General features: G+C 40.5%; 2 protein-coding genes and 1 long non-coding RNA gene across 4 annotated transcripts; 2 read left to right on the forward strand and 1 right to left on the reverse strand.

The window, feature by feature from the left end:
• Nucleotides 1-494: 494 nt before the first annotated feature.
• SMAD4 (SMAD family member 4) lies at nt 495-48552 on the forward strand. Of its 2 annotated transcripts, XR_004133397.2 has the most exons (13): nt 722-877; nt 14820-15198; nt 16071-16245; nt 16681-16710; nt 21080-21292; nt 24285-24404; nt 24499-24615; nt 26107-26157; nt 30284-30467; nt 31659-31827; nt 40440-40578; nt 41086-41198; nt 42045-42183. XR_004133397.2 is itself a non-coding variant. In XM_031441887.2 (12 exons), the coding sequence occupies exons 2-12, from the start codon at nt 14950-14952 to the stop codon at nt 42254-42256; spliced, it is 1659 nt and encodes a 552-aa protein (XP_031297747.1). In that variant the 5' UTR covers nt 495-877; nt 14820-14949; the 3' UTR covers nt 42257-48552. The 2 variants fall into 2 exon arrangements, 1 of the variants encoding a protein (XP_031297747.1); XM_031441887.2 differs by lacking the exon at nt 41086-41198 and having other exon boundaries at nt 495-877; nt 42045-48552.
• Nucleotides 48553-54551: 5999 nt separating this feature from the next.
• On the forward strand, nt 54552-76896 carry LOC116149786 (uncharacterized). The gene is made up of 3 exons (XR_004133396.2): nt 54552-54711; nt 54814-54896; nt 76464-76896. It is a non-coding gene; the product is annotated as an uncharacterized LOC116149786 (long non-coding RNA).
• A 9042-nt stretch (nt 76897-85938) lies between these two features.
• Nucleotides 85939-106492, reverse strand: MEX3C (mex-3 RNA binding family member C). The gene is made up of 2 exons (XM_010996995.3): nt 105754-106492; nt 85939-88979 (listed from the first exon to the last, which is right to left on the reverse strand). Exons 1-2 carry the CDS (start codon nt 106490-106492, stop codon nt 87754-87756), a joined length of 1965 nt encoding a protein of 654 aa, XP_010995297.3. The 3' UTR covers nt 85939-87753.
• Between the last annotated feature and the right edge of the window lie 37687 nt (nt 106493-144179).

Raw genomic sequence — 144179 nt, forward strand, 5'->3', positions numbered from 1 at the left:
AAAGGGACGGAAGGTGCGGTCATCCCAGTTTCTTTCCCAAAAGAAATCGCTACAACTACCTTCTCGCCAGAGCAAGCTGTTAATATTAAATCTAATATTTGTGCCCACGCAGGCCCTCAAAAACGAGGCCCTATTGATCGCTATTTATAAACACTTACTGGACACCCACCACACGCCGAGCTCTCTCGCGCTGCCTGGGTACTTTTTGGCAAAGGGATGCCCATTTGTCTGATGACCACTCCCTCTAAACAGCCTTTTCCCCACCCTTGTGGGCAGCGTCCTCCGCCAGAGCCCGGGACCAGGCCGGGACGCCCGACTCCCCGCCGACTGTACTGCCCCGCGGGCGCCTGCGCAGAGCGACCCTCCCATCGCTCGGGCGGGAGGCGGGGGCAGCCGAGAGAAAGGAAAGCTGCGGGCGAAAAAGGGCCAAACCCTGAAATTACCCGGATGTGGTCTCCGCGCGCGCATGCTCAGTGTCCTTTCGACAAGTTGGCAGCAACAACACGGCCCTGGTCGTCGTCGCCGCTGCGGTAACGGAGCGGCTTGGGTGGCGGAACCCGCGTTCGCGCCTGCCCGCTCTCCTTGGGAGGCCCTGCCCGCCCTCCCCTCGGCTCCGCGGCCGCCAAGGGGGCGGGAGCCGGCGAGGAGAGCCGGGCGCCCCGCGAGAGAGGCCCCCTACCGCGGGGCGGCCCGGGAGCGCGAGGCGGCCCGGCCCGCACGGGCAGCGGCTCGGCCCCGAGGAGGGGCGGCCTGGCCCGGACGCCTCGGGGCGGGGGCCGAGGAACGCTCCGGGCCGCCGGGGGAGTGACGGGCCCGGCGCCCCCGCGGACGAGCCGCGGCGGGAGAGCGGACGCCCCTCGCCGTCGCCCGAGCCCAGGTAACGCGCCATGTCCCCTCCCCTTCACCCGGCCGGGCCCGCGCACCCCGCCCGCAGCTTCCCCGCCCCGGGGCGGGCTCCCGGCGGCGGCGGCGGCGGCGGCGGCGGCGGGGAGCGCGCGGGAGCCCGGCGGCGCGGCCCATAGAGTGAGCGCGGCCGTCTGCGGGGCCCGGCCGGGCCGGCTGCTTCGGCGCGGGTCAGACCGAGCCGCGGTGCCCCGCGTCCCTCGGGCTCCGGGTGGGTCCTCCGGCCTAGAACTCCCCTCGTAGTTTGTTGCAAAATCAAGTTAAACTCGGACAGGGACTTCTGCCGCGGCCGCCGCTCCTCTTTGTTGTTCTTTGAGTAGTTTCACTGTCCCTCCCAGCTGAGCGTGTCGGGTCTGCTGGAGCGTATTGCCTTAGGTCTAAATGAAAGTTGTAAATGGTTTGTCTTAATTCCTTGTTTCAAGCAAGTTTTTGTTTTTCTTTGTCTCTTATTTTCTCTTCCTAGTTGTGTCATTACAGTTTGTTTACTTACTTTTTGAGTATTGTGGGTGATGGCGGTATGCAGGAAACATTCTTAGCACCTAATTGACACCCGTCCCCCGCGCTCCTAATAAAAAATAAAATGCAGTTTATCTTATTGCTAGGACTACAAGTACTGAGCGTGAAATTGGTGTAGGGCGGTGGCTCCATCACATGCCCCAAACTGCTGTTATAATTTCTTAGGCCAAATTTTAAAAGATTTTCAAAGAAATGGGTGTGTTTAGTTAATATGAAAGGCTTGTTTTTTTTTTTTTTTTTTTGAGGAGGACGGTATAGAGATGTTTAAAAAACCCTGTTGAAAATTGATAGTTATTTTCCCCCTGAAAACCTCAGTAAAATAAAAATATGTGTTTACTTATTTCTAAATAGTTTATTTTGAATTTAGTTTCTTAATGCCTTTAGTTTTTGTACCATCTTTTAAGATGAAACTGCCTGTTATTTAGGGATAATAAATATAAGATAATGGGGAATCATTTTAATTAGTCTGACTTAACTTTCTAAAAGCATGTCGTCTTGGCTAATTTTTAACTTTTGCAGGAATTAACATCCTTTTAGTCTCAGCAGCAGTTTGATTATTCCGATATGTAAAAAATAGGCGCAGTACTTTTTTCTGGAAGAAACTGCCCTAATAGAAAGTACAGAAACTCGTACTTTTACGAAGTAATTAGATTTAGAACATTGCATTTGAATGATTTTTATTGCAGTTTTCATAAATAGTCTTTGCCATGTTGTACTTAGACGAAATTTATTTCAGCTGAAATATAGCATGGGACGTTCTATAATGTGTAACTTTTCTTTTTCTGCTGAGGATTTATTTTCTCTTTTGGAAAGTTCTGATATTTTAGGACATGACATTTCAAATGTAAATGATTGATGTAATAAACATGTTAAAAATGACTTTTTTATTAATGTTTCTTCCATAATGTCATGATTTTGTTTTCTAAAATGGATTTGTTACAGAACAAATGTAATACAGGTAGGCCAAGTATTTAAAATTTGGAGTATCTTTAGGTCTAAGGGTGATGATGATTTATGTAGGTTTAAGTTGTTGGAATTAAAACTAAGAGTCTTTCTAGAGAAAATTGATACAACATTTTTGTGAGTCAATTAATAGAAGTGGCTTTTTCTTTGCTTTCCAGGTTTTTGGGTGAGGTTGCTTTAAAGAGGTATTGCATCTAAATTTTTTTTTTTTTTTTGAAGTGGGAGTACCAAAGTAGAAACTTCTGTGCTTAGCTAAATTCCCTGTTGTACATCTTGAGCTTAGAAAAACTGCAAATCGGTTTCAGATTTAATGAAAACTTGTGCTGAGAAAGTTATTGAAATTTTTAGGAGTAAGTATGGATCTTTGACCTTTTCTGTTGGCTTTGCTGTTAGAAGCAATTCTGCTTATATTAGGAAGCAGCAAATCTTATTTCTAAAAACCTATGTTTTACTTTCTTAAGCTACATTTCACCATTTGTGTGTGAATTCATTTTTCTACATTCCTCTTCAGACCCCCCCCCCCCCCCCCAATTAAAGAGCAAGTGTTAAACTAATTTATGCTGCCGGTCACACTCCAACTCTCTGGCTTGGAAGCTGTTTTTTCTGATTGAGCCGGTGTTAAAGTAACATCATTAGACACTGTTCTAATTGAGCTGTGAATTGCTGAGGCCTCTGCTAGGGGCAGTTAACCCTATAGGATCTGCCTCATTACATTTAAAATGCATATTTAGTCTTGCCTAAAATTTTGTCTATTTTGGTGACAACATACATTATTTTTTTTCTGTTTAAACTTCACTTATTTCAGTCCTGTGTTGTCCCCCTCTAGCTTGTACCTTTTTTTTTTTCATATTTTATTCAGTCATTTTAGAGTGAATGGTTCTTTAAACATCTTGCTAGCCATTTTATTGCTCATTGTACATATTTGGATTTCCTTTTTTTTTTTTTCCTAGAAGGTTGTGTAGTTAGGCAGAAATTTTTGTTTTGCTTAAATGGTGATTAAAGGTGATTTTGAGGTGACAATCGCATATAAAACTGACTAAAATGGTTTCATTGATTTCATTATTTTCTACACTAAAATTAAAGGAGTTAGTTAGATCAGCATAACCATTTCATCAAATTATCAAATTTTGGGATTTTTGCTCCACAGTTGATAAAGATTTGGTTGTTTTAAAAAGAGAAATTCAAACAGTTGACAAGTATGTCTAGATAGTATTCATTTGAGCGACTTTTAGTATGCTACTCTTTGTATCATAATATGCCAAAATATATGCTTAATAGTGAGTCAGATTTAGAATTTTTGGATTTTTTTTCTTCTCCTAAAGTGTGTAATTTTGGTGATAGGAAATGTGGCTAAATTTCAGTTTCTCAGGAACAAGATATTTTAGGTTATGTCACCTTGACACTATCACGTGGTGTAATTGGCATCCAGGAAAATCTCTTTTAACCATGAGAGTAGATTAAAAACTAGGGTAGTGCTTACCTATATAAACTAAGATGATAGGTGGTCAGAATCTTATAATTTAAGTCTTGGTTATTTACTATTGCAAATTATGTCATAGATCAGATAGATAGCTACTAGAGACTGATTGTAAAGAGTGTCTGTTTTTACATCTTAATTTAAAGTTTTGATAATTATAAATACCTTTAAACTTAAGGATTATACTTTATTATTTTCATTTTAAATGAGAATTGTTTGCAGTTTGGAAAACTTATGACTGTTTGGGGTTCATCTTTTTATTGCTTTTTTTACTCCCAAGGTTGAGGGCAGTGGTTCTCAACCTTGGCCGCGCTTTGAAAGCTCCTGAGGAGCTTTACAAAATACTGATGGCTGGATCCCACCTGCAGAAATTGTGACTCAGTTGGCCTGGGATGCAGCCAGATCAGAGTCAGGTTGAGCTATTGACGTCCTCTAACTTTTTTTTTTAAGCTGTTTCACTTGTGTCAGCTTTACATTCTGTGGTATACACATGCACAGTGTAATTATCTCACATCTGACTTAATGGGTTCATTGAAGGTATTGCCACATTTGTTTTGCTTCCAAGTCTGTCCCCCCACGTGTTTCTCTCTTACGCTCCCTTATTTGAACCTCTTCTTCACTTTTCAATTCATTTGAGCTGTCTGGTAACCAGTTTTAAGAAACTATATTCTCCCATGAGAAGTTAGTATGTGAATTGCCATCCTAAATAGGAAGTTGATATTTTAATGTATTCTAAAACGCTTACTTGGGCTTCTTTTAAAGACTAATGACTTGGTTTAGGTGCTGAAATTTGCATCGAAACTCCCAGTGGGAATTTGGTCTTTGTAGAGGGGTTCAATCTGCTTGGAAACCATAACATTTTCCAGGCACCAGTTAACTGGTCACTTCACCGGTTCCTAAGATGGGAGCTGCATTGATTTAGCTTTTACTGTCAGAGGTTAACTTATACACTGTGAGACCAACTAATTAGCAGTTCTTTAGAGATTATCCAGTGGGGCATGTTCAGTCTCCATTTATATTAACTGAAGTAGTTCACAAGTCCTAGTCTAAGAGTAGTTGCATCTCCATCTCTGGAAGAGCTATTTAAAAAAAAAACAAAACACAAAAACAAAGTCCTTTTCCAAAACACAGATTGAGGATAAGAATGGAGGGGAGGAGTCGTGGGATTCTGTATCATTTAAAAAAAAAAAAAAAGGCTTTGAATATTTTAGTATGCTTATCCATAGTGCTTCATTTGTTTTGATATAGTACAAGCTTTATTTTGCAATCATTGGTTCACTGGAATAATTTACTTAAAATTCATCAACCCCCAATCTGCATGTTTAGAATGCAAATCTTATTTATGGTTTAAAAAAAAGACTTCTACTGAATATTTGGTATGTAGAGAGATATGATTTCTGTATCTTAATGTAGATGAATGTATGTAGTTTAAGTCTTTTTTTAAGTCAAAGTGTATTTCTAAATGTAGGACTGAATTAAGATTATTTATCAGTGATATTTACTAGTGAATTCTGGAGCATTTGATATCAGTAGATGGCCAGTCATTGTAATAATTGAATCATCTGGTGAACGGATGACTGGAAGTAGTGCTTAATGGGATGAAATAAACCAGGAATTACTGTACATAAACACGTTAGGTGCATTTATGTCGTAAATATCTCCTACCAAAACTAGTTGAAGGAAAAATTTTAAATGTGTTTTATGTATATAGATGTTGAAATTAAGCAGCTGGCTAATAGTAAGAAAAATGACATAACTTCCATGTAATTAGTCTTTTTAATTAGTTTTGTATATTTGTGACACTGCAGTTTGTTTTACTATCTTTCCGGTAATTTGTAAGGTGAAATGTGTAGACTAGCATAGACTATCAGTGCTTTGTAAAGCTGACAGCCCCTCAGACCCCTAGAGTGCTTTTTAAAGGTAGGGCCCCACTCAAAATATATTTAGTAGGGCTGGGCTAACCTGCAGGGGGAATTCTGATACAGCCCCTTTTGAAAGAGTAAGGTAGATGATGTGATAGTCTCCTTCATTTAGAAGGTTTCATGAAATGCATTTTTTAGTTATCAGTTATTAAAATTCTCCCCTCTTTACATTGTTTTAAAACAGTGTTTTCCAAAGTGTGGTCCACAGACTCCTGGAGGTCCCCACAACCTTTATCATCTAGGGGTTCACAAAATCAAAATTATTCTCATAATAAAACTGAGCCATGTGCCCTTTTACTGTGTTGACGTTTGCACTAACGGTGAGAAAACAGGTGGGTAAACCGCTGGCACCTTAGCATGTATCAGGGCAGTGGCACTAAACTGTATTAATCTTTATAGCCAAACACACATTAAGCATTTGAAAAAAATGCCAGTTTCACTTAAGAATATCCTTGGTGAAGCAGTAAAAAGGTTTTTTTTCCTGTTCGTTTTGTTTTTCATTGAAGTATAGTTGATTTACAATGTTGTGTTAGTTTGTGGTGTACAACGTAGTGATTCAGTACATTTTTTTATATATATATTCTTTCTCATTATAGGTGATTATAGGATATTGAATATAGTTCCCTGTGCTATACAGTAGGTCCTTATTGTTTATCTTTTTTATATATAGCAATGTGTATATGTTAATCCTGAACTTCTAATTTATCACTTCCCATCTTTCCCCTTTGGTAACCATAGGTTTGTTTTCTACGTCTGGTAGCAGTAAAAAGTTTTAATTTTAATTTTTACCCTCTACTGCATGTCTTCTTAATATTCAGTGTGATAACTATTTGCTGCCAATGATAAAATCTGATCTTTCAAGTGAAAATTAGATTTTTGGAAAACTTGTATCTGCCACCAAGGGCTTGCCAGCTTCCTAATACTTAAAAGATTTTTCTGATGAGATTGGTGATGATATTTTGGAATGTGATTTTTATATATATATGTATGTATGTATATACATGTATATACATATATATATTCAAGAAATGTGTCAACATTTGGAAGATCTGTATAACTCAGTGAGCCAATCGTGCATGTGTAGGAGATTCATTCAAAGTACAATATGGACCAATGGATTTTAATATAGAGCCAAGAAGTTCATTGATATGGTTTCAGATTGCACATTGAAACTAATCTTTAAGAATTGCCATTTGTTGCATTTTGGTGTTGAATAAAAGGTAACTATCCATCATTATTTTAAAAGATCATTAAAATATTCCTCTCTTTTCCAATTACTTACCTTCATGAAGCATATTTTCTTCATATACTTTAACCGAAACAACATATCACAACAGACTGAATGCAGAAGCTAACATGAGAATCTAACTATCTTCTCGTAAGCTGGACATTAAAGAAATTTGCAAAAATGGAAAACTGTTGCTCTGAATACTGACTTTTTGTTTTAGAAAATAAGTTATTTTTCATAAAACACATTAATATGTAATGGGTTTATTATTAAATTAATTTAATAGAATAAGCATTTGTTTATTTTAGTTTGTAATATGATAAAATGTTAATAGATGTCACTCACGTAAACGAAGGCTATTTGGAATTCTCAGTAATTAAGAATGTATATAAGTGAATGAGAGACCAGAGAGTTTGACAACTGCTATTTTAAAGTAACTCATTATCTTTATTATTGACAAGATTACTGATTGGTTCTGTTGTTTGTGTGGTTTGTATTATATTGCTGCTATTTTTGAGAATGTTATTAACTCAGTTTTTGTTCAGTTATTTTATACTGGGAAACATGTAGCAGTCAAGTACAAAGGGAATTCATTGGCTGGGTTTGGAATCAAGAGCTGGCCTCAGAGTGCTGGATCCAGGGTCACAAGCAGCCAGTATCATGGGATTCTCTCTTGGGTTTGCTTTCCTTTATGTTAGTTTAATTCTCAGGTAAGCTCCAGACTAACTACTCCTAGCTTCAAATCCACTTTTTTTTTTTTCCCTCTGTAGTTCCAACAGAAGTCCTGGTGCTTTGTTACTAGCCTTACTTGAGTCCTCTCCCATCTTTGAAACAGCCAGTGTAGCTAGGAGGTGGCTCTGGTTAGTCAGGAATGGGATTGTCCCACCTCCCCGGATGAGGAGAGTCTCCTTGGAAAATCAGCGTACTGTTATAGAAGGGAAGATACATGCTGGCAGACAAAAAAAAAAAAACATGTCAGCTAGAGAACTTTGTTGATTCTTCTTTTAACAACCTTTAATTTATTAATTCAGAGAAATGTTAATTTTTAAATAAGATTATGTAGGGTGAAACTAGTGAACCAATATGACATTTAAATCTAAGCCCTATGGGTAAACAGGAAGCATATCTTCAGATTTGTTCCTTGTAGTTCATTTTAAAAGTTATCACAAGAACGTTCTTTTTGTTGCTTTGTATTATTTCCATTTCAGATCTTTATAATCATTAATACCTGTGCATATAATCCTATGTGCGCATGAAGGTTCTACTCCAGCTGCCCTCAGTCTGACAAACCTCAGCTCTCACATGTTCCTCTGTTTAGAATCTAGGCTGTAACATGTGCTACAGTCAGTTGAGCTAAACCTGCACCCCCCCAACCCCCCGCTTGTAAGCCTATGCTTCGAATTGCTTCCTAGTGATACTTCACCAGTCCAGGCTTTTTTTTTTTTTCATCTTGTTAAACTTCAGCACTTTCTCAAATAGTCCCATATATCTATAACTTCTAGAAAATACACTTCTGTTTGTTTCACATACATAACATAGTCAGTAATCCAAAAGTAAACAGACATCTGAGAAATTAAAAAAAGTCAACATTAATTAACTAAATTTATGAATTTTCATGACAGCCTCTCAGGCCAACACTCAGCCTTTTTAATTTTAGAGAGTGCTTTAATTATCTTGGTTATCTGGCTTTGTAGTCCATGGTGTTGCTTTTAAACCTATGGTCAACATCAGGTGACAGCTTATGTTTAATAGCAGGGCTAGAGACAAACCATAAAATAGGTAGATACAAGAACGAATGTCTGTCCCTTTTTGGTTTTTTTGGGGGAGGGCATTAGATTTGCTTGTTTGTTCTTTAATGGCAGTACTGGGGATTGAACCAAGGACGTTGTGCATGCTAAGCATGCACTTTACCACTGAGCTGTACCCTCCCCGTCTAACCTCTGTCCCTTTTCCTGACTTCCTGCCTCCCATTACCTTGTCAGTGTGGGATGGTTCTATTATAATGACTTTATCTAATACCAGTATGTTAGAGACTTTTCAGGTAGGCTTAACTTCTCCAGTGAGCTCTTCAAAGTCAGAATATTTAAAGCTGAATTTGTTACTTGACTAACTCTTTTAAATCTTTTATTCTTTCTTCATCATTCATTTAACCTATCTAGGAAATGGATCACCTTTTGACTAGCTCTCTTTTTTTTTTTAACTATAATTAGTTGAGTGAAAAATCTAGTCTGTTCTACCTAGAAGTATCTCATTGGTTCCCCTTTTGTTTCCATTACCCATGCCCCTAATCTAGGCCCTACCACTCTTCTGAGAACTGTCTCCTAACTAGTTTTCTGTTCCCCTTTGCAAAGCTATTCTACATGCTCTCACTGTAGGTTTTTTTCCTAATGAAAATCTAATACTGTTATTCTTCCCCCTCTTTCCTACCACAAATCTGCTCTAGACAAAACATCTGCACTTTTATCCCTCTGCTTTTTCCTATGATTTTCCTTCAGCCTGGCAAATTCTTATTCACATGTGGTAGTTATTAGTACTGTTCCACCAGTATTCTGAGGGCTCTCTTCTGGCGCATGGTAATATTGTACTTCTCTGTCTCCCTCCCCCACCATGACATTAGACATGGTCCTGGGTTTCTCAGCTTCCTCACTGTTGACATTTTGGGCTGGATACATTTTTGTTGTGGAGGGCTGTCCTGTGCATGGCAGGGCGTTTAGTAGCAGCCCTGGCCTTTACTCACTGGATGCCCAGTAGTTCTTTGCCTTCTGCCTCCCCATTCCATTTGTGGCAATCAGAAATGTCTCTAGATATTGCCCAGTGTCCTGGAGGGACAATGTTGCCTTGGTTGAGAACTACTGGCATGACCATGTGACTTGACTGGTCCAGTATGAGCAGGAGAGTTAGTCAGCCTTTAGGAGACAGTGCACAAGTTGTCCTATTTCCCCTAGCCCCCCATTTAAGGACATATATAGAGATGGATCCTTTATTAACCTAATCCCTGAGAGGACAGAGAGCAGTGATGGACCTTGCTGTTACGGGCATACATCTGTCGTTCACATATAGTTTATACAGAAAACAAGCCTTTGTTTTAAGCTGCTGATGTTTTGGGGTTTGGTTGTCACTGTGACATCGGCTAGGCTAGCCTGACTGAGATACACCGTGCTGAGACTTAGTTTACCTGTTGACTTTCCGCGCTTTCTTATTTCCAAATCGCTTTAATACGTACCTCTTTTAGGCATCTGTTACTTAGTATAATCATGTTTGGATCTTCTAGATCAGTGGTTCTCAATGGAGTGAGTACTGCTTTTTAAGAGATGTGGAAGTTAGTGGGAGGAGCTTTGGTGGATGGGGGCCAGGGGTGCCATCCTGCAGAGTGAGAGACTGTGAAGAATTTTTTGCCTCCTACAACACTTTGAAATGCCCCAGAATTTCATGTAGGAGGAAAACAGTTAGCCTAGACCCTAACTCCACCTTAATATGTACTCAATTTGTGGGAGTTAAGTTTCTCTTCAGTTTCTTAATTGAAGTTGTTTTGTTTGGTACTTTATCAAGAGTTAACTGTTTTGAAAAATCATGTCACCAACTGCAGTGCCATTGTACCAAAACAGCACACCTGTCTGGAAAGGTCTGAATTTGTAGCTGTCATATTTATAGTGATTTTACATATAAGTGGTAGCATCTGTCCTCTTTAGTCTACTTCATAATTTTGTTGCCTGAGCATTTTTATTGAAATACACACTTCATTATATACTAATATGTTTCTCCCTTATAATTAGGGCATTGTTAAATTTTAAAAATATTATGTAAGTAAGTTAGAACTTTGTTTCAGGATAGCTGCTGGGGTGATATAAACTGTTATAAAAATTGGATGTTCTCAGTAGAGTTGAGACCCACTTTCTGATTATGTGCTCCTTGGTTTTGTATCTGTAGTGCTTTGCTCATAGCAGACACAGTGTTTGTTGAGTTGGCCAGTTTATGGTTCCCGGATTGCTTTTATGTACACTGTTGCATTTGATTACCATAGCCCGTCTATAAACTTGGCAAAGCAGATAGTTTTTCCATCTTATAGAATAGAGAATTGAAAGAGATGTTAACTTGCCCAGTCATGCTAATAGAGCTTTGATTAGAATATATAATTTTATTTATACCATTCCAGTGCCCCTGTCTACTGTCATTCCATACCACTCTTTAAAAAAATATAATCCAGAGCTATTTAATGTAGAAAAACATCTATATACCCTTGCTGGTATTATTTTTTATACAAGGAACTTCTCAATTATGTTTCAGGCCCTTGTGGTCTTAGGAATACAACAAAGACAAAAACACGAGAAAGCTGTTTGAGAAAGCAAGGACATTTTTGCTAGTTTTCAAAGAAATGTGCAATTAAAACAGTTTCTGAGATACCATGAAGGCCAAAAATAGCCTAAATTTTAGAGATGGTAACATCTGACAGTGAGATTGTGATGAAATAGTTACACTCAAACACTTTAATTACATTATAAATTGGTAATCTTTTGGAATGTAATACTGGAAAATGAGTACAACAGCATAACTATTTGCATTCTTCAAAATTTGTTGCAGGGAAATGACACAATAAAAAATCTTTAGTTCACCCACAGACATTTGCCTGATGTGTTAGGAACTGTGCATGGTACTGGGAATTTCTAAGATGAAAAAGTATTGCTATTTTCTGGAATTTCTAACTTTGTGACAACAGGGTGTGAAACAAATGCATAATTAAATAACTATAATATAATGAGTTGGGTCGTAGTTGGGGTGTGTTTTTAATTTGAGGGAGGGGTCAAGTAACACACAGTAAAGACACCAGGGAAGTAATTCTTCAGGATTGTGGGGAGAGAAGACAGTGTATTAGGGGAAACTCTTGGAGAAATTGAGACGTTTAAGCTGTGCTTTGAAGGATGGCTATGACTTTATCAAGTGGATAAAATGGGACTGGGTATTTTAGGCAGAATAAGTAGCCTGAGCATGAATCTGAGAGACATGGAGAAGTGTATTCATTCGACAGTAAGAAGCACCTATGTGTCCTAGGAATTGGGCATATAATGATGAATAGGACAAGTTCAGTTCCTATCCCTGAAAGTTTTCAAAGTCTAGAAATGAGAATTAATGTGAGGTTGGCATTCTGAGATTTCAGACTAGAGATTTTCTTGGGCCAGATTTGAGTTGAAGATGTGTTTGGTTTGGCATACACAGTGTTTTCTTTCTCCTTCCTCCTTCCTCCCCTTTCCCCACAAATAAGTTGCCAGTACTTATTTTTAACATACAAGTCAAGTGAGCATTGAAGGTGTGGCAGCTCAGATGCCACTTTTGCTGGAAGTGTGTAGCAGCTGTTCACTTTAGATGGACATGCACGTGTACTGCTCAGTTCTTTTCTTTACATCTGGCACATTTTATTCATTTATGTAATTTGCCTAGCTCCTGTATGCCTTTGTGTTGTGAGTCCTGGGTGAGTGATTTACTTCTGTTCCTGACCTATTAAGTTTTCTTTGACAAATTTTAATAGGAGAAAATGCAGAAAAGTGCGTAGTATGTTTTAGGAAAATCTCCTTTTAGAACAATTAAAATAAACATTTTAGCTTTCAGACAGTAGCTGCTTTCACTAAACATGTGCTAGGCATTTTATATAGATTTTCAACTTTGAGATCTATATACTGTCCTTTTAATTCAGGCTCAAAGAGATTTTAACTAACTTAATTTGTCCAATTACTTAGTATGAGAATTGGGACTCTAATTAATACCTAACTCTAAAACCTACCAGGCAGATAATCTTCTGGAACTGTACCTTTAGCATGTATTTATTGACTGTGAGTAAGTGGCTAAGAATTCAACTGTGTAAGAAAAACTGCCTTTTCCTCTGCCTGGGGCTTATAATTGGTTGAGGAGACAGGCATTTATATAAAACAGATAACAATAGAGGGGGGCACGTATTAAATACCAAGTGATGTAAATTCAGGGGAGGCCCAAAACTACCACAGTGTCAGGTGGGATAGAAACTGGCAGAAATGACTAAAGTGAAGAATCATGTAACTTTGTGAGAGGATGTAGGGGTAGTCAGTGAGGGAGGCAGGTCTGGGATGCTTTACCAAAGTTTCCAGCGCTTGGTAATCGAGTGGCGTTAAAGCTGTACAAGTAAAGGTCATCAGAAGAGGAACAGGTTTTGGAAGAGATTGATGAGTTAGTTTTATCTATTCGGTGGTAGGGGATAGATTTTTAAAGATTCAAGTAAATAGAAAAAATAAAAGCAAAATAAGCGTGGAATGCAATGTCAGCAAATGAAAAACAACCCAGCATAAGAAGTACAGCCTCAGCTCCCACTGTATCTCATTTATACTTAGGCTCATGGCCTTTTCTTATTCAATGTGGGATCCTGAGGTTAGGTAAGTTAGTATGTGTTATAAATATTTAATGGATTTTTAGTTAATACTCATTTTCTGTGTTTTACTTTCTTTTGAAAATAACTTGCCCTTTTGCTTTTATGGGTAAAATCTTTTGAGGAATTCAGTGGTCTATTTTTTTTAAATAACTTTATATATATATATATAATTCACATACTATAAGATTCATCCTTTTAAAATGTATGATTCGATGGTTTTCACTATAGTGAAAAAGTTGTGCAACCATCACTGATACCAATTTTAGAACATTTTCATTATCCCCCAGAGAAACTCCATACCCATTAGCAGTCATCCTTCATCCCCTGAACCCCAACTGCCAGCCTCTGGCAACCGCTAATCTACTTTTTGTTTTGTTTTGGTGATTTGCCTGTTCTGGATATTTCATATAAATGGGATTATACAACATGTGGCCTTCTGTGACTGACTTCTTTCACTTACTATGTTACATGTATCAGCACTTCATTCCTTTTTATGACTGAATAATATTACATTGTTCTCGTACTCATTTATGCATTCATCAGTTGATGGGCATTTGGATTGTATTTACTTTTTAGCTATTATGAATGATACTGCTATGAACATTTATGTACATGTTTTTGTGTGGACATAGGTTTTTGGTAATCTTGGATGGAATTGCTAAAAGTGAAATTGCTGGGTTATGTGGGAATTCTGTTTAACATTTTTAGGAACTGTCAGACTACTTTCCAGAGTGACTGTACCGTTTTGCAGTCCTACCAGCAGTGTTTGAGGGTTCCATTTTCTCCACTTTCTCGCCAGTACTTATCATCTATCCTTTTAATTTATCCAGCCTAGTGAGTGTGAAGTGGTATCTTCTTATAGTTTTGATTTGCAGTTCAGTAATGACTGATACATTGAGCATCTTTCATATGCTTATTGGCCATTCATCAGAGAAAGGAGTATTAGAATCATTTGCCCATTTAAAGATTATTTTCAGTGACAATCATTGTCAGTGGTCTCTTTTAACAAAGTTGGATGTTAACTGATAAACAGCATTTGGCACCAGTTAATGGTGAATTTTTCATGTGTAATAGTGATAGACTTTTACATTTAACTAGTTGTTAATCAAGAGTATTGTAAGGTGCTGGTCTTTATAAGAAATCCTTTTGGAACGTCCTGTTAAGATTTTACTTTAGGTTGACTAGTACAGCCAATAAGACTTGATTGAACATGTCCTATAAAAATCAGAAAGCCTAACGTTAATATTTTTGCAATGTCAAAAACAGCAACATTTTAATCAAGTCATTTAAAATCCTAAGCACCACATTTTAATTATGTGCATTGAGTCTATGACTTAACTGGAGCAATTCTGTCTTTTCCCAAGTAATTGAATCTACTTTGTGAAATGTGTTCTAATATCTGTGTCTCATTTCTTTTAGGTTATCCTGAATACCACATGTCTAACAATTTTCCTTGCAACGTTAGCTGTTGTTTTTCACTGCGTCCAAAGGATCAAAATTGCTCTGGAAATTGGAGACATATTTGATTTAAAAGAAATTACTTTAACAAATGGACAATATGTCTATTACGAACACACCAACAAGTAATGATGCCTGTCTGAGCATTGTACATAGTTTGATGTGCCATAGACAAGGTGGAGAGAGTGAAACATTTGCAAAAAGAGCAATTGAAAGTTTGGTAAAGAAGCTGAAGGAGAAAAAAGATGAATTGGATTCTTTAATAACAGCTATAACTACAAATGGAGCTCACCCTAGCAAATGTGTTACCATACAGAGAACATTGGATGGAAGGCTTCAGGTTAGTCTTATACTAGAGTTTTTTCTGTATCTTCTGTTGTGGCTGATTTTTTAAAGTTTTTGTTTGCTCTTAAGTTACTATTGGAAATTGAATGCTTGCTCCATTGCTTTAGATACTGTAGTACATCCTTTGCCAGTACACATATGGCAATATATTGAAGAATAGATCTACATAATAGAGATATGTCTTAAAAATTTTTAAATGTTTCGACTAAGAAAAAAGTTCAGTGTAGAAAAACTGGAAAATAAGAATTAAAAAAAAAGCAGAAGAAAACCCACATCTTTAGCACTTTAGTTTTCATCCCTGTAGCCTTTTTTTTTTTTTTTTTTGGTGTTATATGCACATTTTAAAAACTGAATTATACTTGGTCCTTTTATAACTTAGAAATCTGATATTGTATGTTTGGTCCTTTTATATGAAAAACTGTAGAAGCATTCAAGCATATTTTTAAAACTTAAGGAATTAAAAGCTTATATTTACAAATTTTCTTTACCTTTCATTTTCACTGATGAGATTTTTCATATAGAACTATGCAGTACCTCTCCTGTGTTTAATGTATGTAAAGAAACATAAAGAAAGCTTATGTTAGATTGAAAATTTTTTTGTTTAGAGTTTAGTCATGGTTTCCACATCATATTCATACTTTTTTTGCATTTTTAAAATCTTAGCATAAGCCTTGAAATCATACCTAAGTTCACTGCTATGTGACTATGATCAAATGTTATTTTGAGCTTTAGTTTTCTTGTTTATGAAATGGGAATTATAACATTGACTTTGTAGGATTATAAAGAGTAAATGAGAACATATGAAGTGCCTTGTATAGCATGTGGTGCATAACTGATGCTCAGTAAATGGTCATTTATTTTTCCTAGGTGGCTGGTCGGAAAGGATTTCCCCATGTGATCTATGCCCGTCTTTGGAGGTGGCCTGATCTTCACAAAAACGAATTAAAACATGTTAAATATTGTCAGTATGCATTTGACTTAAAATGTGATAGTGTCTGTGTGAATCCGTATCACTATGAACGAGTTGTGTCACCTGGAATTGGTAAGTAGACTTTGCTTTTATGCTTAGAACAAAGGGAAAAGATCTCAACAGTGTTTTAATTTTTCTAAGTTAGTAATTTGGAGTTAGTCCAGGATTTCAACTAAGGTTAAAGATTCAAGACATTTTTAATGAAATATAAATATTTAAATTTGAATTCAGAACAAACTTGTATTTTGACTGCTAAAACTAAGTATTCATAGTTGGTATTTTGCCCATTTAGAACATTTTGAAAAATAAGATGGAAAGCATTACAAAATTGAATACTTAGTTTATGTATTGTCAGCTAGCATTTATATTACTATTCTTGAATTGAAATGGTTCATGAAGTTTTGAATCTGTGGTTTAAATTTACATTCTGTAATTTTAAATGTAATGGAAATTATTTTCACATTAATGATTAATGTTTCATTTTCTTTTCCCCTTTAAAAATTTAAGATCTCTCAGGATTAACACTGCAGAGTAATGGTAGGTAATCTGTTTCTTGTAATCTTCTCTCTCCTTATATCCTGTATTTTTTTTATTGACCTAGAACTAGTTTGTGTGGGTGCTGGTAACATTTACAAGAAAAGAACTTACTGCTTTGGAAATGTAGATTTTTTTTTTTTTTTTTGGCATGTAGATTTGAGACTGGATTTAAATAGGCTGTTGGCTCTTTGGATTCGAACTGTTATTTATAGCTGAAAGTAGTCTAAAAAATATGATAGGGGAATATAAAACATACAAAGGAAGAAGAATTTTTGAATTGGTAAAAACTGGCTATTTTGGAAGAAAATCTCAGAGAGCCAATTTAAATGAGTATAAATAACCTATAATATTTGATATTTTAGAATCAGGTGTAACAATGTTTAAAAACACCAATATTCTAATATTTTCATTTCAGCCTAATTTATTTTAATGAATGATGATTTTATTAGTGACTTAAAACTGCACACTGTATTAATTTTTTCAGTCTTAATACATTTTGAATAAATAAAACACGCTACTTTAAAGTTTACGCCTTTCACAGATGTTTTAATCCAAAAGGAGAAGGTATTTTGAGGTGGGGAAATTAAACAACTGGTGGGGTGTTTTATGTTTTGTTTTTCTGTGTGATATTTGAGAACAAAGATCTGTTAAAACTTGAACTCTGTTTCTTAGAACGTGTTAATGAACTAAAATTTCTGTAAGAACTAATTAGTCAGTATCATCTTAGAAAGGTGTGCCTTTGTTCTGGAAGGAAATCAGTGGCTTAGCACCTCTTCTGTGGCAGAATCTTAGACGGGTTAGAGATATCATCTGACCTTAAAATTTAGGAAAAGCATGAAAGTCTACTTGCTTTTATTCTCCACTTCTCCTCCATGTCAGTGATAATAGAGGAAGATTAGTGCCTTTTGGAACTTGTTAAGGGTTAGTAGGTTTCTGAGAACAATGGGTTGGAAGCCGTTGTGGTGGTCTAGGAAGGGGATCGTTGATTGATTGGGTAAAAGCCCAGTCTCTTCACCACACGCACATTGATATCATGTCACCTCTTTTCTCTGAAAGTGAACACCCTTCAGATCTTCACCATTCTCCAGCTATGTTTTTGGAGAATGAAAGCATTTAGCTCCGTTAATGTTAGGGATTGAGAGACTGTAGCGATAACTATATCAGAATCTCCCTGGGCGGGGGTGGTTGTAAGGGGATCCAATTCTGAAGACTCTTTACACTGCTCATCCTAAAATACTGCTGTTTTGAGTACCTGCTAGGATGGGCGTGTGTGAATCCATAGCCTCTTTTTCAACTGCTCTAGGGCTGTGTTCAGCCTTATGGAGCCCCCTAGTGGTGCTTATGTAAAGGCTGGCTTCAGTGGCTTCTTTCCTCAGAAAACAACAGGTGTTTCTCACAGATCTTTCTAGATTTGGACAAAGAAATAATATAAGGCCAAGCAGCTAAAAGTTAAGAAAATGGGATAATTCCTTCACTTTTGAGTTGGGTTCTTGGTGATAATCATTTCCAGCCTGTCTCATCTCTTTTATGAAACTTTTCGTGGCCACATTGGCTTGAGTGTTCATTTAAACAAATATTTAATGAGCATGTATTGCCTGGTACTGTGTTGGGTTCCAGGGATGATAGGTTAAATAAGGTGTGTTTTTTCTACTCTAGGGAGCTCACAGTCTAGTGGAGGAAAGAAAAGGTAAATAAGACAGTGACAGTACCATCAGACAAACTGTGACCTGCTAACTGGTGGTGATAAACAGCAGAGACCTAGGATGAGCTCAGTGTCTTCAGCTTTTCTGTCCCCTGTGCGTTCTTTACTTCTCATAGAACATTTTACAGTCACTGTATACATATATGACCACTCTAAAAATGTGGTTAAACCATAATAGCTAACACATTCTAAGTACTCATTTTTTGTCAGGTACTGAGCTAAATGATTTACAGATATTGTGTCATCATTCTCATCATACTCTTACTTGGTAGGTGGCATTGTCCACATTTTATCAGATGTAGAGACTGGTGCCTGGAGAGGTCAAGGAACTTGCCCAAGAAGAGACAGTTAAGAGGAGCTGGATGAACATGTGCTCACTATTTGATATTTAAACAATAGAAAAATATCATCAAAGACTGTAAGCTCCATGAGGGCAGTGATCTTTTGTTTGCTGATGTATCCCAAGTGCTAGAACAGTACCTGGAACATAGGTGCTCAATAAATATGTTTTCAGTTAATTAATTTGTTGAATGCTAGTCCATAAAGAGAAATACATAATAATTTGGTGTCTGTTTTCTGGACTTTAAAAATATATACTATATGTTTCTTTTTAATTTTATTTTTTTGAATAGGCAAAACATGGTCCATAAATCAAAATACTATAAAAAGGTATACAGTGAAAAGAAGTTCTCCCACCCCTGCCCCCATTCCCCCCTACTTCAGGTAATCACTTTTATTAGTTTCTGGTGTTTCCTTCCAGGGTCTTTATGCAAAAATACATGTATTATTTCCCTCCTTTCTTACACAAAAAGCATACTGTGCACTATTCTGGACCTTTTTTATCTACAGTATGTAATTTTTTAAACATGCATATGATCATAGCATACAATAGTGTTTTGTAACCTACTTTTTTCCTCTTGGCAAAAATGTATTGCAGACATCTGTCCTTGTTGATACTCAGTTTTATTTAAGAAACATATGTTTTAAGTTATTTGATTAAAGAAACCTGTAGACTGGTAGAATCCCAAACTTACATTTGGGAAGGTTTAGCCAACATATTAGGCAAGAAGAAGTCATGAGGTATAACTCTTTAAAAGCAGAATTCAGTTGTGATTGCGCATTAAACCAAAAGTTCAGCTGAAAAGCAGAAACAGTGAGTGTCAGGTTGACCAGCTATATCCTCAAATCAGTAACTTTCTCCTTATGTATTAGCAATACAATATCTTGGTGAAAAGATCCCAGTCACTATAAACAACAAAAAACCCTAAAATTTCCAGGAGTTAAATAGAGATGTCAGAATCTGTATGCAGAAAATCACAGAACTTTGTTGAAGAGTATAACTTTTACATATAAAAGTTGAATAAATACAGTCATACCACTTATATCCCAAATGATTGTTTTCTTTGTATTTTTATAATTTTGCCAGCATTAGTGATGAGTGGTTAGATCCAGTTTTTTAACTAATACATAATGATATGTTAAGCTCCTTTTGGTTATTTTTTGTTTCCATAGATTTTTCTAGAGGGAAACTCTTTAGAGTGGACTTTATGGGTCTTAAGAATATCAGTGTCTTAATTAGTTTCTGTGCTTGGAAAGCCCTTTAAGAGATTGTACATAGAAATCTGAGCAATAGATTATTTTTACCTCTTTGAAATATTCTCAGTTTAATTTAAAAAAAATGTAGCTAATTGGTAATTATGTGTATTAGATTTTTTTCAAAGATTGACATAGGGAAATATAAGGAGCATTGTATGCTCCTTCTTAGTGGAAAAGAGAATATGCTTTTATGGGCTATTAATTATGGGTTGTTTGCTAAAGATAAAAAACAAACCCCAAAACTGTAGCCTAAGAAGAAATGGGGAGGTTCTGGGTAGAGAACCATTGATATTATAAATGCAGTTTCAGTTTTCTTTTTTTCCTCACAACAAAGCTAACTATTCCTTAGTTTGTTCAAGGAAAGGTGTAATGTTATATCAGCTAGAGATTGTCTTTGCTTATTAAAGTGTAACCACATAGGTGCAAGATGATATTGAGTTTTTTCACACTACATGTTTATCAAACATCATTATTTGGCTTGGGTTTCTAGAAGAAAATTTCAGTTTGATTTACCATTTAGGATTTTTCTGTCTCATTCTGATCCTTTAGGGGACAGTCAGTATATTTCACTTTCAAAGAATATGTTACTTAACAGTAATTCTAGATCCTGGAATTAGAAAGCTGTCAGATCCCACTCATTTCTACACTGTGAGAGTAGCAGAAAGAAAAACTAACTACTCAGTCTCAGTTTGGGCTTCTTAGCTGGATAAATATTTTCCCCAGCCATTTGATTTTTGTTTACTTCATGTTATGTATTTGAGGTAATAATTACTTTTTAGGTTAATCAAGAAACTAAGGAATACCTCTTCAGGACCATTGCTGTAAGTTGTTGGAATATAGTTTACCTTCAGATTTCAAGGAGTCAATCAGATTTATCTGATGCCACTACCTCTGAATAAATAGCTTTTGTTGATAAAGTAGTATACTTTTAAAACAGTATGAGAAAATTCTGAGTTAGGGTTATTTACACTACAGTTGATTTTAGGTGTTGTTACGTTACTTACAAGGTTTTTTTTCCCCTGGGAATAGAAGCTTAATAAGATTTTAAAATATGTTTACTTTTCTGTATAGCTCCACCAAGTATGTTGGTGAAGGATGAATATGTTCATGACTTTGAGGGACAGCCATCATTATCCACTGAAGGGCATTCAATTCAAACCATCCAGCATCCACCAAGTAATCGTGCATCGACGGAGACATACAGCACCCCAGCTTTGTTAGCTCCATCGGAGTCTAATGCTACCAGCACCACCAACTTTCCCAACATTCCTGTGGCTTCCACAAGTGAGTTTTAGAGTCAGATGTAGCCAGCAAAGTGAATTTTCCTAACTATTGAATATTTTGTAAGTGGTCATTTGGAGGAAACCTCCAAGTAAGTGAAAATTAAAAGTACTATGGTATCTTTATAGGTAAACAAGTATTAGATGGATTTTTGGGTTGTCCTGGAAAAAAACGATGATTGTAATTTATTTAAATGTCCTTATGTTGATGTATAGTAAGTTGGAATTTAAGTAATGATTTAAATTAATGGTCTAGTTTGTACTTTATTATATGCAGAAGTAAGAAGCCTCTTGAGCTTTCTAGATACATTTAGGGAAATATTTAAGTAGCCAACAAGTAGCTTTGAACCAAGATGTTTATAAAAATCTATGCTAATGGAATTGCAAGCTTTCTTTCAATCAGCGTTTTTCTTTTGCTTTATCTGGCGGAATATCACTTTACATCTCAGTCTTCCATTGTGCAAACTTAGAGAAAGGGTTCTTGACAAACGTGTTTATAACATGTAACCCTCAAGATTGATATTAAGTATTTTGGTCAGTTTTGAAATAAAGCTGCATTCTACATATCTAACTTTTTTCCCCCCTAACAAGAAGTCTATTTTCAAAAGACTCCTCCCATTATAGAGGTACCCACCTTCTCTGTTATGTCATGGAGGCAGAGGGCTAGTAGGCTCAGCTTTTCTTGGCCTGATCAAGACAGTAATGACCTGGTTTTATTAATACTGCCATTTATTTTCAGTCACCAAAGGTTAGACAGTTTGCAGCTACTCAAGTGGAGTAGCTTTTTTTTTTTTTTTAAGTCACAGAGCAGGGTCTTGTATGTGTGGTGTTATTTGCATCTATTTGCTAAGAAGATTGTATATCTAACCCCACATCAGCAGTAGATTGTTGATAGATCTGGACTGATACTTTGTTAGCTGATACCAAAGGAAACATTATTTTATTTACTTTAATATCAGGTGAGATTCAACATAGAAATTTGATCTTTGGAATAAATGGAAGACTGATTTCTATAATTGAGTTTTCAAATAAAGTATATCAGATGTCCCCCCTTTGATTCATTTTACTTCTTCAAACAGTATCTTTTGGATTTGCTACATGAAATGATAGTCTCACCATAGACAGCATGTTCTAAGTGGGTCATGTAGGTTAAACACATACTTTAGAACCTGGACCCCTGACCACTTAGTACATCTATTATCTGTCCGCTCTTTGTTTACCAGTTTGGATATAGGTGTCAAACAGTAGGTAGGGGGGGAGAAAGGGTACTTTACAGCCACTCGAGCATGGGTTAGCTGTGCTTACCTCCGTTGATACTATCTGGAGATTGAATTTGAATGCCTTTGTTGATGCTTGCTAAAGTGACTTCATGTTAACTGTTCTGTTCCCTGAGGCCAAATCCTGTTGGACACCAGAAAAAGTGATATAAATGAAATGAAGATAATTTTGTCTTGATGTTTTTTGGATATATTTTCACAATAAGTAGTGATTACTGCAGGTTTTAGAATTTGTTGCAGACTATTGTCTTAGATCTCAAAAAACACATTGATAAAATTAGAAGAAAGAAAAGAAATTGGATGAAAATAGGGGGATTGGAAGACTATTTTACATAAGCTGATTTAGTTGTGTTGTTTAATTCCATTTTATGTACTTGGAATTATGTAATGGAACTATTCAGTACAGATAGCTGCAGTGGGTTTTATGTTCATTTGGTACCTGAATATCTTTAGGATTTCTTTCTAAATATCTGTAGTAAGTTTAGATCATTTAATTTTTCCCGTATAGTGATAATTTTTGTAAGATAGCTGAGAGCATTTAGATGTACAGTTAAAAGCAAGAGTGAAAATGTATTAACCTTTATAAAGATAACCTGGAAAAATTTGGTGAGGGGAAGATGAGTAGAAAGGGAGGTTGCTGAAAACATCATCTTTAAATAATTTGAGGAGTATTGAAATAGTTTCTTTAGCTTTTAATTTTATAATCTTAGCCTTAAGGAAATGTAATTTGCAAAGAGGAGGAAAATGTTCCTTTTCCTTGATACTTTGAGCTGTTCATTGCATATCTGAGCAATGGTGTCATTTATTCTCTTCTGATTATACTCTCACTCAGATAAGAAAAGATTGAGGTGATGCCAGTGACAAATAACAATTATGAAATTTCAGTGCTTTCCAAATGAGATAAGCAATTGACTTAATTAATACTTGCGTGTTAAGATTTTAAGTTAAGCTTTTTTCACACACACAAAAGCCTTAAACAATGGTTTTGAATAGAATAATTCTCCTAGTGTGTTACATACAGAGAGGGCAACTGATTTCCTGTAAATCCAGGAGTATGGTAGTGTTCTTAGAGGCAATTCTTGATTTTTAAAAGTACGTGAAAAAATTTCAAAGTTGACTGTTAGTTTTTTTGTTTTTGTTTTTGTTTTAACTAGTAGATGCTGTGTTGATTGGACAGTAGGGCTTACCTTTTTTTTTTAACTTTCTCATCTGACTCATCACATTCCATTTAAAATATTTGCCGGCTCTGCTTTTCTTTTATCGAACCTTAGCATTTTTCCATTGCCAGTACCAGTGCTGATAATAATGAACTTTCCAGTTTTCAACATTTTCTTGAGCCTGGACTTCGAAGTCCTAGTCAGAAGGTAGATAGAGCTGGATAGACTGGCCAGGGGTGAATGTGCTTCTGAAGAAGTTATTATGATAGGCTAGACATATAGTGGGGTTTTGCTGGCATTTGAAGAATATTTGTGAAGAAATGGGCCACTAAATTTATCTTGATATTACTGAAAGATAGAATAATTTTGAACTTCTTTAAGTTAAGGCTTGCCTTTATAGATGACTTTAGGGTTTTTAAATTTGATAGGCCATGGGTGAATTGCATTTTTTGCCCATCTTTATAACTGTGACTATCAGATATAGTTGATCCTTCATTTACTGTATAAAACCATAGGATTGCATCTGTAAATGTACCATATTAATGTCTTCTTGTTCCTCTAGGTCAGCCTGCCAGTATACTGGCAGGCAGCCATAGTGAAGGATTGTTGCAGATAGCTTCAGGGCCTCAGCCAGGACAGCAGCAGAATGGATTTACTGGTCAGCCAGCTACTTACCATCATAGTATGTACATGCTTTTTAAAATCTTTTATGTAGTTGAGAAAAAATAGGCAGACTTTATAAAAGCAAATTAATCCATGTGGGCCTTAATTTTTAGACAGCACTACCACCTGGACTGGAAGTAGGACTGCACCATACACACCTAATTTGCCTCACCACCAAAACGGCCATCTTCAGCACCACCCGCCTATGCCGCCCCATCCCGGACATTACTGTAAGCTCTTGTTTTTGTTGTAAGGGCCTTTTCTTTTTGAGAACTTTGTTTTCTTTCTGTTTTTTAGAAAATGGTTTTACATCTTTTATTCATCTTGCTGTTTAGTTTCATTAAATGATTAGTATTTTTCAGTATTTTTTATAAGCGGTATTTATTTTTCATAGTTACGTTGTCATACCTTTGTTTTAGAGGATTGGTATTTATGAAATACTTTTATTTCTTCGTTTGCTGATGTTGCATTAACATCACATTGATTGCCATTCATTTGTTTGTTTGCTTTGTATATGTTCTTAGATTTCATCTGTATCTGTATATCCATCGTAAGTGGATTGAAGCTCCTTGAGTGTCAGGATTTGAGGGTTTCCCTCACCATGGTATTCAGCATATCATAGACACTCAGATGTTGAACCTGTCTTTACTCTACCCTGTGACTGGGAGGGATGCCTTACTGACAACCATAGCTTGTAGTTTTAGGCAGAATAGCAGCATTGTTCATTTGGCTTAGTAAAATCCAGGGTAAAAATCTTTTGTGTGTATTAAATCTCTTTCCCTCCTAATTATAAGATTAATAGTACCAAAGAAAATATGGAAAATACAGAAAAGAGTAAATAGGAAAACAAAAATTACCCAGAATCCTACTACCCAGAGATATCCACTTGTAATACTTTGTCACATTTTTCCTTTCAGTCATATTAAGGGGTGTGTGTATGTATATATATATATATATATATATATATATATATATATATATATATATAAAAATTTAGGGGAGGAGGAGATCATATTGTATATATGTTGTTGTATCCTACTTTTTTACAGTTGTGTTACTATTTTCCATGCCTTCAGAGAATACCATTTTTAATGGCCACCTCGGCTAGCATAGTGGTTAAGGGTGCTAAGTCTGGACCCTTAACTAGCTGTGTGACCATTGGCAAGTTATTTAACCTCCCTGAGCATTAAGGGTAATACTAGTAGTGTCTGTCTCAAGAGGTGTTGTAAGAAGTAAATGTAATAATTCATGTGAGATGTTTAGCATAATGTCTTAATACATGGTAATCTCTCAATTAATTGTTAGCTACTGTTCTATTATGTAATGTATGTAAATATTCTTAATTTAATAAACCATAAACACTTGTTTTGGGAATGGATCTAACAATTTGAATTATTATATATTACGTTATAAGTTATTACATGTTACATGAATAATTCATTTATAATTTACATTCAATTTTGCATGTATAACCATTGTTAATTGTTTAACTTGGAATATAGCACTGAAATATTCTGTTAAATATCCACAAAAGTAATTTGAGTCATTTGCCTATTAAAATCATAAAGGAAACTAAGCTTTTAAATTTTTAGACATTGCATACGTTTGATCTAAACAATACCTAAGGTATGATGGTTATATTTAAGTAAGTCTTATTAAAAGTTTTTCAGTGCTAAAACTTTTAATAAATAAAAATGGGATTTTTATTGTCTTTTCTTTAGGGCCAGTTCACAATGAGCTTGCATTCCAGCCTCCCATTTCTAATCATCCTGGTAAGTGTATTTCAAAATTGATTCCCTGTATTTAGCTTTTCTTTATGGTAATTGAAACATGTATACACACAGAGGTTTTAATATAATTGCGGAGTAACTTCTCAGATAAGAACAATAATCATTATGGCATTAGTTAAAAGTACCAAAATGCCAGTTTTAAAATGCATTTAATACCTAAATATGCTGTAGAAGAAAACTAGGTTTCTAAGTAGAACAGCTATAATACCGTAGCTTAAAAAGCCAGGGAAGAATCTTAAGCAGATGCTGAACAGAAAAATAATTCACTGTATCTGTCTTAGAAGATAGATCCAGGACTCTCTGGTTAACTGGAGTTTAGAAACTATTTGCATTAAATTATGTTCAAAAGAGTAAATTAAATAGCTAAGTAGATTTAAACTATGGAAATGATAAAACAGAGAAAATTGGCAAGTAAAAGAAGATACTGAAGTCCCCTAACATAGGATTTTGATTTAGTTTTCTTCCCTTCATCTTATATCTGTTTTTCTTAGCTTTAAAAAAGATGCAAATATATAGTTTCAACTCATAACCTTAATTTTTTCCCCTAATTAAAAAGAACTTGTTGTATTATGAAGAATTTTGACATATACCAAATACTGTAGATCTCCCTCATTATACTCATTCGTCAGTTTTAACTGTTATCGGCTAATGGTCAGTCTTATTTCATTCATACCCTCACCTACTTTTTATACCCTCACCTATTATTTTGATGGAAATCATATATAGTCATTTTATATGTAAATATTTTGGTGTATATTTCCAATAAAGATTTTAAAAAATGTAACTACAGTAACCATAATAATCAATTTAAAGATGACTTATAGTTCATCAAAAAGATCTACATAATTTTAACAGTGTTCTGTTATTTACTATTTATATTGGTTCCAGCTTTTCTTCTAGCTGTTTAAAAAAAAACATATGGAGGATAAGATCTTTATGCTTATAACTCTTCTCATATTTTAATTTAGGAGATTTAAATAATTTCTGAATCAAAGGGCCAAACTGCTTTAGTGATCATATCAGAATGTGAGAACCAGTTTTACCATGCTCACCAGTAGTAGATGTGATACTTTAACTTTTGTTCATTTAGGAGGCAAATACATGTTTTGATAAGGAGAAATAATGCTGTTGATGGGACAGAAACATTTTTTAACCATACATTTTTTTTTAATTAAATTATTCTCTTCAGTGGATTTTCTATATGTTATTTGTGTAATTTTGTGGTTTTAAACTTTTTTTGTGGGTCAAGAGGTCTTGCTTTTATATAAACATTTTTACTGAGAAATGTAATAAACAGAAAAGTATATAAAACAAGTATACATACAGTTTTATGAATAACATTAAAGCCAACACCTGTGTAACTACCACCTAGACTGAGAATTAAAACATTTCAGCACCCCGAAACTCTCCTACCCCATGCTTTCTGTCTGAGTCAGAAACTTCTTTTCCTCCCCCAGAGTTAACTGCTCTCCTGCTTTTTATGGATTTTAATTTTTGCTCTTTGAAAGCAATAAATGCATCCCTAAACAGTCAAGTTTAGTAGTTTGATTTTACTAGTTTTTGAAATCATATATGCGAAATCACTGTATTAGAACCTCAATTTGTGTTAATATATTGTGATAAGAGGGAAAAATCTAGAGTCTTAAGAATGAGAATTTTGCTGGCTTCAACCCATCTTTGACAGTCAGTAGTGGCTCCTGGCATCTTGGGAGGGGTCTCAGTGTTCATATGGCTTAGTGGAAGGTGTTCTGCAGGAGTGAGGGTAATCAGGATTGATTGGGGGAGTGGGGTTGAGAGTGGTGACATTTAGCTAATTATTTGGACTCAATTTTGGATTCAGCGATTCATCTGAAAGAGAGTGGGACTGTTGGGTGCTTGCTGACGTTGCTGTTTTTAGTTTCTTGTTCCTAAAATGATGAGTTGGAGCATTAAGAAAGCTCTCTTGAAACTGAGTAATTCTGTCCTGCTGTTGATGCTGGTTTTGAGAAGCTGTAGAGTTCTTCATTGTAAACTAGGAAACACATGTCTTTGGATCTCATTTTTTTTTTTAATTGTATTTATTTATTGGTGTGTTGGGGGAGGTATTTAGGTTTATTTATTTATTTTTAGAGGAGGTGCTGGGGATTGAACCCAGGACCTCATGCATGAGAACCATGCGCTCTACCACTTGAGCTATACCTTCCCTCTTGGATCTCATTTTTTTAACCAGCGTTGAAAACATTAATGACTTCAGCATATTATTTGTAACAAAATTTACTGTTTGGACTGATTGCTTAAAGACCTTTTAAAAGTGCTATTTCTGTTCTTTGCCTCCAAAACATTAGGTAATTGTTACCTTGTCTTAGACAACCTCTTCAGTTTTAGCTTTAACCAGTGTAATACCTGCCTGTTAACGCTTGGTGAAACTTCTTGTCCATAGCATAATGTGATGTCTTTAATAAAGAATTTTACTATAGGGAAAACTTTGTAAGTATTTCAAAACTGTTTAAGAAGGCACTTCAGTATATCACTAGTTTTCATGTTCTAATAAAAAAAAAAATTTAAAGAAGTGTATGTGATTAGTTGATTCTTCTGTGTGGCAAAACATTTGAATTATTAAGTTTTTGCATCACAGTCTTTCTGTGGCCCATTTTATTACTTCATTGGAAAGTACTTTCTTCCTTGACAGCATTTTGAGAAGTAGATACTTAGACTTTACAAATTTTTGTTTTTAGTATATTTTGAGCATTAATCATACTTCATTTTAAGATCTCTTGGGAGGTTTGGAAAACTTTTTTTTTTTTGGTCGTTCTAAATATCTTTTCATATTATTGAAGATTTTATTGCTTCAAATTTGAGTTCAGTCAAAATTCATAAATAGCACAGTAAAATGCAGATGCATAATGATTTATCAGCAGAAAACTTGCATTTTCTAATAAATGGCACTTGCCCTTTTCCCCCCTTAATGTCAAACCCATTTCCACTCTAGGGCTTTTCCTTTTACATTCCTCTAGAAATGTTCTGTTCACAAGTCTCCACATAGATGCATGGTCTTTCAGGTCTCACTTTTTAAGATAAGGTCTCACTTTTTACCCCTTCCATCTAGTTTGAAGTATTGTTTCCACTCATCTTCTGTCCCATACCCTGTTTTATTTTCTTTGCAGTATTTATTAGCACATGAGTTACCTTGTCATTTGTTTGCTCATTTGTCTGTCTGTATCTCCATGAGAGTAGGGACAATAGCTGCCTTGTTTACTGCTGTGTATGTAGTGTCTACAGCGATGCCTAGATGACTCCATGAATACCTGTTAAAAAAGGAAAATCACGTAATTTCCATGTGTGTGGGCTCTATGTAATAACTGCTGTATTCAAACAAAAATTAGAAATACTTGATTAACTATGTTTGCAAACCAAACCAAATAGTGGCTCTTTTTCCCCCATCATTTAAAATTATTTAAAAGCACTTATTGTTGTTCAAATGAATACACTAAACACTTTTCAAAGTTAAAATTGTAGTAGTTGACATAAATTAACTTCACTAAAACTACAGATGGGACAAATGACTTTTCATCCAAGAGACAATTGAAAATTCCTTCTCACAGTAACTGTAGTTGGGGTGTAATTAACCTTGACTCTCTGGCCTGGGATGTCTGACTTGGTTATGCCCTTTCTCTCAGTTAGGGATCTATGAAAATAAGCCATGGATTGATGTTATTCAAGAACACTTCGCTGGAATATGTATTAGAATCAGTGTGTTCCAAAAAATTAAAAAGTTCAAATTGAAAAACTGCATAGATAATATTATGTGCAGACAGATGAAACATCATGGTTAAATAATTTATGATTCTAATTACTTCCATTCTTTAAATTCTCTGTTGATTGGCTACTTTAAGGTAAGAACTGAATTCCACATTTTAAAAATGACCAGAGTTTCAGGAATGCTAGGTACTTAAGCTGAAAAACAGAAGACATAGAAATGCCTGCTTTATAATGCATTGTCATTTTAATCAAATTCTTTTAGGTGCTCTCCCCTTCCTTTACCCTTAAAAGCTTTGTTGTGTGGAGTGAAAGTAAAAGCCTTTTACCTTTCTCACTTGAGTGGCTGTTCTCTCCCATTTATCTCCTTTAGCTCCTGAGTATTGGTGTTCCATTGCTTACTTTGAAATGGATGTTCAAGTAGGAGAGACATTTAAGGTTCCTTCAAGCTGTCCTATTGTTACTGTTGATGGATATGTGGACCCTTCTGGAGGAGATCGCTTTTGCTTGGGTCAACTCTCCAATGTCCACAGGACAGAAGCCATTGAGAGAGCCAGGTATTAATTGTATAGTTATTTTAAACATTGAGTATAGTATGTTGTCTTTTATTTGAAGTTATATTTTTCAATATGAATTGTTTTTGAATATAGATAAAAGAATAAAGATTGTCTTGGGAATTCAGAATTAAAAAAAATATTTACTAAGCAATTTGATTTTGGGGGTAGAGGGAAATAATTAGATTTACTTATTTATTTATTTTTTAAATGGAGGTACTAGAGATTAAACCCAGGACCTCGTGCATGCTAAGCATGTGCTCTACCATTGAGCTATACCGTACTGCCATGAAAATTCAGAACTTAGAAGCATTTCACTTTAATTGTGGATGTTTGTTATTTAAAATATGATAAAACACAGTCTTTTTTTAAGTTAAAGGGGTTTCTGTGTTTTGAATAGTAATTAGACCTTTTGGGACCCAATTTGAAAACTAATTTATATTTCCTCTGATTGTATAGTATTTCTAAAAATTTATTGAAAGAAAATAGTATAAAATGAAGACATGTTTCCACAAGTGTTGCTTATAGTGGAAGACTGATAATAAAAGGGAAATGGTTCAATAAATTTTAATAAAATTTCATTTTATGCATTCATTAAAATATTAATAAAAAGTTGATAGGATCAAAGGTAAATACTTAAGATGAAATATTATAGGAAAACATACACAATTTTAGGTATTGTATGATCTTAACGCTTTAAGGAAATGTGTGTATGCATGAGTACATAATCTTGGCTCTATCACTGTGTGACTTTGTGAAAATGTCTATTTGCTAAGCCAGCACTAATAGAATTTTCTGTGATGAATGAAATGGTTTATATCTGTGCTGTCTAGTATAGTAACTACTAGCCACACGGAGCTTTTGAGCACTTAAAATGTGGCTCATATGATTAGCTACATTTTTAAATTGATCTTAATTGAATTGTGAGGGTTAAGTGAAAATTTATGTTAAATGGTCCAGTCACATAATAAGCATTATATGAATGCTCATCATTATTATATATGAATAAGATAGTAAAAAAAAAAGAGAGAAACATATAGAAATGTTGACAGTGGCTATCTTTTGATTATGGTGTTATGTAATGTCCTTTATTCTTTAAACTTTTTTTAATATTAGGTATGTTACTTAATCTGAGCTGAAATTTATTTTTAAATACTTACCAAAATGAAATGTAATTCCCTTTTTCTTCCTAAGGTTGCACATAGGCAAAGGTGTGCAGTTGGAATGTAAAGGTGAAGGTGATGTTTGGGTCAGGTGCCTTAGCGATCACGCAGTCTTTGTACAGAGCTACTACTTAGACAGAGAAGCTGGGCGTGCACCTGGAGATGCTGTTCATAAGATCTACCCAAGCGCATATATAAAGGTTAGTTGCAATTTTATTCACATATTTTAGACTTGGAAAGTTCTGTTGTTTAAAGAATTGAGATGGAGATGGGAGCAGTGTAAAAATGTCTTTTTATTTATTAAATTATCAGAAATTAACACATTTCCTGGGTACTTTTATTGACCCGATTGATTATCTAGTTTTGTGGTTGAGTTCATTCCCTACTGTTTTATTATCAAATTTGTTAAATGTTTTAGAGGAATACACAGGCTCTTGAAAATACTGAGTGAAACCTCCAAATTTATATTCTTTTTATATAAAATATGTAAAAATTACACTCTGGAATTTTATCTTAGCCAGTCTTCAGGATTTTATGGAATGGAATTCTAAAAGTAATAGTTTTTCAAATTAAAATAGAGAAATGAAAAATTCTTCAATCCCACATTTTTTAAGGTTAGTTATTTTGTGCATTAAATGAGTTTTATTTACTATATATCTTTTTGCAAATTAAGCCTGACGTGTTTTTCATTAATTATTAGGTATTTAACTGATCTCAATTTTAGTTTATAACATACACCATTTTGAAAGGGAAGGATAGTTATAATTAGATAGCCTAAATATATTTCTAGTTTCAGATTTTTCATAGTCATCCTAAACATCTTCCTTGTTAGCTATTGCAAGTTAGTGGAATTAACTGTACCTCATCACTTACTCCCAGGAAATTGTTTACCATACAAACAGAATTGTCTTTATTTGTGTTTTCTAGTTTTTCCACAAGGAGTTTTAGTTCTTTGTGCTTTGTTATTATTTTTAAATGGTGCTGGATTTCCTTATGTGCTTTGTAATGTATATATGTTTGTTGCCAAGTTTGTCTCAAGAGAATTCGTTTTATTTTTTCCTCCCTGTTATTGCTTCCCCCTGTAGGACAATTTTGCCTTAGTCTGGCACCCTGGGACCCACATCTCAGAAGCATTTCTTATATTTAGGAGGTAGAGGAATTTTATCCCTTGAGGAAATTGAGTTCTAATCCCCGGATATGCTTAGAATCTAATTCCTGTTGCATAGGTTTCTCTGATGCTTACCTCTGCCATGGATAAGAATTTATTCAGATGCATTTCTATTTACCAGCACTTGATTCATGGGCAGGAGCCCAGTTGTAGCCCTTGGAGAGCCCATCTATTGTCTCTTTTCATATTACCCTAAGAAGTCAAATTATCATCCTACACCTCATGTTTGGAACCCCAAGTACCTTCTGTTTTCAGTCCCTGCTTTCCACGATGGATTTTGTTTATCCATCATTAGTTGGTGGACATATGGATTGTTTCTGCTTTTTAGCTATTATGAATAATGCTGCTGTTAACATTCATGTACAAGTTTTCAGGTAGATGTACTTTTTAATTTTCTTGGATATATACCTGCAAGTGGAATTGATGGATCATAAGGTAACTCTATGTCTAACTTTTTGAAGGACTGCCAGATTGTTTTCCAGAATGGCAGTGTCATTTTACATTTCCACCAGCAGTGTATATAGAGGGCTTCAATTTCTCTGTATCCTTGTCAATACTTGTTTTTATCTGTCTTTTTAATTTTAGCCATCCTAGTGGATGTGAAGTGGTATCTGTCTCATTGTGGTTTTGATTTGCAAATTTCCTTAATGGCTAATAATGTTGAACTTTTCATGTGCTTATTGGCCATTTGTATGTCTTTGGAGAAATGTCTATTCAAATCTTGCCATTTTTAATTTTTTTTTTTGTCTTTTTATTATTGTTGTAAGAGTTCTTTATATGTTCTGGGTATCTTTTCTTTATCAGATACATGATGTGTAAATATTTTCTTCAATTCTTTGACTTGTCTTTCAGTTCTTTAATGATAATGAATTGCAGCACCAAAGTTTTAAATTTTGATGTAGTCTATCTATTCTTTGGTTGCTTGTACTTTTTTAGTGTCATATCTAAGAAACTATTGCCTAATCCAAGGTCATAAAGAGTTACTCCTATGTTTTCTTCTAAGGGTTTTATGATTTTAGCTCTTACATTTAGGTCTGATCCATTTTGGGTTAATTTTTGTGTATCCAGATTTGTTCTTTTGGATGAGAATATTCAGTTGTTCCAGCAGCCATTTGTTCAAAAGACTATTTTCCCTTAATAAATTATCTTGACACCCTTGTTGAAATTCAGTTAAATCTAAATGGTTGAGGTTTATTTCTGAACCATCAGTTCTGCTTCATTGCTCTGTGTTATCTGTCCTTGTGACAGTTCTGCTCTGTCTTGGTTACAATAGCTTTGTAGGAAGTTTTGAAATTGAGCTCTCCAACTTCATTACTTTTCAGGGTTATATTGGCTGTTGCCAGGTGCTTGGATTTCCATATGAATTTTGTGATTGGCCTGGAAGATACCTACTTTTAATAGTTTTTCTAGCCTTTGTGTTTGGAGCAGAGAGAGAAGGTGATTATGCAAACTTCCGCATCCATATTGATTGGAAGTCTATGTATTACTTGTGCAATTTGAAGTGAATGGACAGAGGACTACAGTGTTGAATATATACTTTGTATCCAATAGTAGTTACCAACTTACCAGAAATGGGGTAGTATTTAAAATATTAAGCTTAGAAAATGTGGAGTCTTGTATAGTTAATTTCTAGGATTGTTAAATAATGTAATATCTCTGTTTTAGTACAAATGGTCCTTGAAAAGCCTCCAAGATATGTGGCATGTCATCACTTGATAAACCACTATCATGGATAGGTTTTATAGTAATCTCAGTCTTCTGCCATGAACAGTAAATAACTTATCTTGTGGGACATTTTAGTGGACTGAAAAACATCGCATTTTTGTTGTATTAACTAAGAATTAAAAATAATTATTTCTCTTAACCAAGTATAGTATTCTGCAGAAGAGTTGTCTTATTAGTCAGAAAGAGATGTGAGTATATCCTAAATATAACCATTTTCTTCATTTACTAGTATTTTGGGCAGCAGTTACTAAAGGATCTGTGTATTACTGTTTAGGTTGTCAGATAGATTCTCACCAGAGATGACGTTGCTGGGGTGGATTGTGTGCAAGATAACACGAGCCCCTGGGAGGAGTGCCCGTGCACTAGGGAATCCACGTGGGGGCCCCTCCTGCCCAACACATGTATATACACGCAAACACATTTTTTCCTTCTTTATTTAAAATAAGGAAAACAGGTTTGGAGAGACATTCTTTCATTTTTATAAACCAAGAAGCTGGGAGTAAATTTTTTTTCCTTCTAAGATGTTGATTTTTTTTTTCCTGCTTCTCATGACCTAGCAGTCATCTTACACTTACGAAAGTCTGATGCAATGAAATGGCAGTTTTAAATGGAGCAAACTTTGGAATTCTCTCTAACTGGCACCGTTCTTTGCTTTCAGAAGTGAGGCCTGCTCCATTTGTGTTGCTTAAGCACCAGGCACTCAGGGTTTAACAGCTTTATGGAGACGGTGAGACACAAGTCACATGCCACGTGATTTGCTCATTAAAAGTGTGCAGTTCAGTGGCTTTTAGTATATTCACAGAGCTGTGCAGCCATCACCACAGTCAAGTTTAGAACATTTTCATCACCCCAGAAAGAAGCCTTGTACCCTTTAGCTGTTACCTCCTAACCCCCATACCCATCAGCCCTAGACAGCCACTCTTCTTTTTCTCTCTGTGGATTTGCCACCTAGAACAATTTGTATAAATGGAATCACATGATGTGGGCTTTCCTGACTTCTTTCACCAAGCATGTTTTCAAGCTTCATCCATGTGGCGTATATCTGTACTCCATTCCTTTCAGGGCTGAATAATATTCCACATACCACGTTTTGTTTGTCCGTTCATCAGTTGATGAACATATGAGTTTCCATTTTTTGGCTGTATTATGAATAATACTGCTATGAATATTCATGTACAAGTTTTTATTTGAATGTGTGTCTTCATTTCTCTTGGGTATACACCTAGGAGTAGAATTGCTTGATCATAAAGTAATTCTCTGTAACTTTTTAGAAACTGCCAACTTTTCCACAGTGGCTGTACATTTTGCATTTCCATCAACAGTGTATGAAGGTTCTAATCTCTCTACAGTCTGTGAATACTTGTTATTATCTTCTTGATTTTAGCCATCCTAGTGAGTGTGAGGATGTCTTGTTTTGGTGGTTTTTCGTTTGCATTTCTCTGGTGATGCTGAGTCAGGTTTGTTTTTGAACACATAATATGCTAGGGGTAGGGGGCAGTCACTGCTTCTAAACCACAGGTGGGCTAAGCTGAAGGTTATGATCTCCACTTTAATTTATTCCCAGTTACTTACTATGTATCATGATTCTTACCTCCAGGTCAGATAACCTAGCAAGTCCTTAATGAAGTCTTATGTTCAGATGTTCAATATACCAATTCAATCATCTGTTTCTCTTTTCTGAATTACTGTTTCTTGGTATTGATTCAAACAGAGTGTTGTAATTAAGCCTTACAAAAGAAAAATGCCAAAATTTGACTCCTGGTTGAAAGAGAATGTACTAAAGATGTTGCCAGTGAAGCTTATAACACACTTACCTTTGTTAAATCATAAACTGATATGTTTAAATAAATGAAATAAATAGGAAACATGTTTAAATACATGAAAGCAGAGGTAAGTTGTTGATAAACTCAGGGATAGTGATCAGAAATAGCTTTTGAATCTGAGCCAAAGAAAATACTTAAAACCTTTGGTTACTTTGAATTGTCCTTATTAACAACTCAGTCAGATGGTGAAAGGAGGATGGTTGCATTTCAATGAAAGCTTTAATCTTACCGTCCAGTATAACGATGAAGTCTATTTTAGGGTCGACAGAGTGTACAGTGAGGAGGCAGCCCAGGTTTCAGTTAGCAGTATAGCCAATGAGTGTGTCTTCTGCTGTGAGCACTGTAATTACATAAATAACTCATGTGGAAAGAAGACTTGCTGAGGTGCTTAATGAGTCATTTTTACTTCATCTGCAGATAAGTCATAATGTTTTAAAATTTCATCTTTGTGGTTACTGACAATATGTGCTGCCAGTGTTAGCATGGATTTAGGTTAAGACAATCATAATTGTGGTTGTTTATAACATGTCGTAAATAACCTATGTTTGGAGATCTGTTGGTTATTTTTAATGATTCATGATGGGGTCAGGGGTACCCTGGGAATTTATAAGTGAATTTTATTCACTTCTCCAAGATAGTAAGATTATATATGGGCCATACAAGTTAACGATGATTAAAAAAATTTTAAGTGGTTGTAAAGACCTAAATGTAAAACATGAAACTCCTGGAAGATAACATGTGAGAGAAGCCTAGGTGATCTTGGGTATGGCAGTGACTTTTTAGATTCAACATCAAAGGCATGATCCATGAAAGAAACAGTTGATAGGCTGGACTTCATTAAAATTAAAAGTGTCTGCTCTACAAAAGGCAGTGTCAAGAGAATGAAAAGATTAGCCACAGACTGGGAGAATATGTTTGCAAAAAATACATCTGATAAAGGATTAATATTGAAAATACAGAAAACAGTTAAAACTCAACAATAAGAAAACGAACAACCTGATTGAAAAATGGGCGAAAGACCTGAATAGATGCTTCACTGAATAGGATGTGTAGATAGCAAGTAAACATGAATAGATGTTCAACATCATAGGTCATTAGAGATTGCATATTAAAACAACAGTGAGATACCACTTCGTACCAGTGGAATGGCCAAAATCCAAAACACTGACACCACCACATGCTGGCCAGGATGTGGAGCAGCAGGAACTCTCATTAATTCCTGGTGAGATTGCAAAATGGTACAGCCACTTTGGAAGATGGTTTGGTAGTTTCTCACATAGCTGAACATGTTCTAACCATATGCTCCATCAGTCACACTTCTTGATATTTACCCAAATGAATTGAAAACTTATGTCCACAGAAAAACCTGCACACAGTTGTTTATAGCAGCTTTACTCACAACTTGGAAGCAATCGAGATGTCCCTCAGTACGTGAATGGATGAATGAACTGTGGTACATCCACACAATGGAGTATTATTCAGCACTAAAAAGAAATGAGCTATTAAATCAGGAAAAGACGTAGAGTAACCTTAAATGAATATTACTAAGTGAAAGAAGCCAATCTGAAAAGGCTGCATACTGTATGATTCTAACAATGACTTTCTGGAAAAGGCAAAACTATGGAGACAGTAAGAAGATCAGTGGTTTGTCAATGGATTTGAACAAACATCTAACTCCTAAAGAAGCCCCAAAACTTGTCATATCAAGTGTGAGATAATAGAAGCATATATTTGATCTTCATCCCCATTTCTGGCTCAGAGTCCTAAAATTCTTGGAATTTCCTAAATAATGAGAGTGATAAATGTGTCTTTTGTTATGTTAATGAGGTTACCTTGGAGATAGTGCTCTTGTGTTCCAGACCACCAGAACATGGCAACAAAGTGAATATCTTAAAAAAAGGCAGTCACACATACAAAAAAAAGAAGATCAGTGGTTTTCAGGGTTAAGGGAGGAGGAGAGAATGCACAGGCAGAGCACAGAGGACTTTTAGAGCATTGAAAATGTTCTGAATGGTACTGCAGTGTTGGATACGTGTCATTATACATTTGTGTAAACCTGTATAATTTATAAAACCAAGAGTGAAACTTAATGTAAACGATGACTTCTGGTGATACTGATGTGTCAGTGTAGGTTCCTCAGTCGTAACAGATTGTAACACTGGTGCAGGATGTTGATAGTGGGGGAAGTTGTACTTGAGTGGGGATAGAGAACTCTCTTTACTTTTTTGCTCAATTTTATCCTGAACCTAAAACTGCTCTAAAAAAAGTTTATTAATTTCCTTAAAAAAAAAAGTGGTTGTACAGCTGTTTGGCTTTTCCATATTTGAGTCCCTGCTTTGTACTGTGCTTGTGATGCCTTCCGAGAGGTCAGAGCCCAGTGGGAAAGTTCAGAAGCAAGTGGATTCGTGGGAAATCTTGAAAAAATGATGGTTTTTGTTCTGGGCATTGTGAGATTTCTGATTTCCAGACCTTACTTTGTCATGCTTTCTCTCCTGAAGCCTTTTAGGACTGGTGGTTTGGCCAGTTAATACCTACACGATTTGACAAATCCTGTCTCTTCAGAGAACGGGATAGTATAAGTTTTGCCTTCATTGATGCCAGAAGACAGGCATGGAGTAGAAAAATAAGTAAATAGCCTTGTGATTTGCTGTTTGGAGAGGGTTTTGTTTATTGTTGTTGTCTGCTCACATGGTTCATGTGAATACCGTGGCTAAGGTTTACAGTTTTTTCAGGCATCTGAAAACTAATGGTTTGGGCTTCAGACCTGTTTGTTTATCTGATAAACTACTATGTTATGCATTCTTTGATTTTTTTTTATTGTCAAGGATAATTATGCTTGCTCATATTTGGATTCTGTGCATACTTGGAGGATTTTTTAAAAATTTTAATTTACACTTTGAAGAAGGAATATAGTCACATGGTTCAGATAGTCATATAATATTAAAAATGTGCATTGAATCGCCTTGCTTCTATTCTGTGCTTGTCTTCCTTTCCTACAACTTCTCATGACGACCATTCTGCTTCTGTAACCTTCCAGGGCTTTTTAAAATGCAAATATAAGCAAATACATTATTTTAGGAAGTTGTTTTTTTCCTGGAAAAAAGGTGATTTACCATCCATGATTTCTTGCTTATTGAAAGAACATTTTGGTACTTTCATGAGGATAAGGATAAAAGTGACAACCCGTTCCTTACTATGCCAGCCCTTGGCACAGCTGATAAAGAATACTGAAACTGCTTATGAACTCCTTAACCCCTCCTGAAAGGTAAATGGCTACATGGGAGGCCAAAAACAAAATAATAAGTAACATTTATTGACCGCTTACTGTATAACATGCCAAGTTTACAACAACCCTATGTATACTTAGTATTCTCATTTTATAGGTAAGAAAATTGAGGCTCCAGAGAGGTTAAGAAATTTAACCCATATAAGTAGCAGATATCAGTGATCAAAGGATCAAAGCTAAGCTTTTTTTTTTTAATCATGAGTTTAGAGAAAAGTACAAACTAGTTAATGAATCCCATATATCCATTACTGAGATTCAGTAGTTAAAGATTTGGACTGTTTTCTTCCTTTGTTTCTTAAGTATTTTAAAATGAGTCCTAAATATCATGGTATTTTGCTTCGATGGACTAAACTGTGCGTCTCTGAGAAATGTTGTTTTCTAATATGGCGACAATGCCTTTTATTCACTCTTCCAAATGGCTAGAATAATAAAGAAAAGATGTTGGCCACGTGACCGAGGCAATCAATTCAGCCTAAAGAAAACTCTCGGGAATTTGGTTATGAAAGGGTGGGGTGTTTTCTTAACTGTTCATTTCACACAGATGTGTGCTTTTTCACAAGGACAGTGATGGCTGACCCGCACTGAACTCTAGATAAAGGACACAGAGACCTGTGGCAGCCAGACTGCCCTGATAGTGAAATGTGAACTAGCAGTTACAGTCCACATAAACAATTTTAATTGTGAAGTAATTTTCTTCTGAGAGCTGAATCAAGCTATGCATTTTGAGTAAATTGTGCATTGGTTTTTGATGTATGGAATATTTTCTGATGGGCTCATAGTGTGAGACTTCTCCTTTTTTTTTTTCTAAAGGTCTTTGATTTGCGCCAGTGTCATCGTCAGATGCAGCAGCAGGCGGCCACAGCGCAGGCTGCAGCGGCTGCCCAGGCAGCAGCCGTGGCGGGAAACATCCCCGGCCCAGGATCAGTAGGTGGAATAGCCCCAGCTATCAGTAAGTATGCTTTTGATATCTTTTTTTTTTAAGTGCAATAGTTGGCATTTTATCTTAATTGACTTGGTTGATTAGTTACTTTAAGCAATAATAGAAGTTAAAGTTTGTTTTTTTACTGGGATGATAACATTTTTGAATTTGTAAAAAAACATTCTTTTGTAATAGTTGCCCTTTGTCTAGGACCCTGTGTTCATTCTTTTTGTATCAAAAAGGGAGTATGGGATAAAGGAGAAAAGGGGGGTTGTTATTATATTGATCAATCTCCCCTTTTTGTGTTGGTCCTTTTAATTTTGTAATCACTGACATGCTTTGCTTTATTCTAGAAGGAAAGCATATTTCAATTTCAGAATTAGGCACCTCTCCAGTTTTTTTTTTTTAAGTGTGCTAAGCATGGAGAGAAAACTAAGTGAGGGTGGTATTTTGATAACTTGTAGACTTTTTTTTAATTTTAGGGTAAAATTGAACTGTGTGCCAGGTTTCACACTGATGGGGAATTTTTTACTGCAGAGTTAAACTCCTGACTATAGACTTTTATGATGGAAACACGTGGCACCCATCTTCCACGTCTGAAGGCATAACTAGTGATTCATTCAACCCCTGTTCTTAACCTCTTCAGTGTGGTAAGCAAATCACACTGGCTAAGAAAACTGCAGTGGCCCTGCAGGTTTCTCTACAGTACATGCAAATTCCTCCCATTAGTTTCATTGTAATATTGATGAATGCAGATTGACTTATATGACTGTATGTTCTGACTGGAAAATTAGATGCAGAGTCTCCATTGTGACTTATGTTCAGGAGTTTACAATTTAGAGGTAGATAAGGCATACTCATTTAGAGAATTTGATTTTTTAAAAAAATTTTGGTATCTAAACCATTAATTTTCTAGTTTTGATGTTATAAATATGCTTTTACTCCTAGTATGCACAAAGTTTTAGTAACATTTCTCATTCTCATCTACTGCCCCCTGTTGAGTAATTGCATATTATCCCTGTTACATTGTGAAGTTGAGAGACATCATCTGGGTCATCCAAGAAGTCTTAGTGAAACCAGAATTATTAACTGTCTCATTATTAGTCATGTCTTACCCTGAACTAGACTGTTTGACAGACAATAAGGTTCTTAGAACCAACCTGTAGACGTGCACTACCTCTTAAAAACAAGTCGTTTCTTATCCCTTCACCCCCACTTCTAAAGAGAAAAGTGGGTGTGGTGTTGGTGGATTGTGGTGATTTATGACTGGTGGTAGCTAGAAGGCCCATGTGGAATGTGAATTGTCTTAACCAACAGCTTTCAGCCCCTGTTGATAAAGTGTAGAGCTACACTTACTTCTTGGCACTTTGACAGAGAAGTTATATGCTGGGGAGAAAGATCTAAAGAAAGCTGGTCACCTTATTAATGTAAGATTTAGGGAGGATGGGAGGAGGTCAGCCTGACCCTCTGACGTCTTCCAAATCTTTTCCGTGAAGGTTTGTCAGCCGCTGCTGGGATCGGTGTCGATGACCTCCGTCGCTTATGCATACTCAGGATGAGCTTTGTGAAAGGCTGGGGACCTGATTACCCGAGACAGAGCATCAAGGAAACACCTTGCTGGATTGAGATTCACTTACACCGGGCCCTCCAGCTCCTAGATGAAGTGCTTCACACCATGCCTATTGCTGACCCACAGCCTTTAGACTGAGGTCTTTTAACTGTTTTGGGGCCCTTAACATTATCAGGATGGTGGACTATAAAATACAATCCTGTTTATAATCTGAAGATATATTTCACTTTTGTTCTGCTTTATCTTTTCATAAAGGGTTGAAAATGTGTTTGCTGCCTTGCTCCTAGCAGACAGAAACTGGATTAAAACAATTTATTTTTTTTTCCTATTTAGAACTTTTCAGGCATGGCTCAGCTTGAAGATCAGGAAAAACACATTCTTATTAAATCTTCATCAGTTACGTATGAAGGAGTCATTCCACTGCTGGAAAATTTAGCCCTTTTAAATGTCTTAGAGCCTTTTATAAAAATGCAGAACATTGATGTGTGTGTTATTCTACAGAGTAAATTCAGTACTGCTGATTTTAAAGGCAGAGAAGTTCTCACAGTTAATTCACCTCTGTTATCTTGTGTGTGAGCTGTTAGTATTGAACATACTTTACTCCAAAATAGTGTGCCATGTGGGTGAGTTAATTTTACCAAGAGCAACTTCACTCTGTTTAAAAAATAATATAATAATGTATTATAACCTTCCATCCAAAATATTTTTTTGCAAGTTAAACTAGTGAAAATGATTTCAATTCAGATTGTCTTGCAACTTCAATTTTATTTTTGCCAAGGCAAAACACTAATCTGTGTATATTGAGAATTCCTTAAAATTACCAGACAGAGGAATATCATTTAAAATTACATTTGTTATCTTTGTTGGATAACTATCAATAAATATACTTTTGCCCTGTTAAGCAGTAGGTGTATTCTATATTTCTAGGCATAAGTTTGGTTACAAAGAAGCCTAGAAGAGGAATTTATTTTCTTCATTAACATAGAGAAAGGTTTTGTATTTTTAAAAACACTAAAAGCAGTGTCACTCCACCTAATATCTCACTGTTCTGCAAAGGTGGCAATGCTTAAACTAAATAATGAGTTTTTTGGAAACTGCTAAATTCTATGTTAAATACTGTGCAGAATAATGGAAACATTACCGTTCATAATAGGTAGTTTGGATATTTTTGTACTTGATTTGATGTGTGACTTTTTTTTTCGTATACTGTTTAAATCATGTATGTTATGACATTGTTTAAAATTCAGTTTTTGTATCTTGGGGCAAGACTGCAAACTTTTTTATACCTTTTGGTTATTCTAAGCCCTTTGCCATCAATGGTCATATCAAATGGCAGTGACTTTGTATAGAGAATTTAAGTAGAAAAGTTGCAAATGTATTGACTGTACCACAGACACAATATGTATGCTTTTTACTTAGCTAGTAGCATAAATAAAACTGAGTCTCAACATGCAAAGTTGAATTCTAGGTTTGATTTTTAAGTTTTTTCTTTTGCACTTTTGAGTCCAACCTCAGTGGCGAGACACCTTCTACTAAATGACAGGCAACAGCCAGTACTATTGGGCAGCTTTGGTTTTTCTCTCCCACTCTACCAGGACTTACTTCCCTATAGACATTGTGTATCAAGTGTAGAGTTGGTTATTTTTTAAACTTTTATTTTACTGTAGCAAAACTAGGCCTGATTGTCTATAAGATAAATAGGTTGTCTACAGGATAAAATAGTGTGAAATAAATCAAGGGTTATCTTTAAGATGTTTTTACTTTTTACTTAGAGGGCCTTTCTAAGCATAATAAGATTATTGCAGGTGTGTTACAAGTTTGAGACATGAAAAACTCTTATGCATGATAGTCATCCTTATATTGACTTAAGTGAACAGATCTACTTCCTTGCTTAGGTCTTATTAATAAGACCATCCTAGAAACCACAGAGTTTGCTTACTGCTGTGATTTAAACAGATCTTGATCTAAGCTACATGTCTTTCTGTTTTTTAAAATCACTTCTCTCCCAGCTTATTTATACTCTTGAGTACTTACAGATACTTCTATTGAAGACCTAATTTTAATCTGTAAAAGTTTGGTGATTTTCAGTTTTATTGGCAGATTATTTTAAAGGTATCTTCATTCTCTAGAAATTTTTGACTTTAGGTCCATTTTACTATGAATGAAGAATAACAGAGGAGAGAGTTTTAGAGTATAAGATTTTAAAAATCCAAGTTATTTGGCTAGAACCATAAGCATGCTATGATATAATCCATTGCCTCCTTCCTTTAAGGAAGGTTTACGTGTTTAGTCATCTGGGGAAAGTATTGTGGAAAATATTTGTTAAGAAGTCTGTCCTTGAGGCCAAGCCACCCGCCTTGGTTTTCCTTCTGCAAAGAGCCATAAAAATACTACAAGTACGAAGAAGTACTTCTAGTTAATTGATTGCTTTCTGTTTGTGCCTGGGTTCAGTCTCATGTTTTTGAGAAAACATCTAGTATATTATAATCAGTTATTCCTGAAGACTTAGTTGTTAAACAGTAGTTCCATTTCTTAGAGGTAGTCATCTTTGACGAGTAAGACTAAAAGAATCACTAGGTTTAAGAGTTTTACGGCTATTTTAAGGGTAGAGTAGTTTCCACAATTCTTGGAATCTGATTGTTACGAGGATGTGGTTCTGGGTGGGTTTTCTCTAGCTAGTTCATATCTCAGAGACTCTCAACATGTTGAACTTCAGTGAAAGCAGAGTGAGAAGTGAACCAAGCACGCACCGTGGTAATCCAGCAGGGGGCCCATCCCACTTCTGTCTAGTGCCTTCCGTGTGTCATCAAAAGGAAATCCTTACATTCAGAATGGTGTTGCCTTTATTTTCCAGGGAGTAGATTATTTGTGGGATATAGTCTATCTCATTTTTTTATAGTGTACTACCCCTGGTGTACAAAGATAATAATAATAAATCACTGCCATATTCCCTTGTTTTTCCAGAAGCGTGGCTCATTTATACTGACCTAAGCATTAATTAAGTATGTCGCCTGTGCCGTTCCTCCTGTAAACATAGTAAGTTTACAGGTTGGGTGGCCTGGCTTACGGATAACCATACTCAAAATATCCAAGTAAACTGAACACGTATTAGCTGTGTTGTATTTCAAAGCTAAACATCCACTTTTGTGAGGAAGGGTGTATTTGTAATGGAACATCTGAAGGCGAAATACAATGTCCTGTCTTCCAGGTGATAAATATCTTATTTTAAAAGTTTACTGCAGTTGTCTTTTTGACCGTGCGCATCTGGAGAAGGGAAATTTTACACTTTCCCGTGGTGCTTCTATGGAGGTTAAAGAATATATGGTGCAATGTTTCTATTCCTGGTTTGGTGGTAACTAGTTAGCAGTTACTCACTAGCTATTATGCAAAATCAGATTAGTTCAGAACCTTTCTGAGAGCCTTTTGGAAGAAGTGGCTTTATTCTGAGTAAGGCAGGCTTGTTTTTGTTGATAGTTTCAATAGTCTGCTCTCTCCATCACTGAGTCATTTTACTGGCATTTTATTTAATGAGAGCAGGTTGGGAAAATGGTGAATTTTAGGTCACTGGGGTAAATGAGTATATGAAAGCAGTTACTTGTAAAGTCAGTTATCAACTTTTTCGTAGATAGAGCGTTTTGGCTAGGACTAGCAGATAATAGCATGAAGAAATGCTTTTTTCCCCCCTTCCTAAAGGCAGAACCCATCTTGTTGCAGATAGCTATCTGTAAATAATTGCCTAAACCCTCCTTTGCAAGACTATAGAAAATAGGATTTGAGAATCTTTTGTGCAAGCGTCTTGTTTTTTTCCTAATAACTAGATAATTTCTTTTCTCCTAAGATATATCAGGAAGGATGTAAACAAATTAGTGGCCTTACTGGTAGCATCTTCAGGCCCAGCCTTGTCCCTAGCGCTTGGCCCCCGTGTTGCTAGGTCGTTTATCTTATCTGGTCTCACTGTGGAATGGAATTTTCTGCATAATCCAAACTTGCCTTATTTAAGCAGTAAAACTTTCTTCACTTGGGCCATTTTTTGGATGGAGTTATTTAATATGTGTATTAGAGAACATACTGAATACAGTGTTTTCATGTGTATGTCTCTGTCTTGTAGACTTCAGGGGCTGCGAAGACAGGCGGGACTGTTTTCCCTTCACTAAATGGTCACAGACTGCTGTGGTTTGGAATGTTTAGTTTTTTTGTACACACACACCCTTACTAACAGCAACTACTTCCTGTGTGCTGTTAGTGTACCTCCCTGTAGTTTCTTCTTTCCTTTCTGATTCATTTTCCCAGCTGCTTGGGCAAGGAAACCAGATAACTGTGCTTATTAGAACTTTCTTTAAAACACAAGGGCAAACTAGGTTGGGACCCAAGAAATTTTCCTGTGAAGTATTGAAAAGGACTTCAGTGCTTCGGCATTTGTTACCGATTTGACTGTTTAGTGTGCTTCCTGATTCTTGCTGAGTTTCAGGTAGTTGAAGTAGAGAGAAGTGAGTCATATTCATGTTTTCCCCCTTTGAAAAGGTTTTGTTTCTTCCACTTGAATGCTGCTCAGATGAAAACTGGGGTTACAAGGGTTGGTTACTAAATTAGCATCAATAGCCAGAGCCAGTAGCCTAGAGGGCACCAGCCAAAAAAATTAAAAAGAACGAGAGCAAAAAACAAAAACCATGGAAAATGAGAGGGTCATGTTTGTTTAGTTTTGGTGTCCCCTTTTGGAGTCCTGTCTTCTGGCCTTCCTCCTCTACAGTTATTCTTGACCTATAGGTGCCTTTATGAGAATCGAGGGTCTGATGTCCTGCCCCAAGGAGTACCTAAAGTAATTGCTGACGTTTTCAGGGATTTTAACATCAGACTTGAATGAGTGAATCTTCTTTCTTTCCATCATCATCATCATCTTTTTTTTTTTTTTTTAATATAGGAAGAACTAAGGAAAAAACTCTGGTGAAGACAATCATCTCTCTCTATTGACGTGGATAGTTTTCACAGTTTATTTCAGATGTTTTCTCGGTAGATCTCAGAACCAGTGTTCCTGTTCAGTCTGAACAAGTGGCTCTGGGCTGGGGCCAGACAGTTGCACTCTCTAGTTTGCGCTCTGCCACTAATTTGATGTATGACCTTGGGCAAGTCATTTACCTTTTTTGGGCCTCAGTTGCCTCATCTGTAAAATGAGGGAGTTGGACTGGATGAGTTCTTCCAGCTCTGAAGTTTAAGTGACCTTGCCTGCCTTGCAGCAGTTTTTGATTTCTTCCTTACCTTTGGTCTGCTGTTTGAGGGGGCTTTTTACTTATTTCCACATTATTCAAATAAGACTAGGCTTAATATTTTATTACTGTTCTATGGACAAGAAGTTACATAATATGTCCTTAAGACTTAAATTCAACCAAAGGCCTAGCACCACCTTGGGGGCTGCAATAAATACTTAAAAAAAAAAAAAAAGATGGAGAAAAGCCTTCATTTTATTTTTCCCATCATCTCTGTTCAAGGTGTATTAAGGCTTTTTTTGAGTCATGATATTCTGCCTTTTGGGTTGGTATGTGTGTGACACCATTCTCTTAAGTGCTGTGTGCTGGTAATTTTTTTTTCTTTTTTAAACTAAAATGGATTGAAAATTTGTTGTAAATGCCTAATGATATTAGAGGTCATTGCTTTGAGTCTTTGGTTTCTTAGCTCTTTCTATGCTCAAAACAGGGAAATTCCCTGAAACTGAATCAATTTAAGTGGTTTATATGACTCAAGAAAACAGTACCAGTGGATGATTATTTACTTTATTTTTGGCTCTTTTTAGGTCCATTTTGATTAGAAGACTTTTGGCTGGAGCATTCCTTTCAGAGTTCTCTTCCAGCCTAACCTTGGATGAGTGTAATTAATGGACTTGGCTTTTTCAAGGACCTTGAGAGCCTTCCTTGGGGGTGGGGAGTCCTGGTAGAGGCCAGCTCTGTGGTAGCTGGAGAGAAAGGGATGAAACCAGCTGCTGTTGCTATGGCTGCTTGTCATTGATAGAAGGACTCATGGGCTTGGGTTGGGTAAAAGGCTAAACATGGAGTCGGCAGGCTTCTTCCATGTATTGGGTTCTGGCCAGTGCCATGGACATGTGATTTAAGGGAAAAGCGTGAATGCTTGTAGGTGATGAAAACCTGGTGGGCTGCAGAACCACTCGGAGGAGGTGACTAGGGGTTGGGGACAGATTTGGTGGTAGTCTTTCCCCACTCTGTCTCCTCCCCTGAAGTCAGAGGAATGCAGCTATGCCAGAACTCAGAGAAGAGCCACACTTAGCTTCTGCTTTTGGGGAAACTGGTCAGCTAAAGCTCCAGTAGTTCTTTTGTGGCTTTCTGTACACTTTGCCTGGTTGAAGTCTGTGGCTGAAAAATAGTTGAACCTTTCCTGAGAACTCTGTAACAAAGTATGTTTTTGATTAAAAGAGAAAGCCAATCAAATCATTATGTGCTCATTCTTTTTCTTAAGGTTGTGGATGTTTCAGATTTGGAAAGAGCTCCTAATCACATAGAATTCTCAGACATGAGGACAACATTTTCCTTCATTGCTTTGTAACCATTAAAGTGGGAAATACAGCATTTGTTATGGCCATGGGAGAACAGTCCCCATTCTTTCTCATTTCTAAGAGGAGAGAGTGGAATGATGGTGGTTGGAGAAGAGATGGGGTGCTGGGAATTATGAGAACCAAGATGCTTAAAGGAGAGACAGAAATTGGAAATTGGAGACCCAATCATTGCCCATCTAAGGATTTAAGGAAAACTATTTCTCTCCTTAGCTGCCTCCTCTATGAAATGGGGGTCATTATGGAGCAGAGGGGTGGTCAGGTAAGTGATTCTTTGGCTTGTAAAAAAACATGACCAAACCAGTACTTTCTGATCTTGCTGATGTGAGTCCCAGAGACACTTGTCAGGCTGAGGGACTTGTTCTCGCCTGAACTAAAGTTCACAGTACTTTACACTAGAACTTGAAGAGGGTTGTCAACTGGCATTCTGTTGAAGGCAAAAAACCATACCTTGGTGAAGCACTTCAGGAGAAAGCTGCCACTTCAAACACCTAGAAAAACCCAAAGCAAGAAGAAGGAACGAAAGTTGGAGCAGAAATCAATAAAATTGAGACAAAACCAGTAGAGAAAATTAATGAAACAAAGGACTGGTTCTGTGGAAAGATGAGTAAAATCAACAAACCTCTAGCCAGACTGACAAAAAAAAGACAAGACGCAAATGACCAATATGGGGAATAAACTGGGATATCGCTGTGGCCACTACAGACATCAAAAAGATAGTAAGGGAGCACTACAAACAATTTTATACACAAATTTGACAACTTAGATGAAACTGACCAATTTCTTGAAAAACACAAATTACTAGAACTCACCCAAAATGAAATACATTATTTGAATAGGCCTACAGCTATTCAGGAAATTGAATTAATTTTTAAGTCCTTCAAAAGAAATCTCTAGTTTCCAGTTGGTTTCACTGGAAGTTCTACCAAAGAAAAATTAATACCGATTATACAATCTTATCCAGAAAATAGAAAAGAACACTTACTATTTTGTGAAGTTAGTATTACCCTGATAAAAACCAAAGACAATCCAAAAACAAAGAAAAAAACTACAGGCCAATACCCCTCATGAATATATATACAAAAATCCTTAACAAAATGTTAGCAAATAGAATCTAGCAACATAAAAAATTATACACCATGACCAAGTGAGGTTTATTCTAGGAATGCCAGGCTGGTTCAATATTTGAAAAACAGTCTAACTGCCACATTATCAGACTAAAGAAAAAAAATCCTAGCACTTGATGCAGACAAAGCATGTGAAAAATCCAACACTCATTCATGATAAAGACTCAGAAAATAGGAATAGAAGACAAGTTCCTCAACTTAATAAAGCACATCTACAAAAAACCTACTTAATGGTGAAAAACTGAATGCTTTCCACTTAAGATCAGGAAGAAGGCAAGGATGTTTGCTCTCACTATTCTTACAGTGCTGAAAGTTTTAACCAGTGTAATAAAGCAAGAAAAGGAAATAAAAGGCATACAGATTGGGAAAGAAGAAATAAAACATTCCCTATGTGTGGATGACCTGATTGTCTATGTAAAAAATCCTAAGTAATGTATTAAAAAAAAAAAACCTCCTAAGAACTAATAAGTGAGTCCAGTGAGGTCACTGAATACAAGATTTACAGGGGAGGAAGAGAGTGGGAAGGGTTAAATTGGGAGTTCGAGATTTGCAGATACTAATATATATAAAATAGATAAACAACAAATTTATATTGTATAGCACAGGAAACTATATTCAATATCTTGTAGTAACTTATGGTTAAAAAGCATATGAAAATGAATATATAAATGTGCCTATATGACTGAAGTATTGTGCTGTACACCAGAAATTGACACAACATTGTAAACTGACTATAATTCAATAAAAATATATATAAATTAAAAACAAAAAACAGAACAATAAACTGCTTAACTCACACACACACACACAAAATGCATATGAAGACCATCCTCTTGGACTCTTGGACTTCATTCTGTGACCAGCTGAAGGGAACTCTGCTTTTCAAGGACTCATGTAATCAGTATTGGCCCACTCAGATAATTTCCTTATTTTAAGGTCAACTGTGCCATGTAACATAGCTTAATCCCAGAAGTGAAACCATCATCTTCACAGTCCTGGGGATTCCTCAGGGTAGGAATTTCCTGGGGTGCAAGAAATCTTGAGGGTTATCTTTAGACTTCTGCCTACCCCACCACCTGAAAGGGGTACAAGAGAGACATTAATATGGGACGGGAGGTTACATTTGAGCACTGCTCTGTGCTAGGAAGAGGGTGTGTGTGTGTGTGTGTTTGTGTGTGTGTAACGGACCTCTAAAGAAGCCCAGGTATAGTTTCTACAAGGAGCTCATAGTCTGATAGAATCTTGGCAGTTGAAGGGCTTGGGGCACATGCCTCACGTAAGTCTTCTCTTTTCCAAGTAAACATCCCCCCACAACCTCAGCTATTCCTTGTAAGAAATGGGCCTCTTCCAGACTTCATTACTGCTTACTAGGAATAGGGCGAGTGAAGGAAAGACATAAATTTGCTTCAGACCAAAACAGCTTGTGGTCAGTGCCTTAATGTGAGGTGGGAAGCCCCATGAAAAAGATGGCAGGGCCCCCAGGCAGGGCCACTACTCTCCTGCCAGCACCATTTTGTTCCCTGGCCCAGCAGCATTATCTCACTTTTTAACTCTTAAACGGCTTACTTCTAGGAAAGCAGAACTTATCCCTGAGATTCTGTTGGTTCCCTCAGCTAACTCCTGATTGGTCCATTTGTAGTGCCTCATTTGCATGGAGCTCACTCCTGATTGGTCCATTTCTACAAAGCTCATTCCTAGTCAGTCACTTTTGTTACACCTTATTTGCATATGATATTGCGAAGTATAGGCTGGCAGCCTATAAATGCCTGTGTAAACCTATAGACGGGGTCCAGAGCTTGGAGTATTAATTCCTCTGGGCCCACTGGCGTAATAAATCTGAGTTCATCAACCCTCCGAGTGCTGCTTGGTCTCTCGCCCAGATCCAGGTTGCTGTCACAACTGAGCTGTAACACTGAGCTGTAACACACTTTGCTGCAACGAACAGAAGGCCAACCTGGGCCTCCAGCCTTCTCAGGAGGAAGCTGTAGGGTGAAGAAAACTTCCTGGCGGTGGTAGCCTTTGAACTTGGCCTTGAAGATTGGGGAACATGTCAACAGAAGAGCTGGCTTTGGGAAAGGGATTCCAGGAATGACACAGCAAAGGCATGGATGTGGAAACCCGGGGGGCATTCCTGGGCAGGGCAAACAGCCATGGGCAGGGAGGCCCATGCATATATGAATGGACGGGCAGCGGCAGGAAAGGAGAGCTGGGGCTGGACTGTGATGAGGCCTAAGGCCCAGGCAGAGGAGATCAGACCTCAGTGAGCACGCGAGGTCAGCGTGACCTACTCTGACATTAGCATGCTTCGTGCCACTGCCTGGGAGGGAGAGGCTATATCCCAAGTTAATATTCCATTTTAACACCAAACACGGAAGAGAAACAGAAGCACTTAAGCCTGGAGTAAACAGTCATACCGTGACCACAAAGGCATCACTGATGGACTAATAAAAAGGGAAAGGAATCAGGAGTGAAATACGTACATCTTCACAGTGTGTAAGGCAGCACCATCTCATAAACGCTGTCCACGTTTTTCTTGCTGTGACAAACCAAGACCCGAGAGCTCCAGTTTTAATGGAAAATCAGACCACAAGCTCAGTGCCCTGAACAGTTGTCATGGGTTGAACTGTGTCCTTCAAAAATGCTTAAGTCCTAACCCCAGGTACCTGTGAATGTGACCTTATTTGGAAATAGGGTCTCTGCAGATGTCTTCCGTGAGGTCATGTTGGGTCAGGGAGGGCCCTGTGAAGGCGGGGGCAGAGACTGGGGTGATGCACTTAACCAGCCAAGGAGCTCCGAGCTTGCTGGCCACTATCAGAAGCTGCAGGAGGCAGGGAGGGTCCTCTTCTACAGGTTTCAGAAGGGGCACGGCTGTGCCCACACCTTGCTTTTGGACTTCCACTCTCCAGAACTGTGAGTGAATAAAAGTCAGCAGACTGCTTTAAGCCACCTGGTTTGTGGCACTTCCTTACAGCAGCTCTGGGAAATTAACACAACGTATATTCCTTGATTCTTCAAACAGGTGACCAGTGCCTACTGAAATGGGCTGTTTTGAGGGCCTCAGGCGGCTCTGCTCTGGGCAGGGTGAGATGCTGGCAGCAGGTGACTAGTGGAAGGTGGGGCCTTCCTGCTCTGGCAGGCTGGACTCTCTCAGGAGAAGTTAAGTTTGCAGCCAGCCCAGGCCATGTCTCAGTGTCCCTTAAAGAAACCCTCTGAGAAGCGGAGCCTCAGTCTGGAAGGACAAAGGCTGAGGGGCAAATGGCGCGGGATGAGAGCATGTCCCCGAATCTCCCAGGACTCACAGATCACCGTCTGGGGTCCTGGAGGCACCTTTCCCTGGTACACTGAGGACTGGCAGATAGGACGGAGAGGGGGGTGGGGAGGAGGGTGATGACTTGCAAAATCTCCCACCGAGGGTGAAACGCTGCTGCCTGTAACCCCTGCTCCGGGGACTGGCAGACACCTGGAGGCCTGTAGGTCGTGGTTCTGGGGTCTTGGCATCGTCAGACCCGTGGTCACTCCTTGTTGCACCTTCAGCAACTTCTATAACTTCTTTACGCTTCGGTCTCTTTATCTGTAAAATATTGACAGGCATACTTAACGTTTTAGGTTTGCTGTGAGGATAAATTGAGAAAAATAGATGTGAAGTACTTAACAACGTGCCCACTACTTCATCACCACAGCCAGGACATCATCAGAGCCTTAAAGGAAAGCCAGTGTGTTTGGGGGATACTCGTGACCTTGGAAATGCAGGGGCCTATCACTGTGCCGGCCGGAGGGGGTTGTCGAGGGTCCTCATTTGGCCCTAGAAACTCCCGCCCTCCTCCACGCACAACTCCGCCACCCCCGGAGTGTCCCGGGAGCCCCTGATCCGGCATCAGCGGGGCTCACAGTCCGAGCTCTGGACGCCGGCGGCCGGATTTCAGGTCCGGGGAAGCCCTCGGCCAGGTGACGGCCTGAAGCCGAGGACACCTCGTTCCCCGGGGGAGGCTCTCCTTCAGCACGGCTCTGCGTTCCCTCAGAACTGCCACCATGAGCCGCGTGCACCGGGAAGCCAACAGGTAGCCGGGGACAGGCATCCTGGGGCGAGACAAGAATCAGGGGTGCGGCGAGTCGGGGCCTGCGGGTGGCTGGGACCCGGGGCGGGAGGCGCGGAGGGGCGGGGAAGGCGGGGCCGAGGAGGAGAGAAGACGCGAGGGGACGCGGGGGACCCGGCCCAGCGGGCAGGAGGCGCGCTCAGGCTCTACGCTTCCCGCCACGACCGCCAGGGGTCGCCATCGCCCCGCGCAGCGCGGTCCTCGGAGGCTCCCTTCCCTCCGGCCTACTCCTCCCGGCTCCTCCCGGGTGAGGAGGGCGCGCCCGGTCCCAGCCCAGAGCCTCTCGCCTGGTACCCGAACCCGACGGCGGCGGAGGCTGGCGCGGGGTGTGCCCGGCCGCCGCCCCGGGAGCCGGGAATCGGGCGAAGCCGGTGCTTCTGCCCCCTAGATGGCGGCTGTCTGGGATCTTTAATCCGGATATCGCAAGGACTCCGGGAGACAGCCTAGGACGGCTGTCGTTTTCGTCCACAGGAGCCTTGGTCTGCAGAGGAACTTAGCCAGGCCCTCGTTTGCCCGGAGTCTGGAGTCTGAGCCGGCTGCACTGGCCACCTTGGAGGCCGGCGTCCCCGGGCCCCTTCTCTTCCCGGGCTCCTTCCTTTCCTGGGCTCCGGAGGGGTCAGAGCCTCCCCCGATGCTAATGGCTTGGCTGTCAGAGCGTCGGAAGGACAGCTGGTACTCATGAGCTCTCCAGAGAGCCCCCGTCACTAAAGGCTGAGGGAGAACCCTGAGCCCGGGGACCTCCAGGCCAAAGAGGGAATTCTAGGGCCGGGCCCAGGAGGCTGAAAATAAGGACAACAAAGTAACAGCTAACATTGGGTGAGCACTTTCTGTGTGCCAGGCGCTGCTTTGAGCTCATTACCTGTAGTTGCTCACTTAATTCTCGCAGACATTTAATGAGGGAATATTACTGTTTTACAGATGAGGAAAAGTGAAGCACAGGGGTCTTAAATCTCTCTGGGTCTCAGTTTCCTGAAAATCCAACACTTCTGAAGGAATACCAGGTTAGTCATAAATTATTTTACTGAAGTAACATCTAAATCGTGGTGAGTAAGTGGCAAAGTGTAGGAGTGAGACCAGGAAAATGTGTTTTCCGGATGCGCTGCAGTGGGACAATTGCATTAGAAAAATTGCTGAAGAATCCGGAGGGAAAATGGCTTCTGAATCGGCTGCCCACGAATTTTCCCCTTAAAGCGCCCCCTGGTGGGAAGGGTGGGCAAGACCTCCGTCTTGGCCAACTTTGGTGGTCAGCCCTGGAAAGGATGCCTTCCCAGCCGGCAGGTGGAAATACCAGGTTTGCCCTCAGCGTGAGAGAGCCGGTCCGTGCGGGCAAGGGCAGCTTGGCCCCTAGACATGCAGCTGGAGGGGTCAGTCACTGAGCCGCCGTCCTGACTGTTGGCCCATTGAGAGGCCACTAAACAGAGGACTGTGCAGGCATTTGTGGCGTGTGAACCACGTGGCAGAGGCGATGTTGGGCAGAGGTGGAACTGGAGGGGGCTGGTGAGCAGTGGCTTGAAACTCCACAGCAGTTCCAGAACTGCTAACAACGTTAGAAACTCCAGCGTCAGAGAGAAGACGACATAGCACAAAGCTGGGTCCCAATTTTGCCCCCACTTTGAATTTGGGAAGTTCTTCCTGGTGCTGAGACAAAGCCTGCCTCCCAAGAACCTCCTTCCTGGCTGACAGCCCTGTTTCCAGGGGAGAGGGCCTCTGATGCCCCAGGATGGATGAGCTCATCAGATACTGTACTGTGCGTGTGCGGGGGCGGGGGCGGGGGATCCCTGGGGCAGCCGGAGGTGGGTGTTGGCTCTGTTTCAGAGCTGCCTCTGCAGCTGGAGTTCAAACCGCCACCAGCTACCGCCTTGGGCGTGGCCATGGCTGTGGGAGCATTTTTGCAAGAGTCCTCACACCACCTTTTCAAGTCAGCAAATAGCTTTGAGGCAATTTGTCCTTGAGAATGGTGTACCCCCCTAGTAGGATGCAGGGACATTCAAGGCTATTGTTCCAGAAGAGCCCCTTCCCCACCAGTTCAGTGTCCAGCTCCAAGGCCCAGGTCTCCTGTGGTATCCTCTGCTCCGGTGGTTGGAGTCTCTACTCATACCACGTGCGATGGCTCTCACCACCACGTATTGACTTCAGCTTTCTCCCAAAGAAGCTGCCCTTGTTTGGGGCCAGCCGCACCCTCCATGCTAGCCATCAACAATGTGATGTTAAGCCCTGGGGGGTGTTTTAAAGCTTGTATTTAATGATGTTGTAGAAGGAACATGAGCTTTGAAGTCAGGCCTGATTGTAAATCTCAGTAATACCATTTACCAGCTAAAGTGTCAGGGCAATTTCCTCCTCTAGAAGCAGCGGTGGTGGCAATGGTGGGGAATATGGGGGACCGTGGAGAAGATGACAAGGACACCCATCATGGGACTTTTCACAAACAGGAGGCATGGGCCACCCAGACACCCGATTCTTCAGTGATGGTGGCCTCAGCAGGATCTCAGAATCTGCCCCCTAAACCTCCCTCCCCCCAGCACCGTCCAGTCCCCAGGGCCTTGCTTTGGCCTCAGGGACACTCTCTGTGATGTGCCACTCCCTCCACTGCTGCAGGCCTTTCTCTGAGTTGGTCCCAGAGTGACAGTCCCCCCACTGTTGGGGATTACATGACGGGAATCGCGGGGGACAACTTAGTGAGCAAAGAAAACGTTTAAAGGAACAACAGCTAATACGTTTGAGAGACGTCTAAAGAGTCAAATGATTAAGTCTGGGAAGGAAAAGACTGTAGAAGGAACTGATGAAAGACAGATTGAGAACTCAGTTCAGCCATGGGAGAATTTCCTGTGGATGGAAGTGTCAGAGAGGGAGGTTGAGGGGCTCAGGGGTCGCCATCAGTAAGAACCCTGAAGCCAGACTGCTCGGGGGCTCATCCCAGCTCTTCCACTTGTGAGCCTGGCCTTGGTCCTGCCGTGCCTCAGTTTCCTCGTCTGTAGAATGGACATAGTCGTACCCCCTTGGAGGGCTGTTATAAGGATTAGGTGAATTACTGACCTGTGGTGAGTGCTCTGAAAGACTCACTAGCATTATTTTTCCTTTGAAATGAAAACTTAGAGAATTGAGGAGCATGAGCAGGGGGACCATAGGGACCATTTCTTTTACAGGTGAGGAATCCGAGCCCAGAGAGCTGTTCTCCCGATCGCCCCTGGACAGATGCTCTGGCCTCTTGCCCACCACCAGCTCCTCTCTTTTCAAGTTGTCAGGACAGCTTCCACTGCGCTCCTGGGAGTCTGGGTCTTGTCATGGCACCTGGGCAGGGTCACCTGGCTTGTCCGTGCATCAGTCAGGGTGCTTGGGGTGGACAATCCAACTCAAAATAGTTTAAGGGGGAAAAAAAGGTCACTGCTCATGTAACAGGAAGTCTGGGGGGCTTTCAGGCACGGGTGGATCCAGGGCCTGACCCGACTCCATCAGGACACTGTCTCTCCTGTGTGTTCCTGTAGGTGGACTTCATTCTCACTCAGGCAGGCTCTCCTCGTGGGGGGCAAGGGTGACCACCTGCAACTAGGAGCTTACACTGTAAAGAACTTGCCTTTCTCCATGTCACCTGCTGACATCTGGGAGTGGCTCTGATTGGCCCACTTGTGTGATATGCTCAAACTGCAAAGCTGGAAAGAATGTGGAGAAATTGGATCTCTCATCCTTTGTTGATAGGAACAGTCTGAACACGGTCTGGCGGTTTCTTTAAAAACTCAGTACTTAGCATATGACCCAGCAGTGGCACCTTTATCCCAGAGAAGTGAAAGCTTATGTCCGCACAGAAACCTGTACACAAATGTTCGTAACAGTCTATTTGGAATAGTCCCCTCAAAGTCAACCTCAAAATGTCACACAGTGTCTGATTCTATTTATACCACCTTCTTGAACGACAAAACTAGGGAGATGGAGAAGAGATTCCTGGTTGCCAGGGGTTAGGGGCGAGGGTGGGTGGGTGGGAGGGTAGCCTGAGGGAAAGCTTTGTGTGCTGGGATGGTTATGTTGAATGGGGTGGTGTTTGCAGGGACCTGTACGTGTGATAAATGGCATAGCACTACCCACACATTGTAGCAATGTCAAATCCTGGCTTTGATGTATTTGATATGCTAGAGTTATGTAAGATGTCATCATTGTGGGGAACTGGGTGAAAGATACATAGGATCTCTCTGTCCTATTTTTGCAACTTCCTGTGAGTCTATAATTTAAAAATGAAAAGTAAAGAGATCTTAAAGAACTCAGCTCTGAGGGGAAATAAAAACCTTCTGGGGGCTCCACTGTGTTAGGTCAATGAACAGTCACAGTTGCCTGGAGGGGGATGTATGTGGATCCTGACTCTGTTTTCCTGCCTGTGTCCTGGGAGAATAAAGTCTCTGTTTTGCTCTCCCATCGACCCCAGTTGCAGCCATGATTGTGCTGAGTGATGTGCTTTAGAGATAATGAACTTGGTGAGCTTTAGAAATAAAGACCATGGGTCTATAGGAGCAAAATTGGTGATGGAATTTTCTGTATCCACCCCAAATGAATCCTACCTGACAGACTGGAAAACATTGATAATGTTCAGTAAAACAGTTAGGAGACAAGCTTAAGTGCCCTGTAATATTGTAACCATACACAAATTGCCTGGGAATCAAAGCAAGAAGAGAAGAGGCACAACTGAATGTATCTGTGCTTTGACAGCAGTAGAATTAAGGGTACCTGTCCCTCATCTGCTTTTTAAACTGTTTATGAAGTTGTTTGTGGTATTCTTCTTTATTTTAAATTTCACTTTATTATTTAAATGGATGCCTTGAGATACACTCTTTCTCCCTTGTCCCCCGGCAACCACTTTTGGTTAGCTTCTTGTGTGCACTTCTGTATTTTCTTGAAGTAAATCCAAGCAAGCCTGAATCATATTCTTATTTTTCCTCATTCTCCTGGAAAAGTAGAGGACTAAACGCACCGTCTCTGCTCCTTTTCTCACTGAGGGATTTTTTTCGAATCCCTGTGTGACACTTTTTTTCTAAACAAAGAAAACCAGACAAGCAAATAGAAGCATAAATGCTGTGACTGCGAACAGAGCAAGTGAGCTCAGTCCTACCCTTAGAGGCTCCCTGGCTGGGCAGAGAGCAGGCCACCTCCCCCTGCTTCCCATCTTTCTCCATCTTGTTTCCGAGTGAAATGAAGGACTCTCATCCTTTGCCACTTACCTGGCAGGCATTGCTCCCCCACCCCGGCAGCTGGGCAAGTATGTTTCCGTGTTAGTTCATCAGGTTTGGGGACAGACGCGAATGGGCATCTGCTAGCTGTGCCCTTGCCATTTACTGTCCTCCCCCACCCCTCCAAAGTGAGTAATTTTGAACCATGCAAGCAACCCTGGTTATAGCTGAAACCCACTTCCCTCCCCTTTCCTCCCCTACCAAGGCAGCCTGCCCTCTTCTGCCTGTTCTTTTGGCTGCAAGAAACAATCCCAATCCGTAGGTCTCCTGGGATCAGAAAGAGCTTCCCAGCTGAGAGGTCCATCGGGCTGCCCCGTTCCCGTCCCAGGGCTGACCCCGCAAGGCAAGTCTTGTCTGGGGCTAGGTTCTGAAAGCTGAGGGTGTCTGGGTGTGGCTGGCCATACACCCTGGGAGACAGGACTGGGCTCCAGGACCCTGAGAGTAGGATGCTGTCGGGAACAGAGGATGTCCTGATATCAGGAAAAGCAGCAGAAATGCCAGCGGCTTCCCACCGTGTCTTCTCTTTCCCGCACCTGGATATGGCTCTTGGGACAAGCCCTGGGGAGGTGAACTGCATGGAATTTTGCCCCCCAGAGGGACCTTATCTGTCCTTAGGACAAAAACACCTGAAGCCCTGGCTGACAAATCCTGGTGATTTGGCTCTGGAATGCTGGAATGCTGGAAGGGAGCCCCAGCCCGCAGGGCACCCTGGATGTTGGGGTCCAGGCTCCAGAGCCAGCTGCCTGTAGTCAGCGGATGGCGGCCTCTGGGTACCTCTGTTTTCTGGTGGAAAATGGATAAAACAGCCATCTTTTCTTTTGTCATGAGCTGCGGCAGAAACAAATTCGATCAGATGGCAAACTCGGGTGTCCCTGCTGAGGAGGGGGTTGATGCACAGGGCTGGAGTAGCCAGTAAAAAAGATTTTTTGCCCCTGAATCTTGAAGCCCTCTTGGCCTAGCTTTTATTTCTTCATCTTTTGTTAGTGACAGAGATATGCAAACGACTTCCCTGGCCTCTCACATCTGCCCTGAGGAAACCTAGAGCTCAAGCTGATTGCAGCTGTGGAGACAGCCCCTGGGCCTTGCAGGGGGTGCGGCGGAGAAGGTGAGGGCCGTGGGGACCCGCGCGAGAGGCGCCACCTCTAAAGGGGCACCAGCTGAGGGCGCAGCAGGGACAACAAGCCTCCTGTTGCCAGGTCTAATTTTTTAGGAGAAGTTGGAACCCGTATTTCTATTGACGTTTCCTAAAGTTGCAACGTTGGCAAATGATTAAAAAATCTGTCAAACATCGCAAGCCAACCAAAACAGGTCGGAGGGCCAGATTTAGGCCTCAGGCTGCCAGTTGGTTGACCTCAGACCCAGACCTCTTCAGGCCCCGTGCTGTCTGCTGGCAGCCACCCAGCTGTCTCTGCCGGTGGCGGGAAAAGGCCCCTGGACTTGCCCTCCCCACTCTGAGCTGTCACTCAGCTATAAGACACTGAAATACTGCATCATTATTATTATTATTATTATTTTACTGTATGGCACAGGGAACTATATTCAATATCTTGTAATAACTGATAACAAAAAAGAACTTGTAAAAGAATGTATGTGTGTAACTGAATCACTTTGCTGTACACTAGAAACTAACACAACATTGTAAATCAACTATACTTAAAAAAAAAAAAAAGATCCGGGAAAGGGCAAGTCCAAGCAGAAGGAACTGTAAGTGCAAAGGCCCTGAGGAGGAGAAGGCGTGGCGATGCCACACCTAAGAGGTGGTGCTGCTGGGGAGTCAGCGGCCGGGGGTGTGCAGGTCACAGAGATGCTCACCGGCTTGGCAGAGCACGTTCTAGTTCCACGGGAAACGCAGTTGAGAAGCCACGCAGGACTGGAAGATGCTCACCTTGGTCGTGAGATGCGCTCTGCATCGCCAGCAGGTAGAACACGAGCTCCTTGGGTCCACACAGGCGGGCGGAGTACCACGTGGTGCAGTCCCGCTTGTCTGCACGTTCACCTCCATGTCTCGCTGCTCCAGCGGGTGCTGCACTTGGCCCCTGTCCCCTTCCAGCACCTGGAGAACAGGTCTCAGGTGTCCGTGGTGCGATGGCTCGGACCCCCGGCCGAGCGATCTCGGGCGGCGGTGGTGGCGGTGGTGGTGGTGGCAGAGCCCCTGCCCTAAAAAATACTCTTTGAGGCCTTCATGTTTGAAGGATTTTTGGAAGTCTGGCACCCGTCTTTCCCACGGTTTCGTGAGCCAGCTTGAAATGGCCTGTGTGCTTTGTAGTGACACTTGGTGACCTCCAGCCAGGCCTGTCACTTCCCCGTAGCCCTCAGTTTCATCTTCTGTAAAATGAAGGAGTCCAGCTAGACCCTTATCCAGATCAAACCTTTGTTGGTTTTAGGACCAATTTTTTTTTTTTTTGGAGAGGGGAGGAGTTTTCATACCATGCAATTAAAATGCAACCATTTCACCCATGGTTTTAACTGAGTCTTTAAGGCCGCACTGTCCAACAGAAAAAGGATGTGAACCTTGGATATAATTTAAAATTTTCTAGTAGCCACCTGAAAAAAATCAAAAAGAAGGTGAAAGTAATTTTACTAATACCTTTTATTTGATGTAGTACGTAAAAATGTTATCAGTTCAACATGGTATCAATATAGAAAAATAGTGATGAGGTGTTTTACGCCGTGTTTCACACCAAGTCGTGGAGAGCCGGTGTTTATTTCACACTCACAGCACATCTCATGTGCTCAGTAGCCCCACTGGCCTGTGGCTGTCACGTTGGACAGCATGGCTCCAAGGCAAGAAGTGCTAACTATTCCAGCATTCCCAAGTAAGATGCCAGGTCACCTAAGGTATTGGGTGAGACAGTGCTTATCCTCTCTTCCTCCCACCAGATTTTTCTTTCCAGTGAAGAAACATCTTCACAGACAGACCAACGACACTACCTTTGGTAACCCAGCATGCACTGCTCTCTGACGCAGGTGGTCGGCCAGGTGTATGTTTCCACCATCTGTCCATCAGCTCTGGGGCCAGTTCCGAGTAGGCAAGCCCTGCAGGGGAGAGATGTTTAGCTGATGTTTAGAGGCCCGTCACCTCCAACCTTGAGAGCCAATGGGGACATCTCTTATGGTCCTTACCCCACCACTGCCCACCCTGAAGGACCCAGAAGCAGCTGTGAGTGGCAGGAGAAGAAACTGGAGGTGGGGAACAGAGAAGACCCCCACCACGACCCCTTTCCAAAAGCTGGCTCCTGGCCTGCAGCAGCCCTGAGTGTGAGAGTGAGCTTTAACTTGAAATGAAGTTTGGCAGTTTGGCCGAGGTTGTTCCACTGGGCTGGGTAGTCATTCCTGAACTATTTTGGTTTCTGAAAGCAGTCAGAGGGTTTACTTTATTCCAGCAAAGACACATTGTGTGTGTTGGTGGGTGGGAAATGGAAACTGGTAAGACAAATGGGACCGTTAATAATTGTTGAAGCTGGGTGTTTGTGTGTGTGTGTGGGGGGGTGGGGTTCATTACACCATTTTCTTGATTTTTAGTGGTGTGTGAACATTTCCATGATACAAAATTTTAAACAATGACCAGAGGACTTTTTGAAATTGAGAGTGAACAGAACAGGCACAGAACCTGCTGGAGAGTCTGGACAGGATGCGAGCAATGAGTAAAAATTATGGGCAAAAATTGCAAAAAAATAAAATTGTTTTCTGGGCACATCACATGAGCCCCACGTGTCCAATGCACTGGTTATTTTTTCTGGTGGTTGAGTTTATAGGGTCTTATCCTCCAGTCTTCACCTTCCCCATTCCCCAGTCTTCTGGCTGAGACTCCCAGCAGGGCCTGGGCTCTCCAACTTTTTTGAGGGGTTTGGTCACACAGTAGCTCCTTGGGAGAGACAGCCAGACGGATGTTCCTGAAGTGCAGAGGCCCTTGGCACAACGTCTGTGAAGATATTGAGCAGAGCAGTGACCGTTAGTCACTAAGGAGCATTTGACATTTTGAAATGAACTCACGGTTTCTCATAAATACGCTCAAACACTGAATCACGCCTGGGGCAGGGTGGCCGAGGCTGGGGGTTGGCAGAGGTGCTGTGAGACACTTGGTAAAGTGTCTGGACGTGCGCACATGTCTAAACGTGTATTAGGTGAGCAGCGCGGGCCCTGAATGTGCCTGTTTGGCACGTCTGTCCCTGAGACCCACAGCTGGGGCCTCCGTGGGCCTTTTCACCTCTCCGAGAAACAAGCCTTTCACTTAGAGATTGACTCTTTTCCCTGAGTGTAATAACATACTTTTTGAAGACTTCCCAAGTGTTAGACATTGTTCAATGCTTTGTGTGAATTATTTAATCGTCACAGCAATGCTGTGAGGAGAGGATTATCATTGCCCTGCTGGGTGGATAAGAAACAGGCACTCCCCGAGGTTGCGGCTAAGTGACTTGCCCAGAGACACACAGACCGACCAGACTCAGCCCAGCCACCACCGTGGGATCCCGCCTCCCAGTGAGCATCAGGACACCAGGCTCATGAAACAGACAAGTCCAGAAATGCCAGCTATCTGGGGAGGCTCTAGGTGGGTGGGGCTCCCAGCTGAGGTCCTGGAAGAGTCCAGCATTGCATATCTTATGGGACATTCCACTGCTTGCATGGTGACCTGTGTCCCCTGCCACAAGGGGGTTTGGAGGTGACCTGGGAGAAGAATTGATTAAGAATACTTTGTGATGAGGGCAAATGTTTCTTTCAAAGTACAAGAGAACAGTTTGCTGGGCTAACCTTTCCCTCTGCCCAGGTGGCTGCCTTTGTTCCTTCCTTCAGTGGCCCTGCACAGGCCCTCTGAGATGTGAGCTAAGAATGTCGAATGCTTTTGAGGTGACAAAGTGCTTTCCTGACACCATCCTTCTTCTCTCTCCATGATATAGCAGCGGGCATTTCAAGACCTGCTATAGAGATTAGGAAGCAGAAGCCTATGGTGGCCAGGTCTGCTGCTGGGCAGCTCAGCCAGGACCTAGAACACAAATGCGAAATCAGATTTTCCAATTAAAAAAAAAAAAAAAGGAAAGGGAAAAGAAACATGAAACTGATGAGCTTTTGTACAACCACCCTGTGTTTTAAGGATTTCTTTCAAGCCTAGTTCCTCTGCGCTTTCCTTTTATTCCCCTCTTTTTTAAGGTTTTCATTTATTTTTATTGAAGTATAGTTGATTTACAATGTTGTGTTAGTTTCAGGTGTACAGCAGAGTGATTCAATTATACATGTATGTGTATATATGTATATTCCTTTTCAGATTCTTTTCCATTATAGGTTTTTTAAAATAGCATTATTATTCTTTTTATTGTGCATTATGGTTTGTTACAAGATAGCAAATATAGTTCCCTGTGCTATACAGTACGTCCTTCTTCTTTATCTGTTTTATATATAATAGTGTGTATATGTTAATCCCAAACTTCTAATTTATTTCACCCTCTACTCCTTTCCCTTTTGGTAACCATAGTTTGTTTTCTATGTCTGTGAGTCTATTTCTGGTTTGTAAATAAGTTCATTTGTATCATTTTTAAAAAGATTCCACATGTAAGTTATATCAAATGATAATTGGTCTTTCTCTGTCTGACTTACTTCACTTCATGATAATCTCTAGGTCCATCCATGTTGCTGGAAATGGTGTTATTTCAGTCCTTTCTATGACTGAGTAGTATTCCATTGTGTATATACATCACATCATCTTTATCCATTCATCTGTCGATGGACAATTAGGTTGCTTTCATGTCCTTTGTGCTTTCTTGTTAGGCACGCATCCCTTTCCTCCCTCCTCCCAGACCTTCTTGCTGATGAGTAAGCAAAACCCTTTATTGTCAGTCGCCTTGGAAAATGAGGGCAGCGTTATAGCTGGACTCATCAGACTGTGCGAGCACAAGTCTGGATGAGCAGGCTTCTGGGTCCAGATTTTGATAAATGCAGACAGTGCCAAGCTGGTTGATAATTTAAGACTCAGTAAACTTGAATTTTCTTGGCATACTTAGACTCTTCACAGGGACAAAGAGTTCATTTCAGCCTCCTTCCTTAATGGTCTGAGTTGGGAGGCAGATGGGGCGGAGAGGGGGTGTGGCTTTCCAGCCACAGGGTCATCTTGGCCCCACACGCCCAACAGGAGCCCTGGGCAATAAGGAGCCCCCTGCTGAGAGGGGGAAGCCCTCCTGCTCCTGTCTGGTTTCTCCGAGCTCTCTTGTGGGTGCTTTCGCCTTTTTTCTCCTCCTTTGCTGTGTCTCCATGGCCCCTGCCCCCTCCCCTGCCCCCCACCAGACTTGGGAAACTTGGCCGTCCCAACCCTGGGGGCCTATAAGGATTTCCTGTTAGCCAAGAGCTTCAGCCTCCAAGGCTTCCTTTGCTAACTTGCTAACAAGGATGCAGAAAGGTGCAACGGACTTCTCCAAGGTCACACAGGGCTGAGATGTAAACCCACATTTTCTGTGATGAGTCCAAAGTCCTTCCACTCCAGCGCTGAGAAACAGCAACCCTCCCTCCTTAATTCTACTGCCAGTGATATCTTTACGATTCATCTATCAGTGAAGAATTCTTAGATTTTTGTTCACAAATACGTATCTCCCCAACTAGACTCTAAGCCCTTTGAATCAACTTGATATGTTATCAAACAAACAAAACATGGCAAGCTGTCAAAAAACCGAAAACCAGGAAGTGTGCCTTGTCCCTGGGTAGGATCTTATCTTAAATCTCCTGATCCATCCTACTGCCCCCGTACCAATCCCCCCACCCCAACAGCTAGTGTGGGGTCTGGGGTAGGGTTTCTGTTTCCCACATTCTTTCTCACAGGTGCCTCATATAGACTTTGCTCATTGAGAGCTCCCCAGATCTGAGGATTGCTCATTTGTGTGTCTGTGTGTCTGTGTTAGTCCTACACAAAGAACAAAATCCGGTTGCTGTGTTTCATATACTAATTATCCTTGATACTCTCCTTGTCCCATGTTTGGCCAGTTGGAGTTCTACCTGGCTCCTGTGACTTTGACAGCTTCCTTTCCATCCCAGGTGACAAGATACTCCAGGCTCATCGAGCACAATTCTCATCCCAGGCATTTCCCCCTGAAGCTCTGGTTTCTCTCAGTGGGAAATGGAACGTTATGGTCAAAGTCTGGTTACTGAAAACAGTTAAAAAGATTCCTTTGTGTGTGTGTTCTCACCCCAGTCAACTTCCTCCCCCTGTTCTTGTTTATACTTAATACATACTATGCTCCTCCTTTTTTTTCTTTTCTTTTTTTATATTTTTTTAAAATTTATTTTATTTAAAAAATTTTTTTAATTTTTAATTTTTTTTTGGCAGGGAGGTAATTAGGTTTGCTTATTTATTTATTTTTGGAGGGGGTTCTGGGGATTGAACTCAGGACCTTTTGTGTGCTAAGCATGTGCTCTACCCCTTGAGCTATACCCTCCCCTCTCCTTTTTATTTTATTTTATTTTATTTTATTTTATTTTATTTTATTTTGGGGAAGGAGGGGGGAGGTCATTAGGTCTATTTATTTTATTTATTATTAGTTTAGTTTTAGTTTTGTTTTTTCTTTAATGGAAGTACTGGGAATTGAAACCAGGACATCGTGTATACTGAGCATGTGCTCTACCATTTGAGCTATACCCTCCCCCATCTTCTTTTTATTTTGAAGTCCAATATTTCACAATTCTATGTCTTGGTGTTGGTTATTTGGGGTCAATTAAGTGGCACGTCCTTTCAATTCCTTTTAGACGTTTTGTTTGTTTTCTCCAAAGTTTCTGGAAGAAAAGTGCTCCTATCTCCTAAAATAGTTATAGTTTTGAATTTGCCTGTTTTTTCTTTTACATGTCAACATTTTGCTTTCTACATTTAGAGGCTGTTTTGATCATGCACACACAAATTTAGATTTGCTAGAACGTTCTGGTGAATCAACCTTATTATCATTATGAAATTCCTCTTCACTTTCAGTAATGCTTCTTGATTTTAAATCTGGTTTTTCTGATATTAATATGGCTACTCTTTCTTTAGGTTTTTGATTGGTATGTCTTTTTCAGTGTTTTAACTTTTAACCTTTCTGTGTCTTTTTGTTGTAAATGTGCTTCCTGTAAGCATCTGATAGCTGAGTTTTGTTTTTATCAAGTCAGACTGTCTTTTAATTGGAGCGTTTAGTCTGTTTACATTTAATATAATTACTGATTCCTTTGGGCTTAAGTATTATTTGCTCTCTCTTTGCCCCAGTTAATCTGTATTTCCTTTTTCTTTCTTGTCTTCTTTAGTTCTTTTAAAATTATTTCATCTTTTCTTTTCTTAGTTTGGTAGTTAAACTTTTTAAAACAATATATGATTTCTAGTGGTCAAACTTGGAGATTACAATACTTTTTTTGAGTTATCAAATTCTAAAAGAAATGATAACTTTTACCTTTTCTCAGGCAATATGAGAACCTTCGAACCTTAATTCCATTTACTCCACTTCTGATAGATATGCTATTGTTATGAACCCCTGCCCAGCAGCCTAGGAAGCCTTGAAAAGCAATGCTCAGGCTCTCCTCTGCTCTCTGTGAATTAGCACACGCACCCAGGCTCTGGACCCCTACCTTACCTACCTGAGTTTCTGCTCTCCATGAGATCTTGGCCCAGTAATTTTCACTCTCATGTTAGCTCTCTAATGCCTCCAGTGATTTTTATATTTAGACCAGCTTTTCTGGTTGTCTTTGGTGAAACACATGGTCTGATTCACCTACTCTGTCGTTAATGGCAGTGGAAATCTGGTGCTGCTAACTTGATGAAGAGCCGCTGAGCAGGCATGGGGCAGGTGCTGCTGCTCACAGAGCAGCCTGGATCCCCATGGTGTCTGGGAAGAGTGACCCACAGACCCATGGTGGTGCTGCTCTGGGGGCAGGTGTGTGCGTCTGCTAGCCCTGGAGCTGTACGTATTGCTTATCTGCCTGAATAAACACAATCCAAAAGGGCACCCAAGGTGGCCTGTGCTGCCTGGAGCAGCTTCTGGATCAGTGAGCAGGGCCCAGTGCCATGAGGGCCTCCCCAACCTCGACAGGTCAATACGAAAATAGACTCTTTGTCCACCTTCACAATGAGGGACACAACAAATGCTCAGTGCAGCTTCAAAGACCTGGGCCAAGGGTCCGAGTCAGCCTGTCCTTGCTGGCAGGGGCGGAGGAGAGGTGAGGGACAGGCCATTCCTGGAGCTTCTGGGTCGTCTCCTGTGACTACGAATGAAACTGCTGTTGCAGGTGGGGGCTCTGTGTGACCCTCACTGGCCAGGGCACAGCTCGGGTCTGACTCCACACCTCACACAATGCCATTTTCCTGGTGTTATGAACTGAATTGTGTCCCCCAGCAAAATCCACCCGTTGAAGTCCTAACCCCTGATACTGCAGAATGTGACTGTATTTGGAGGTGGAGCCCTTAAAGGAGTAATTAAGTAAATAGGGTCATATAGGTGTCCCTAATCCAATAGGACTGGTGTCCTTGTGAGAAGAGGGGGAGACACCAGAGGAAAGGCCGTGCAAGGACACTGGAAGCAGGTGGCCACCTGCAAGCCAAGGGGAGCGGCCTCAGGAGAACCATCCGTGCCGACACCTTGACCTTGGACTTCTAGCCTCCAGGACTGTGAGAAAATGAATTCTCGTAGTTTAAGCCCCCAGTCTGTGGTACTTTGATAAGGCAGCCTCTACCAGACGAATACGCTGGGGGTCAAACCCTCTCACCTCCTTGAAGGGAAGGTGGTGGTGACAGCTTCTGTCCTCCCGGGAAACACCGTCCACCCCACCTGGCCCTGAGTATCGGCCTTTGTTCCCTCTGTTTGGTCTGGGTCTGCTTGCCGGGCCTATTCCATCCTCTCTCCCAACCACCCCCTTCACAGTGAGAAGGTTCTAGCAGGTTTCTGTTTCAGAGGCCAAGGGCCCAGATCGATGGGGTTTCTGTCCTCAGGAGACCTGGCACCTCAGTTCCCGACTGTGCTGGAAGCACCAGCAGGACCCTTGGTTGGACTTGCTCCTGGGGTCCCCACACTTACAGTGACAGCGACACTTAGCTGCAATATGGGCTCGTTCACAAATTCTACACCCCTCACGCTGCTGCGTTTCTTGTCTGCTCCTGTGGACACTGGGGCTCTTGGGAAGTGTGAGTGACCCAAACCAAGCTGTGGCCCTTGCCCTCCCAGCTGTGACAACCTGGTGACCCTCAACCCAGTGGCGGGGGAGGATGGTGAGCCCCTGAAGCCTCAGTCCCCCAGGGAGGAGGTGGGGAGCAGGCGAGGCGCCGGCTGCACACCCCTGGGCGGTGACCTCACCTGCTTGCAGCCGCTCCCGGGAGACTGCGGGTGTTCAAGTTGCATCTTGTGTGCTTCATTAGGCAACAGCACATACATGAAATTCTCTTTTTTACTCATTGACCCCAAAGCACTAGAAACAGATTTCAGACCTGAATAATGATGCTGGTAATAAACAGCCCCAGCTTAAACTCAGCTGCTGGTAAACATACAAGTGATAACACAGCTCCCACAGGCGCCCTCTCTTTGCTGGTCCTAAGCCCTAAAAGACTGTTCTGTAATTCTCCCAGCATCAACCCTCATCCTAGATTATTCTGGATATATGATTCAAACTCCAAAGTGGTGATTTTTAAATCTGAGTCAGGTACAAACCTTTTTTAAACAAAGGAAACCCAAAGTCTAATTTCCCCCAGGGCTAATTTAAATCCTTTTGCTTATAATATTGCTTAAATAAGTCTGGACATAAAATTATTTAAACTCCTTATCCTTAATAGCTCTTACATAACGCCAAACCCCAACCCGTGTACAAATGAGATACAGATAGACCCTGCGACGCTGCTGAAACTCCACTTAGCACGCTTACTTTAACGTGACCTCGGGGTAATTTTCTGAACCCAAACACTGAACAGGACGCACAGTGACACCACCCGGGTGGTGCGATGACAAGGTTCTTGCCTGTCTTCCGTCGACTGCAGAAACTGCAAACTTCTCCCTTGTATTCCTAGGATACCATGTTCTTGAATGAAAGCCTCTCCTCCATTCTTTTTTTTCTTATCCCATTGTAATTTTTATTTATTTATTTAGAACATTTTTAGTGGAGTTGATATAGTTGTATTAGTTTCAGGTGTACAGCAAAGTGATTCAGTTATACATACATATGTATATATACATATATATACATTCTTTTTCAGATTCTTTTCCATTATAGGTTATTACTCCATTCTTTCTGAAAATACTATTTGGCCCTGAAAGCTTCGGAAGCAGTTATGAGATGATCTTTTATCATATGATATGGAACATGTTTACATTCATTTTTAAGATTTTCATCCAAAAGTAGGTTAAAATTCTCACAGTGGGGGTTACAGACCTCCTGAATAAGGCAGATGCTTCTCAGGGTGTTTGGAGACCCCAGTGTTAAAATTCCTGGCTTTGAGGTCCTGGCTGTCATGTGAGCTCTCTTACTATTGTTTCCAAGGACTCTCGTGCCCTGTGGGGCCGAGGATCCCCCTAAGGTGCCCGGGCCTGGCTTGTTTTTGTTTTACCTTCTGTGGGTGGAGCCGGGTGCCTTGTACGTCTGCAGTTCAACCAAAACACAGAGGGCTCTTTGCCCCAGGGATCGTTCCCTGGGCCCCCTGGGCCCCCAGCTGTCCCTGGAGTGTCCCCAGGTCTCTGGGAAGGGCCTCCGCCACACAGCTGACCCAGTGGGAGTCCCGGCTGCTGACTGGGCCTCCCCCCAGAACAAAAAATAGCACTTCAGTCCTTGGGAAAAAACCAGCGACTCACACGACCGGAATAGCAACTGGGGACAGATTTAAAAACAGAAACACCTGCCTCTGAATTGTGACAGGAAATGAGATTTCAGAAATGCCACAGTGAGGGTGGGGGAGGCAGCTGCCCCTCCCTCGTATTTCCCCTGCTTTTGGCCGCCAGCTGGGCCGGTCCCCAGGGAAGGCGGTGGCCGCCCCGGGCTGGCGCTGTCCAGCAGCGGGTCCTGCCCGCCTGGCCCCAGGGAGACTACTGACTCCAGGGTATGGACGTCTAGGGCGGTAACTGGGAGCTGGTCCCGGAGGGCAGGGGGCGTGTGGCCCTGAGACCACCGGGACTGGCCTTCCCTCGGCAGCTCCTGGCAGGCCCTCTTGGCAGATGACATCTCTTTAGGCGCCTCCATGGGGCTTTTAGGGAATGTGGAGGGGTGCTGCGTTTAGTCTGGGGGTCTCCAAAGTGGAGTACTGCATACCAGAGGGCGTGGAAGGTGATCTGTGAGGTCGAGAAAGGAAATAACAGTTCATCTGTTTAGGTTAACGGTTTACTTCCAAAATGAAAGAGAAAGCCATGCAGCGTTATTAATGCTGAGTGCCCACGGACTCTGGCCCCCTGGACTGGCCCGTGTGTGTTGGGGGGTGGGAGGGGGGCCTTGGGGGACAGCGGAGGGTTGTGGCAGGGAGGGGTATCTTAGCACACTGCAACTTAGATGTGCCCACTGAGGGGAACTGAGAGATTCTGTTACCACTTTTGAAGTAAATTAACTCTCACGAAAAGGACAAGTGGCTTTACAACATTGTGGAAAGGAACTTTGGACTGAAGAGAACACTGACATGGAAACCACGGGGAGCAGCCCCACGTGGCAGAGCTGACCCCTCCTCGAGCCCTGGTGCGAGCTCACTGTCAGCCCCGCGCTTTCAGCAGATCTGACAAAGGGCTGGACCAAACTGAAATCATCTGGAAGACGAACCGACTTTATATCCATAAGCATGCACGCTGATGTTGCTGGAAGTGTGCGTTGAACGACGAGAGAAAGACAAGACATTACAATATGTTGTTAACTTCATCTTTTGCTCAGCCGTCAAAGTCTTCTTTGTTGGAAGATTTCTTTTTTGATTTTATAATATAATAATGGTATCTAGATACGCTTATAAAATAAGATAATCAGAATTTGTGTGGATGCCTGAACAGCTTTCCGGCCCCCGCAGGAAAAGAGGACACAGAAGCTTGAGGACAGCTGATATCAAATTTCAGAAGCCTCAGAATCACCTAGAGGCTTGTAGAGACACCAGGTGCCGGCTCCACCCTGGAGTGTCTGGTTCAGGAGGTCTGGGATGGGATGTGAGAATTTGCAGGTTCCCAGGTGATGCTGTTGGTCTAGGGCCCTCTGGTCAGTAGAAATGACCACAGCCTGAGGGGACACACTCTGAAGGTGAGTGAGGCCCACCTCTGCCTTGTCACCTTCCTCTCAGTGAAGGCAAGTGTGTCCCTGAAGAGCAGGGACACCCCTAGCCTGCCAGGCTGCCTGCACATTGTCCTTAGAGCTGGATTTCTTCACCTGAGTCTTGGCAATCACCTCTAGAAAGAGCATCAGGACTGCCTGGCTGCCTGGGGCAGGGAGGGGAGGAGCAGGGGCTTGCAGCTCATCTCCTGGCCTCACCCGGAGGACATGGGGCTGGGAACATGCAGGCTCTGATGGCAGGGAGGTCTGATGGGGTCCCTGTGTGGCCACACACTAGCTTTTGACCTCAAATCGTCAATAAGATAACCTGTGTGCAACAGGACAAAAATATCTTGGTCTTCTTCTCTTCTGCCTACTAAGAAAGGTGGATCTTGTTGGCTGAAGGCTCTAGTCACCGGGTCAGCCGCGTGGTGGGTCTGTGAGGCTGGAGGGGCTGACCTGCCCTAAGAGGGAGGTTGGGGAGGGGGCTGGAGCCAAGCAGGTCAGAGGCTGCTGGGAGAGAGGAGGAGGATGATACCTTGGCCAGCACAGGGGAGACCCAGAAGGGAGCTGTGAGCCCTGGGGGCACACCCCATGTCTACCACGCGGCACATCAAAGCCTCAGCCTACAGCAGCAATCTCCTCCTCCGTTGGGCTTTAATGTTTTAAAAACAACAAAGCAATAACAAAAGCCCTCAAACGTAACTGCAATGTGGAACAATCTGACCTTTCAGCCTCCTTATGGTGGGCACAGAGCCTCACAGGTAGACGTGGGGGAAAAAGCTGAATATTAGTGAAGCTAATATTGGGGTGCCTCACCAGCTCACCCTCAGCTGGCCAGCGTTAAAGCCACAGCTCTTGTGAGGTCCAAACGGCTGCAGTGGGTGCTCCCGATGCAGGAGCTGCAGACAGCCCAGTGGGGAGCTGCCCCCTTCTACACGGGCCCAGGGGACTGCAAGGGACAGACTGCAGGCAGCAGTGACCTGTCTGTATTCCCCACTTTCCTGCCTGGGACAGTCACTGTTGCCCCACACAGTCCTTTTAGCAGAACCTTTACCCACAAGGCACAGCCACTGACCTGGGACACCTTTGAGCAAAGGTCTGGTTCTATTTTTGTATGCTTATGAGCTAAGAATGGTTTTCACACTTTCAAATGGTGTGCTATTCTTCTCAAAAGAAGAATAATATTCTGTGACATGTGATAATCATATTGAAATTTAAAAGTCGATGTCCACGAATAGTAATTTGTTCATTTGTTATGGGGTGTATGGCTACTTCCCATGCTACAAAGGCAGAGTTGACTAGTTGTGACTGAGTCTGTTTGGCCTGCAAAAGCTGAAATATTTATTATCTGGACCCTTTGCAGAAAGAGTTTGCTGATCCCTAACTTAGAGAAACCTTCCTTCCAGGAGCATTTGCACTTGAATTCACAATCATGTCTTCAGCAAAAGAGATGAAACTCTAATTTAGGCATCTGTCTATGACAGGTGGCTTCTTCTGGCCCAACTATCCAGGGGAGGGTGTGGGGAAAGTGAGAGCCAGGTAACAAAGAGGCAGAGGCAGCAGGATGTCAAATAGAAGACTGGGGTTTCACATTCCAGCTTCAACTAATAATTATGTGATTTTGAGCAAAAAGGCTTTTCATGTCCTGGTGCTTTTCTTATCCATCCAAGATCTGTCCCCTTGACCTCAAACAGGAAGGTAATAATAGCTGTGAACTGTTTTGAGACCTAAAGCATCATTCAACTACAAAGATCAGCCAGTCCTGACAAGGAACATCTCTTCCTTCCAAGCAAGGGAAATGGTGGTGTTGGAAGTGTAGGCATCCTGTTCTCATCCCACATGGAGACCCTTGGTTTGACAACAAGACTATTTTAGACCCTTGGCATTTGTACAATCGGCATTTTAGCCATTCCCAGAAGGTCCCTGAATGGTGTATTTGCCATTTGCTGAGGCACAGATCTGAGTTTCTCACTTTCTACTTAGTGAATCTAGTGGACGGTCCAGGACAGCTCACTGTTCTCTTGTTATGACAGATACAGTAACTCATAAAGTGATTAAAAATGTTCTTTATAAATAAATGCTCTGTATTCATGATGTTGGCCACCTCAAAAGTCTCAGGAGAGCCTGTTCATGAAGGATGTGGGTCTCCAGTAAAGTGTTCATATGCATTCGGGAGACTGGCCTGTGACAGACGTTTCTAGAAGCTATCCAACATGCCTTTAAGAACAACTTCAGGAAGTGACTTCCTTTTATGGCAGTCTTAGTTTCCGGCTCCTAGAAATAGCGATTCCAACAGCCTTTGATGACAAGTCACTTGAGAGAGCTTGAGGCCAGCAATGGATGACAACCATATTTGACTTGGATCACCAAAGTGTGATGCAGTCTGAAATGCAACCACACCCTGCAATGGTCCCAGAGCTTGCAGCAGAATTTGCACCTGGCTTATTTCCGTTCCACCGATGGATCTTGTGTGTTCTTAAAAATGCACGCCACTGCCACACTGGAGTCCACGCCAAAGACAGCTGCAACAAATCGTATCACCTGGATTTTTTGTTTGGAACAGCTAGCCCACAATGGCAGTGCAGATTGGCCAGTTGTGTGCTATTTAAAACCCTTCCTACTCCTTTTCTCACTTGTGCCAAGGGCACACAAAGCTGCCCAGAAGGAAGGAATTCAATCAGCATTAGAAGAACGCACTGAAGTCCTGTTTCCTAAACTTGAGGGGACATCTGAGTGGGAGGGGAGACCCAGCTAGCAGGGCAGAGTCCACTTCACATGTCTTAACCCAGGCAGAAAGCTGGGCCCAGCTGACTAACGTTAGTGGGAGGGAACAAAGGAGGCTATCTGGGTAGCAAGGAGAGTCCCCGGAGGGGCATGGGCACGAGGAGGTGGCGGAAACACTTCCTAAGGATTCATTCTCGCCCGGACTTTTTAGCTGATGCCCACAGCTCACCCCTCAGCCTGGCCCGTTGGGGACCCTGGCATAATGGGCTGCAGGTGGGACCAGTCATCACCCTGTCCTTACCAGAGTCTCCATCCCTGGCCAGAAGCCTTATCTTGCCAAGCTGCTCTCTTTATTGGAACCTCCCGTCAAGTATCTGGACCAGGGGCCTGAAAGTCACCTCTGATGTCTCTCACTGGTTAGTCTCAGAATGAATCCATTTTTCCCTCTCCTTGTCGCCTCTCCCTTTTGGAAAACGGCACGTGGATCCTATTCTGAACTCAACGCGGGGTTTGGGCTGGCTGGGCAGGATGCCTTGTGTGCTGACACCTCCATGTGGCCAGCGCCCTGCCTGGCTTCATTTTGGGGGCTGACGACTGCACCCCCAGCCTGCCTCCCAACTCGGAACAGCGCCGTTGCTCAGGTCAACCCTGAAGCATCTAGTCAGGATAAGGTCCTCTGCGGGCTCCTGGCCCTCATAAAGCCTCCACGATGTCAAAACTTGTGGGGATGGTGGGAGGGGAGGCAGTGGTGTGGGATCGAGTCCGCCCTAAGAGGGGCCCCACGCTTCTTGTGGCTAAGGGGGCGGGGCCGACCTCGCAGGTGATAGGACGCGCGTGCAGCCCCGCCCCCCCGCTGCAGCGCCTGCGCGGCAGGCGCTCAGTACCGCCGGGTAACGCGCGCGGAGGTGCTGGAGTCTGGTGACTTTGCACGCTGCGGCATAGGCAGGTATTTTTTATGAATAAAATATTTCTCCCCTAGGGACTGTGTTTTTACCATAGTTAATATAATCTGTGAATCCAGAGAGCCTTAAACGCTGCAAACGTCCTAAGGAAAGGCGGGATCCGGGTGGGCACTGTGAGGGGCTGTTCCAGCCAAATGGGCAGCAGGGGCTCAGCTCCGCCAAACCTTGCTCTGGCGTCAGAGCCTCCTTTCCAGTCCTGGCAGCCTCGCTGAGCCTCACTTCCCCTCCTCTGCAAAACGGGGTAACCGCCCTGCTTCTAGAACTACCTGGCGGAAGGATCAAACATAAGGGACTCCTACAATGAATAAAATGGAAGTGAGGCCAAGTGAGCGCGTCAGAAGCCCCCAGGTGTGAGGACTCTAGAGCAGAAAACCTCTCCCTGGGTGGACTGTCAGGGTTTCTACCCTATTTGTGTCATCTTTCCTGGTCAAAATACGCTGTTACTCATGCAGAACTTTTTGCTCCTCTTTTACCTGCGCTTTAGAAGCAGCTGCAACCACGCAGCCTAGGAAGCCCTCAAGAACCTGGCGGTGGGAAAGTCTAGGCGCTCGCTCAAATGGGAAGGGGCCCGCAGGAGCCCGAGGAGAACGGCCAACTGTTGGGAAGCTGGAAGATTTTTTACATGACGCAGGCTTCGCGGACTGTGAGAGCGTGACGGATTCTTAAAGACCTGGATCCCACCTGCCTCAAATGAAAGCAGTTTAACACCAGAGGTATGTGATACGTGATAAATATCTTCCAGGCTCACCGGTTTTACCCTTGGAAGTTGTGTGTGGGAAGTTTAGTAATTTAAGGTATTTTGATACCAAATATGGATGTTTGGGAAATGCAAATTGTTCATTGATCAAGATTAAACACAAGGCTTCAAGAAATTTCGGGCTTACAGCTTAACAAGGCTGGCTTTGGAGAGTGTGATGTCCCCACCCCCATCTCCTCCACACCGCCCCGCCCGGCCCACCCGGCACTGACTGCATCAGGACCTCAAGGGGGAGGTCCAACGTCAGCGCGTCTAAAAGGGCTCCCAGGTGACTCTCATGTTCAGGTAGAATTAGCAGCGCCAGCTCAAGGGTGTTTGCTCTTGAAACTTAGAGCAGGAGGTAGAAAAGTCTGGAACGCACTCCCTCAGCGCAGGTTTCTGGTCTCTTTGTAGATAAACTAGTGATTCTAAGTGATCTCGTGATAAATCTATTGGGGAGCTTTGCTGGATCAAACCAGTGTTAACATCATGCCCTGGAGGATGAGGAAGTCCACGAGGTTGGTTCTAGGGGGCCTGGGCAGTGCGCAGCGTGCTAGAGATGCTGCATACAGATGTGCCAGAGAGGACCAGGGTCTCACACTTAGGTGTTTTTCACGGCTTTTGATAATGGGGAGTAAATGCTCTAAGGATACCTCTCAAAGCTCTAACTGTAAGACAGCATCCTCCGGCCTCTCCTGAGGCCTGGAGGTGATGCTTCCTTCACGGAGCCAGGGTCAGGTGGGAAAACCACAGAAAAATAAGACTTTCTAGAGAGGTGCAAATAGCCTAGATTTTCAGATAAAATCTTGGCACTCAGAACATGGATTCCTGGGCATTGTAGTTCTTGTTTGTTCCACGAACATCATTCTATCTGTCGTTTACCAAATAGATTCTGAGGCAACTTGGTGGAGCTGCCGGGCTTATGGACAGTGTGTCCTAGCTGGGAAGTACAGCTGAGGGAGGGCCCGTTAGCTATAAAGCCAGCCCTTGGGGAACAGTGGTCTGGGGCCTGGGAGCGGAAAGATCTCTGGAGGCCCTGGAAAGTGCGAGAGACAGCTTTTTAAGAAGGGGCCTGAGGTTCGGGGATACAGACTGTGGCATCTCAATCAAAATGGAAGCTGTACAGAGCAGGGGTGAACACGGGCGTCATATTCACAGGCTGAATGCCAGTTCTGCCCCTCCCTGTGTGACCGTGGCAAGTTCATTCATCCGAGGTGGTCTTATCTGTGAGGGGTGGGGGTGCTACTTCCCTCACAGAGTTTAAGGATTAAATGCGATTGTATATGAAACATCTAGTAGTATGCTTAACACAGGTGCTTATAAATGGTGGTTATTTTAGCCATTTAAAAACATTTTTCTGTCCCTTGCTCATACAGTGGCTAATATGTCAAACTTACTCAAGTTGATTGGCTAAACAAGGGCTTGGTCAAAGGTTTATCTAAATAAAAGCAGATGTGTTTCTTAAAGCAGTGGTTCTCATTAGGGGGCAGTTTTGCCCCCCGGGGTACAGGTGGCAGTATGTGAATGCATTTTGGATGATCACAGCTCTGTGTGTGTGTACAGTTGACGTCGGGCAGGGGGAGGACAGGGATGCTACTAGACGACGCACGCAGCCCCTCTCAGTTATCCAGCCCCCCATGTCAGCAGTGCTGAGGTTGAAAGCCCCTGGTGTAAAGGCAGAAGCTGAGGTGAGCCCACTTAGACCAGGGGATGGAGGGAAGCGAATAGGCTTACCAGTCTGGGATCTGGCAGCAAATGAAATTTCTTCCACATCCCTCTTCTCAGAACACCTTTAGTGGTTACCACTCACAGAGTTAAGTTAGAGAAACCAGATTCAGAATTAAGACTCATCAGAGATCAGTGGAGTGATTTAAATAGCTTTTTGGTAAGATGCGAAAAAGCAGTAGAAATTAGAGGGTCAGAAAAGGAAAGCAGGGCGAGGTTGAAATGTGGTCCAGGGAAGAACGAGAAGGATAAGTCATAGAAGTAAAATAGAGGAGGCGCATCCCCCATCTTTTATTTTCTTTCTAGCGTAAATCAAACTGCACACTAGCAGACTAAGCAAAGGAAAAGTTTCCATGATTCTGGAGAGGCTAATTCCTCAAAAAGTCAACAGTTCTCTGATTGGGCCAATATCTGCTCATGCTATGGCCTCAAAGATGAAATTAAAAACCTATGTAAAAATCCCGATTCGACCACAGTTTCAGACAATTTTGACATTTCATTTGCTTGTCAGAGCGCTTCACTGCCCAGTTTGGGTCCACAGATCACTTTTGAAACAAGAATTGGCGCCTTAATCTAGCCCAAGTCCACCACACTCACGACAGTCTGAGAATACGAATGAACTCCGCTGTACTAAGAAGTGCTGCTGAAATCTTTTGATTGACATGCCCAGGAATGAGAAGACGGCTGCAGTAAATGAAAGATGCTCACACCTCAGTTGTAAGCAACTTTTGAGACATTTTCTGTGAAATCTTTCTGAAAATGCGTTTAGATTTGAGGATTTTTATCTTTACCTTAAGCCAGTTACTTAAACTCTTAAGCCTCGGCTCTTTTTCTCTGCAAAATGGAGATAATAGTCCCTGCACCCCTAGGGCTGTGGTAAAGATTAAATAAGATTGTGAACCTGCGTTCACTTTGTACTAACTGGGTCACCCAACTAAAGGTCGTGCTCTAAAACCCAAAGGCTTTGTACTTTGACTTTACGTTGCTCTCAGCAGCACCTCCACAATAGTTTTTTTTCAGGGTCATGCTGGGTTTTACAAAGAACCAGAACAAGAGGGAGGCTACTGAAGAAGGCAAATTATTTCACAGTATCTCTAGGTCTTAGTTTCTTACTTGAATTTCATGTAGGTAATCATTTCCATTTTACAGATAAAATGAGATTCAAAGTACATAAACTGCAGAGTATGGCATTAGATGCCCTGTACTGAAGCCAGAAAAATAAGGGAATTTAAATTGAAATAGAGTCCAAAGCTGGAAAGTAAGCTTTCCAAGACTAAATGACCAGGAAAGCATGGGAAATGACTGCAAATCAGATGAATTCTAAAAGGTAGCCTTCCCAGTTCCCTTCAGTGCTTTACTTGGATTTAAAGACCTCGGAGACACAGACTTAGAGCCGAGCTGATTTTTACCTGGAAGGGTTTAACCTAAGGGTGACAAAATAGTGGTGCTGATGGATGGGATCACAGAAGGATGCTGCTGTTCCTGGGGAAAGTTAAAAAAGAGGGGCAAGAGCTGAAGGGAGGACACTGAAAAGGTTAAGGAAATGGAGTCAAACATTAAGAAAGACTTGTCTGCTAAATAAAGTAAAGTAAAAGGACCTTTTCTGTAATCCTTGACCACAAATAGTCTTTGACATGAGGGTATATTTACCCAAAAGTACTAGGCATCATTTGCTTTGGAAGAGAAATAAAATATGATGCTGACTCAAGAGTCCTCACCACAAGCTTCTAGGCATGAGAATAAGATCCCATTGGTTTTCATGTGGGTCCAGAAGAGCCACTGGGAACAGGCCAGGAGAATTAGACACGGCTGGAGTTTGCTCTCTCAGCTGCCAATGAGATGGCGGCTCTCAGAATATGAATTCTGAGAACCTTCTGTGCACTGAAAGGATAAAGCTAGGAAGATGTGTCCAGCCTTGAGACTGTGGAACTTCCAGAATTTAAAAAAAAAAAAATCCTAAAGTATAGCATTTGGTGGCTTAAGTGTGCAGTTTCCAAGAAGTTCAGATTCAGCAATGTACAGAAAAACAAAGGAAAGTTCCTGCTTCATCCAGATACAACTGAGAGGCCATTCATAGTCCATTCTTGGTTCACCACATCAGTAGCCAGATACAGTAAAAAAAGAAAAAAAAAAGTAAAATAAAATCCTTAACTGAGGTAGTATAGACCATTTTAAGAAAGTGGCTTAGGAGCTACTTTAAGAGAAACCCACACAATTACTTTCACACATATGCAATTCTTAAAATTTCCAGCAAATTCTCGTATATTCCACCAACGTGGAAGGAATGAACTAGCCCATGTCTTGATTTTCTCTGTGGTTTTAAATAGGGTTGCTTTCAGAAAATTTTACTTCACAATTTCAACGATTTCTTAATAATAGTAGTGTTGGCTGTTTCTTACTAACTCTATTATCATTCTTTTAATTGTTACCTAATAGTAAACCTCAGACACTTTAAATCTAGGTAATTTACAAATATTTAGCATTGGCAAAATCCACAAGCATTGAAGTATTCCCTAAATTTTTGTGGAAATCTTAGCTCTCTAGTTTCCGACTTATCTTTAAGTACGAAGCCTAGTTTCCATACTTCAGCATTTTACATCTATGACTCAAGTAGACATGAAACCACTACCCCGTTCAGGTCTCTTGTAATAATGCCTTGGTAATTCCCTTAAAATTGCAGCAGCAGATCTTGTAAAAAATTCCACTGTAATGTCACGGAACAGATGTGAACCTCGGTGCTTTAAAATAGAGAAATACTTATAATTTACTTTCATTTTAAATAATCATAACATTCTTATAGTTCCAGGATCACATTTGAAAAAACCCTCAATTTTTCATTTTGAATAGAGGCTATTGTTGACTTATCCAAGAACATTCCAATTTAATAGAACCTCCAATTTGTCTCTGGCATAAGTCATCTCTGTATTTTGAAGTTTTTTTTACAGCCTTTAAGATGGTGAGACTGACTCTCCCCATCTTGGTGTTCAAAATTAATATATGCAGTAAATTATGCATGACACTGCTAGAGGTTTAGGTAAACATTGAAATGTTGCTGGTAGGCATTGAACAAAGATTTATGTAATCTCGGCCTTCACTTACTTCTTACTACTAAGCCAGTTCTTTTCAGTTTGTTATTGTTGTGTAATCAGCTGAATATTGTAGATCCTTCTTCTTAAGACTTTCCTATTTTAAAAAGGTGTTTATGCACACGCTCTTACAAAGATTGTAGATTTATAATTTTAAACACAAAAACAGCAGGAACTCATTTAGGCAGCAGGTCACAAACATCTCCATTTCCCGTGAGCCCATTAAAAAAACACCCCGAGGGCCTAGCAATGTGGGTTTCTCTTCAGCTATTTTCCTCTTTTGTCTTCCAATCCCCGTTTCTGATCAATGAACTCTATTTACTGTTTAAAATATCTAACCACTTGTCCTCCCTACGGAGGCTCTCTTGCACTGGTGTACAAATGCTATTTGAAAAATATAAATTAACGAGATAAACATTATGGAAGCAGCTTACAAAATCCCCAAATGGTAAGAAAAGTTAACATTCTTTCAATTCTTTCACCTGGTCAGCTGAAGGCACTTAATGGGAATAATCACTCTGAGGTGGTCAAGAAGGAAGGTATGGCAGTTGAAAGAGAACAGCTATTCTTAATCTTTATTAAATGGAATCTCCTTATTAGGTTTCTTGGGGTCCTTCCCTGACTCATCAATGCTCCGCTGCCTATAGTGACTTAATCACTAATACAAGATGGTTAAGGTGTGGAATAGCCAAAAAGCAGAATATTATTGCAACCACTGAATTACGTTGTGGAAGTCTGCAGACATGGAAAAGATACAGTGTACAGGCACACCTTGTGCTATTGCGTTTTGCTTCATTGCACTTTTTACAAATTAGAAGGTTTGTGGCAACCTGGCCTTGAGCAAGTCTGTCGGCACCATTTTTCCAGCAGCACTTGCTCACTTTGTGTCTGTCACATTTCGGTAATTCAGTATTTCAGATTTTTTCGTTATTATATTTGTTATGGTCTTCGGTGATCTTTGATGCTATTATTGTAGTTGTTCTGGGGCACCATGAACCGTGCCCATATGAGATGGCAAACAACTGATAAATTTGTGTGTTCTGACTGTTCCACCACCAACATGCCATTCCCCGTCTCTCTGCCTTTCCTCAGGCCTCCCTGTTCCCTGAGATACAACGGTATTGATATAAGGCAATTAATAACCCTACAGTGGGCTCTAAGTGTTTAAGTGAAAGAAGGAAGTCACATGTCTCTCACTTTAAATCAAAGGCTAGAAATGACAAAGCTTAGGTTAGAAGGCATGTCCAAAGCAGAGACTGGCCGAAAGCGAGGACTCTTGTGCCAGTTAGCCACATTGTGAGTTTGAGGGAAAAGTTCTTGAAGGAAATCCAATCAGCCACAACATTCCCTTCAGCCAAAACCTAATCCAGAGTGAGGCCCTAACTCTTTAATTCTATGAAGGCTGAGGGGGGAGGAAGCTGCAGAAGAAAAGTTTGAAGCCAGCTAAGGTTGGATCATGAGGTGTAAGGAAAGAGGCTGTCTCCATAACATCAAAGTGCGAGGTGAAGCAGCAGTGCTGAGGTAGAAGCTGCAGCAAATTATCCAGAAAAATCTAGCTAACTAATGTGGGGGGCTGTACTGAACAACAGATTTTCACTGTAGGTAGAACAGCCTTATATTGGAAGAGGCCACCTATGACTTCTAGAGAGGTCAATGCCTGGCCTCAGAGCTTCAAAGGACAGGCTGACTCTCTTGTTAGGGACTAATGTAGCTGATGACTTTAAGCCAATGCTCATCTACCATTTTGAAAATCCTAGGGCCCTTAAGAATTATGCTAAATCTACTCTGTCTGTGCTCTATAAATGGAACAACAAGGCCTAGGTGGTAACATACCTGTTTACAACATGGTTTACTGAGTATTTTAAGCCCACTGTTGAGACCTACTGCTCAGAAAAAAGATTCCTTTCAAAATATTACTGTTCATTATCTGGTCACCCAAGAGCTCTGATGAAGATGTACAGATTAACACAATATTCATTCTACAGCCCACGTTCACTGCAAAATGTATTTTAACGAAATACATTTTGTAAGGCTCTAGCAGCCATGGAGTGATTCCACTGATGGACCTGGGCAAGGTCAACTGAAAACCTTCTGGAAGGGGTTCACCATTCTAGGGACCATTAAAAACATTCATGATTCATCAGAAGAGGTCAAAATAACATTAACAGGAGTTTGGAAGAAGTTGATTCCAGTCCTCATGAATGACTTTTGAGGAGTTCAAGACTTCAGTGGAGGAAGTAAATGCTGATGTGGTGCAAGTAGCAAGAGAACTAGAAGTAGAAGTGGAGCCTGAAGATGTGACTAAATTGCTGCAACCTCATGATAGATCTTTAATGGATGAGGAGGTGTTTCTTATGGATGAACAAAGTGGTTTCTTAAGATGTCATCTACTGGTGGTGAAGATGCTGTGTAGACTGCTGAAATGACAACTAAGGATTTAGTATATGACAAACTTAGTTGATAAAGCAGCATGGGGTTTGAGAGGATTGACTCCAATTTCGAAAGTTCTACTGTGGGTAAAATGCTATCCGATGGCACTGCATGCTAGAGTTGTTCCTGAAAGGAAGAGTTGATCAATGCAGCTAACTTCATTGTGGTCTTATTTTAAGAAATTGCCAGTCATACCAGCCTTCAGCAACCACTACCCTCGTCTGTCAGCAGCCATCAAAACTGAGACAAGACCCTCTACCAGCAAAAAAATTACGACTCGCTGAAGGCTCAGATGATGTACATTTTTTAGACATAATGCTATCGCACGCTTAATAGACTACAATGTAGTGTAAACATAATTTTTATATGAGGTGGTCTTGAACTGAACTTGCAGTATTTCTGAGGCCTGTATTATACATATCCCTAACCTGCATTACTTAGAAAAAGTTTTGGAATGAGAAAAGTAGAAATTTAAGGGAGGGGAGGTTGGTAGCAGATTGGGAACCGGTGTGTTTTTATGTTAACAGATCCACTGGTGAGAATGACTTGAAGTACAGTAACATTCCTGTCCCCATTTTCTAAGCCTAATTATTCTAGCCTTTTTCATTCTTGCTAAAAAACCTACTTTACAAGGGAATTCTTTTGATAAATTCCTTTATAGAAAAAAATTACATATTACAATAACTAAGCTGCTAGCTGATCTGAATGTTTTCAGTTTAGCATCTAGTCTCTAAAGTTGTGTAACTGGAGTGATGTCACGTCCTCTTCAGTAGGTTTGCCTAATTCTTGATTATTCACTGCAAATTATCCAGTGTGATGCTGTAATTCCCTAGTAACACAGGTCCCCAGGGTTTCCTGGAGCCTCTCTCCCCCACTTCCATAAACAAAAAAATCAATGTAGACATGTGAGGAAAGGCAGATTCAGACTGAGACCTTGGATAAGTGCTTATCAGTTCTGCTAACAGTTTCAGACAAAGTTTTGGCTTCCTCTGCCAAGGAAAGGCTCCAAAGCAGATTATTTTCAAGGTCCTCTGAAAGATTCTGACCTTGTTCTAGGTAAAAGTTAAAGAAATTCAGAGGGTCTGCCTCAGGGGTAAAGTGCATGCTTAGCATGTATGAAGTCCTGGGTTCAGTCCCCAGTACCTCCATCAAAAAATAAAGAAAAATTCATAGTCACCATTCATTCAATCTATGCTATTTAACTTTCATACTTCTGGAGGCTAATCCTAAAACTAGTAAAATAATTCTGTAAGGCAGTGATCTTGCTCATCATCAAATCTATGTATTCCAGAGTCTTCTAGCACAGCCTGAAAATTTGTCCAAAACTTACAATGAAAAGTCTTACCGTGGCTATGTAATATCTTTAATTATCAAGAATAGAATTTTGGTTTTATTAAAACAATCTTAAAGTGTCTTTATTCTTGCTTTTTAACAAGCAGCAATAATTTATTCTAGTCGGTATCAAGTTTCATTAATGGAGTAGTATTTTTTATCAACCACAAAACCTTCCAGAAGGTACTCAGCAACTGAAAATTTAGAACTTGTACCTTCACATTAGAAAAAAATTAGTTTTATAGATTTGGTGATAAAAAGACACAAAAATCTGTAAAAAGGGTAGAAACTGAATAGAGTGTAAGTTGGACTCAGGATTTTAGTTAATATGTATAAAGTCATTTACTATTTTATTTACAATTAGTGACTATTTGTGGTCAACTATATAAACATGCAACTACACAATCTAAAACTAGCTAAATCTCTAATTTTACTATAACGTGACACTTATTTAAAGAAAAAGCTAAATTTGGATAGGGGCATAACCCACACATTCAACACTAGGAACACATTCAAAATCACTACAAGAAAGAACATGGGTCACTGGCTGGGGAAAAGGGAAACTCTGTAAGAGGAAATTCTCAGTTCTGGCAAACAGCAGTCCTCCAGTCTAAAATAATGATTACATGAAAAACACCAAGGAGAATACATTCAAGTTAATGGAAACAAGTCTTTATTAAGTAACTTTTAATATCAGAAAAATAAAACTCTTATAATTCTCTTTACAGCAAATATATAATATCAGTGCTTTGGCCATCTTAAGTTAAAGGCCCTTTATCATAAAATATATGGTTTTAAACTTTACTCAAATTGAATTTATAATCCCTATCACTTCCCTACATATACATAACAAAAGAGTGTAGTAAAATTAGCAAATACTAAACTATATTGATAATTTATCATTCTTAGTTTGTGGTTTTTAGAAACAGTACACGCACCTAATATATGTCGATTCCTTGGCTTATTAGTTGCAGTGTACGATGCAACAGAATACAAAATACATGCTTGGTGAACATTCGTTTGTATCTACAAGATGGCAGCTATAAAGATTAGGTTTCAATACTGACATTTAACTATCCTACAAGCAATTAGCATTACATCATAATATGCCATCAAGGCAATTTTTTTATACTGAAAAAATCAAAATAAAAACCGTTATTTGTAAACTTTTATACGAAATGTAACTCTTCAAGTGGAAATAAAAAATAAAATTTGTCTATTTACTATTCAATACACATAGGATTTCAATTTTGTTATACTGAGAAAAAAAGCTCTTTTGTGTTGGGAAAATAACGCTTCAAAAAATAATTAGTAGAAAAACCCACCAGTATAACATTTTGTCCGTTCAATGCCAGCACAGATTTGGGAACATACTGAGGATGAAGTTGTAGACATCCACAGGTGAAATGTAAAAGTGTATCTTAAATCTTTCCTTGTGATTGGAAATAGCTTTGAAATGAAGTAAACTGATTGGAGGTCGTCACAGCTGCTTCTGTGAATTACGCTAAGGGCATCATTATCCCTCTCCCCCTCCCCCCTCCCCTAAATTACTAAAAATAAAAATATATTTATAATGTGCAAGACAAATATGGATTGAACATAAAATGTTTCACATTTTGATCTATAGTCTAAAAATTAATCAATAGCTTGATCAGACTAATGAATGGAATGTTCGCATCCTCAATTATTAGCCAATATAGGTGCATCCCAAAGCCCTTCCTGAAATGAAAAAACCCAGGTGGCCATTTCCAGATTCACCGAGGGAGGCAATGGGTGGGAATTCACAATCGACACAATTGCATTCCTGATCCACTGATCATACCAGCCGTGAGCACTGGGCGAGATGAAGGTCAATGTAGCAGTTTGTGTCCCAAATTATAACCAGTGATGGAGTAAACTGCCATCAGCCCTATTATTACCAATAAGTAATCACAATGCATTAAAAAGTTACTTGCAATCCTGCAGAATTAGGCATAAGTTGTTGTAAAATAAAAAACAAACAAACCTGTTTTGTCAAAACTGGCAGTGTAAAGAAGGCAGCACTGGAAGTGTCTGAATCATCTGTAATGCCAAGTACCCTCCATAAACTCTTAATGTGGTTAGGCTTTGGGACTCATCGTTTTGAAATCTTAGACGTATACACTTTTCTCATAGGTTCACACCACCTATGATTATCTTCACTCAGCCGAGTTGAACGTCAGCTTTAGCAATTCTTATACAAGCTATGTCTCTGAGTCTACAGGATAGTATTAATAATTCAAACCAAACTAATAGACAAGAGACCACTTAGGTTTAGTGTTACCATAGCAGCCTTTTATAAGTTTACTAACAACTTTAGCCTAATCCCAATAAAGCCTGATAACAGTCATAAGAATTCATTAGGAAGTTTACTGGGGGTACCATTATACCCATGCCTTTACGAGTCCATATAGAGATATAGTATTTATGTATGTATATATATATAGTTAAGAGTGAATTTGGATTGCCTGAGTAACAGCTGTCTGGCAAACTGGACATGATGGCGTTCTCTTTTCACATATCTTGTTGGCACATTCCATGCAGAAGAGGTTGTGGCCACATGGAACTAGGGCAGCAATAACTTCGTTCTCAAAGCAGATCACACAGTCGTGCTTCCGTCTTGATTCTGGAGGTGAGCTAGAGGTGGAACCACCATTGGAAGAGGAGTAACTATTGGTACCATTAGAAAAAGCAGGGATGTATATTGGAAGGCCAACATGGTTGCCTGTACTAGGTGGGTCGCTCCTAACCCTCCGAGCAAGTGGGTGTTCAATGCTCTCAGGAAATGTAGGAGACAGACGAGGAGTAGATGGCTGACTTCCTCTACGCTGAGTCTTCATGTTACCAGGAGGATCACTCCCAAAGCCAGAGAGTGGGTTAACTGGTTCAAACGGAGTCCAGATAGTTTGAGCAGATGTTGGTAAAGAGTCAAAGGCAGGAGAATCAACCGCAAGATCTTCTGAGGCCACAGAAGGTAGTGTGTCTCCAAACCAAAAGTTTCCTGTGCTAAATGGGCTTGTCGGACTAAAGTCAGCCAGCCTATTGCTTCCAAAGTAGGAATCTGTGGAACCACTTCCCAGAGAACTGGAACTATCGTTTCGGTAATTGGATATCATTCTGGCGCGGCTAGGAGGAACCGGATTGGAGGAGAGCCACGCAGAGCCGAGAGTGCCGCCTTCAAAGCTGACATCAGTACCGTTGTAATGGAAATCATTCTCTTCATTGAGCTCGATATAGTTTCCCGTGCGCATGGCAATATGCATTTCTATTTCTTCTCGTGCTCGGTCAACATTCTCGGGCATCCCCGTCACTTCAAAGACAGGCTCCTTATCTCTGCTTGGAGTTACTATGTATGTGTGGGTCTGCTGCTGAATTCTTTTAATAGTTGCTCCTTTGGGTCCAACTACTAACCCTACCACACGATAGGGGACCCTGACTTGAACGGTGGTTTGACCAGGCAGATTAGGACTGCATGACAGCCCTCCCAGAGCAGGGCCATTTTTGTTTCGAGATGCACGAATCATGGAGAAGTGCTCTGCAGCAGAAAGGATTTCTCTTTTGGCCATGGCAACATCTTCCTTCCGCCCAGTGACAACAAAAATGGGCTCTTCACCACGAACAGGTGTCTTGATATACGTGTTCGTCTTGGCTCTCAGCGCTTTAATTTTACAACCTGTTAGAAAAAACATATTTCATAAGACTCAACATCCACTTCAACAATATTGATCAAGACTAGTGACAGGAAGCTCTTTTCAAGCTCAGAGTCTGCTTCTGGGCAGTCTCCCCCATCACGTTAAGCTTTAAGATTTTTTTCTTCATTACAAAAACTTATCGCTAGGTAATGATAAAGCTTTCCTCATTCCACTGAGGCTCCTAGCTCCTGAGGTGTACTTTCTCAGTGAGCTCTCATTTGGGAAGAGGTGACACCTCTACTGGAGGTCTTTAACTCAGAGGTCAGGCTTATCGTCTTCTCCCTCCTGCTATCAGTCGTTGCAAATGATGCACGAAATACTCTGTATAGGCCAGCAACACTGTGACTAGGTCTGACGTACAGAACACTAATAGTTTATCACCTTGCAGGGCACTGGTGGCAAAGAAAAGCTATTAATGTACACGTGACACACTTAATATCCACTGTCTTATTTAACCTACACAACAACCCTAAGAACTAGACTATTACACTCCTTTTATTACTAAGGAAAATAAAACGCAGGAAAATTGTATAACTTGTCCAAGTTTACACAGCTAGTAAGTGGCAGAGCCAGAGTTAAACCTAGTCTGACTTCAAAATCTAGTCTTTGTTAGTCCAAGAACTTCAAATTTCTCACAACTATACTACATGACAGAAGTTCTTCAACTTTTACTTACTTATCATTTTACCTTAACATTATTACTCTTTCCCCGTAAAACTCAATTGATGACAACAAAATGCTCAAAGCGAGGTCATCTCACTCTTGTTCCATCAGTTGGATTTTAAGCACACAAAGAATCAATTGTGTTTATTCCCATATTTGTTTATTCTAGTTGTACTCATGTGTTAACTAAATTAACTATTACATAAACCAATGAATGCAAAAAGACGCTGAAGTTGTATGAAAATTGATTTTTTAAAATTCCAATAAAGATGAATACCTTAAAGAAAAAAATGCAGTTGAACCATGGGTGAGACAACTGTAAAATCCTGCAGTCAAACTAACATAGAATAACTCTGTACTCACTGTAAAGTTCTTGCTAAATTCAAAATAAACAAACCGGAAATTATATAGAATATGGGTGTTGGATATGGTTTTATTGAAGGACTACTCTGGCTGGCAGACCAATTCTCAAATAAAAGGCTTTGGCCCTAAATCCTAAGTATATTTAAGTTAAATAAAATAATCTAAGACACGTATGCATAACCACCTATGTTTACTTTTTGGAGTAATCACCCATTACTAGCGCCAACCGTGTAAGATTAGAGGGCTTCAAGCGGTAACTTAAAATGTCAAACATACAACTAAGGCATACAACTCTAGGGTTATACTTTTCAAAGAGCTCATCGTGAAGCCTGCCAGAAAAGATTTCTTCTAATGAATATATCATATGATTCCCAGCTCCTCAAAATAAAGAAGCTAGGTGCTACTGAAGACGTGTCTCAATCTGGGCAGCTCTCTTTCTTAAACCTTTATTGGCCCCCAACAAATCTATAACGTACAATAACTAATTCTTCCCAGACATTACTTCCAACCGGTGTAACTGCAGTAGTCCCCTCCACCCTCACCAAACAGGGCTCCTGCCTCCAGTCCATCCTCTATAGTCACTGTAGGCAGATGATGCTTTCTGAACAAAGCACAGATCACATCATCACTTCTTCGCATAAACTGTTTTAATGGCTCCCTTTCACCATAAGGATAAAGTCCAAACAATGTGGCACACATGAGGTCCCTCTTTACCGAGTACCTGATTGCCTCTCCCTAAGCCTTGTCTCTGTCCCACTCTCCTTTCCCCATCCTCACTTCTTAAATGCTGCAGTGTGCTCCCACCATGTTTCACTCCTGTCCATGCTCCCTTACTACCATGACCAGAATGTTCCTTTGCCCTTGCCCCTTTACTACCAGCTCTGCTTAACTCCTGGTAGCCCTTCAGATTTTAGTTTAGATGTTTCAATCTCTATGAAGCTTCCTCTCCCTGACGCCTGGTCTGTGTGCCCTTCCTAAGCATTCTCCCTTCGCAGCTGGCTTAAGTGTATGCCATGGGGTGGCCAAATAACATTTGTTGAAACGAAGACCACTGTTTTCCTATATAAGAACAGTGGGCCTTTCTAAAACATACTGCTTTGCTTTTTTTGCAGAGCTTCCTTGGACTTTCATATTCTGGCACCATACTGCTAATCTAGCCTTGTTGAAGGGAGTTGATTATGCTAACTTCAATTACAGCATATTCAATGGAACTTTACTCAACCTATCATTCAACTTTGGGATCTGAACTACAAATGAAGATCCTGTTCCCCCTTCCAAGAAGCTGCAGAACTTATAAAGAAATGGCAGCTTTCTTCCTTCTGGATCTTAGGTACCTATCATGAAAACACTTTTAGAGCCAGGTTTACTCTTATCTGAAGGTATATTCATTTGAGAAGACCAGAGGGGAGGTGTGTAGCTAAAAGCAAAACTGCCAGGAAAGCAAATAACTGGCTGAGGTAAGGGCTGAGGGGAGGGGGAAGCTTTGGGGCTATCAAGAAATTACTACAATGAGTCAAATTTATGCTATTGTGAAACAGTAAAGTTTTTTTATTATACAGTGCTGCTACAAGTTTATACCTACAATGAACTACAAGATTAAATTGACAGTATAGCTTCTGAGTATAGGAAAATCTATATCTGCTTTTGCCCCACAATAGAAAGTGGATTGGAAAACCAGAACAGTAAAACTTCCATATCTGCTTATCATTTATACAGGCTGAATCTCTAGGAAACTCTCTCAGTCAGCACAGGTGTTGACTGAAGCTGAGAACTGCAGTCGCTTTCTATTGACCAATATGTGACCAATGGAGATACCTCAGGTCTGAAAGAGGTGGTATGAACAACTGTTCTTACTGTACACTCAGGAGACTTACTGTCAATATTTGGATACATGAGTTTATACTCTGGGCTACAACTTAAGAAGGCAGTCTGCTAGAATCACATTCCTAACAAAGAGGATACTGAACATCCTGCAGAAAAACACCAGGGAACTTCTATTATAATAGGGCAAAGGGAGAGTTAGCCTGAGAGTCTAGGGTTGGCCCCTCTCCACCCTTACTATAATGAACATTAGAAAGCTAAATTAAGAAACCTCTCTAAATGCTTCTGAGATTATAAGCAACCATCAGTTGCAACTTAGAACACTTTTTGTTTAATGCCTAGTAGGTGAATTATTAACTAAGAAAATATTCCTAAAAGAAAGAAAATACGCCATGGGTGGAGCTTGGACCACTTCTGAGATAAGGGCATAAGATAGGCCTACCCTGCCCCAAAGGGTCATGTGCTTAGGTTTTGTAGATCAGGGAAACAGGAAGCCAGAAGACAGCAAAGCCAACCCCTTTTACGCCACTGCCAGACAGAAGTACTTCTCGCTCCTAAATTTTCTAAGGCAGCTTAAAACACTGTAGCCTAAACTCAGATTCGGACTATAGGAAACCTCTTCGATCATACTATTTCTATAGGAACATACATATTATGAATACCAAACAACCAACACATGGTTTCTGGAATACATATACATTATAAAGCTGGGGACAACTTAAATAGGCAGAGTTCTAAACTGATGACACAAACTAAAGGAGAAAATCAGAAGACTTAGCTTTATTATTTTGCAGGTGGTGGAGGTAAGAAGTTTTCTAGAGTATTTTAGATTTATTTTCCATTTGAAAATGCGAAGATTTTTTAAAAACCATGGAAAAATTTATAATCTCAGAGTAGCACAAAACTCAGAAGCCACAAAGGTTCTGGATAAATTAGACTGCACTTTAAAAAAATTGCTGCGTGGCAAAAGTCACCGAAAACAAGGTAAAAAAATTATTTACAACTCACATCACATTCTCTTAAACACATACCCATACACTACGTACCAAAACACCAAAACCCAACAGAAAAAAACAGGTAAAAGAAAGCTCACAGAAAATATATAAATGTCTTTGAACATGAAAATTCCCATTTTCATGTGAACTGAGGTGTTTTCCACCTATAAGACTGTCAAATATCAAAAACAAATATCAAAATGGGGAAGAGGACCTCACATTTAGCTGCTGAGAGATAAACAGCTCAAGGGCAGTGTGCAATATCCACTGAAATTACAACTGCACGTGTCTGTCCCTACAATCCCACTGGTAGAACCACATCTGTACGCACACTTGTGCAGGTGCAAATGACCTCTGCATTATATTACTGTCTAGCAGTGTGAGGCTGGTACAGCTATATAAGGAAATACTGTGCAGTCATGAAACTGGTTGACTCAGGTGGACAGGGGAGGAGTGAGACTTAATTTTCCTTGTACATTTAAATTTTTAAATATATTCTGAACCATACAAATGCATTAGTTTTTCAAAGAAGTGATTAGAAGATTTTAAAAAATCTGCTATGAAGTGACACATTTTATTACACTTAACATATCGGTCAAAATTTTGGCTGACATTTTTAAAACATTTATGAACAGCAGGGTAAGTGATCATAACTGTCTTTTAAGTACAAGAGGTAAGGACTAACAATTGTTTTCTTACAGCTACAAATAAAAAACAACATATAGCAAGCTGTGTTATCAGACTGTGTGGAGATTGAGAGATAGGATAACACTTATGATTTTCCTAGTTGTAATTTTATTTTGATTTGGAAGTAAATTCCCCAAATAGTCTCCAACTTACTTCCCTTGTGTAGGAACCCATTTCCCCTTTCTCTATCACGGTAGCTCGGGCTGTGTTTCACCTTATAACACTTCAGCAGCAGCCAGAAATCTGGTCGTCTCACTCCCTGGTACAGTCAAGGTTCAGTCCTGCTTCTCCAGGGTAAAGGGAGCCTCTCCCACCAGCAGCTCCTTGGCAATTAAGAGGGAGAGGTCTGCTGCTGGGAGAGGAGCTGGAAGGAAGAAAAGGAGTTGAAATGCTATCTTCAGTGTTTCTCAAACCATGGTTTCCAATATCACTTTAATAGGTTCCAAATGTTTTAGTGAAATATATATGCTATTGGTTGCAAGGTAAAATGTTTTGCTAGGGGAGGAGTGGGGTGCCACAGTCAGAAAAGCTTAAAACCACTTTAGGGCCACCTTCTAATTCCATGAAACATGTGGAACGATGTACTTACCCAGACGTAGAATTAATTACAGTCAGCAATATGGATATAATTACAGTCCAAATCAATTCACCTTAAAATAGGAAAATTATCCAGATTACCTGGGTGGGCGTGACCTAATCACGAGTCCTTTAAAAGAGTTTTCCCCAGCTGGTCTCAGAAGTAGTCTGATGTACTCTGGCTAGCCTGGAAGAAAGCAAACACTCTACGCTGTGACCTGCCCTCGGAGCCCGCATGGCAGGGAACTGCAGGTGGCCTCTAGGAGCTGAGAGCTAGAAGGAAAATGGAGGCCTCAACCCAGAAATTTTTTTCTGTTAATTTTCCTTAGTATCTGCCTTAGTTTTCTAATGCTGCCATAACAAGTTACCGCACACAGTAGCTTCAACCTCACAAATCTGTTATTTTATAGTTCTGTAGGTCAGAAGTCTGTCATGGTGCTCAATAGGGCTAAAATCAAGGTGTTTGCAGGGCTCTGTTCCTTCTGGCAGCTCCAGGGGAGAATCTATTTCCTTGCTCATTCAGGTTACTGGCAGAATTTAGTTGCTTACAATCATAGGACTGAGCTCCCTGCTTCCTTGCTGACTGTCCACTGAAGGCCATTTCCAGATTCTAGAGGCCACCAACATGGCTTATAACCCTGTCCCTCCATCTTCAGAGCCAGCAGTGGAGGCTGAATCCTTCTCATGCTTCAAAAATTGCTCCTCTTCTCATGTCTGCTCAGCTAGTTAAGTTTTTCTGCTTTAAAGGACTCCTGTTATTACACCGGGCCCACCCAGATGACCTCAACCTCCCCATCTCAAGGTCCATAATCCTACATACTCAGTTTCCAGGATGTAGGGTATAGGCATTTTCAGGGGAAGGGGGTTTAGTCTGCCTACCACACCACCATTTTCCCTTCCTCCAATTATTTCCTCATTTTACCAAGTCCCTGGTTTTTAAACAAAGGAATGTATTTGGTTCACAAAAATTTTAAGCCCTAACCTAGGAATAGTGACCCAATGCCCAGGGCAGTAGCTACATAGAAGGGGGTCAAGAAAAGTTTGGGGATCACAGGCCCTGGAGTAAGGTGAGGGATAGAGCTAAAAATCAAAATAGGTAGAAAAGAACTAAATAAGCCAGGGTGTTGACAAAGGCAGGGTGTTTCTGTCAAGAGGTGGGTGATTTGGTAAGAGACATACAAGTAAAAGCTGGCCTCCACTTGTCCTAAGGACTTTGACCAGCTATACCACTCCTTCTCCAGCCCAAGGACATTCACCAAGTATGAGAAAAAGACCAGCCTCGTACCTGAACTTATCCATTCAAGTATTAAATTCCCTATAAAGGTACAGGTGCTAATTCCAGCTGAAATACAGCAACCATTATAATTTCTGTTCTCAAGGAGCTCACAGTCTAGAAAGGAAACAGTCATGCAAACAATACTGATCTAAGTTAACTGCTTTAATGAAAATAGACATACAAAGCAGTGGGAGCATAGAAAAGGACAGGACTTTACTGTTTACAGTAAATGAAAGGAAGTTTCAAAGACATCTGAACTTAGGCTTGAAGAAAGTGGTTGTGCCAGGTGGGAAGGAGAGCAGAGGGAACTGCAAGTGCCAAAGCAGGAATCAAGAGTCCAAGAAGGCAGCCAGGAGACCACACCTGGCTCAGTTCAGGGGGAGCTTTAAGTGGCTGGAGGGGAGGATGCCAGGGGAGCAGGCTACATGGGGAGGTGGTCTTCAGTGTCAGGCAAGGGAGTTCAAACTATTTTTCAGGTGCAAAGAATTTGTTTTGTTTTCTAAAGAAAGGAGACCCAAATGTTATGTGAAGCATTGCTGATTTTTGAGAGGATTCTGTTCTCCAGAAATTAAATTCATTGTATTTTCCACTTGTTGAATAAATTAGCTACATGTATAAGGCAACTTGAGAAAGGTAAAATACGAACACAAACCAGAACTGTGTATATTTTCACTTTGGGTCATCCCTGGGGTATACCTTCTTCAAAAATTCTCCCCCAGTGGTTTTGTTTTAAGAGAGAAATCAGTGTGCGCATGTGCGTGCACGCACACACTCACACACACACACACACACACACACTTTAATAAAAATGAGGAGAGAGAGTGAAACTCCTTGAGTTCTTTTTACCTGTGAGAAAATTAGAACTCTTGGCTTGATTTTAAAATTGTCTCCCCCTCTACCCCTAATCCATCCTTCTCCCAGACTTTATCATCTCCTAAACATGCCTTGTTCCTCTTCTATTTCCGCTCAGATATCTCCCTTAAATAACGGGAAAATTCTCCTAGTACTTCTCCCCCATCTTCTGAATAACAGTTTCTGACTAACAAACGTGGCCATTTGGAAAAGATGAGACTGTCGTGTGAAAGGATCTAAGAACTCAAGAATAATACAAACAGAGCTATGACTCCTACTGTCACAGCTACCACTTAATCTTAGAAGGTTTCGTTTAAAAGAAACAATGTTAAGGAGCAAAAACCTGATTATCTGCAGGACTGGCCTCTAATCTACCACCAGCTCACTTATGGTTTAATGTTAGGTCATTCAACCTCAAGGTCCTTTCCAATGCTTTTCTTTTTTGACCAAGTCCCTCTTCTAGGAAATACAAAATCACTTCTTTCTGAAGTCTAAAAAGCACTAGGGACAATCAGATACTACCATATCTCACATGCATGTATCTATTCTTCTTTTCCCCAAGAAAAGTAGGCTGAGTAATAGTTGAGAACACAAGACTTTGGACAGACCATCACTAACCAGCTTTGTGAGCTCTAACAGGTCACTAAACCTCTCCTTTATGGGTGAGGAACTATAATTACAGATATTCCTCTCACTTGGTTGTTGCAATGATTAAATGAAATAATGTATTAAGAATACTTATTACCAAGCCTGTTATTCAACTAGGTGCTCAGTAAAGGATAGCTATTTAGGCCACCTAACTCCCACTACCCCACATGAATAAACCGAGCCAGTAGGCTTGGCTTTGAAATAACAGAGAGCTTAGAGATCTACCAACTGCAAAGTCAGATCTCAAACACGAGTTGTCTCAATTCCATACTCCTCTCACTACATACCATTTTTCTCTAGAAGTGTTAGAGAAACATTATTTCATGTGTATATTTCATAATGTATTAAATTAATGGGGGGGTCATATTATTTAATGATTTTACATATAAATAAGGTCCTTTTCACTTAGAATAGCTAGACAGACTAATCAAAACTCCTTTAATTTTATAAGGACTCAATTTTTCAGTATTATAGCTTCAAAGACTGATGAGTATCAGCTAATTCCCAACTAGAGTGTGTTACTTATGCATACAACTTAATCCACTTAAATACAGTATAAATTAGCAATACAATGGATTCCTAAATGCATAATATAGAAATAGCTTTCCTTTATAGGGTTCAAGAGTCTTTCTTGTAACTCTACTCAGAATTCTCTGAAATCTTCTGTTAAGAATAGTGTTTCACTCTAGGCATTACTATGACATTTCAAACAGCTTCATTTATGTGATTTTAGTTTTACTCATTATCAGTATTCATATGAACATTTACTGCCTTTAAAACAAAAGATCCAGACAACTTAGGTTGACTGGCTCCTCAGTTAAAGGGTTAGAGATAAAGGCAAAAGAGAAGAAAACCCCAATTACCAAAATGTGAAAACTAAAATAATAATAAAATAGCAAGTTTCTAATCCAACAGTTCAGTTCAGTAAAAACAGCAAGTATCTGCTTTGTTTCAGATACTTTAAGTGACATCAAGGAAGTAGAAATGACAGATTCAGTTCTGCCCTCACTGACTTTCACAAACTTCAAGCACCACAAAGATTTGGTATCTACACATGTTCATGTACAGATAGTGATCTGTCATTTTCTTTTTTTTTTTAATTATGAATACTGTGTTTATTCATCTTTGTGCCCTCAACAGTTTATTTTGGGAGGGCATTTCATTATTTATTTATTTAAATAACTTACTGAGGTGAAATTCAGTCTAGAAATTAACCATTTTTCAAAATGAACAATTCAGTGGCATTCAGTATATTCAGTGTTGTGCAAACACCACTTCCATCTAGTTCAAAAACATCTGGTTGGTAGTGTCTTTTATATCCTTGCTGCTTTCTCTGCTTGCTCTACCACTTACTGAGAATTGAAGTCTCCAATTCTATTAGCTTGAGACCCTGAAAAAGTTACTTATGTCTCCACAGATCTGTTTCTTTATCTGTATGATGGAAACAGGAATGGATCAAATGGAATGGCATACTGTCTGACACATTTTAATGTTCATTACTTAAAAAAAAATCAAATGAATCAATTTTCTATAGGGAAGTTAAAAACATTTAAAGAATTTATATCCTACTTATCTCCTAAAGACAAAACTTACATTTAGACTGTGAAAAGCATGTTAAAAGCTACTTTACAAAACTGGGAGGAGGTATGCTGAAGTCAATCTAATTGGTAATCTGAAAACTGATTTACTTTTACATGATTTTAGGAACCCTTTCTGGACAAAAATCAGAATGTAACAGCTACAAGAGATAATCTAGTTCAGTCTCATTTTATACGTGAAGAAAACCCAACACTTTGCCCAAAGTTATAAATTAATGACTCTTAAATACCCCATTCCCTACATACACCATATTCTCAACCTGTCTTATTTTCTTAGTTGATTCTTAGAAGTGGAGAAGTCCTTGCATATTTTTTACTTTAATATCTTTGAAAATGGAGGTCAAACTATATTTAAAATCCTCCCTCCTCCTTTTTCACTTAGTTTAGACAAGAGGATCGAAATACTTAATTAAAAAAGGCTCATATTTGGCCTTTCACTAAAGCTGTGACACCCAGAAAAAGGTGTAAATTAGAGATGAAAGGCAGAACAATTTTCCTAGCTGGGGATTTTAAAATTAGGTTCATGCCTTTTAGAGGCGAAACCTTAGAATTACCTGTTTAGATACCATACAGTGGAATCAGATTCATCTGTAAATGATTCTTTTCCAGACTACAGACTAGCTTAGCTCTTTACCAGGAAATACATTTAAAAAGTTCCGATTTTAAATAAATTTTAAGACACTGTAAATTAAAAAAAAAAAGGATATCATTAACTAGTAGCATATATACCCTAGTATAAAAAGTTACTAAAGTGACAATTTGGGGCTTCAACTAGCATTTGCTCAGAGTACAAATCTAGCAATAAAAAAAATGTATAAACTTTACCCTGCCTCATATATATTATCTCTATACTTTTAACTGTACAGTGAATTTGTACTAATGACACCTTCTCAAACTGTGTCCTGACCAATGAGGGGTGAGGGGGAGGCCAGGAAGAACAAGTGGATGGAAGAAGTTTTTTCTTCCCACAAGAGGAAACAGACTCAGTGGGGTTAAATGATTTGTCCACTGTCACAGGCAACAAATGGTGAAACCAGGTCTCTAACAAGTTTTCTAACTCTTAAGTTCAGTATCCTTTCCTGCAGGTACTAGTGGAAAGGCAGAAGATGAGCCAAAGGGGAGGGGAGAGTGGTACAGAAAGGGGGACAGTATAGAAAGGTCAGCCTACAGGGCAAACACTTTACGCTGGTAACCTTTTGAGGAGATTTCTAAGTTGTCTGGAACTATTCTCTCCCTGTTCTCCTCTAATCATGTTTAAGACAAAAAGACTTTATGCTTATCTTCAACTACTTCTGCAGTTCATGAAATAATTTTCTGTATTATTTTAAGGCCTAGTCTTACTATTTCATGACAACTTTACTTGTGGTCAAAGCAGGCCTCCCTGCATTCAATCAACTGCAGTTTTTGCTTAACAGACAAAGGCAACAAGCCACACCCACAGGAATTGTTCTTAAATCCCAAACACTGGCATGAAAAGAGGTTCTATGCAATGTAACTTCAAATTCTCAAAATCAGTCACGGAATAAAGACAAAGTATTCAAATAACATTAGGCTATGCATTCAATTTAACAGGGTTGGGCTTGGTCTTACTGACACTAGAATATCATTTTAAAAGCTTAAATATCAGATTTAATCCATATACACGTCTATATAGTACCTAATGGTAGCACAGGAAAAAAGTTAAAGTAAACATGCATTATGGTATATAAGCCCTTTGGGAAGGATTAAGATGAATTTTAATAAAAAACATATCACGTTAGAATCACCTAAAGATCAATGGGGTTTTAAAACAGATTATCCATAATCTATGTGGAGTTTCCTAAAGGCATTTTTAAACTGCAAATACACTTTCTATTTAGTATCTTATGAATATTACCTGTTTTTTTTCATTTTGAATTTAAATTACAAATTCTGTATGGCATAAATCACATTTTAAACTTCTGTAACAATCCCACAGATTATAAAATACAGTGGTAGTCATGGCTGTTCATGAATATTCTGGTTCTCTCCTGTGAGCACATGGTTGTAATGCAATTTCTCATCCACTTGAAGAAAGGTGTGGCCAGATGACTTGCTCCGATTAATGAAATACGAGCAGATGTGATTACTACTTCCAGTCTGACATCTGAAGACCAGTCTGTGCTATGCCACTGCCTCATCCCTCTTTCACAGGGGAAGACCAGGCAACACTTGAGATGGTGGCTGCTTTGCAGGCCTATGTCCCTGAGTGACTAAAATGAGCAGAGCCCCTGTGAATAAGAAGCAAACCTTTTTTTTTGTTTTAATATTGAGATGTTGGGGCTCTTTGTTTTCACAGCATCATTTAAGCCTATCTGGACAGAAGTGCCACGTGTCTGCCTGGCATTCAGACATCGGTTGGTTCTAGTTCTCACATTAGAAGAACACAGTAACATATGAACTGTCGGCTAAAGCCAAGAAAAGGTGAATGAGATTAAATAGAGTGGTTCAAGTTAATTTCAGATTTAACTTAAAAGTAGTGTGTGATTCTCAGTTACAGTTTCATATATATGTCAACTTGTGTATAATTCAGAGTCCCTAGAGGTACAGTAGATATGATTATACCCAGCTGAAGAAGAGGAATCTGAAGCCTAGGGAGTTGAAGTGATTAAAGTAATCACAAAGTGAGTTATTGGCACCGGGTAATCAGAATTTAGGAATTTTAATTTCTGATTGCTGGCTCTTTCCAATATGCCACAGCTGAGCAGAGACTGGTAAGGGCAAACTGGGATGGTTTTCAATATATATTTTTTTATATTAAAACATACATTCTAAAGTATGTTTAAGACACAGTTTAAAACAAAAGCATTAAATTCATCACTCTGTACAAATATCAAATTCATTCAAAACCAAATCCACAAAACACTAAGCACAATCTTATAACTAAATCCTACTTTTCCCTGAAAACTTAAAATGTAAGAACTACGGAGAATTTCAACCCACAGACATTGTTGGAAAATTTTCTCAATGGAAATCTCTAACATAGTATTAGTTCTCAATTATTTCACTCTCTGGGATCATTTTTAGGTTGGTGGCATTTCTATCGGGGGCAGAAGATACATCCTTGAATTACCACTTCATTTTCCATTTCTTGCCTAGTGAATCAAAATAGTTCATCAGCTAATAAGGTAGGAAGGAAAGGCAGTAGATTCCCCCACTCATTTGCAAAACAATTATAACTGATGCTTCCCCAACAATCCCAGAGCTAATACAAACTATTATTTAGATTTTAAAGCCTAGCAAAATACTTTAGTACTGAGGCAGCAATGCAGAGTAAGAACTTTACTATCAAACAAACTGGTCCAAATCCAAGTTCCACTATCTGAGTAAATTACCTATCAGGACCTTAGTTTCTACATCTGTAAAATGGGTATAACCATCTAGCAGCGTTAAATAGCACATGCTATAGTACCTGGCAGAAAGAATGCCAATAATCCCTCCTCCTCCGTAAGAAGAAAGACACTGTGTTTTAGCATTATCTCAAACTAGTTATCCTCATGAAATGTATATTTCTCCTTAAACAGAAAATTTATGTACAAGACCAAGCTGCTGCTTTTTAGAACCTGAAGAGTGGTTCCACTCTCAGCAACTGGGAAAAGTTTTCACGAGGATATATTTAAAACAACCTTAAGCAATGTAACATATTAATTGTTTAAAAACTGACAATATACACAACCACTGGGGATCAGTGGAGACAGAATAGCTCAATAAAGAAGACAAAAAATTTCTAAGGTCTAGCTCAGGGATAGCCAAAGTAGGGTACAAGAAAATCCAGTGCAGGGGGGGGAAAAATCAAAACACTCCAATCTCCATTTTTACCTCATCTTTTAAAAACTGTTTACATGCCAGATAATGTATATAAGCATATGTGTTACTCCTAAATATTCAGATAGAGTATAAGCTTAAATTTTTTTGACAGTGTACCCCCCCCCCCCCCAAAAAAGCCAGAAAAAGCTTTTCTCGACTCTGAGGCTAGAGAACACACATATACCATCAAATAAATCACTAATGAAAATAGTTGCAGATGTACATTAATCTTAAACAGTAATATAAAACCTTGGGTTATATAAGTCTTTCAAACAACTGAATTTATGACATTCCATATTTATTTACAATGTAGTTAAGAACAGGTACAGAGTTCTACTTTAATTCACTTTTTGGTCTAACTGGTTATCCATGGCTGTACAAACTGGAACAAAGTCCGCTGATTTAAACCTGTTAACCACTGTGAGTGGGTCTTTCAGGTACTACATTTTTAAAAAAAGTTAGGTCTGAAATCTGTTGTTAGGTTTACTTTAGATGTCTATATTCTAAAACATCTTTAATCCACAATAAGCCTCTTTATTTCCTGGCTTGATTTTATAGTAATGTTGGTTTCGGTATGAGATGCAAAGCTTATAAAAGGGGGGCCAATTTAACATTTGCAAATAACCATCTGCTAGTGGGGAGTATAAATATGAGGTCAACACTCTGCCAACTTTCATCACTATCAAAAGCAGCAGTTTAAAAATTTTTTTTTTTTGAAAGACGCTGGAACCAGAGGCCATCTACATGAGTTGCTAGTCTCTGTGACTCAGAATTTCATTTGTCCTACTCTTTGCTTCAGAGCTGAAGTCACAAATGTCTCCATCTGTGACATAATTATTTCCAAAACCAACTAAGAGATGTCAAACTGAAAATTATCACTTCAGGTAATGAATAAAATGGCAGGAATGGATATCTTAAGGAGGAAAATTTAGTTCACCCAAAGCAAAAAGTAAATTAAATGATTTACCGTTTATTCACCTAGGGAAAACGGAAATTATCACATGCTAAATGGATGCAAACATTAGATGTTGCCTGGTTTTCTGTAGGAGTGGGAATATAACTTTACAGGTTTTATTATGGTGCTGCTGAGGGGTGGGGGGAGCAAAGGGGTCAATGATCCAGTAGTTGAATGGTTCAGAGCAGGAAAAGGCTAAGACTTTCTGCTCTTAAGATAAGATAGGGGATGATGACATGCTTTTAACAGTACTGACAACTGGGAAAATATTAAACACAAAAAGAATAGTCAGCAATTTGTCCTCATGTCCTAAGACATAGATTCACATTTTCTTATTAACCAATAAGCACAGTCCTAAAAAGAAAAACTATTTCATTGCTATAATTTGGTAAAAATTAAAGCTTGAACTGAATCAGTTACTTTTAAATAGTGGATTTGTATAAAGGTAACAGTTTGCATAATGAAGGATCATTTTAATCATGCTTTAAAGGGTGTAACATAGAGGACAAAAGTTTGTATTAAACTAAATATACAAAAGATTTCAGTATCTTGTCCCTTAGTAAAACTGGCATCCAAGTGTCCTTTTCCTTTGTTATCCTAACCTATCACCATAAGCACACTGAAGCAACTTGTGCTGAGGAAGTGGCATCCTAGTATGGCGTCAACACACTTTTCCAGCCCCTTTTCATCACTCACGTAAGTATCAGACCCTAAGTATCAAAACAAACGAACAAAAATCCCCACAACTTTCCAATCATACCTAGAGATGATTCCTCCACACCTCTCCTCATGTTGTCCCTCAGCCTTTCTTCCATCTCCATTTGCTGAAATCCTATCCATTCTCCAAGGCCCTCTAGGGTTGATGTTCTTATATATGTGTTTTGTTTGTCACATTCTATAGTGTCATTAACTGCAGACTAGTGCCATTCCACACTTTATTAGACTGTTAGCTTCTTAAGGGCAGCAAGCCGGTCTGAATCAAGTTCCCAGCTGCCATAAACTCAATGCTTGGCAAAATACAAGCGTGATATGTAGCAATTCCTCGATGTTCTTAATTGAACTGTTAACTCACTCTGGATATGTAATTTGAGATATTATAATTTTAACCTATGTAAAGTTACAGTTCTCTTCTGGCATAGTATCTTCAGCATTGGGGGTGGGGGGTCCAAAACAACTACATCAAACCAAAAACCAAACAAGGCATGCAAAATTTACCAAACTACAGGAATAAACTCAATTGAATGGCGCCAGCTGTAAACATTGCCTTTAAGTACCAGTCATCAGGCAGTCTGAAATAAGCTACCTCCTTTATCCAGATTTCAGATGGGCTTTTTCTTATTAAAATCCTAGAGGTAAGAAATGAGCCAACTCTGTTATTTGAAACCACCATTTCGACAGACCTCTTATTTATGTGTACTTTAGACCACTTGGGAAAGATGAGATCATTTAAGCAGCAGCGCCATCATTTCTCTTTATTTGACCCCAACACTATTCTCAACCTAACAGTAAGGAGAGAGGCATCAACCAGGTTAAATCATATTGTAATAAGTCAGCTGCAGGTAATATTCACTCCCTTAGTAAAGGGGGGGAAAACTACACTAAAGAGCATAGGATCTTCCCTAAAAATGTCGGATACAGAGGTACTCTGGGCATCCCCTTCCCCCACCTTCACAAATCTACTCCTGGAATCTGAGACATAGGTCCTTTGTCTGAACAATGTGGGAGGAGTCTGTCTGCAGTACTGGTGTGCTGGCAAGTGAAGAAGAGAATTTACTGAAAACTGTATAAACGCATAAAGTTCCTTAACGACTTTACTGTCCAGTTTTTCTTCATCGTGTGCCCTGCAGTGTTCTAAAAGATAGCCAATGTGCCTTTTGGAAAGTTAAAAATGTATCAAAAGGAATACAGTAAGATCAACAGAGAGTTTCAAACTGCTCTTCAAAAGCTAAGTTTCAGAATAGCAGAGGGGCGGAGGGGGTGGTGGTTAACGACCACTTGAACATCCCCTTCCCTCTCGAATGAGCTCTTTCTACAAGACTCCATTTCTGTCAATTTCTTCACCCGAACAAGCTGCTTACTGTAAGGGAAACAGCGCTTTTACAAGGCAGTCCGCTGCGCAAACTTGCAATCTCGAAGCTTTCCGTGCACAACATCGAATCCACAACCCACCGACCTTTTACCACCTCACTGAGGTTTTTCGGTGCCACGCCAGACAAGTGTTAGGAATACAGACCGAGTAAAGTGAACGCCGCCGGACTGGGTAGCTGGAGAAACTTATTACCTTTTATCGTGCAAATGAGTGGAACACCGTGGGGTTTTCACAAGGTGACCCATCTTCTCATCTCGTCGACCCTCGGCTCCTCCCAGACCCCTTGGCGGTGGACTTGGGGGACTCGCCGGGTTCGCTTTTTCTGCCCCAAGCTCGTTTCTTTCGTCTCCCCACCCACGCCCCGGGCCATGCCCAGCTGGACACCCTCCCCACACACCCGCACTCACCCTGGCGACCTACAATCTCCGCGACGTGCTCGGAGCTGGGCACCGGGACGCACTCGGTGGTGTTGACGCTCTTCCTCCGGAGCAGGGCCGCCTGCTCCCCGTTCAGGGCGGCCGCCGCCGCCCCGCAGCCGCCGGGGCCGTAGGCGTGGGACAGCATCGCCGCCATCATGCCCTGGGCATCGTCCCCTCCGTAGAGCACCCCTGCCGCGGCAGCCGCCGCGGCCGCCTCCCGGGCATCGAAGCCGGCGGCGGGTATCAGCACCGACCCCAGGGACCCGCCCGGGATCGGCTGGGTCTGGGAAGCAGCGGCCGCGGGCGGCGACAGCAGCAGCAGAGACGACCGGTCCTCCTCCTCTGCCTCCTCCAGCTCCTCCTCCTCCAGCAGGTCTCCGTCCAGCTCCGCTTCCTCCCCCTCCTCCTCCTCGTCCTCCTCCAGCTCCAGCTCGGCCGCCTCCGAGACCCCGGGCCGGCCAGATGGAGCTCGCTCCTCAGGAGACAGCGCCGCCGCCCGCCGGGTCTGGCCCTGAGCCGCCGGGGCCCGCAGCGCCGGGGTGCCGGGCTCCGCCGGGCTGGGGTCGTCGAGGCCTAGCGCGGCCAGGCGCTCCCTTAGCACGAGCCCGTCCCCCTCGAGCTCCGGGCCACTCGCAGGCGGCGGCGGCAGCGGCGGCGGCGGGGGCGGCTGCGGCAGGGGGGCCGGGGCCGCCGCCAGGGCCAGGGCCGCGGAGCTGCCGCTGGGCATCGCGGCGGCGCGCTGTCAATGGCGGCGGCGGCGGCGGCCGGGTCAGGCGCGGCGGGCGGCGAGCCCCATGGCGGACAGGGCCCCGGCCCTGCTCAGCGCACAAACACCTTTCCTCTGGGGAGGCGGCGGGGCTCACAACCCGGGTCGAGGAGCGCCAGGGCAGCCCGGAGGCCGGAGAGGGCGGGGTGGAGGAGCAGGGGAAGAAGGCAGAGATAGGTAACTAGGTGGGTGGGTGGGGACGAAAGCGGGGCGGGCTGGTGGAGGTGGCAGCGGCTCCCCTCTCAGGGTTTCTTTTGTTTCATGGCCTTAACCAGCCCCCGGCGCGCGCGGCGGCGGCGGCGACGCCCCACGCCGCTCTCCGAAAGAAGCCGGCGCGCTCTGATTGGCCGCTTTTAATCTCTGGGAGCCCGCCCTCTCCTCCCCGCAGCCTTCTAACTCCTTTCCCTAGCCCCACCCCCCACCCTCTTCTCGGGCCCCGCCCCAGGGCTCTCTGATTGGGTGACCGGGATGAGCCAGGCCCCAAGCCTGCTCCTTCCGTCCTCTGCCCCCCACCCCTCCCTCCCCTTTCCCTACTGGCTCATGAGGAGAGGGACTGTGATTGTTCGCTTTACACGTCATTTCTTGTGACGTACACAGGTAGGGGCGGGGAAAAGGAGGGAGGACTAAGGCGCGGTAGCAGAGGCTGAAACAAGGGGGCGGAGTAGGGGTTTTAGCGCAGGCGCGTGCAGTGGAAGCACACACCTGGGTTTCTTCGGTTCTCGGCGTCCCTCTTGCCCACCTGGGTGGGGTCTTCTGGCGCACAGTGGGAGCGGCCTTGGAGTGTAGCGTAGGCGTGGGCCCGGAGGGCGTTGTGGGAGAAATTTCCCCCTTTCAGGGTAAGGGCCTAGGGAGAGTCATCCAAGGAGGGGCCAGTGAGGTGTCCTATCCAGCCGCGGGGGTGGTTTCCTGAGCCGCGTGGCTCCTGGGCCACAACCCCGCACAACCCCGGAATGTTCCTCCCTCCGGGCAGGGCCCTTCCCACGCCCAGCTGGCCCGGCTTCCAGTGCGAGGCCGGTGGGTTGCATCGGGAGCCTTAAAAGCTGAACTTAAGTTCTTGGGGGCTTTTCAAGGAAATTAATCGTTTCCTGCTCCAAGACGTTCTTCCCACAGTATTGTCCGGGTGATCCCACACAGTAACTATCTTTTATAGGGATTTATTTTTAAATGACTTGTTACAAACAAGGCCTATTACTTTCCTTTACCTTAGGCGCTGACTACCATCACTTCCCTCCTCAAGCTCTCCCTTCCCTTCGCCCCTTTAGTGCCAAGCAGTCTCCCCACGTTAGGCTTAAATCACCAGCATTGCCCTATGGAGATAGAATCTGAGCAACCGTAATGTAATTTTAAGATTTCTAGTGTCCCCATTAAAAACAGTTTGAATGAATACACTGAGTTCATAATATTCAAAATATTATCATTTCAGCATGCAGTCGGTATACAATTATTGGTATGTTTATAATTTTTTCATGCTAAGTCTGAAAATGGTGTGTATTTTACACTACGATATCTCAGTTCAGTTTGCTTCACACTAGCTGTATTTCAACTGCGCAGTAACTACTAGTTGCCATAGACCTTTTGATTTTTGAATTATAACTTGAGATCCTTTCTGTATTGGATTTGTTATATCTTGCTGCCTCAAACTTGTTTCTTATGCATGGATTTGAGTACCTACTTTTCTAAATTGTCTAGGATGTTACAAAGACAGTAGTCCAAGAGAAGGCTGAACTACGTTTTCTGTTTCTCTTTTTTTTGCCCTTATGGCCATGTGCACAATCCTACTTCAATTTACCCCAACTCTCCAATCAAAGGCATAGAGAATTTTAGCTAACACCAACGTATCCTATTATGCCACTGTTTCCCTAATCCTCATATTAACCCTGTGTGTTGCTTCTCTGACAACTCATGTGTAGCACTAGCCTTTGGAGCAGTGGTTTCAACCCTGGCTGTACATCAAAGTTAAGAAGGGCTTTTAAAAATGGTAAATGCAGAGCAGGAAAAGGCAAACTCTGGATATTGGGATTAAGTAGATCTGGAGTGGGAACCTTGACATGTTTTTTAAAAACTACATAGTTGTCCTGAAGCTCAGCCAGTGTTGAGAACACTAATCCAGGGTATGCATTTTGGGTTTTCAGAAGGAATCTTGTTACTTACTGACAAGTAATCTTTTTCTTCCCTACCTTCCCAATTAGGTACAATTTTCACTGATTTACTATTTCTACACCTTTTTGGAGATCTATCCCAAGGACAAAATATGGCATCTTAATAAAAAAATACTGAATCTTTTTTTTTTCCACCAATGAATAGCTTGTTTAACTAGACATTACTTATAGAATACGCAAATATGCTTGCTGTCTGATATTTCCATTTAAACAATAACCACTATTTGAAGGATAGATTTTTCTAGCAAAGCAAATCTTATCAAAGAATAAAGTAAAATAAAACATTGTGGTGACCACTCCCAGGGTTTTTTTTGTCATTGGGAGGAATGCATAGAAGGATTATAAATGAAACCCAGAAGTTCCTTTCTCTCCTTTTCATGAGTTGTCATTTAATGCTCACACCTTGGTCTTAAGTTCTCTTCCCAAGGACCCAAAGCAAAAGCTGTAGTGGGAATGACAGTTCACCATACATTTTTCTTTTGAAAGGGGAGATGTAAAGAATTGATTCTTGCAAATAAGAGCCATTCAGCTAAGATTTTTTAAAATGCTAACTGGTTTAATTAGGTGTTCATAATATAAAAATTGCTTTCTACTTCATTCTCATATAATAAATGAGGTTTCATAAGTTCCCATGCACAAATGTATACATTCATGCATTAATTTATATATGATCAATATTGTGATTTATGAGCAAGACAGGAGTTATTGATGCTCACAAACTTTTCTGTTTGGGCCTAAGTTTATTGTCTTATATTAAATCTTGTGTATGAAGCAAATTTAAAATTTGCTTTTGCTCTAAATATATGGCTGGGATTCTTTCATTTAAATCCAGTAAATAACAGAATCCCCTCCACCCTCCCGCAGCCACACAGGACATTAATTTGCACCTAAATAGGGTTTCTCTTTTATTCCTACTCTGTTGTTTATGAAGTAGGTTGATACACTGGGGCAGATGAGTTGCTTTAAGGATCTTAGGACAGAAAAGAAAACTACAGATTTGGCTACATTTTATCAGTTAGTAGTCTGACTGCTAAACTAGCTAGTTTAAAAATCTATCTAATTGTAATGATATTAAGGTTGGAACAATTGCAAACTGAACAGACCTTAACAAAGATGTTTGTCCTGGTAAGAAAACAGTTAGATAATAACTTTGAAGCAATGCTGAAAAGACAGCCACAAAAGGGTGGTGAAAAATTTGGCTGACATTCTTACCTAGAACCCCAAAGGAAACATCTTCTTTGTTATAAGGCCTGATGAGTTTCTTTAGGGTAGGATGTCCTCTGACAGCAGCAATACCCAGCTCCATGGCAAGTCTTCCTCAATGAACATGTCATTCTCCTGCTTGCAAATGGCTCCCCGTTGTCTAGGAACAAAGTCTCCTACCTGGAATTTCACACCTTCCACACTCTGGTACATTCTTCCATGTGCTTGAAATTGTTACAGAAACACGCTCAAATCTCTGCGGTATTAATTAAAGAGAAACTCTTCCTTGATGGTACATCTGCCTCTTGTCATCACTCTTTCTTTTCTACTCCCAATCAACTCCTCCAAGAGCAGTTTGCTTTCCTTTACTGCACACTGCCATGCACCTGTGGGGCTCCCACTGCTCCATTGAAATTAGCCTCCTCTGGTCATTGTATCCAATGAACACTTTCGATCTTTATCCTGCTTAACTTTTCCCTGGCAGGATTTGACACCACTGACTGCTCCTGAAAGCACTGTCTTCCTTTGCCTTCCTTCTGCTTTCCTTCCTGCTTCCATAGTCAGCCTCTTTTCAGGCTCAGAGTCTCTACCACTCTGGCTATTTATCAAGGATTTGTCTTGGGCCTGCTCTCTGCTTCCTCCATACTCTCCACCCACAAATCTTATCCTTTCCTAAGATTCCTGTTCCCTTGTTGACAATTCCCAGATCTAGATTGTCATTCCTCATCTCTCCATTGTGTGCCAGAACCATGAACCCCACTGCTTTATGGATGTCTCCACTTGGCAATTAAAATTGAACCTCAGTTCAAGCTCAGCTTCCCAAACTGAAATCCCAGTTCACATTTGCTTTTTAGCCTAGTATTAAATAGCACCACCATCTGGTATCACCACTGCTAAGTTCCTCTGAGCGTGAGCCCAGTAGCCGTTCTTGATTTCTCCTTCAACCTCCCCAGTCAGCAAAGGCCAAACCCCGCGGCTCATACCTCTCAGCTCTCAAATCTGTCTGTCTTTCTCCATCTTTACCACCATTACCATGGTCGAGGCGACGATCATTTAGACCATGAGCTATTAGAATATCGCCCCCAAACAAGAGTCTTGCATCTGGTCTTGCTTTCCTCCAATTCATTTTCCATGCTGCAGCTGGAATGGCTTTAATTCAAGCTTACTCCTTCCACTTCCCTGCTTCAAATGTTTGTTGTTGTCCTTAGCATAACATCCCAATTCCTTAACATTACTTATAAGGTCCTCTGCATCTGCGCCCCGTTTACCTCTTTAGCCTCATTTCATCCATTCTTCCTCTTGCATTCTTGGCCTCGGCCATAGAGACCTTCTAGCAGCCATTCCTGTGTTCTGCGTACTCCTGTCATGCCTCCAGGCCTGGAATATGGCTCGCCCCTGCCTGCTCAGCTAACTCCTACTTGTCTTTCAGAATTCAGCTCATCTATCTCCTCCTCTAGGCTCACTTCCTCTAGGTAAGGTTAGGTAGCCCTGGAGTAGGCTCCAGTCGTGTCCTGCATGTCCCTAGCCACACTCTGCATACCTCCTTTAATTGTCCCTCTTCCTCTGTTTTTATCCTGATAAAGCCAATGCCTACTCTAGTCCCTGGCACCTAGGAATGGCCAGTATGTACCTGCTGAGCCATTAATTGAATATTCTTCCAAATAAACTCAATACTTTAGCTCTTCTGAGCTTTTGACCATTTTTCAAACATGCCTTGTGATCTCCCATTGCTTGTGCTGTTTTTCTGCCCTGATCGCCCTCACCTCTGTCCCCATTCTATCTCTTCCTATTTTAAGGCCTCAGCTTAAATTCGACTTCTTTCAACATATTTTCCTAATCAATACAATCAAGGAGGAGTCTTCCCCCACTTCCTGCCTTTCCCAAGGAACATGCCCATGAAGGCCACATTTTGCATATATCTTCCAAATACTTAAACAGCCCCTTTAAAGTCTACCATGGATCTCTTTGGGTTCCACAGACCTGTGACTCAGACTGGCTAGACGTTCACTAACCCATTTACTCTTCTTCCTGAGCACACAGCCAGACTACTTTTCCTGGTGGACTCTATTGCAATTGGAAGCAGCCGTAGAGGGAGTTTTACCAGGTGTGCACCAATTACAGATCTAACCCTTAAAAATCCTTCACATGTTATCTGCCACATTCTTTTCCCATTTGTGATGCAGAAGAGTATGATGACTCTATGTTAAAAATGGCACAGCCACAAGATGCAAGGAGCATCATCACACGGAGGAAAGGTGCCCTCCAATACAGATGTTTTAGACTTCATGTGAAAGAAAAATATTTTTATTGAGTTTGAAGTATTATGTATTTTTGTGTACATTTGTTTCAGCAGTTAACTGTATCTTAACCAGTATAAAATGCTGGGTTAAAAACCTCTGGTTTGTAAGGAAACAGTACGATGATCAGAGGTTAAAGGGTTCAGGGGAAGGAGGGATAAATAGGTGGAGCACAGAGGACTTTTAAGGCAGTGAAATATCCTGTAAATAACAATAATGGGGGTTACATGTCATAATGCTTTTCTCAAGACTCATACAGGACTAACAGAGAACCCTAATGTAAACTACTGGCTGTGGGTGATAAATGATGTATCAGTGTAGGTTGTAGACTGTAACAAGTGTCCAGTTCTGGTACAGGTTGTTGATGGTGGGGGAGGCTATGCTGTGTGAAGCCAGGACATATATGGAACTCTTTGTACTTCCTGCTCAATTTTGCTGTGAACCTAAAACTGATTAAAATCTATTTAAGAAAAAAAATACAAAAACATATAAATGTTTTGCACACTTATGATATTTAGTTTGAACTACTCATTTGCTCTGATCACAAACTTCCTGGGACTATCCCACTTTGTAGCACAGAGCCTGCTAATATTTATTTACATGAGGATCAATCCACTAAGATGGCATTGCAGTCCTAAATGTGTATGTCCTGAGCCTCAAAATACATGGAAAATAAATGAATAAACAAAAACAAAAAAACCCTGTTAAAGCTGGAAGGAGAAATAGACAAATTTACAGTCACAGTTGGGGCCTTCAACATCCCTTTCCAGCAATTGATAGAACTGTTAGACAGAAAATCAGCAAAAATATAGGACTGAGTAATACCATCAGCCAGTAGGATCTAAGTGATATTTATAGATAGCTCTGTACAACAACAGAATACACACTCTTTTCAAGTCCCCATGCAACATTCACATACATAGAATTCACATACATCCTGAGCTGTGAAACCAACTTCAGCAGATTTAGAAGAATTGAAATCATATATAGTTTGCTCTCTAGCCATAATAGAATCAAACTAGAAATCAATAACAGAAAGAAAACAAGAAAATATCTAAATACCTGGAAATTTTACAGTATACTTCTAAACAATTCATGGGTCAATGAGGAAGTCTCAAGGGAAATAAAAAAATAATAATTGAACTGAATTAAAATGAAAATATACCAAAATTTGTGGGACACAGCTAAAGCAGAGCTGAGAGAGTAATATATGACACTAAATGCTTAATATAAGAAATAAGGAAAGGTCTCAAATCAATAATCTAACTTCCTACCTCAAAAAAAAAAAATAGAGAAGAGCAAAATAAAGCCAAAGGAACTAATAAACAGCAGAAATCATTGATATTGAAAACAGGAAAACAGCAGAGAAAATCAATACAAGAAACTGATTCTCCCCCCCCCCCCCAAATCAGTAAAATTGATAAACCTTTAGCAGGACTGACAAATATAAGAGAGAAGACACAAATCACTAGTATCAGCAATGAAACAGATAATACCACTGCAGATGCTGCAACCATTAAAAGGATAAAAGAAGAATACTACAAACAACTTTATGTTTATAAATTTGACAGCTTGGAAGAAGTAGACCAATTAATTCCTCAAAACCCACAAACTACCAAAATTCAACCAAGGCAATCTGAATAGTCCTATAATGATTAAGGAAATTGAATGGATGATAAAGAAAGGAAAAGCTGTGAAAAAGAAGCCATCTCTGACGGTTTCACTGGAGACTTCTACTAAATATAAAGAGGGACATAAGACCAATGTTATGCAATGTTTTCCAGACAACAGAAGAGGAGGGAATACTTTGCAGTCACTTTATGAGGCCAGTATGGATGCTAAAACCAAACAAAGACAATACAAAGAAAACAAAACTACAGACAAAATCTCTCATGAACATAGACACAGAAATCTCTACAAAACATTATCAAATCAAATCTGGCAACACATAATAAGAATCATACACCACCACCAAGTGGCATTTCTTTTATATATTTAATGCTGTTCCAATATTTAAAAATCCTTCGATGGTAAACATATGTTCACACATATTTATTGCAGCATTATTCATAATGGCCAAATAATGGAAACAACCCAAATATTATCAACTGATGGCTGGATAAACAAAATGTGGTATGTCCATACAATGGAATATTATTCACCCATAAAAAGAATAAAGTACTGAGATATGCTACAACACAGATGAACACTATGCAAAATTAAAGAATTCAGTCACAAAAGACCATATATTGTATAATTCTTTTTATCTGAATATCTGGAATAGGGAAATACATAAAATCAGCAAGCAGATTAGCAGCTGCTAGACACTAGGGGGTAAGGAGAAAAGGATTGACTGCTGAAGAGTATGGAGTTGACTTTTGGAGTAATTAAAATGTTCTGGAATTAGTGGTTATGGTTCAAAACCTTGTAAATGTGTTAAAAATCATGGAATTATATGCTTTAAATGGGGGAATTATATGTTAATCATATCTTAAAGAGCCAGTATATCACCAGTCTAAAGAAGAAAAATCATGTTATCCTATCAATTGATGCAGAAAAAACCTGTCACAAAATCCAGTACCCATTCATGATAAAAAAAATCTCTCAGAAAACAAAGGATAAGGGGGGAGGTTAATAGCTCATTGGTAGAGCGCATGCTTAGCATACACGAGGTCCTGAGTTCAATCCCCAGTACCTCCATTTAAAAAAATAAATGCATAAAACTGAATTAAAAAAAAAAGAAAGAAAATGAAGGATAGAGGGGAACTTCCTTACCTTGATGAAATCTACAAAAAGCTTTAGCTAATATTACAATTAATGATAAAAGACTAAGTACGTTTCCCTAAAATCAAGAACAAGGCAAGGATGTCCACTATGACTATTCTTATTTGATGTAGTACTAGGAGTTTTAACCAGGAGAATAAAGCAAGAAAAAGAGATAAAAGATACACAGATTGCAAAGGAAATATTTACTTACATGGAATTATAAATATAAACAAAAAGCGGAAGGCAATTTCAGTTAAAAAATTTCAAGTTTCAAAATAAAAGGAGAAAAATCAGCAGAATTGATCTGCAAGTTATATGGAACTTCTAATAAGAAGTTCTAATAAAGCTGTATGAGCTTCTAAACAGCTCAATGTAAAGGAGTAGTTATCACAGAAAAGGACAGTCAAGATAGCAAAATATAGGCAGCAAAAGGTTGAGAAAGGTAGAAAAAAATCTAATTGGCTAAGTAAAGATTTAAGCCCATGGAACCAGAAGAATAAGCTATGGCATATACCACGTAAAATATATAAAACAGCAAAAATTTATTAAAAGAAGTAAAACTAGAAAAACTAAAAAGGAAAATGAAGTTCAAGTTGTAGAAAACAGGGAAAGAGAAAAATAATGGAATGAATCTGGAATAAGTAAATACTGATACAGAAGCTATAGAAAATGTCTTTATAAATTAAAAACAAAATCTGGTAATACATTGCAAATAAACAACATGATTTGAATACATTTTAAGTTTCTGTTTAATAAATAATAAACTATGTAAAGAAGTTTGATTAATAAACACAGTAAGTAATTACATTCTTTTTCTTAAATTTCTGCCCTTATTTTGGATGACATCAACATGACAGGATTCTTTACTCTCCTATAGTCTCCATTTCTGATTATCTGCCTGTCTTTAAAATTTAATCTTTCTGAAATGGTGGCTTTTCTAACTTCTAAGATTCATCAGTTCAGAAATCAGCATTTCTACCACTAAGTTCTTTTTTCTTTATGTTTTATTTGTGTATGAGGGGAGGTAATTAGGTTTATCTGTTTATCTATTTTTGGAGAAGGTACAGGGGATTGAACCCAGGACCTCATGCATGCTAAGCATGCGCTCTACCACTGAGCTGTACCCTCCCCCCTCTACCACTAAGTTCTACTCCACAGAATGTCTTGTTGGAAACTTGTACCCAACAAAGGGGAGTTTGCTACTTTTCAGCTTGACAAATCACTTATCTTGTTGTGCCTCAGTTGCTTCACAAATAAAATATGGATTCATTCATTCAATTATTCATTTATTTAATAGACAATTTTTAAGCTTTTACTCTGTCCCAGGCATTATTCTCAGTATCTGGAATACATTAGTGAACAAAAGAAAGATCTCTGCTGCTGCTGTGGAACTTATACATTCTCTCAGGGAGACAAGAAAAAAACACCAAATGTAATACATAAGTAAATTATTTGGGATTTAGGTGATGATGCTATGAAAAGACGCAAGAGTGGAATAGGGTAAGGAGGGTATGGACTACAGGGGCTGGGGTGCAGGGCAGTTTCATATAGGGTGGTCAGGGTAGGCCAATTGAGAAGGTGATGTCTGAGCAAAGACTTGGAGGTTAAAGAGTTAGCCAAGTGGAAATCTGGGGACAGCACATTCCAGGAAGATGATCACATCCAGAGCAAAGGTCTGAGTTAGGAGCAGATCAGGCAGAGCTTTGTAGACTGTTTTATAGACTTAAGTTTTAATGTGAAATGAGAAGCCATTGCTGGGTTTTAAGCAAAGAAGTGCTATTTTCAAAGGTGTTGATAGTCTTTACTGTAGGAGGCATGAATAGGAACAGAGTCATAGAGAACTGTAGGATTGGGGACATATTTTTGAAGACAGTGGCAGCTAACTCCAAGATTTTGACCCAAGCAACGGGGATCATGGCGATGCCATCAGGAGGGACTGCTGTGGGCAGAGCAAGACTGGGGTAAATGTTTCTAGGGTCTCATATCCTTTGGTGGCCTCTGTTGCGGCTTGAATCCAAAGACTTCTTCTCTGATTTCGTGTTTCTCATGATTCCTACTGGCAGTCCTCCTCTTCAGCTTTTCAACCCTCTTTTAAGTGTTAGCTTTAGGGAGAAAGAGTAACCTCATTTGCTAGGCAGGCTATTGCTGGTTCCTCTTAGTGCTTAACTGTAAATCTCTCTGCTAAACATTCTCCCTCAGGACGCTGATCCCAGAGGGAACATGCATGACTCCTAGTTGGGAAAAAAATCCTAATACTTTCAATTTTTTCCTTTTTTTCTATAAAGTTATTTTTTTATTAAAATTTTTCTCAAAATTGTATTTTATAATAATTTAACTTTTAGAAGCAAATTTGATGCTCATTTCACAGTACTAGAGAGTTAATTTCTCTAGGTAAGGAGACTACAGAAGCATTTCTTCTTCCAGGTTTTAGCAGAGTATTTGAACTTTGACCAGGAAAAACTCCTCTTAAGGATGAACAGGAAATACACTTTCTCTATCAATCCAATCTCTGACTTCTTTATTTTGGGTCATGTGTAGCAGTTGTTTACAGTGGACAGAATGAGTTTTGAAATATGCCAACTGTCCACTAGGACCTGGGTTGAGACTATTCACTTATTTTATTCAGGTCCCTGTGTAACTGTGACAGAGGCATTGGTCCCTATGGTCAAGTCTGCACTAAAATCATTGCACAGCAAAACCTCCCCAAGGCTACATTTTTATGTTTCATTTTCAAACTGTTGGTGCCAAAGGAGCAATTAAAATTTGTGAATAATGTCTGTTTCCCCCTTGGTAAATAATGTGGATGGCCTGCAGTCTGTTCATATTCATGGCAAGGGATTTAACAGGCTATTGTGTCAGTAACAATGTGGATGCAAATTGTAAACATTTATCATTTCAAAGTTTCATGCAATTTTCAAAGCAATGTCCGTTGAAACAGATGCTCTAACCCCCCCAAATAAAACAAACTTTAGATAGTTTTGCGCATTCTCCAAAATCATTGTCTCTTAGTAACTTATATTTATTATATTGAATAATATTGTAAAATCTACTAGAAAGTGAAGCGTAATGGATGAAAAGTTTAATGTGACATCCTCTAAAATTGATTTCCTGTCTCTTGAAATGCTATGAGCTATTATTTAGGTATATTAATAAAACCTTCCAGATGCTGGAATGCAATCATAAGTTCTCTCTGCATGTTTATTAGGAGGTAAACTACATATATACTAGTGAAAATGTCCCAATCTATTTACCTACAATCTCAGAATTTTACAATTGATAATATCTTCACTCCTGAAAATCACTGAACCCAACAAAAAAGTCCAAAGATTTGGAAGTCTTAAAGTTGAATGGATTTTTGCCAAGAGGGGGAAAACTCTTTAAGAATTGTTAAGTTTCCTAATACAGTAGATTGGAGGAGACAGACATGGATCAACAAGTATTGACAAATTTCCTCTTATAAGGTCTTGGGCTAAGCATGTGGGAATATGAATAAACATAAATCATGGACTTGACCCCAAGAGGCTCATAATCCAGTTGGCAGGATGGTCAAAAGTTAAAACGTATGTGGGCATAGAAGATAGTAATCTACCAACTAAATGGATATTAGAGTAGCATATTTTAGGCATTTTGAAAGGAAATAGTATTTTTGTAAGATAACCAAGAAAGACTTTATGGTAGAAGTGAAGTTAGGCAGAACTTCAGGGGTGGTGAACTCTCCATAGGTGAAAAGGAGAGAGAGGGCAGCATGTGGGTGAGAAGTACCCAAGAAATGAAGGCAAAAGAGAAGCTGGCAGGCTCAGGAGTAGGGGTGGCAGGATTGGACTGTGAGTCAACCAGTTTGATTAAAGTGAGGACTAGATATTTGGCAATGAAAGGAAGCAAAGCCTGGTCATATGACTTGACTTTGAGGCCCGTCTACTCTGAGGAAGTTGGATTCCTGGGTAAGGATTCAGGCAGACTAGAGATTAAGTCCCAGCCCCACCACATATGAACAGTATGTTACTTCGTGATTTAACTTCTCTGAGCCTCAATTTGCCTTCTATCCAATGGAGATGGTATCTACCAAGCAGAGTTGTGAGGTTTGCATGAAGTAACATTTCATTGTCACATTAGGGGTCATCTCCTCTCTAGTATATGGGCGGGGCAGGGAGGCTGCAGGAGAGTGACATCATTAAAGGGATGGATGTAGGATGAACTGAGGAAGGGGAGCATGTGTGTGCTGGAGGTGAAGGGAACCAGAAAAACAACCGTATTAGATGACATGCAAAGACTCAGGGCCCTAACTAGCCACACAGGCTACGGTCAAGCCAGTAGAAATGAAGAAGTGATTGTCAGAAGGGAGGAATGAAGGGTTTTGGTGAAGATGGAGCCTAATCTAAAAACAGAAATCCAGAGTAAAAATGACTTGATTTCGAGATGAAGAAAGAAGCATCAAAGTAGTAGAAGAAAGTATTAAAGAAAAACTTCTAATGGACATTAGTGTTTGGTTTATTTCTGTTTTGTCTGCCCAGTGCCCTATCCTGCTCTTCCCTTTGGGTTAGCTGCTCTCTTCTCTCTTTGATGACAGGTATTTATCTGGCAAATCAGAGTCCTTTATTGTCTTTGCACCATGATTGGTTAATCAATCATTAATGATAAGTCAAATCCTCTTGACCTCTCTGGGTATAGAAGCTAGAAGACTATCTAGAGAAAGCTGATGGTAGGAATAAATAAGCCAAATGGAGACCACAGGAGATTAGAGGAGAAGCAGGAGGATGGATGTAGAGGTTTGGTGATGTTGAGGTTAGTTTCATTCCCGAGATCCACAGAGTTGCTCTGATTTCTGTAGGATCTCTTTTTAAATTTCTGTGAACTACCATCCTTCTAACAAACCCTCTTCCGTTTAAGCTGGGTTATGCAACAGAGACACCAGTAGTTTTGACTGCACAGAAGTTAGAGTTTCTGCACACCAGAATATAAACAAAATCAAGTCAAATAAACGGGGAAACATTTGCACCAAATACAATATAACAAAAAAGGTAACTATTATTATTGTATAGAGAAAGTTTATATGTCAATAAGAAAATATTAACATTCCAAGAAAAATAAGAGCAGAGGTCATGAACAGACCTTTTGCCTCAGAAGAAATACAGAGTCAATAAATAGGAATCTGCTTCAATAACAATAACATATAAATCCAAACAGCAATATATGATACTTCACTAATCAAATTTGAAGGCTAGAAATATGGTAAGAATGCTTGGATACAGTGGGTGTATGTTCTGCTTTTCTTGAAGGCTCTTCTCTGCTTTATGTGTCAAGAGCCTTAAAAATACCCATAACCTTTGATTGAAATATTCTTCTTCTAAGAATGATCCTAAGGATATAATCAAAGATGAGCACAGATATATATACAGGATTGTTTATTGCAGTGATATATTGATTAGCCTAATTGTAAATGTCTAACTGGGTGATGGTTGAATAAATTATGAGGAATGGGCAGTCATATGATGAAAAATTATGAGCCAATATAAATCCCATTTTTGGAAAATACTTGACATGGGAAATGCTCACTATAAAACATTAATGGAAATCAAGTAAAATGCAAAAGGATGTGATATGGTCTCAATTATTGCTATGTATGTGTATACGTATATATGTATTAGGATGTGAAATGGGGCTTTTTCTATTGTCTGGAACTTTTGGCCAAAGCCCAAAGCTGAGAATAATTAGTAACAAGTACCCTTACATTCTCAAGAAAGGAGTTAGACACAGTCCCACAGTATTTACTATTAAAAAGAAAAAGAAAGAAAAAGGAAAGAAGTGTAGCAGTCGGTGTTACTACCAGGAACAGTCTATGTGGGATTTCTCAGAAAGGATTATTTGAAGTGGATTTATCGGGGTATAATGTGCTTTGCAGCCTGGATCCTGGTGCCTGATGCTGCCTTGGGAGGTACCTGAAGGTGGGAGGTTGGCGGGAACAGTCCCCAGTGGTAGGCTAAGGAGAGTGGGTAGCAGTGGGACACAGGCCTTAGAGTGTCCCCACTTCCCTAGCAGTGCAGAAAGGGTATGTGGATTTTTCAGTGGGGTGAGTAGGGTAGGGCAAGGAGAATGAAAGACCAGACCATGGTCTCCTGCTTGACTCCAAGTCCATGAGCTACAGAAAGGCTAGGCTCAGCGAAGAGGGAAGCATTGACTTGATCTAGATCGAACGAGACTTTTTTGTTCCTGCACATGAAACAGTTCCACTGTCTGAAGGTGACAGAGAGGAAAGCTGTGGGCTCTGCTTGGATCATGGCTGAGGGCAGAGAATGGAGAACTAGTGAAGCAAGCCTGGAGGCAATGGTGGAAAAAAAAAAAAAAATCCAGCCGCTTCATCTTTGTGCTCCACTGAGCCCATCCCGTTTAATCATCACTCCAAAGGCATCCGTCATTGTTGGGGAAAAATACATCAAAATGTTATCTGAAATCACCTCTGAGTAGCAAGAGAATAGGTGCTTTTAAATGCCTTCTTTATATATGTATTTTTTGTATTTTTCAAAATTTCCAACGTAAAACACATACACTTTTAAAAGAATAATAAAAGATATAAAAAAAGAAAGATGGAGAGGAAATGGCTCAAGAGAAAAGAGAAGAACCACAATCAAAATTTTAAAAGGGAAATGAACTGTCTCCTCCTTAGTGTGATGAGCATGTTATATCTGTATTCCTGTTCAAGTGCCTTTATATCTCTCCCACTTGTCATTTTCATGCACCACACTAGTGGTGAGGCTTCCTGCCCCCATTTACAGGACAGCAGTGACCTCATAATTGATATACTTTCCTCCTAGCCACCTCCACACCACTGATGGGACCATCATCTCAAAACATGTCTTCCTCTTTGGATTCTTTCATTGCTTCCTGATTGTTACAAAACAACCATCCAGCTTCCATCAAGGACTGTGTCTTCACAGTCTCCTGTAAGGGCTAAGCTTAACTCTTTGGGCTTTTGTCAGTTTTCAACATCCAGCCTATTCAAATTATAACCATTTTCTGGAGCTCATCTCAGTTCCTAGCCCTTCACTCATTTCAGAAAGCACTTGGTTCAGAAGTTGGTTACATGTTAGAGTTCTCGACTTTTTCATACATATAAATTGAATTTAGTTAAAGATTTACAAATTCTACAAGTGGTGGGACCATGCAGTATACTTTTGTATATATCCCCATGTCACCTACTACACTGTTTAGCACATAATCTCAGAAAATATTTTGAATTGATCGAATCTAAGTAGTTATCACAAAACCATTTAATCTGTTGATTCATTACCAAAACTACTAGGATTCTGGCACTTAAAATAGCCTATTGGTTTCTTTCCTGAATCTTGTAAACTTTCTAAATCACCTTTCTTTCTTTTCAGTTGTGGTCTGTGGTCATGTGAAAGTAATTTGACATCATAATATCTAAAATGTGGAATAAGAGAGTAGACTCAGATAAAACAAATGCTTATTTAAATCCATTTGCAGTTGCACATGAAACTTAAAATGAATTCGTACTTTCCTATCACTACTGTTACTTAAAAATTACTTTTTTGAGCCTCCTAACTATAGTTACTAAACATATAGAAAACTTTTTTCACCCTTTTCCCTGCTTGACCACCTAGGAAAACATTTTTCTCTTGACCTTTCTGAACAGATCCAAGGGAAAAAAATAGAGACTCCTGCGTGTTTTCTGCACACTTAAATTTTATTTGTAAGTAAATTTACCCTGACTCAGCGCAAGCCAAGGATTAATTAAAGCGCAAAAAAGACAGAGATTGGGCACAGACAAGGTCAAGTGTTCTTTCAAGTCTGCAGTCGGGCCATGCCAGTGGGACTGACAAGCACAGTGTTTCTGGGAGCTGAGTATTTCAGAAGCCATGGTATAGAGTATTAAGTGTGATTTGATCTCATTAACAAACACAGTACTCATACCAATACTGAGCTACTTTAGTTTTTATAAGTTTGTTTTTTAAACTCTTATTTGACCTCACATACAAAACCACCTGACACGTTTTCTTTACTCCTCACCCTCTCTTCCACTGGAAGCCCCCCAACCCCATTGCCCTCGGCAGCAGTGATGCTGTAGACCAGGCCTGTCTGCTGGGATGAAGTTCAGGGGAGCAACCGGAGTCTCTGGAGGACCCTAAAACCCAGAGGCAACTTGGCCCTTCCACCCCCACCCTCTGAACTCTTGTCCCTGTACAGCCTGGCTTCCCTCACTCAGAGTCACACCCTGCCTGCTTCCCCACCCCTTTCTTAAAAACACAGCTCCCTTGACTCCCGGCGTTTCCCTACCATTGGATTGGCAGGCTGCGGAAGGTGGAAGCTGGGCTGTTCTGCTAATGGCAGAGGCAGAGGCAGAGGCAGAGGGATGTTCACGGCTGGAACTCGGAACTCATTTAGCCGTGGAAACCATAGAAACCGAGCTGTGCTGTTAGGTAGGTTCTAGAGTACATTTAGAACCCCAGATGAGGCATATGAGTCCAGTGGACTTGTTTGAGTTCTCCTGGGCATCGACCCACTCCTTTATGCTTGTTTCCTTAGGACAATGGCTTTGAGTTCCAAACAATTGGCAGTAACTTGTCTTTGTGTAGAGGGAGCCCCAGGGGCCCAGGCTTAAATTGTTTGCCTGCTGTGAAATCAGATGGATGTGGGTTCCTTTGAGGGGCTCAGCCCACTCTATCCCCACTCCAGGCCCAAGACTTCTGAGCTATTAGGGAAAGTAGGAGCCAACTTAGAGTGAGCATAAGAAAGGGAAATAACAAACTGGGTGGGGAGAGGGTGCATATGGGGCGGGAAGAGCAGGAGGCTCAGGGAAGGTATGGGTGAATGTTTCCAGAAGGTCTTTTGGACCAACACCTAAAGACTGTAATAGTGTTATATTGTTAAGTTAGTCTTATAGATTCGTGCCAGAGCCATTGGTGCGAGGGTTATAATAAAAAAGCAAGTGGAGCAAAGAATTACATCTTTAGAGTTCTCTAAGAAATGGAAGTCAGGGGAGAGCTATACTGTGGCCTAGAAATAGATTACATCACAAGTGTGTGTGTGTGTGTGTGTGTGTGTGTGTGTGGCATGCCCCTGCTCAGTTGGAACAAAATACATTTGTAGCTTCAGTCAAGGCCACCCCAACCTGGTGATGACAGGAGATATGACAGTAGCAGCAGGGAAGGCAGGAACCCTTATGAAATGATCTTCCAGAAGCCACCATAAAGTAGGAGGAAGAGTGACCAGGGTCATTTATGAATCTGTGTGGGTTCCTGTAGGGTCAGAAGGAAGAGAAATCCCAGGGCACTGGGATCCAGAGGTTGAGACAGAAGGGTCTGATCTAGGTTTAGCAAATAATTACAGACCTGGTGATTCTTTTGATGGTGTCCTGGTGAAACCTGGCTGCTTTTATAGATCCCTTAGTGTTTTGCAGAGTGGCATGCATGGTAAAGTAGCCCTCAATAAGTGTTACAGACTAAACAAAACTAAATAAAATATACTTAATATATAATAAAACTAAATAGACGTTTTGAGATTCAGACAAAAGGCACACAGGATTATTGCTGCATTAGTAAGACACACTGTGTAGGTCTGGAAGCTGACTTTAGCCGTTGTTGTTTATTACTATAACTGTTGAGTGTGCTAACATGGTCTTCGCCTTCAGAGGAACTAAATAGAATTAGGAAGAGAAACCAGCCTTTACTGTGATAGTTTAATGTTTGTTTTATGGTCTTTAAAAGTGATCTGCTGGGCTCTGATCCTTTTATCTTAAGTGAGAGTGTGGGTATAAGGTGGAGGACAAGTTGATGGCAAAATCTCAATGGTGATGGTGGCGGTGGTGATGATGGTGGTGGGTAGGAAGGAATTTTTGGTGAGAGGTGAAATGTGTATTCTAGCCATTGACTCCTCTAGCTGGAAGGAGCTGTTCCAGGTGTTGGGAGTGGAGTATGGCTGCAGAAATTGGCCTGTCTATCAAAAAAATTCAGCCTATGTGCACATTTTGGTACATAAGTTGGGGGTAGAGAGTGGGGACTGAAGACTAATTTGCTCCAGTCCAGGTAGACCATAATAGACAAAAATGTATGCAGCCAAAGTACTTCATAAATGCCAAATGATCTTACTCATGACAAGTGCCTATTCATCAATCATTGATTAAATAAACATTTATTGAGCTTCTACTCTGTGCCAGGATCATGGGCAGCCCTCTGGAGATGACCTCAAGTTTCTGTGCTTTTATGACTATAATTTCTTAAGAGCAGGACTTAGACTACCTCATTCTAGGGGGGCAGGTAATTAGGTTTGCTTGTTTGTTTATTTATTTATTTGTTTTTAATGGTGGTCCTGGGATTTGAACCCAGGACATTGTGCATGCTAAGCACGCACTCTGCCAGTGAGCTACCCACCCCCCATTCATTTTGTTTTATTCCTGTGGAGTCTCTTTCCTGGAATTTTTCAAAGTGGCAGTGGAAGGTGTCATTCTCTTCTTAGGTTCCAGAGCTGTTGGCAGACATGTCCCTTGACCTGGAGGGTTTTTAGAGAATGAGCTCAAACTACAACCAGAAGCCAGGCAGAGAGAGAGGGCAGTGAAGAGGGAAGAGAGAGACAGGGCAGGACATTGGGCAAGTCCTGATGATTTTAGAAATTGGTCTTGAAGTCTTTGCTCCTCCTACTTTTCCATCATCTGGTTTTGTGAACCTGTGCAGTTGCCAGTTTGACATGGGTCTCCATGATTTATAGCCGAAGAGTCCTGGTTTGCCCAATGTTCAGCACCGAACCCATCATCTCCCAGAGCCACACCTCTTCCTGTATCCTGGTGTATGGTTCTACTCAACACCTTAACCCCTTAGGTCAGAAACCTGGAAGTCATTCTAGGATCCTTCCTTCCCATCACCCCTGATAGTTAATGATAATCACCAAGTCCTAATGATGTTGCCTCTAAATATCCCTTAGCTCCATCTCCTTTCCCCCATTTCTATCTTCACAACCTTAGTACAGACCCTCATGAACTTTTGCCTGGGGTTTTGCAATGACCATCTACTGGGGTCCTTCCAGTCTCATCCTTGTTAAATCTTTCCTCAGCATGGGAGCTATATAAAATATCTGAAATGCAAACACAGCTTTATTAATACAGTGGCTGAGTTTCCCATGACCCTGTCCTCTCCAGCTTCTCACTTGCTTTTTCCACTGCAGTGATCAACAAAAGCTTATTATTTCATATACAAACCAAGTCCAGGCTCTTGTGTCAGTAGCTGTGACAGCTTTGATGATGAGAGAGAGGTGTTCCATTTCCACGGATTTAATCTTTAACATAGTCTTCAATACTTCATCTCCTACAAGATGAAGCCTAAATTTTGCACAATGTCATTTATTGCTCTCCCTACCTTTTTAACTCCACCCACCCTGGACCCCACCCCCTCACCCAACTAAAATTTCCTAAGAAGAATCACAGCTTCAGCCAGACTGTTCTATAATACAGTTCCCTGCAAATGGCTTTCTCCACTGGTGGCTTCTTTACACAGATCTTTCTGCCTACAGAGCCCTTCACTTCTTTTCTGTCTATTCACTTGAACCTACCCTCAGGGTATTCCAACCCACACTGACTTCTTGCTCTTCTAGCCTCTATGTATTATTGTTTGCACAACTCTTTTTTTTATCACTTATCACGTATTGCTTTATACTGATAGTTGATTCTTCATGAGTATGTCCTACCTCTGTCACAAGTTTCCAAGCTCTGTGAGGACAAGGACTAAGCCTCAAGCCTGTGTGTGTGCCTGGCATGTTGTCCTGTACATGGTGCCTGCCACGTTGTCTTGTATGTGGTGGATACTCAGCACATGTTTGCAGATTTCCTTCTACTGGATTCATTCTCTCGAGTCATGACAGCCCCATGTTTTAGTGAGTTTTCAATAAAAGGGTTCAAAGAAGATAAGGCCAGCAATTTAAATTTCCAAATGTAAAAGTTATTCGAGGTCAAATTCCTCAGTTCCCAAAAAGGGGATAATCACTTCTGTGAGGTGCCTAGCAACAGTCTTAAATTCTCCTGTGCAAGTCCCAGGAGTCTGTAACTTTTGTGTCAATGAAAATTATAATTAGTGAGTACAATTACAATACTGTGGAAATCATGAATATTCTAATTCATGCATCTGTAAAACTGCCATTTCAGAGCTCATGAAAGAGACAAGCTGAAGACAAAGAAGAAGAAAACCTTGGAATCAGATTTCTGGTCACAATAAAGAAATTACTTTAAAAGTTATAATTTTTCTCTTTACATGTATTCTTATTTATTTCTGAGTGTTTCACCTTAAATTGGAGTTCATGAACATAGAAACTTTTCCAGTATTTCTATATACTTTATTTTTCTGCTCTCCAGATTCCTCTCTCTTGTCTATTTTCATGGCTTTATTATGATTATAATGAGAATTTTACTCAACACCCTGAACATCTTGATATATAAGGCATTTTTCTTCTAAAGATCTTAGACATACATTCCATTTAATTTAGCCTCCCATAAAATTTGGTATTCTTTCCATTGTAAGTGACATTTTTGTGCTTGACGTATGAGAAAGTGGAATTTATTGGCTCATCTAAGTAGAAAGTGTAGGGCTAGATCAAGCTTTAGGCACGGCTGAAGTAAGAGCTAAAAAAGACGTCATAGCTGCTTTCTCGCCATCTTTCTCTTCTGCCAAGTGTTGCCTTTAGTCCTAGGCTTCATGTAGTAGCAAGACAGTAGGAACAGCTCAGGCCCTGTATCTCCTTAAGTTTCAAGACAGTGGGAATGAGTGGTACTCTCTTTCCTAGGAGTCCCAGCCAATGGACCTCATTGACTGTCAGTGGTTTTGTGACACCTGTAAACCAATTACCATGGCCATCATTCACCTGAATGTGATGAGGAGGCATGGAGACACCCCCTGGCCACAGGGGTGTAAGTTGTTCCACCAGAATCTCATAGACTGATGCTGTGGGTGAATTGGCATTAATTTGGTAGAAACCTACCCACTGAACTCTCAGGAGCCATCAACCATGTTGACCACATCCTCTCTTAATAATGTATTTCCTTGGCTTCTGTGGTGCCTCAGTCTCCTGATTCTTCTTTTATCTTGTCACTCTCTCCTTTCTCTGGCCATTAACTGTTCAAGCCTCTCGTGGAGAAAAGGGAACCCTCCTACACTGCTGGTGGGAATGCAGTTTGGTGCAGCCACTGTGGAAAACAGTATGGAGATTCCTCAAAAGACTAGGAATAGACTTACCATATGACCCAGGAATCCCACTCCTGGGCATATATCCAGAAGGAACCCTACTTCAAAAAGACACCTGCACCCCAATGTTCACAGCAGCACTATTTACAATAGCCAAGACATGGACACAGCCTAAATGTCCATCAACAGATGCCTGGATAAAGAAAAAGTGGTATATTTATACAGTGGAATACTATTCAGCCATAAAACCAGACAACATAACGCCATTTGCAGCAACATGGATGTCCCTGGAGAATGTCATTCTAAGTGAAGTAAGCCAGAAACAGAAAGAAAAATACCATATGAGATCACTAATATGTGGAATCTAAAAAAAAAGAAAGAGCATAAATACAAAACAAACAGACTCATAGACATCGAGTACAAACTTGTGGTCACCAAGGGGGTGGGATGTGTGAAGGGACAGACTGGGATTTCAAAATTTGTAGATACTGACAGACATATGTAGAATAGATAAACAAGATTATACTGTATAGCACAGGGAAATAAATACAAGATCTTGTGGTAGCTCACAGCGAAAAATAAAATGTGACAATGAATATATGTATGTTCATGTATAACTGAAAAATTGTGCTCTACACTGGAATTTGACACAACATTGTAAAATGACTATAACTCGATAAAAAAAGGTTAAAAAAAGGTTCAAGCCTCTCAGAGCTAGGTCCCATGCCCTTTTCTAACTGGTCCTCTATTCTAGGTGATTTCATTCGTACTCAAGGCTTCTTTAATAACCACTTAAAACCCAAGGATTTGAAATTTCCTCTGCAACCCAGGGGAAACTCTGCTTTCTATACTTTAATCTCCAACTGCCCACTGACTTTTCTCTTTGGTTCTCTTAAAAGTCATTTCAAACTCAACATGTTCAAAACCACATCCCCTTTGCCCCAAATAAACCTGTTCTGAGCACAGTGTTTTCTGTTGTGGTAAATTGAACCACTATCTATCCAGTTCAGCAAGTCAGAAACTTAAGCGCCATCTCTAACATCACCCTCACCCTAACTCACTATTGCTTAGCTGATCTGCCACCAAGTTCTACAAATTTTACTTTCTCAATATCTCTCAAATCCTTCCACTTTTCTCCACCTTTATAGCCTCCACCTTTATAGCCACCTCCTTACTCCAAGCCGTTATCTTTCAATCATCTAATTACTACACAACTTCTCAGCTCACTCTCAATGTGTTTCTGCCTTCTTTCAATATACTTTTAAATTTTGTAGCTAGAGCACATTTTTCAAAATGCAAATTGGCCTTAAGATACAGAACAAAATCCCCACCGTGGTCTACAAAACTTTGCTAATATGACTCCTTCCTAGTTCCTCATCACCACGATTCTCCATACTCCCCTCTTGCCTTTCACATTCCATAGTGGTCTTCTTTTACTTTCTTGACACACCAAGGTAGGCACAATGGCCCTCCAAAGATGTCCACAACCTGATCACCAAAACCTCTGAGTGTTACTTTAAATGGCAAAAGACTTTGTAGACATGATTGAACTAGGATCTTGAGAGGCAGAGATTATCCTGTGTTATCCAGATTGTCCCTGTGTAAGTGTCCTTATAAGAGCAAAGCAGGAGAGTCAAAGGCAGAGAATGACATGTGATGATGGGCAGCAGAGGTCAGAGTGATGTGAAGAGGGGGACTGTGAATCAAGGAACGCAGGTATCTCTGGTGACTGGGAAAGGCAGGAGACAGACCCTCCTCTAGGGCTTCCAGAAGGAATGGAAGCCTATTGCCACCTCAATTTTAGGACTTCAGAACCATAAGATAAGAAATCTCTTTCATTTTAAGTCACTAAATTTGTGATAATTTGTTACAGCACCAGTAGTAAACTGATACACACACCTCTGAGCTGAATGTCTTCGGTTTGTCCTTCCATAGTTACTCTGCATCCTTCTGTGTGCTGCTCTGGGCCCGAGGCTGACCTGCGTGTTCTGCCTCAATGAGATCTCTTACCTTCTGACCCTCACTGGGGTTGGCCAATGGGAGATACATGCAGGAGATTGGTGGGTGAAGGAGTGCAAAGTTGGGCTATTTATAATCCCCTCCTACCAGCCTGTTGGATCTCTGTGGACTGGTTGCACTCCCTCTCCTAAAGCCCACAGCTGTTGTCACATGGCTCTACCACATAGCTATCTTTTCTAGATTCCAATAACTGCTTTATTCCCCTGTGCTGTTAAACTGGGGGTGGGGTGGGGTGGGGTGGGGTGGGGTGGTGAATGGCTCCCTGCAGTTCCTTGCCTAGGGTCCTGCACTATTCTGTACTATTTTTCCTGTACCTTGGTCTTATCTTGTTAGTCTCTTTATTAATCACTCTTTGAATTTCCCAGTTCAGAGGGGCCATCTCTTTCTCATAGGATGCTGCCTAATACAGACCTCATTGTTTCTCCTTCTGCCTCAGGGCCTTGGTACGTGCGTTTGCCTTTCCCAGGAAATCCCTTCTTCCCATCTGTGCTCTCTTCCTGTATTAATCTTCAGATTCTTTTTTTTAATTTAATTTTTTTATTGAACTGTAGTTGATTTACAATGTTAATTTCAGGTATACAGCAATACGATTCAGTTATACACATACATACATACATATACACCTATTTCCAGATTCTTTTCCACTATAGCTTTTTAAAAGAAATTGAATATGGTTCCCTGTGCTATACAGTAGGTGTCTCTATCTCTGAAATGGGTCTCCTGTAGACAGCATATATAACAGGTCTCGTTTTTATATCCATTCAGCCAGTCTATGTCTTTTGGTTGGAGTGTTTAATCCATTTACATTTAAGGTAATTATCAATATGTATGTTCTTATTGCCATTTTGTTAATTGTTTTGGATTTGTTTTTAGAGGTCTTTTTTTCCCTTTCTTTTATTCTCTTCTCTTGTGATTTGATGATTATCTTTAGCGTTATGTTTAGATTCATCTTTGTGTGTGTGTGTGTGTATATCTGTTATAGAGCTTTGTTTTTTGATTATCATGAAGTTTTGGTATAGAAATCTATATATATACATGATTGTTTTAAGTTGCTGATCTTTTAATTTCAAATGCATTTTAGATACCCTGCATTTGTACTCTCTCCTCATGATTACTTGTTTTGATATCATAAAGTTCAAGAGGGCAGTTTTCTCACCCTTGTATCCCTTGTGTACTGCCTGATGCTTCTCAGAAGATGCTCCTCAGAAGATGCTCCTCAAATATTAAATAGATGAGTGAACAAGTGAAAAAGTGTCTTTAGCCCAATAGTGCAGAGTAGCCTTAGAGAACACCTCAATTTGAGTATCAATGGATTTCTGGTTTGCATCAATATGTATCTTAAGAGTCAAAGTTTTAGAGACCACAATGATAAAACCCATGCATTTAATGAGGTTCTATTATGTTTCTCTCTCCTGGAACTTAAGATGCCTACAGCTTGATAGATGTAGTAGCTGTGTCTTAGCAACTGCAAGCTAACCTTATCTGGTGATGCAGGAGGATGTGTCCTAGTGGCGCTGGAGTAAACTTCGCTGTGCTTGACAGGAAGCAGACTTCTAGGTGATTTTGAGAGAGGTGAGAGCTAGCTATACCAAAATGTCTCCTGGTGCTCATATATAAGAATAAATCAGGACTGCTCACTGCCAGCCAAGTTCCTTTCCTTGCAATGGCCATGCTTCTTTTTGTGACTCTCCCCTCCATTTTCCCACAAATGTCATCCTTGTCATTTTACTCTAATTTCTCCCAGTGTAACCTCAGGGTTTCTTATCCAAGACCATACATCTAACTGGGGATGCTAATTTTATGGACAATAGACTTTTGCTCATCTGAATGGACTCTCCAAAGGGAGATGGGGCAACTTGATTGGGGCAAGAAATATACCATCTGATTTTTGTTGGAAGGAAATCAACCAAGTTAATAAGACCTCTGCATTTCAGGTCACACATCTCCATCTTTTTGGCCCCAAGCACCTGTTTTCAACTTGCAAAATGTCATCCTTCCAGGTAGCTTATCTCTTGTCCTCTGTTGAACCTTCCTCTCTCTGAGAAGAAATGCATATAAACACAGGCAAGACCGCAAGTTCACTTCTTTATGATTAAGATCCCTTGAATGTTCACTCTGCCTGTCTGACTAGTAACGTTGTAAGTTCTGAGTCATGGAGAGGCTCCTAAGGGGACTTCTTTTGCTAGCCCAGCCCTGCTGCTCTGCCCATCTCCCTGCAGTTTTCACAGTTCTCACACAAGCCAAAGCCAGCAGCTTATTTTCATTCATTCCATCTTTACACTTCTTTTAGAGCAATGACCTACTTAAGTTAAAGGGAAATACAAACCCCTAAGGAGATTTGCTGACAGCTGTTTCCTGGGTAGAATTAGGTTGGGCATGTGTCTGAGAGAAACTTATGAGCTCTAAGAATCATTTTGGCTGAGGACAGAGGTGGAAAGGAAGGGATTGAAGGTTTAAAAAATGTGTTAGACACAAGTGTTCTTGGAGAAGTGATTGGAGATGGATGATGACAGGGAAGGTTTGGAAAGGATTTCTCAAGGACAGATCTAAACTGGAGCTGTGATATTCTGTTTAGTCCCTCCCTCAGTTTCTTGCTCAGAAGCTCTACTTCTAAGGTCAGAGTTCTAAAGAATATCAGTGTCCAGATAAAGCCAAACCGTTCTTAGAAACAGAACACACTTTTGTTAGGCAGTAAATGACAGCACAGTGTGGAAGATAATTTAAGGATAACAGGTGGAAACAGCTTCAGACCAAAAGCGGGGACACTGAAATTTTTATCTTGAATTTGCCAGGAGCTGGCTGCGTATGTTAAACATATGACTCTTCTAAGCCTCACTTTTCTCATCTGTAAAAGATGTGGTTCAGACTAGATCATGGCTAAGATGCCTTTAGCTATCAAATTCCTTGAAATGCATAAAATAATTTACCTATTGGCAGATTTAGCTGATAATTACTTTTACTTAGTAAAGTTGTTAACAAGTAGACTGATTTATGTTTTATCCTTTTCCTGTTTTAATGGAGGTATTTAGTAGGATGGCTAAAAGGATGTGCATAGAAGAGATCAAAGATCCAAATAAGCCCCAAACCAGACAATTGGCCTCTGAATCATGGATGCCTGATGGGCTGTGGACTTTTGGTGCCCTCTGGTATGAGTCACAGTCTCATCATCCCAGGCATCCAATCCGATGAGGCGATTCTTCTCCACTCTGGTGTGTGGGAGGACCAACTACCTCCATGACTAATAGCCCAGAATCTCCTGGCTGAGCCCTAATGTGTACTTTGTAGGTTGTCTTCATTCAGTCGTCATGGTGTGAATGGAGTGGGCACTGGATAATGTTTGATGCTAAATTCCACACTAAACCATCTGGTGTTTGTTAGAGGAGCTGTCAAAACTAGTTATAGCAGATCAAAGTACTCACAGGTCAGTTTATAAGGCTTACACTTAAGTGTCACAGAATCTAGCATTAAAAAGGACTGGAATCCATCTAATCTAATACTAACACATTAGAGATAAAGTGAAGATAAAATGACTTGCCCAAGGTTACAAGTTAGTTGTGCAAAATCAGGACTTGAAAATATTACCAGATACCCAGGGCTGTGTTCCTTCTACTATACTTTATTGTTTTCATAAAAACCCGAGTATATTTTAAATGCAATTAATTAATCTTTTGTAAGACCCGAGTGTATTTTTGGTACATTTAATTAATTTTAAATATGCAGTGCATACACTGCAAAATTTCAAAGACACAAAGGGTTTACAGTGAAAAGTTAATCTCCTATCCATTACTGTCTCTTACCACTTAGCCCCTGTCTTTGATCAGTCTGGAGTTTCTTTGAGTATAAGGTGTGAGGTAGGGCTCTAACTGTTTTCTTTCAGATGACTATCCAGTTATCTTACTAGCTGATAAGGTGTGTTTCTCTTGTTTGTGCTTCTGTTTTGGAATTTTCATGTTTATTCTTGCTAATTTTTCCTCTTATAGGAACTTGAGAACCAGCTTGCACATTTAAAAAAAGTTGGTTTTTTGAAATGGGATCATGTTAAATTTATAGGCTAATTTAAGGAAGATTTGATAATGTTGGGAATTCTGCTGTAGAGCTTCAGAACATACTTTCCTCCCAGATAAAAAGAAACATGGTAGGAGATACTATCCTTTCTACTTTCTGTTGTGGTTCTGTGAGGGTGTGGTTGTCACAGCTTTAAACTACACACCTTACCTCACATCTTATAAGAAAATACATTCCAGCCACTGGCCTCCTTGCTGTTTCTTCAGCTCAACTGGCATGTTGTCTCTGCTTAGAACACTCCCTCAGCTCAGATGTCTGCATGGCTTGCTCACCTCCCTCAGGTGTTTGTGCAAATGTCAGCACCTTATTGAGCCTACCCTGACTACTCTATTTAAAATCACTGCCTCCACTCCCAACTCTCCTAATTTTCCAGACTACTCATCACCTTCTAACATACTAGGTAACGTATTTAATCATTATGTTTATTATTTATTATCTCTCCCCACCACTAAAATGCCCTCAAGAGGGCAGAGATTTTTGCCTATTTTATTCACTACCATATCCCAAATGCCTAAAACTGTGCCTGGTGTATAGCAAGTATTCAATAAGTGTTTAATTGAATTAAAGTAAAAAAGACATCTAGTAAGAGACTTTATTAAAAATAGACATTACAAAAAGAAAAAACAAAATACAAAAAGGAAAAAAGGAAAAAAGTTAAAAAGTTAAAAAAAGTAAAAAAATAAAAGAATAGACATTACATTTTCCTCAAATGTAAAATACCTTTTCAACATCCATGGAAAGAATTATGACTGTTTTCTCTTTTATTCTCCGATATGGTAAATTATATGTTACATTTCCTAATAGTAAAATATTTTTGCATTCCTGAAATAAATCCCACTTAGTCATGTTGTATTATTCTTTTATGAGTTGCCTGATTTTGTTTGCTATTGTATTTATAATATTTAGAGTTTTGAGTTGATACTAAAAAATGGGTGAGATTAGTGTAAAGTTATATCATGACATATTTATTTGGCTTTGTTGTCACTGTTATGCTAGCTTCAAAAAAGTATTCAGAATCCCAACCCGGCTACATTTTTTTTTTTAACACCTTGGAAGAGTCCGTGTAATGTGGACTTTATTCTTTCTTTGATGTATATTTACTTATGCTTTCTCATGAATGTAATCTCTGGGTCCTCAAATTTTCTCTGTTTAGTATTTTATAAAGGTGGTTATATTATTTTTCATTTACATATTTGAAATTAAGCTAGAGTTAATTACCTCAAGAACAAATCATCTCACACCATACGTTCTTTTTAACCAAGTTTCAATTAATTGGAAAGTTCAGGTAATATTGCTGTGAAGAACTTTCCTTCCTCCCTCCCTCCTTCCTTCCTTCAAAATAATCAAATTTTGGCTCCAGTTTTAGCTTTATTTTTTGCATAAACACATTTTAAAAATCGTCCAAATCCAACCCTTAAACTATGCATTTTCCTCCTCGAAAGCTCATACAATCCTAAAGCTATAAATTCCTTGTTTTGTCGATGATAATCCAGAGGCCTAGAAAGTTCAGGTGCCCTGCCCACGTTCATTCTCACAGGAGAGTCAGAATTAGTCCCAGATCTCCAGTGCCCTTTGCATTTTGTGTGTGTGTGTGTGTGTGTGTGTCCCCTGTTCTGCCCTTCCTTACCAAGTACGTGCCAGCCATTGTTCAAGGTGTTAGGAGGTATACAGATGAACAAGGAAATTTCTGATTTCTAAAAACTTACAGTTTAGTGAGGGACTCAGACAAGTAAATAATTACAATACAGCGTGAAGATGGTGGATGTGAAGGGGGTCAGAAGGTGCAAACTTCCAGTTATAAAATAAGTATGTCATGGGGATGTAATATACAGTGTGGTGACTAGTTAATAATACTGTATTATCTGAAAGTTGCTAAGAACATAGAATTTGTGTTAGAGCAGTCAGATAGCTAGATATGAGCATAGAACGGGGAGCACGGGCCAAATGGCAGGAAGCTCTATATCTTGTAAGCAACGGGGGTCCTTGGGCAGACAAAGCAAAGCAGGAACCTTAGGACTGATAAGAAACCACACATTTTGGAGTAAGAAGTGTCTTGGAGGTAGACAAAGAAAGGTGGGAAAAGGCAGGAATCTGGCGTCCGAATGTAACCTTTTGCTCCTTATGCCCTCATTACAATAAAATTAGCCTTATAGTTTAGAAGTGCCCATCATACATGCCATGACACTTCCGATCAAGACTAAATAAGGACAAAAATCCCTCCTTCCCTCAGGAAGGTGGAGCTGAAATGAAAATCGGAATACGACCTCAAACCCCTCCCTCCCCAGTGAATATTCCGCCCATTCATTTTTACATCCCGTATAATCAGCTTGCCAAAAAACCTCAGAACAGCTACTCCCCTAAGCCGGCCCACTCTCCCCTTGAGAGCGTACTATTATTTAATAATCCTCACTTTACTTTCTTGACCTCTGAGTCTTTGAATTCTTTCTGCCACAAAACTAGAACCTACTCTCTGGTAACACTTGAAAGCTCTCATCACGAGAAAAAAAATTTTTTTGGTAACTATATATAGTGACAGATGTTAACTAGACTTCTTGCATCCATTGTATCAAATCCCTATCAAATCATTATTATGTTGTACACCTGAAACTAATATAGTTATACCTCAATAGAAAAGAATCGTATCCATCCCTTGAATATAGCATGAAAAATTAAATTAAGAACTTAAAAAACTTAAATTCACTAATTATTATGCAAAAAATGGTATGTATCAAATGATAATAGAAAGCACAGGAGAAGGGAGTCATTAAATGTGACTAAAAGGTCAAGAAAAGCATTATAATCTTGGACTTGGCCTGATAAGGAGGATTCTGCTGGTGTTTGCCATTCCTTCAACTCAGATGTTCTGTGAAGAACAGTGTGTATCTAGGATCTTGTGGTGGCTCACAGCGAAAGAGAATGAGACAATGAATGTATGTATGTTCATACATAACTGAAAAAATGTGCTCTACACTGGAATTTGACACAACATTGTAAAATGACTGTAACTCAATAAAAAAAATGTAAAAAAAAAAACAGGGTGTATCTGAAAATAGTCTAATTCTAGGGAAGCTGCTTCTGCCTCAACAGCTCTGTGGTTAGAGGCACCGTGTTCTCTGTACTGCACTCCCCAGAACCCTTCCTCTCTGTTGATAAATACTGGTCCCCAAACCACTTTGGAGTTCTTGGTTCCTTTCTATAAGCTTTTGCTCTCAGATCCTCTAGGTAGAACCATCCTTTTGGTAATGTTCACAGCCTTCAGCAGTTTCAGGGTGGTAGGAATTGATTCTTGAGGGGGCAGAAGGTGAAGATGTACTTTCATATTTAAAACAAGGGTCCTCTGGCAGTTGATCAAACTGTATTCACTTAGTGCATTGAGGTTAACACTATTGATTTAACGAGCCCAAGGAATTTCTTAGTTTCTTTACTCTTATCCTCATTCCTAATCTAGTTCTTCTATTTGACACATTGTGAGTGCCTGCTGTGTGCTTATCTCTGGATAAGGCATCGTGAGACACACATTGGAAGACGGGCTCCCTGCATTGTCTTGTTCCTGACTGCCCAAAGGAGGCTTCAGTCTAGTTAGAAAGACAAGACAAATGGAAACCAAAGATGAATAATAAAGCAAGTCACTGTATAATATGTTTCAAATGGGACAATTATTACTGTTGAGTGCAGAAGAGGGAGTGATTGCTGGAGAATATACCAGTTCTTATTTGGCCCAGATTTGCTCATCTTCAAGCCTGTGATAATTAATTCTGTGTGTCAAGTTGGCTAGGCTATGATACCCAATTGTTTGGTCAAACACCAGTCTAGATGTTGTTAGATGGGATTAACATTGAAATCAGTAGACTTTGAGTAAGGCAGACTATCTTCCAAAATGTGAGTGAGTCTCATCCAATCAGTTGAAGGCCTTAACAGAAAAGACTGAGTTCCCTGTGTAGAAGAAATCCTGCCTCCAGACTGCCTTCAGACTCAAGACTACAATATTAACTCTTTCCGGGGTTACTAACCTTCTGGACTGGCCTAGAGATTTTGGACTTGCCAGCCCCCAACATCATTTGAGTGATTCTTTAAAATGAATCTCTCTCCCTATACATGCATCCTATTGAGTCTGTTTCTCTGGAGAACCCTGACTAATACAAAAACCCAAAGATTCTCATTCTCTTTCAGCTTGGTGTTTAAGGCAAAAAGATGTTCCCACTGAGATGCAATCTCATTCATTTCTTTATTCATTCCAGAAAAATTTTACAAGCTATTTATTAGTATGGTGGATCAAGAGTGTAGGCTTTGAAACCAGTCTATGTTCATTTTCTAGTATGATCCTCAGTTTTCTCATCTGTAAAATGGATATAATAATAATGCCTACCTTTGATGGTTGTTTTGAAGAATAACAGTTTAATAAAAACATGCTAAGTGCTTTGAACAGCTCCTGGCATGCAATAAGCGCTCAATACATGCTTAGCTATCTTTATTATGACTGTATCCCAGGCATACTGCGCCTGGCTCTGTAGAAACAATGATAAGTATTATACAGAATTAGCCCATAAGCTGCTTATGGTCAATTTGGAGAGTCAGTGAAATAGAGTGTGCTAGGGATGTTGATGGAGGGGCGCCTGGGGCCACAGGCCGTTCAGGGGAGCACAGAGTTGGTGCTTAGAACCCAGAGTATCTGGACGAGGAAAATCCATGGTCCCCACTGTAAAGGCAGAGAGAATAACCTGTGGGGAGGCTGGAAGCTGAGAAACTGTTTTCCTGAAGAAAAGAGTATGAGGGTGAGCTGGTGGGAGATGAGGCAGATAAGCCTGGGGCTGGATGATGGAGGTCTTTCTTGGCTGGAATAAGACATCATCTGAGCTTCATCTTGCTGATACTTAAAAGCCCCACTTCCCCAAGGGTGTTTAGCCTTTTGAAGTATTCTGGAAGGGGAAGCCATTGTAGCAAAACAAACACACACAAATAAGTGAATGAATGAACGAACACTTAAAAAATCTTATTTTAATGGGAGAACAATGAATTGAACTGACTTTTGGGAATGTGAAGTTCCCGTTGAGTGGAGGCTCTCAGCTGGGTGACTTTGCCCTCCTTGGGGACATTTGGCAATGTCAGGGGACATTCTGTGTTGTCATAATCAAGGTGGGGAGTGCTACTGGCTCCTACAGGGGAAAAGCCAGGGATGTTGCTACAAGTCCTACCACGCACAGGACAGTCACCAACAACACAGAATCATCAGATCCAAAATGTCAGTAGTGCTGGTGCTAAGAAACCTTGCCGTAAAGAACTTGAGAAAGAAGGTGGGAGGAGGGGGAGGAGGTTATGAGCACCTTAGATACATTCAGTGTCGTGACAAGTATTTTGGAATTTATTGTACAGGCCCTTAGGAAGCCAATGAAGGTTTCTGAGTAGCGCGTAACGGTGAAGTTTGTGTTCTGAAGGATTAATCGTCGTGTGGAGGAAACTGAGGGAGTTCAGAACATGCCACCTTGAAATGGGTCACTTTGGTATATTGATTATTTTGAGCTGAAGTCACTTGAAAATCATCCAGTGCAGGGAGAGGCTTTCTCTGAACTCCCCTTATCACCTCAAGACAGAGCCTCCAAAGGGAACTCAATTGTGACAGATCCCCTCCAGAGAGTGTCATCCACGAGGGAAGACTGAGTCTTATCACACGACAGGAAGCTAGAAAGTCCACACCACATCTAGACGGACTTTATCACAAACTATCATGCTTCCCATCTGCTCCCATTTATCTTTCTTAAACACCATTTACTCTCCTCTAAACTGCCTACATCCCTCTCCCCTTTTGCCATTAAGATGATATAAAGCACTTGAATCCCACTGCTTTTTTTGGATTTTCACGTTTTTCCCTCTGTGGTGTCCCCATGCATGTAACATTAAGAATTATTAAGAATTAATAAACGTGTATACTTTTCTCCTGTTAATCTGCCCGTTGTCAGTCTGTTTAGGAGAGCCAGCTATTGAAACGAGCAGGGTAGAGGGAGAGTCTTTCCTCCCATACAGTACTTTGGAGGGTGGGAAGGGCTGGAGGCAAAGAATCGTGTAGAAGATTATTGCGATTGTTCAGACTCCAATGTTAAGCCTAAGTGTTTGGGAGAAGATGGAGAGGAAAATAATGAAAATTGGTGGGCGTAAAAAGCTTGGAACAGAAACTATCTTAGAAGAAGGTAATGTGTTTTTTTAAGAAAACATTCATTTTAAGGTAACGCTGCAATTCATGCAGAAATACCTCCTATGCAGACAGATGTGTCGAATGAAAAAAAATGCACAACCTAGAATTTGAAAATCATGTTTTATTCAATGGACTTTCTGAGGACTTAAGCCTGGGAGGTAGCCTCTCAGATCGCTCTGAGGAACTGATCCAGGGAGGTAAGGGAGGGGCGAGGCTACACAGGAGTTTTTGCAACAAAAATCATGTAGTTGGAACACCAAAAGACTACTGTTAATTAAAGAAAAACCAGACATCTCAGTTGAATGAATTTAGCACTTTCTATGTATAGGAAGATGCAAGAGTCTGGGCCCACTGAAAGCATTCCTCTGACATGCACCTTAACTCTCCAGGGCCAGTATCCTGATCTCTCCATCCAGAATCCCCAGGGTGCACAGTCTGGGTGGTTGCAGTGGTTGATGGCTTGATGGCTGCAACATCCTTTGTTTACGGATATGGCAGGTGACATTCCTCATCCACAGATGTCTGCTTAAGAAAATAGACAGGACTGAGGTTATAGGAGTCAACAGGCTAAAAGTGACAGTCAGAATAGCAGTGGATTAATTCTTTGGGGGAAGATGTGGCAAGAGAGAAACAGTAGACTGTGAACTGAAGGCAGTTCATGATGTCTCCTCTCTTTCCCTGTTTTGTTATTTTTTTTTTCCCTTAAAGGCTCCCCGTTTCTCACCAGTGTTGTAAATGAGAAGGATGGAGACAGGTGCTGTTTCCAGATATGCTGGCTCCATTCAAGATCCATAAATGACTGTTTATTACACTGATTAGCCAGGTGTTTCCTGGAAGGTTGACTCTTCTTTGAGGACTAATCACTGAAAATTAGCCTGATCATTTTAATGTTTCTTGTTACTTTGGTCCTCAACCAGGCTAGACAGTGTGCTTATAATCACAAACAGAGCTTTGGTTTACACCCCTTCCTCTCCCACCATACTGGCACCTGAGCTGATGGCATTCCATAGATGTTTGCCTAGATCTTTTTTTTTTTTTTTTTGAATCTTGATTACTGCCTTCGCTGATGTAACTATCTTATTAGTATTTTTCTCTCTCATATACCATATTAGCCACCTAATTCTAGAGTCTCTGCAAATTGGAAACTTGATCTGGGTGGATAGCAATGCAATGAAGAAGGAGAGGGTACTGAGGAAAATAAAAGACAAGTTTGTTTGGTGAAAAAAAAGAGAAAAACCATTAAAACGGCTTTTAAGCCAAATCAGGGGCTTTTATATAAAATAGATGAAAAGCAAGGTCCTGCTGTATAGCATGGGGAACTATATTCAATACCTTGTAATAGCCTATAGTGAAAAAAATACGAAAAGGAATATATATATATATGACTGAATCAATATGCTATACACCAGAAATTAACACAGCATTGTAAACTATACTTCAATCAAAACAAAACAAAGAATTACATAGAACCTTAAAAAGGAAGGAAATCCTGCCACTTGCGGCAGCATGGATGGACCGGGAGGACATTATACTAACTGAAATAAGTCGAATACAGAACGGCAAATACTGTATAATCTCACTTACATGTGGAATCTGAAAGAGTCAAACCCAATGAAGCATAGAGTAGAATGGTGATTGACAGGGGCTGGGCGGAGGGGAAATGGAGTGGTGATGGTCAAAGGGTACAAAGTTGTACTGTTTTAATGATTATAATTTATTTACTCAGAATTTAGGGTTTTTTCCCCCATTCTTTTTCTGTGAGAATGTTGCCGTGAACAACTTTGTGTGTAGATCATTTTGCACAAGTGTGACAAGTACCACTAGAGAATACATTCCTAGAAGAATTGCTGGGCCCAAGGGTATATGCAATTTGTAGATCTGATAGATATTGCAAACAAAAGTCCATAGAGATATACCCAATTTAACCTCCCACAATGTACAGGATTGTTCTTGTGTTCTTAAACTTCCTATTTTTTTTTGTCGTTTTGATAGATACATTATAGCTTCTTGAACTTTTTTTTATAGCATGACTGAACATCTTTTCATTTGTTCAAAAGACAGTTTAAGAAATTAGCACTCTTAATGTCCCCCAAGCCTTGCGAGTCCCAGGCAGCATCCAGTTGTAGGTCGGGTGGGTCAGTAGCTTCCTGCCAATGGGTGAGAACTTAGCTTTCCTTTCACTTGATGTTGTTTGAATTGATGGGCCGAGGGTTCCCTCTTTTTGTGGCTCTGAAGGAGCTCTCCCGGGACAGAGGGTCTCTTAGCCCCTGCTGGCCCTTCTACCGTCTTCTGCTCCTGCTGTTCCTTCTCCCTCAGTAAAGTCACCTGCCTCAGACTGCCGACCTGTGGATGCCACAGTTTTATGTCCAGCCTTGGCCACCAGCCTCTGCTGCACTGGCCCAGCCTTTACTTCTGACTTTCCTGGGTGTCTGTTGTCATCTAGGCCTGTCTGGGGTACCCCGCTATCCTAGCCTGCCTCTAGTCCCCTGATCTCAATGCCGCCAATGCTCTGTTTAGCCATCCGTGATGGTGACATCTGTTTGAGAGTGTGCTGTACACCCAGCTCTGCTGTCTGAGTCAGTTTGGGCTGCTGTAACAGGATACCACAGGCTGGGTAACTTATAAACAACAGAAATTTCTCTCTCACGATGCTGGAGGTTGGAGAATCCAAGATCAGGGCACCTGCTGATTTGGTCTCTGGTGAGGGCTGTGTTCCTGGTTCATAGACGACTGTCTTTCCCCTGTGTTCTCACATGGCAGAAGGGATAAGGGAGCTCTCTGAGGTCTCTTTTTTAAAGGCACTCATCCCACTTGTGAGGGCTCCAACCTCATTACCTAATTTCCTCCCAAAGCTCTGCCTCCTAATGCCATCTCATTGGAGATTAAGTTTCAACATACGAATTTTGGTGGAGGAGGGAGAGGACACAAGTATTTAGTCTGTAGCAACTGTGATAAGTGCTAAGTGCTAAGTGCTTTGCAGGAATTATCACTTTAAGCCTTGATGAGAACCCTATTTTAAGGGTGAGGAAACCTGTGGACCAAGAATGCCCTCTGCCATATCAGCAAACAAAGGATGTTGTGTCATCAAGTCATCAGCCTCCTCCTCCTCTCCCAAGCCCTACGGTGAGCCCTGAGGGAACTCAGGATGGAGACAAACAGGCTGCCTGCTACCAAGCTATCAGCCACTGCAGTCACCCTGACTATGTACCCTGAGGGGATCTAGGATGGAAAGGAATGGGACACTGGCCCTAGGTAGCTAAGGTGCATATCAAAGAAATAATTTCAGTTAAGTCCAGTCTCCTGCATTTTCCCATACATAGAAAAGCGCTAAATTCATTAACTAGAGATGTTTGTTTTCCCCTAATTAACAGTGATCTTTTGATGTTCCTATTGTCTGGTTTTTGTTGCAAAAACTATATATCCTGGCCCCAACCTTCCGACTTCGGTGTAGTTCCTCAGAGCGGTCTGAGAGCCTGTCTTCTCGGCTTAAGTCCTTCTAGGTTCACCAAATAAAACATAATTCTGAAATTTTAGATGGTGTTTTTTTTTCCCTGAAGACAAAGCTCAGAGAGCTTACATAGACTTCCCCAGGGCAGACAGGTGATGAGTGGAGGAGCCAGAACTCCACTTCTCTTTCCCTGTAAAGCACAGGCTGTTACTTGCCCTAGTGGGGTGCCAACTAGACCTTGACCTCTGGGGTTTGCTCTTGGTTGCTGTCTGGGGTTTGCCACTCTGTCTCTCCAGCACATGTGCACCTTCCTCTCTCTCTCAATC

The sequence above is a fragment of the Camelus dromedarius genome, chromosome 28 (assembly GCF_036321535.1).
Source record: "Camelus dromedarius isolate mCamDro1 chromosome 28, mCamDro1.pat, whole genome shotgun sequence".
NCBI classification, from domain to species: domain Eukaryota; kingdom Metazoa; phylum Chordata; class Mammalia; order Artiodactyla; family Camelidae; genus Camelus; species Camelus dromedarius.

Bases quoted from the DNA above. Each gene is read 5' to 3' on its own strand.
- SMAD4 (XM_031441887.2), top strand. From the start codon at position 14,950: ATGGACAATATGTCTATTACGAACACACCAACAAGTAATGATGCCTGT. The intron at 16,246-16,680 runs GTAAGTAGACTT...TAAAAATTTAAG, and splicing joins AGTTGTGTCACCTGGAATTG to ATCTCTCAGGATTAACACTG. The intron at 31,828-40,439 runs GTTAGTTGCAAT...TTTTTTCTAAAG, and splicing joins ACCCAAGCGCATATATAAAG to GTCTTTGATTTGCGCCAGTG.
- MEX3C (XM_010996995.3), bottom strand. From the start codon at position 106,492: ATGCCCAGCGGCAGCTCCGCGGCCCTGGCCCTGGCGGCGGCCCCGGCC. The intron at 88,980-105,753 runs GTGAGTGCGGGT...TTTTTCTAACAG, and splicing joins GGAGATTGTAGGTCGCCAGG to GTTGTAAAATTAAAGCGCTG.